The following is a 144,179-nucleotide window of genomic DNA, read 5'->3' on the forward strand; positions in this document are numbered from 1 at the left end:
AGAAGGGTGTATTTCTCCAGCTTTTGAGGTGAGGCACCCTTGTTGGATAATGATGATGTGCGATCACAGTTGGCTTTATATTCTGTGAATGGTGGAGTTCAAACAACCTCCTGCCTCGGTGGCAAAATGGCTTTGATCAGGTGATCTTGGATGGGATGGTGTCCTAGCTGCTAGGCTCTGGAGTGGGGCTTGCAGCTACGCAAGACGTGGGGCAGCGTCCCATTGACATAGCTGCACTTTCTGCATTTTCTATTCTGATTCTCGTGACAAATGGGCTCCATTCAGTGAGATGCAGTTGAGCCAAATCTGGAGGATTCTACTATTCTCTCCTTTATCATATTCTCATTATTTTCCAGGATTTTAGGACCTCCAGTGAAGTCAGTGGAAACCTTCCTGTTGAATGCTAGGTGGCAAGATACAGTCTGTTTCTACAAAACTGCAATTCCTGTGATCTCTTTAGTTGCTTTGTAAAGATAGAGACATTGTAGAGATTTTTCCTGTCTTCAGGGCAAGAGGCCCTATATACGCACCAGGCAGGCTCATATGAGGTGAAAAAAAATACCTTTTCAATGGGCTTTACATGTCTGTAGAACCCTGTTCAAGCCCTATGGACTGAGGTGCATTTCACTACATTATACAATTCTTGTCCTTCATTTTCCATTAGAATTGATTTCTGCTTTTTTCATATATTGTTTGCTTAACATCCCCTTAGGTGAACACCATCTGGCATGGATGATTGCCTGAAAATGGGTTACTTTCTAATATGCTTCTTGGAAGTGTTAATGATTCTTATGAAAACTGCCATTAGAATGTGTACTCTTTTATCATCTTCTACAGTAAAGATATATGCAAAACAAATAATTATTCATTTTACTGGAAATTATGAATGCGTCAACAGAAGAATACACTGATTAGGCAGTCATAAAGCTACTGACTCCTAATGCCACTTCTTCTAGTTTAAATATATTAAATATCTACTATAAATAATAGACAATCAATTGAAAATTGTAAACAGCAATTTCAGTTTTAAAGGTATTACGTAAGAATGGCCATACTGGGTCAGACCAAAAGTCTGTCTAGCTGGTATGCTATCTTCTAACAGTGGTCAATACCAGATGCCCCAAAAGGAATGAACAGACCAGGCAATCATCAGTTGATCTAGCCCCATTGTTCAGTCTCAGCTTTAGAGACAGACGCTAGGGACACCGTTCCATACCCCAGGAAGCTTATGAAGAGTGAAGGACAAGGATGTAACACATGAGCACAGCAGTCAGAATGATGGCTAATAAACAGATTTGGTTTTGTACATATTTTAAAATGTTATAAAATATAGTATATATAATCTGTCACCGACTTCTTTCACCTAAGGAAAATCAGCTGGCTATTGACTTTTAGGCATCATAGTAAAAGTGGGTCTCCAGGAGAGATTTGAGAGAGGAATAGGTAGTGATTTTTGCAGGTCAGCTCAGGAAAGTCATTTTGTGTGTATGGGTCATGAAGTGTCTGCATCTTACTATCATGCCATATAGTTGTTCATCATGCAATTTTTGGAGTAATTGCATTTAAAAAAACCACACAAAGGACACACGTATGATCCAGAACATACTTTCTACCCCAGTATATAGTATAAATCACTAGGATCTGTTTGTGCACCCACTGAAATGAAATGTTGGTGTGTGTAAAAATTAATAGGTCTGAAATGGCCTTTGAATTAGTGTTCAGGGGTCAGCCACAGCATTACCCTTAAACATGCTTTTTCCATTTGTTTTTTGTAGTTTGGGAAGTTAGATTAAAGGTCCAGTCGAAACCAGTATTATCCTTTTGATATATAAACATGCTTTCTCTCTCTCTCTCTGTTCTGTAGCCTAGGAAACCAGATAAGAATGGAATAGTAATAGAGATGTAGCCATGTTAGTTTGGTCTTGCTGAAACAAAAGACAGGACTATGCAGCACTTTGAAGACTAACAAGATGGTTTATTAGGTGATGAGCTTTCGTGGGAAGTGGGTCTGGCCCACGAAAGCTCATTACCTAATAAACCATCTTGTTAGTCTTTAAAGTGCTGCATAGTCCTGTCTTTTGTTTCCGATAAGTATGGTGTTGCTCTATTTTGTTATGTCTCTTGCTTATCCTCATTGGCTCTGCATAACATATCTTCAGGGTCAAATTCCTTGTAATCTCTGTAACCTGTTAGTTTGTAGAGTATTGATTCAATAAAAGAGTATTGATTCAATTAGAAATTATACAAATGATAATTAGGGGCGGGTAGAAGGAGGTAGCGACTAGAATAGTGAAAGCAAGAGTGAGTTTGAAGGTGATAGATAAGATCTAGAAAAGTAAAGCGATTAGCTTAGGAACAAAGCTGAGCGTCTTGAAAACAGGTGTATTTAGCTGCATGTTGCATGGATGTGAGACATGGGTGATAACAAAAGATTCGAAGAGAGTGATATTGGCATTCGAGAGAGTTGTTACAGAAAGAGCCTGAGAATAGGATGGATGCAGAAGATCACCAATGAGGAGTTATATAGGAAGATACAGTCGAAAGAGAACCTACTGCAGAAGGTTATACAATAGAAGTTACAGCTATTTGGGTATATCTGCAGAATGAATGATAAGCAAAAAGTTAAGACCCTGATATTTGGCATAATGGATGGCCCGAACAAGAGAGGCAGACCCCACAGAGAATGGGTAGATGATATAGTAGATTGGTGCGGAGCTAGTAGCGAGGGAGGCTTTGAGCCCATGGTCGATTATGATCATGATGATGATGATAATTGTATTTATTATTTGCTTATTAATATTCATTTTATGGGAGTTAACATTATTAAATAAGGCTTTAGGAAAAGTAGTGATAGACATGTGAATTAACATACTAAAATAGATAAAAGTGTAAAATTGGCACCAGGTGGTGGATACTCAGACATTGTGTTAAATGTCTGACATAAACGTGCATAGGCAATAAAGCAGTTCCTTTTACCCCATCTGCTCCTGGGTTGCCTGTTTCTTTTCTAAAAAACTATAGTTTTACCATTGATTGCAGCAGATACAGGTAATTTTAGCTCATATAAAAACAGTAATGAAAACATTTGCTCTGAATTTGTGATATGGGCAGAAGCTGAAAAATAAAAATTGAGGAAAAAATGTAAATGACCTGAGCATTGTACATTGAATCAACTTTGATTATCATCACTGGAATATTTCTTTACAGAGGAATATATTGAGTTATCAAAGATCTTATAGTTAATGCTTAGTTAATGGAGGGAAGGAATATGTTTCTATGGTAACTTAGAAGAGATTCATCAGTTACATATCATTTTCCATAAAAGCAGACTGGAACAACTGATAATAAAGGTAATCACAAGCAAATGCACTCAGAATGGCTTACACCTTACCAAAGTAAACATTAGAGTATGTGATGGAGTGACAGCTGATATTTACTAACGCCTTTTGTGTGACTTAGTGAACTGGAGTTGTTGAATCTAGCATGTTGTACTACATCAGTGTACTTATTTCAACAAACATTTAGATATGTTTTATTTCACCTTTAAGATTAATGCCATGTACTGCAAAATAATCAGTGCATTTACCCAGTACAGTAGCACTGATGACTGTTCTTCAGCAAATATACCACATCTCTGGTACGTGACTGACTAGGCTACATTAACACTGGCTTTAGTCATGTTCTCCTGCTTGGACATTTGGATCTTGATGGCAGATGTTAACTAGCAGGGAGATTGGAAGAAAAATGTTTCCCTTTAATAATTATAAATAAATGCATAAATAAAAATAATCTACAACATCAAACTTGGAAAATGTTGCAGGGACAGTTCTCAAATCAGATACTTTTTTTACTCAATATTTTGAACATTTCAAATATTAATTAATTAAAGCCTCAGAGCACTAGGTGAGCTGTCTGGTAAGTCATACAGTCCACTTGGAACAAAATCCTAACTTCCAGAGCACAGATCTTTTTACTAGGCCATACTCTCTCCTCTTAAAATAACTGTCAGAGAAAACAAGCATATCTTATACATTCACTATCCCTTGGCCGTAGAACTGGTTCATTTCAATAGCATAGATCAAAACAGTAATAATTTTACTACAAATACTATTAGTAGTAATAATTGTGATTCTCAATCTGCATGCTATGAGCCCACATCACAACAGTGAGAAAATTTTGTCAGCCCCCTCCCATATAGCCATAATTGAAGGAAAGAATCACAACCACCCTTTGACCTGTTTATGAGCCCATGCAGTGGGGGTGTTTGTGTGTTGTTCTTGGTTTTGCAACTGTTGGATTGTGCACTCATATTACAGCTCTTTTATTTTCAATGCAGTCTGTCTGGTTATATCTTAAACTGGCATACAACTGTGCCAGGTCAAGGCCAATTTCAGGCGCCTGTAGAAATTGAACTGTATCTGACTGCAAAGCAAGGTAGCTCTGAAACATATTAAAGCCACCATCTGTGAAATGGACTCAGAAGCCTCCAGACTGGTAAGAGACAGCAAAGAACAACTATACTAACTACTAATGGGGATAATCAATGCCTCTTTCAGACAAACACACCTACCAAACTCCTTGAAAAAAGTAAGAGTTCACCCATGCCTTAAGGAAGCCAACACTTGCCCAGAAAGACATCAAATAGTTACCAACAAAATCCCAACCATATGTGCCATAAATCAACATCCTGGTTGTCTCACAATCAGATTGATTTAGACCCTGGCACAACACCAGTGACTGTGATAATGGCAGTCCTGTAGTTTAATAGAGTTGGGCTGCAGGCAGACACTGCTACAGAAGGTCCCACTTTCTTCTTTCTTTCAGTGTAAATCACTTATTTAAATCTCGTCCTTCTCCAAATTTTCACATTTCTGAGAAGAGCTGAATATATGTCAATGGGAAAGAGAACATAGCCCAGTGTTTTTGAAGTTTGAAGTTGCTTACTTTCTAATGAAATTCAGATCAAGAATTGCTACATAATGAAAGACTGAAGAAGGCTGCATAGACAGACACTGTAAAAGAAGCAATATTGAGCACAAAATTATGACAGTAGTACCAAATTCACAATAGCTTAGAGACAGGTTGTGGATGGTTCTCCCAGTGCAAACTACTCACTCATGGTCATCAACATCCTCTGAAAGAAAGTTGTTACACTAAAGCATAAACCTTATCTTCTTTTTCATTGCTTAATTTAATTAAGCTGGTTTTTAACCCAGCTGATGAAAAAGGCAACTACAATGAATTTAATGTAGCTAAAAAATATGAGAGGTTGCACTAGATTTGGGGGATATAGCAGGGTGCATTTGTCACAAACGTTTGGAACAAGGTAAAGTAATTCATATACTTAACAGATGTTAACCATTGTAAAAATACAAAACTACTCTCAGTAAATTTAACTTGGACATCATGTTCATAACATAATTGACTTGGCAAATGAAAAGTAGAGATTCGGAGAAATAAAACACATAATAGCTAGGACACACACAATGTGGATCTCATAAACTACTTTAAATATTTGTACTGTACTAAAAGTCAGCTTGATTAAGAATTAACAATATATTCACTTCTTGTGGAACTCTGTAATGAATTTTGTCTAAAGCAAGCTAAAAAGCCACTAAAATAGATAGCAAGTTGCCCAGAAGTTTTACATGATTTTCTCACTTTTAAAAATATCAGATACATAAGAGTCTATTGATAGGCATTATATTTATTATTTTCAATGCTATCGTGTTTCCCCAAAATAACATTTGGCAATATGTATTATTACAATTAACAGTTATCCTTTCCATAAATAACCACTATACCTGCTTTCTTTTTTCCTCAACTGAAAAGGGTTTGCAAATTGATTTCCTTTTGTAAGTGTTCTTGGGCAAAATATATTGCATGTGAATTAATTTGCAGAAAGAACAGTTTAATTTACAGTTCAAATACTGAAGGAGGCTTGAGCAACTTTAGAATTTGTTGTCTTGTTTAAAGCTGTGCAGATGAAGTTACCAGCTTCCATCACCTTATAGAGATTCACTCCCTAAAACACAGGGAAAGAAAAGAGCTCAGTTTAATATATAGTTTTAATATATATGTTCTGATATTGCTTATGTCACTGGTAAACTGGTCCCCAGATTTATAATTTGTAGAAGAAACCAACTTCATTCTTCATTGCAAGCCAATACTTTATTTTGAAGATAAAGGGTAAGATCTTTAGTTGGAGTAAATAAACTGAGGTCAGTAGAGCTATACCAATTTACACTAAGGGTACTTCTACACAGTGGCGCTATTTTGGGATAACATCCGTTATCCTGAAATATAGTTGTGCGCTACACAAGAATGTAGTTGCGCTACACAAGAAGCTCATTATTTCAAAATACATTCAAAATAACGGGCTTGTTATTCTGGCTTCCTGTAAGCCTCATTGCATCAGGATTAAGGAAGATGCCAGAATAGTGATTTATTTTGAAATTTAGTGCTGTGTAGATAGTGCCAAATTTTGAAATAAGCTATTTTGAAATAAGCCACACAAATTGCGTAGCTAATTTCGAGCTATGAAAAACTGTGTAGACTTACCCTAGAGGTGAGGATCTGCTTCATAATGCTTACTATGAGAGTTATACTTAATTTTGACTGTATTTTGAAAGGTTCTACCAGACTTGCAAGAGATTCCCTGTACTAAAAATAGAAACAGCGAGAGATCTCGTAATACATCTCAAAAGGAAATAGCTGTATAATTCATATAAACATGTCTCTATCTCTCACAGAAATCTCTGAAGTTTCAAATTTGTAAGAAAGTACCCAATGATAGATTTGGAAAATTACATGAAGTTACAGAAAGTGGGACTCCATAACATACATAATCGCTATCAACTCTTCCTTGGAGATTCTCTCTTATATAGAAAATTACAGTTTATATGTACAATTTATATGTATGGAGAATCACAACAGACTAATCTCTCCTTGCTAAAACATATTCTTTCTTTTATAAGCAACTTATTTTACATGGGGAAAAAATAACCCAACCCAAGAAACAAAAATACTGCAAACCAAATAAAAAAAGAAACCCCATAAAACACTGGTGATTTTTGAAAGCAATCAAATTAGGATAGAATCAAATTATTGATCTAGAAGTATAAGATTTCCTGTCTCATTTCCAGTCCTTGAACCATAATGTTTTAGCCTATTTGCTATTTTATCATGGAAATATCCATTTAATCAGAAAAGATAGTTTTAACTTTAATAACATTTCAATAAGCCTTGCACCATCTGCCTTGTTAAACTTCATAGAAATAAGAAACATACCATCATAGACATACTTGGTAGGCAGATTACTGTGGATGACCAAGAACATACTGAAAATTCACAACAATGTAATGAACATTTCACAGTACAATAGGTGTTGACAAGAAACACATGCTTAAATAAGTTAAATAAAACAACATGGACATTTGCCTATAGTCTCTAGTGCCTGTACTATTTTCTCTTTTCTGTTTTACATGTATACCATAAGACTATTATGAACAATAATACTTGATCAGAAATGGTTTATAGATAGAGTGCAAAACTTTGACTTTGCTCTCATGAATCACATAAGGGGTGTGGGTGTTTGAGAGTGAGAGAGGAGAGAAATGGCAGTGTTAGATGAGTGTATGATCACCGAGCTAGTACAATATAGTTAAGAGCAAGTACAGAGTATATGTATGCTTGCTGCTGACACCAGCATATGTGCAAGAGGATTGTGGGACTGGACATATCCCTAAACTAGATGACTGTATAACTGGAGGGTCATGAAGTACCAGCCAGTCTGCTGCTTTTCCATGATCTTTCTATGTGATTTTGGGCAGTGACATAGGGCCAGATCTTTCAAGAAGCAAAACATCTCTGCCCAGAAGCCAATCTCCTACAACTCCTATTGTCTTCAATTAATTCACTTTTATTAGGATCAAAACTACAATCTCTCACAGCTTCAGCTTCATCATCTATAAAATGGCAATAATGATATTACCATCTCAGAAATTTTTTGAGGCTTACTGTTTGGTAAGCACGTGGAACGCATCACAAGAGCAGATATTATTATGGACATATATGAACCATACAAAAACTGTTTATTTGCCTAAGAAAGTGTATGTCTTCTTGGAAATCATTAATTGTGTGTGACATTGAAAGACACATTTATCACTGTACTACCAAGCTGACTTGTACTTAGTAAGGGAAGTCGGAGGAAGAGTGTTCTATTTCAAAATAAGTTCAGTGGAGATGTGCCCAAATTCAAAATAAGCTATTTCGACTTAAGCTATGCAATTGATACAGCTCAAATTGCATACCTTATTCTGAATTTAGCCCTGCTGAGTAGACGTACCCCTAAGGTACATCTACACAGCACTATTTCAGAATAACTGATGTTATTTCAAAATAAAAAAGTGTTCATCTACACTCAAGCAGGTATTTCGAAATAATACTGAAATAACCTCCAGCCAGAGGACTTCTTACACCAACTCCTGTAACCCTCATTTTAAGAAGATTAAGGGAAGTCAGAGGAAGAGTGCTCTATTTTGAAATAAGTGCTGTGTAAATGTGCCCAAATTTGAAATAAGCTATTTCGACTTACACTACACAGTTAGCATAGCTCAAGTTGATAGCTTATTTCAAGTTTAGCCCCACTGTATAGATAGAGCAAAAATCAGCATATTAAACTTTTTCTGGAAACTAACTGAGAAGCACTGGAGTTCCTGAAGAAAATTTGTAATGAGTTATTTACATTATTTACATAATAAACAGGAAAGTGCATTCTTCCCTGACTTTAATTTCTGAATAGTCCCAAGATACAGCCCTGTGCAAGGCACACTATGTAGTTTAATATGGAGATGATAAAGGCATGGGTAAGTGTATGAAGCTGGCACTTCACAGAAAATTTTCCTTGAGTTGAGACTGAAATAAAACACCTAGCCTCGAACCAAAGACTAATGTAGTTAGGATAGTCTGTCTACCATACTAGGCCTGAAACCAAAGTGACTGCTTTTATGCTATCATTTTCCCCTGGTTTCAATGTCATTGTGTATCCTTTTGCTTCAGTTAGAAATTCAGCATCTTACTTATGACCTACTGATCTCTAACTAGGGAGCAAGTTAATCTCAGCATCATGCAATTCACCTTTGTGAAAAAATACTGTGATGGTTTTATAGTGGTTTGAAGGGATATTGAATGGTTCTATGAACAGTGTAATTGTTTGACTGGTCAGTCCCCAAAACTGTGTAAAACACAACTGTATTTTTCACATATGAAGCCAAATGAATGAAACTACTCACTAGTCCCATAGTCACTGTGGTCCTGATCCACATCTTAGTTAATATCAGAATTTCCATATTGGGTCAGACCAAAGGCCCATCTAACCCATCTATCCTGCCTTCTGACAGTGGCCAATACCAGGTGCCACAGCAGGAATGAACAAAACAAGGAATCATCAAGCAATCCCTCCCCTGTCACCCACTCCCAGCCTCTGACAAAAAGAGGCTAGGGGCACCATTCCTGCCCATGCTGGCTAGTAGCCGTTGATGGACCCATCCTCCATCAATGAACTCTGTGAAATGACTCTCATTTATGTCAGTGAGCTGGCTCACCCTTTTGAGGGGTTAAGCTTTTACATTCGGCAGCTTCCTTCTCTCACCCGCCTAGTGTATATACCATTCAAGTGATTTTCACTATAAATCTTAGTGCATTGTAATCAAACAAAATGTCCACAAATGCTATAACAAACAACTCCCTGACAGCAACACTATTATTTTAATCAAACATATTGTGACTGGCAGGTTTAAGAAATGTGTATGCAAACATGAATGTGCAAGAGTTTACCGTATTGATCCCTAAACCATTAAGCATGTATAGAACATCCTCTGTGGCTACGTTTCCAGTAGCACCTTTCGCATATGGACAGCCACCTAATCCAGCAACAGCGGAGTCCACAACACCAACGCCCATCTGGAAAACAGTAACATACAAAAGCAACATTATCACAAAGTGCTATCCATCAATTCCAATGTTAACCAGAACACAGTCATTACTATTGGTAACACATGACAACCATACATTTTCAACCAATGGGATTTATTATTTAATTTACATTCCAATAGAGGAACCAGGCCCAATGTCCTTAATAGGGCAAGGCTCTGTACGGGATATTATTCAGGAGGTTCTGATTAGAGGCCAGCTTTGTGCAGTGGTTTTCAAACTTTTTGCAGTGGTGACCCCTTTCACAGTAAGCCTCTGAGTATGAAACTCCCCTCACACATTAAAAATGAGGGGGGTTAATTTAATTTAATAGGGGTTCAGGACTGTCAGCTCCATGGAACTGACAGTGTGTGACCCCCTGCCCTTATAACCAACTTGTACCCCCCGGAGGGGAGAATTCAAAACTCCCAGTTGAAGAACCTCCTGCTTAGTGCATGTATGAGGCACATAAGAAAGTTATGGGGGGGTTGGAGCGATTCAAGGGTTTTTTTAACCTTTAAAAACAACCATGTTACCTGCATCTGAGCTAGGGTGGTTTTGTGAATGTCAGTGGCCCCTAACAGTTGGACTCAGGTTCTGGTAGGCAGATTAAGGTTGCCTGTGGCACTGAACCAGAGCAAGCAGGGAGACTCCCTTCTCCACTCCTTTTTCCTGCCATCCCAGCCTGTTCTACCTCTTTCTCCTGTGGCCCTGTCCACAGCCCCATCCTTTTCTACCCCTTCCTGGGACCTGTTTCCCCCAGATTCTCCCTCATTCCATTCCCACACTGTGACCCCAATACCAAAGATGTTCTGCCCACCACTGCCATGGCCCAAGCCACAGGAGGGAGAGAGAGCTCTCCCAGCCCTAAGGCTGCGGCTGGTAGTGAGAATTTCTCCAGACTCGGGACTGCAGCAGGAGGTCTAGATGCTGGAGCTTCTCCTACTACTCCCCATGCTTCTGCAGAGGAACTGGTTCAGAGTGCTGTATTGTCTTCTGCCCTGCCTATATAGTGCATCTGCTGGAGAATAGTGTCAGAGTGTGGAGGTTTTCCTCTGCTCCATCCTCACAGCTGCCCATCCAGTGGCTGGGCTCCAGGCTTCCATCACCTGATGGTGGATTTTTTCCACCCGTGACCTCTCCCATATTGGCTGGGGACCCTGGGTATAGGTCTTGTTGACCCAGTGACTAATCAGCCACTGCTGTAGAAGCAATGATGTGACTAAGTCCTTTGTGAATCTAGTCTCCCATGCCAGTTATAAGGATAGTATAGGGAAAATTTAGATAGCAATTAGAAGAGACAAGATTGACTCCCTATATTTGTCTTTCTTATGACACAGTTGTCCCTAAGCTCAGGAGAAACTTCAAATGCTCTTCCACAAGCATAGCACTTGAAGCTGCCATTGAGCATGTGGCTGTCACATCTGCCAGCCACCATTCATTTAGTGCCATTGGGATTCACACCGGAGCACTGCCTCTTGGAGTTAGGTTGCCCTAAAAGCCTTTCTCACAAAAAAAAAGTCAAGGCAGAAAGAGACACACCACAGTCCCCTTCCGCACAAATAACAACAACTGACTCGCAGACTCACCCAGCATATCTGAGTTAAACCTCCATGTCTCACCTTTCAGGTGAGTTCTCTAATCACTGGGCTATGTCATATGCTTGAATTGCTGCTCTGTCTTACCTGGTGAAATTGTTCCAGTATTTATAAATAATAAACAGCCACTGGGACATGGAGTGGAACTGGGAATCCCACCACTTACATAAGTGCTCTAGACGCTGAACTACAAAGACAAGGTGAGTGAGTTAATATCTCTTATTGGACCAACTTATTTTGGTGAAAGAGACTAGTGTTCAAAACACACAGAGCTCTTCAGATCAGTACTCCAGAGTCCTTCTCACAATTTATGTGGCTCAATGTCTGCATTGAGGAACACACCTGGACTTTGGTGTGAGCTAGGTGCAGGGCTTCAGGAATGCATGCTCATCAGCAGATGTTTAAAGAGACTTTATTAGTAGCAAAGGAGATATGTACAGATTTTTGGCACCTATAAGTTTATAAAGCAGATTCCTAAAGTGATCATATAAAGGTAGGCTAGCTCTAAATCTTCATTCAAAAGAAAGCAGATGAATTCCTGCTTCACATTAAAACAAAACAAAACACCTCAATGCAGCTTTAATGATGAACTCATGAGCGCTACCTCCATAAGAAAGACAAAGAATAGCTGCTAACAGGTGTATTCCACATGTCAGGGAAGCAGCTGTTATGCAATGCATTTTCCAGACCATGGACCCAATAACTTTGGCTCACAGTTAAATGTGCAAAGACATATGCAAAAGCTTAGCTTGAAGTGCTGAAGAAATCCCATTGTCTTAGTGTGCATAATTCTTTGCCTAGCATACCTGGGACTGCTGGTTCCTCCAACCATTCACATAGCCATGACTACACTCTACACTAGTGTGCCAGCTTTTCTCATTGAGTTTGGAATTACGTGCCCAGACTGACATGCTGACATCCTCAAACACTTATTCCTTCCCAATAGGCCAGTGATTCAAGCACTTGCCCAGGATGTGGCAGAGTGGGATTCAAATAATCTGTCATATGACATAGCAATTTGAAGTTAGGTCTCCAATTTCCCATTAGAGTGCTCTATCCATTGGGATGGAGTGACTTCTGGACAGTCTCTCCTGTTAAAGATGGTGCACTTATTAAAAAATAATAAACCATTCATTGGAGCATTGGCTTGATCCAGCCTCTGTCTCAGCCCTCCCATGCTTTATGAAAATTGGTTTATGAATATGCATAACTCAAAGACACTTTAGGAAAAATGCATCATGTGATATCCCATTTTTAAAGTTACGAACTGCTGAATGTGTATGTTCTGTTTCTGTGCATGTATTATTTTTGTAGGTGAAGTTAGAAATTTGAAGTGTGAATCCAGTTAGAAATTTGCAGTTTGTAGTGAGAGCCTTTACAGACACATTCATTCTCACCTCTATGGCTGGCTTAGTGTGCTGAAGTTCATGAATCCCATTCTTAGGCCCCTAATGCTCTCAATGCAGTGTGCAGAGAACATGGGCCTCTAACGCCAGGCTGTAAGTCCACCAGATGACAAAGCACTGAAAATCATTGCTATACTGAGTCTAAGTCCTCTTTGTGGCTCTCTAACCCTTAGGCATTGTCCCGTGGAATTCTCAGCTCTATGTTAGGCACCAAAGCTTCTCATACAAAGCCTAGTGCTAGGCACTTCTGGGACAAAAGCCAAAAAACTTGGGAGGAGGGCTGCCTATGCAAATTAGGAAAGAAATGCCAAGGAAGGGTTAGGGCTTAGACCAAAGGCATTTAATTCCCATCAAACCGGGGCCTTAGTCAGGAGGGAGATGTCTGTCTCCATGTGGAATGCTCATCCAGGAGCCCTCTCCTGGACGAGACACCTAAGACAGCCCTTTCTCACATGAAACCACAGTAGCCCAGTGGTTATGGTACTCACTAGGGAATGTGATAGCAGCAGCTTCTGTGAAATGCATTAGTTGTGTTGTGGCATCAGTACTTAGATGGCTTTATGCGTATCCACTGAGAGAAACTTAGGCACCTACAGAGTTAGGTGGCAACTAAGTTAGGTGGTTTTTGAGAATGTCGATGTTACCTAAATGTTGGACATAGTTACCTAAAGTGGAAGTTAGGGGATTAATATTCTCAGGGCCCTTATCACTCCTGAAGGGAAGAGATGCAGGTATCCAGCCAGACCTGCAACTTAAGGTAAAAAGTAATTGGCATGAATGGGATATTGTATGTAGTTCCTGATCTAAAAAGTGGGAGAACTGCAAAATTCCAGTACAAGACAGATTAGGATCTAGGGTCTAACACAGGGGTGGGAAATCTTTTTTGGGGCAGGGGCTGCTTACCTACCAAAAAAATCAGTCGGAGCCACACACGGGTGAGAAGCAAAATTAATAAATAATAATAATCCTAAACAAATAAAATAATAATAATAATACAAAACAAACCCTCACTAATATGGCCCCCTGACTGAGAAGGAGAAAGACACTTCCCTGACTGAGAAGGAGAAAGACACATTCCCCTTGCAAACCAGAGCTAGGTGGGAGGGAGGCAGACTAATAGATTTTGTGTGCTCCAGCCCTGTGATAGAGTAGTGAGGGGGGGAGGACTGGAGAACCAGCAATACTGGGCAGGGGAGCCCTGAGCCTCGGGGGCTGCATCCAGTCCCCGGGCCTGAGGTTCCCCACCCTTGATCTGAAGGGGTGCAGTCAGAGTGAGCTGAAAGGCGACAGCAGTGCAATCAGACCCATAATTGTGGCAAGGGTTAATATGTCTTCACGTGTTTCAGACAGTGAGAGTCTAAAACTATGAAAAGTATGCTGTGAATCATCAACATACTCATTATCAACATACTCATATTTCAGTCTTTTACATATTTTGTTTGTGTAACCCATTGATCAGAGCAGGTATCATGCATCATGATGGTGTCCTATCCAAAGAGTATGATTGTTCTCTGCCAGAAAGGCTGTCTCTTTAGCACAGAAGATAAAGTCTCATGGACTTAGCAAAGTTGCCATTGACTTCAGTTGTCCCATTTGAACAGGCCACATTAAGCGTCTGCATTCAGTCCAGCCAGTTATGCTTTGAATGGCTTGGTCATTTTGGATCCTAGAGTTGTTTTTATTCCCCATGTGATTATCATCACCTGTCTCAGATTTCAAGTTTACTGTGTCAGTAGCAAGAGCACACAAACGCAAATACATCCAGCAGTGGACATGGCAAAAACCTGCCTTCCATGTGTGTTTCTGAGCTATTTCCCTAAGAAAATGTGCACTTGACTCTGCTAGCTCCATGCTATCCTCTGTGATGTTGCATCCAAGGGCTCAGAGATGCGATGTATGTGTGCATCCCATGCTGAGTCCACTGATCTTTCTTTTGGAGCCACAAAATACTTCAAATTCATGTCTAATTTGCTGTCATCTATCTCTTTTTGGTGTCTTTCAACACTACCTTTTACATTAATTACCACCTTCTTACTTCCTCCCCTTACTTGCTTTTTTCCTATTAAATCCCTCTCTTTTGGGTGTGAGTTGTAAACTAGTCTATGTTTAAAAAGCTTGGCAACATAACTATGTCAATATGATGTTTTTCCAATATACTATACCAGCAAGAGTCCCAGTGTGGTTACAGTTATACTAGGGTAAGGAAATGTATACATTTATAGCTTATTTTGCCTCACAAACTGAAATAAACTATACCAGTATAATAACTTTATGCATCATACTATGCAACCATAGTTAAAAGTGCAAATTTTTCAAATGCAGACACAGATTTAAACATTTGGTGTGAAAAATTATGGCAGCTTAGATTAATGGCTAAATTTGATGCAAGTCTTTAAATCGGTTCATTAAATATATAGTAAGGATATGGTTTCTGGTCTTCAATATATTATGTATAAAGATCCTTTATAAATAAGGTTGGAAGAATTAGATTTTTATTTTTTTAAATTATTTTGATGGATAATCTCAATATTTATTTTTAGGCTTTTTTCCAATTTAAATTTTCATAGTTGTGGGAAATTATGGGGAGGTCAGATGATAATTATCTGGTAATTTCAGGAAACGCTGAGATTTAAAAAGTTAAGGCTTTTTACTTGTTAAAATGGAAACCATCAACATGACATGTCCAAATATACCAAATAACTATCTTTAATTCAAACGCTAAGAAGTTCTCAGGCAGAATTCTTCCTATTTTGCCTATCTGTAAATTTCAGTAATGATGGATGGAAATGTTTTTTTCATTGGTTTGTTTGCATAGGGTGAAATTGAAGTTTACCAACATTTACAAATAAAAGTAATCTTTCCAAGCCTATCTATAAACATCTCTAACAAGATGTCTGTAAAATTAACAACAGTAGAATCAGCAGCTGCAACCATCTGCTCTTGCATATGTTTTTTCTTTTTAAAGGCAGGCAAACTAGATGGATTTTCTGGCTCCCACACAGGATCACTGCAGCTCATGACCTGAGTAATTAAATACTCACAGCTGGCCTATGCTGGCTGACTTGGGCTTGAGCTACAGAGCTGTAAACTGTGGTGTAGACGTTCCTGCTTGGACTTGAGCTGGAGCTCTTGACCATGTCAGATCCAAGCCTGAATGCCTATTCTATAATTTTATAGACCCATAGCTCAAGCCCTGCAAGCCTAAGTCAGCTGACACGGGTCAGCCACCAGTGTTGCTGTGTAGACATACCCTGTGTAGCCCATCCACAAGATCTTGAGACACACAGGCGTCATTTTTACTGTTAAAAATCAAAGGCTCTTTTTGGGTTAGAACTGCCTGGCCGGCCCACCAATGGGGGGAAGGTAGGTCAGAAACAGCTCTCCCGGGGCCTGGTGATTCAAAGGGGCCTGGGGCTTTGGTCACTGCTGCCGCAGTGCCCGGAACCCTAAAGCATTTAAATTGTCACCAGAGTGCCATGCAGAACACTCCAGGCAGCTCTTAGGGAAGCCTGAGAAGGTGGGGGAACCATGTGGTGCGCACCAGGCAGGGCTGGGGGAGGGGATATGCCATACTCAGGGCAACTCTGAGGGCTGGCTGCTCTCATACCCATCCTTTCTAGGAGTGTGGCGTTGCCCCTCCCCCACCTTGCCCAGGAGCCCAGTTTGGCTTTGGACTCCCCTGAGCATTATTGCAAGTACAGATAGTCTGAAATTATATCCAGTCAGTAACTTTATAGGGAGCTTCCCCCCACTGAAAAATGGCTTTCCTTTTGACTTCTCTTGCCAGGCATATTGGGCTCCAAAAGTAGGGCTAAAATTGGATGTCAAGTGTAAAACAGATTGTGCCTCTTTCTTCAGCACATGAAACATATTTACCCTGCTAATAGAAGAGATAATGAGTTATGGCGCTCAGCAATCTGTTTTTGAAATATATTCACTGCCAATAGGAGACCTTTAAAAGGTGCGCCTGCTATATGTCACTTGGTGACAGGCATTAGATTGTGCTTGGGAATCATGAGAGTTTGAATTGAGGCAACCTCGTGGCAATGTTTGTAAGAATCACTCACTGAGCTGCTTATATCCCTACATGCATGTGTGTAACCAACAGGTTGCCCTGTAGTGAAATAGTACATGATCCAGTCTTTTTGATGAGTGTTGATGCGTGAACAGGTTTAAAGGTTTTTGAATGGTTGACTGTAGGTTCCGAACACTTTACAAATATTAATGTCGCTGTAAGGTAGTCTCACATTTAGAGATGGAGTATCCTTAACTCCAGCTGTTGAAAAATCATGAATCTGAGCCTTAGTAAATAAAGAGATTTAAAACCATGAGATTTTGAAAATGTTTCACGCTTATCACTGCAACTACAAGAACTGGTAAGATTGTTTTTAAATGAAAGCTGAGATTCATAATCACTTGGGTCCACAAGCAAGCCTTTAAGAAAAATATCAAATATTGCAAAATTATCAATAATATAATGGTATGTGTTAGCACACTGTTTGAGGGAGAGTGAGATGCCCTAAAAGTGCATATGAACTCAGTGGCAGAGCCAGTAACTGAATTCCTAGATATTAGTCTAATGTACCCATTTTCTACTTGGGAAATGCATATCCCATCCATCACAGCAAGTGTCTGGACTAAACAAAAAGAAAAGGAAATGCAACTGTACTGCCAGCATTTTCACCAAATAAGAATTAATACGTGGACACCAAGATGGGTTTTGTCCTTGTTTGAATTCCAACATAATGTGAAGCTCCTCCGGCAAATATTGTCATTTGCTGGTTTTTAACTTTTGCTTCTTTTTCTCTATGCTATGACGTAATGCTTAGATTTGACCAAGAAAATAATGCTTTGAAATGTAAAATCCAATATGCCACTGACCACATGGTGTCACTGGTACATTAAAATGTACAACGTTCTTGTTTATGAGAAATTAATACATTCAGCAACAAAATTATGTTGCTCCTGAAAGAAACGTAATATTTAACCAAGTACAGTGCAGCAAAATATTGGTAAATATAGCACTTTCTTTTTCATAACTTTCACACATCTTTTCATATAGCCTCTGACCATTATTATTGGTGAAGTTGTCAGAGAGACATTATTGAGGTTGCCTAACACTTTATATCGCAAGACCTTATTTTAAGCTGCCTTTTACTTTTTCAAACTTTAAAAAATACTGAATCTGAAAGTCTTTACACCAAGTCTCTGCCTCATGCTGAACTGTTTGGGAAAGTTTCAGTAGAAATAGGTTCCACCCTTTCCAAGAATGAGGTAAGGAAAAATATGAGGTTTTGCTACTATAAAGTATTTCTTAAAGGTCTATGATTTGGAGAAGGAACTTGAAACTTGGGCAGGTCCTAACATCAGAGAGACGGCTCTCATTTTATGAAAATCCAGAGATTGGGCCAAGTTATAAGCTTTTGAAAATTACCATTTGATGATTACAGATTGATTACCATCTGGCAGCTATGCATAGATTCCATCTGCATTGAGCACACTCCAGTCCAGGACAGTAAGGACTTGGCAAATATTTCCTTACAACTGCTGTAGAGCAAATAGTTGTGAAACCTATTGGTAAACTGTATGTCACATCCCCTCATGTCAGGGATGGAACTTGGTCCTGCTGTGAGGGCAGGGGACTGGACTTGATAATCTCTCAAGGTCTCTTCAAATTCTATGAGATAGGTATATCTCCATATTTTCTTTTTTCTTCTTCTCCCTTAAGACCCTGCCTCATTTACCTGCTATCTTCCTAAAGGTGAGAGGAGAGAGGAGAGAGCACTTCTGGCTGCTCCCCTTGTAGGAAATGAGAACACGGGGAAGTTTGTAAGAGGAGCTGGAGATACCATGGCTGAGGCGGAGCTAGTTGAGTGTAAAAGACGCACATCTCAGGGGGCTTCTCTTCCCTAAAGAACAACTAAGGGCAGCCAAGGGTCCCTCCGACCTGTCCCCGCCCTTATATCAAAGAAAACGAGCTCTGAAGAGAAGTTGGAGGACTGGGATTAGAGTGAGGAGGATCATTTAAACTCATGAGAATCCTTTTGGTGAGGGTAGCTGTGATACAGAATAACTTTGCTGAGTCAGCAAGAAGAAGACAAACAGCAACTGAGTTTCATAGTTATCAGACTGCTGGTGAAAACAGAATTATCTGACTGAAGGCTCATGAAGATAAACTAAGCAGGTGTCAGAAGCTTAGGTATCAGATATAATAGACCGAGAGTGTTGGTCAGAAAGGATGGATTAAGGGATATGTGCAAAGAATGCATAGAGTGTGTGCGGGCGGGGAGAGGGTAGAGCCACAGGGATGAGTTGAGTGAGAAGTAAGTTGCAGAGGTTGGAATTGTGAGTCTAGGAAGTTCATAGGGAACTTCAGTGGATGTGGGCTCAGTGGTGTTAATAGGAATGAGCGGTGGCCGGAGTATGACCTGTTGAAAAAGGGTGAACTGGAGGCCTAATTATTGCTAAATTAGAGTTTGAGGGCAAATATTTGATTCGGAGCATATGGGGGAGGTAGATAGAGAAGAAAATCTATGGGAACTTTGGATAGTGGCTACAGCAGTGGTCCCCAACCTATAGAGGCTCCCGGGTGCCTGGGGGCGGGGCCACTCATGTGCCGGGTGCCTGGGGCAGGGCCACTCATGCGCTGGGTGCCCGGGGGCGGGGCCGCGCGTCCTGGGGCATGCCAGGGGCGGGGATGCCCTTGCACCCGGCACTGGCATGTGCCCCAGGGCCAGGGCCGCCCGAGCACCTTGTGCCATGGGGCTGGGGCCGGCACCAGCACCGCGCGCCGCGCCTGGGGCTGGCGCCTCCAGTGCGCCATGCGCCGGGGGCAGGGCCGGCCAGGTTGTCAGCGGGCGCACACAAATGCCCCGGTGGGCGCCATGGCGCCCGCGGGCACCGCGTTGGGGACCACTGGGCTACAGAGAAGAGATTAGGTAGAGGCACAGAGTATAGTGTGAGCCAGAGGGAGTATTGGGGAATGCTGGTGGACACAGGCTAGGCTGATTGGTTTTGTGAGAGGATGACAGAGGATGAGTGGGGACAAATAATTTATTTAATAACAAAAATACATTTTTTCTGGTAAAAAGGGGTGATAACAGTTAATTAATCAGGGATAGTGAATTGACTGGGCTGTGAGGAAGAAGAGGAGAGAATCACATGAATTGGTTACGGACAGGGAAATAACTAGACAGCCTTTGCTGTGGGGTGGGTGATAGATATCTCTCTATAAGGACACTTTTTTTAGATACACCAGATGCCTACATATTATATTCACATACATAAACAAAGTATTTCTTCACACATTGCATGATCAACCTGTGGAACTCATTCTCAGGAGATACTATATTGTGAAAGCCAAAAGTATAACTGGGTTTTAAAAAAAGAATTAGATACGTTCATGGAGGATAGTCCACCAATAGCTACTAGCCACAATGGTCAGAGCTACAGCCTCATGCTCTGGGTATCCCTAGCCCAAAGCTAGAAGTGGATGACAAAGAATGGATCACTCAATCATTGTCCTGTTCTATTCATTCCCTCTGAAATATCTGGCATAGGACACTGCTGGAAGACAAGATACAGGGCTAGGGGGTCCATTGGTCTGACCCAGTATGGCTTTTTTTATGTTCTTATATTACATGGTGCCAAAAGACCATGTACACCACATTCCTCAGAATCATACAACAACCCCAAACATTAACTCTAAACTTATCATAATACATATGTGTTACACATCAATGCATCACTAACTGTGTGATGTGTTAGTTTCTCAGGACGATGTTTGAGGTTGAAGCTAAGCTAAGGTTGTGAGTTGCAGTGTGACTGTGAGGAATATGGTTTGGAGGAGTTATGGCGTGTAAAAGAAAGGATGTATTAACGAGACATTTTCTTGCTTTTAAGGATTTATGTGGGTGGATGGTTCCTTAAGCATCTTTACTTTTTTTTTAATTGATGGGAATTTTCATGTTTTTAAAAGGCATATATTGATACATATGGCACCTAGACCATGCCTTGAAATATTATTATTTACACTTGCAGATAGGATAGAAATGTTAAGATAAAAGGAATGCCAAGTGATTATTTTTAAACTTTTTTCTGTGAATTACCTTGGGAAAGTGAAAAATATCTATTTAGTAGAATAGATTCTTGAAAGTTTAAATATGTAGCAAGGATTGTGTAAGAAAGGACCAAAAAGCACACCAGTATTCTTTCATTTGATACTACTATTATTATACTATTGTACCATCATGGTATCCAAAAGAATGAGGTAAAACTATATTGCAGCCAAAGACCTCACAAATCAGCACCTGCCACACTTAAAACTTGTGCCAGTACCAACATACACACCACAAAAACACTTCCTAATTTTCACTTCCCATTGTTTCTCAAACTGCAGCCACTTGTCACACAGCCAGTGAGGAGAGGAAGACCACTGCCATAGACACATTCACTCTTGAATGAGCTGTGCTGGCCTGTAGCAGTAGTTTCATTCAGATAGGTGTAGCCCTCAGAATCCATTCAAGACAGGCACAACTTGGGTGGCTTGCAAACCATCTGGGTGTGGCCTGAGAGCTCATGATTGCTCAGCTGGCGTCCACTGATTGAGGGAACTGGAGGTATAACTTCAGGAACAATTCCTCAGTAGCCTAATGATTCAAGCTGGCTCCAATACCTCTTCTTCCATGTTGTTTCCCCATTGGAGATCTCACGCCAAATGTCCTGTTGGACTGATACAATACCAATCACTCCTCACAGAAGATAATTTTCTTCCTTCAACATTTCAGCTCCACCCAGTGCACCACAGTCAATCGTCTCTCTAGCATAGTGCAAGGAACTTCTGAGATAGCAATGAGGTTTGGAGGTCTTCCCCTCTTTCTCTTGGATGAACAGACACTCACCTGGAGCGAACTATGTCTCCCAGACCTGTGTATTGTACTGTGTCTCCCAGACTTGAGCATTGTAATACTGTTTCTGGCACTCCCACTTCTCCTGGACATGCTGACAAAGCAATGGATCAGGTACCATGAATTAAGTCCTGAAGATGGTGGAGGTACTCAAGTGCAGTCTTATCCTCCCTAGATGGTGTTCCTAGCAGTCTGTTGGCATTCTTAAACTGTCTGCCTAACATGAAGGAAGCAGAGGTACATCAATGGTCTGATATAGCAAAAGAAGATAACTATCTCAGCCTTGCTGCTGGTTTTCTAACATTAAAGTTAGAAAAGAAATGAGGCAACACGTTACTGAATATTACAGAAAATAAACAATACTAGATTAGTGACTCAACCATAGAGCTAGATAATGTTGGACTGAGGAAGTCATTTAGTTTTCTGCCACTGTATTGTCTGTGTATCTATGAAGTAATGGGATGACAAGTCATAAGAACTACATTCAAGCATTTTCTCTGCTAATTCAAAACGTGTTTTTTTATTATAGCAAAAGGCTCTAATTCTTTTAGGCTCCCCCCGCCAACTCATCTCTTTTGCCCCTGCACTTCTCTAGAGTCTAGCAGTTCTTATTCCTGCAAATATCTGCTTCTGCTAGATAGATTCAGCTAAATTTAAAGCACCATCAGCCTGGATTAGCTTATTCACAGAATCTATTAGTTCACCAGTGCTACCTTAAAAACCATGAATTATCAGAATCTGCACTGATACTGTACTACTTACTCTCTTAATGTTATTATTCAGTGAGAACTTTTCTAAGTAAAAAATGCAGCTGAATCTCATGAGCATGACAATATGAACTGATCATTTAGATAGTACCCAACCTGGAAGCCCGTGCTGGACAGCTATCATTTCTCTTGCTCTCATTAACAGATCCAGATAACACTAATGAAATACCAGGATACACTTGTGAACAGAAATCATGAGCATTAATAGTCCAATTGTCTTCTACATAGGAGACAATTTACATAAGGTTATTAGTTCCTGGGATTTCTTTGCAACTAAAACCAATAGAGGGTCCACTTAGTATTCCAAAGGATACTATGATATTTCCACTAGGAAACATGTTATAACAAAATAACACACTACTAAGAACTTGGGAACTACTTTAAACTCAGTGTAATTCATGAATTCATTACTTTTATTTATTTTCCTACTTTTTTCAAGTGAATATAAATATGCTGCTGGACACAGCTAGATTCTGAAATAGAGTTTCATACTTTTCCATTTTGCATATCATACACTTTTTTATGAGCAGAAATACTGCTTGCTTTAAATGTCATGCCAGAGGCCAAACATCATATATTCTATCTGTGACATATAAAATATTAGAAGATTTAACCATCATTGCTTGAGTCCTTAATTCAAACAAGTTTTGTTTTTCTTCATATAAAACATTGTTTGGGGTTAGGGGTGTAGATGAGGGGTTAAACGTAGGCAGGCTGTCCTGGAGAGAGAGGACAACCCCAGCTCTCTCTCTCACCACAACAGTTTGGGGCCAGGTAAGAAGTGTCTGTCCATGACGACTGCAGCTGCAGAGAGCACAGCCAGGGGAGGGGTGTATATCCCTGGACTGGGGGACTGATAGATATAAAAAACAACACACAAACAGACAAACTCTCTGAAATATGCAGTATATCGCTGTCCCTTTCTCCACCCCTGCCCCCTGATGGCCCAATGTGGTTATAGCTGTCCTAATCCCCATCTCTGGCCTTTTGCTGCCCGCTGTGGTCATTCCAGAATATAACTCCCTCATACCAGACCCTTCCCTTACTGTTTTATGAGAAACAATCAAATTCTAGGCACATTTAATAGGAGCTCTTGAAAAACGGACTCACAGATGGACAGACAAACAGATGCACATTTCTAAATATATAGATCGACGTATCCCAATTATTCATCACAATTACATATTTACAGATATAAATTATTTGTAGTGTCATCTAAAAAAACCCTATGTAATGAATTGCATATGTTGACTAAACGCTATCGCTTTATAGGGGTGTTTGTACAATTGTTATTTTTAAGCATATGTTTAATTACCTTTTCAAAATCCTTTGCATGAAACTGTGCATTATAGTAGCCTGTTTTATCCCTCAGGGTGTATAAAGAGATACAACTAGTGCTCACTGATGTGTATTGATAAAAAATATTCACTATAAAGAGGAGTAAATTGCCAAAAAGAGTACTCTAAAAAAAAAAGAACTATTGGCATTTACTACATCATGCCGATTATACAGGTGCATATTTCTCATCCGCCATATTTGGGAAACGAGGACTCCACTCTCTGCTAAGGTGCAATTAATTTACTTACAACTAGATCCGGAAACTTAATACTTATCAGTACACAGTATAAAAGACCAATGTCCTTTTTTCACAAGCACAAAAGATTGGAATAGTTTCCACATGTCCATTTTACTGTCAAGAGAATATTAAAGAATTTTTCCAACTTCTACAGCTCAGACAGATGTCAATGGATCCCACAGTGAAGCAAAATTGGCAGAATAGCCTTCTTGTGACCCCAGAATGGTTTTTATCAAGGATTAGTTTAAAAGTATAAAGGGTCATTTCTTGTTGGGATCTGAAATGTTTTCCCCTCCACAATTATACAAAAGTGCTGACTGTTGAACTACTGATATGCAGTAGTATTTCTTATGACTCCTCTCACACTGTGCTGTAATTGCTGTTTGTGTTGGCACAAGAAAAATACCAGGTCTTGTTTTCACTGTATTCTTCTGGACTCTGGTTTCAGTAACATCCACGTATGATATTGTACTGGGCATATGTTTTGTTGTGTAAACATTAACTGCTAATTTACCCTGTCAATCTCCACAGTATGGCCTACAATTACCAAACACTGTGGAACTTCAGATGGACAATTTGTAAAATATTTTGAAGAGTTAAATTGATTTTTCTCCACGGATACTTGGTGTTCTGAAAATCATGGTACAAACCCAAATGTATTTATGACAGAAGATGTTGTTTTATACAGAAACTGTAGACTAGATTTCTATTTTGTTAATATTGTAGTGGTATGGCTGCATAGCAATATTGTAACAGACACTATACTATGTTCATATGGATAGCATGTTATCAGATATTTGTTTTACATATCCATGAAGGAATATTGGATTCTATTCTGTAATGTGTACTGTCTTTTGAAATAAAATCAACAGATTAATCTATCAGACCATAAATGCTATATATTGTACTGTACATATTTATTAATATTGGTCCCAATTCTGCCAGCACTTGTACTTAACCCTATTACAAGTAACATTTACATTTTCTATAACTAAAAGGGATTTAAAATCGTAGTTCTCATTTTTGTTATATAACACATTTGACTGAACTTTGTGGTAAATAAGATAAACTATTTCCCACTTACAGTCAACTTCTCACCTTTGTGTGACTTTTTTGAACAAAACAAGGGAGAGAAAAACTTTAAAAAATGAAGTCTGTGTGTGTGCGCGCGCGCGTGTGTGAATTCAAACCAAGATATCTCACAAACTGCTAAGTGCTCTAACTACTGTGTTAAAATATATAAGTTGGGCACCTCTTCCACCATTTGGTATGGAGTGAGTGTGATCTTAAGAACCTCAACATGCTGTTCTCAGAATATGTAGCCAAAAAGTGTCTTGTGTGGTGAGATACTAGGTCATTTATATTATTGTATATTGTATATATGGTTAATGTAAAGAATTATGTATGTGCACTGGAAATCTATATATTTTTGAGAGTTTGTGCATCTGTCTCTGTGTCCGTCTGTGAGTCCGTTTGTTCAAGAACTCCTCCTAAATGGTAAGAGCTAGGTCCACCAAATTTTATATGCAACTCCCTCTTCTCCTAACTTAGAGCAAGTTCAGGATTTGGTTGTGCCTGGATAATGGTATGTGCATAGAAAGTAACTGTTACGCATCAAACAGAAAGAAAAATGTGTGATTGGAGGGACAGTAAAACTTACAAATGACCACGTCATGCAGTCCCTGTCTCCTTGGCCTGCCTCCAGGCCACCAGGCCATGGAGCCTGGGCCACCCCTGGCAGCCCCCAGGGAGCAGCCACCAACTGCACTGTGCAAACCCCACCACTCTGGGCCAGCCTTGGGGAGAAGCTGGCAGGCGGCCTGCAGGGCCTGGCCCTACACCAGGGAAAAGCCGGTGGACTGTGGCAATGCTAGATAAGTCTTCTAGTATGTTCATAAAATATGTTTAGACCAAAGAATCAGAGTACGATGAAAAAGCAAGTTTGTCATAGACAAAGAATGTTACACCTGTTTGCGTGTGCCTCCAATGTAAATTGAGCAAGAGGAGGCCAGAGACAATGGAAATTAATTTACATCTAAGATTAACAAAATGATTAAGCCAACAGAAAAAGCAAATCAACTAAAGGGAAAGGAAGACATCATGGTATCTATACACTAGTCAGGAAGAGGAACTTTGGGTTTAATTTTCAAAGAATAAATTTCAAAAGTTTACTGGAACATAAAAAGAAAGAGGGAGAAGCCCATAATTATATATCACTTATGGACAAGAGGCAGACCCCTCTGATTCTGTGAAAATTGGATTCTCTGGGATAGAGATTTGGATGTTAGGGTATGTCTACACTACAAAGTTAGTTCGAACTAACGGACGTTAGTTCGAACTAACTTTCATAGGCGCTACACTAGCGCTCCGCTAGTTCGAATTTAATTCGAACTAGCGGAGCGCTTAGTTCGAACTAGGAAAACCTCATTTTACGAGGATTAAGCCTAGTTCGAACTAGCTAGTTCGAATTAAGGGGTGTGTAGCCCCTTAATTCGAACTAGTGGGAGGCTAGCCCTCCCCAGGTTTCCCTGGTGGCCACTCTGGCCAACACCAGGGAAACTCATCTGCCCCCCTCCTGGCCCCGGACTCCTTAAAGGGGCATGGGCTGGCTACGGTGCCGGTGCCAGGTGCAAGCCTGCCAGCACCCAGCCAGCAGACCCTGGACCTGGCACAGATCGAGCCACCCACCCGATGCCCCCCAGCCCTCCCCCTCTTCCCGGGACCAGGCTGGCGGCTCCCGGGAGCTTGCCCGGGACCGCAAGAGGCGGGCACCCGCCTGGGCTAGTGCAGACATCGTGGACCTTGTCCACGATCTCCGCACTAGGCACAGGAAAGTGGCCGGCTAGGGCAGGAGAGCTGCCAGCCTGGCCACCCAGGAGCAGGTGTCCAAGAGAATCAAGGGGGTCCACTGAGACCCTCGACCCTGAGCCCTGAGCTTACAATGGCCGTACTGGGTCAGACCAAAGGTCCATCTAGCCCAGTAGCCTGTCTGCCGACAGCAGCCAACCCTAGGGATCCTGGAGGGCATGGACCGAAGACAGTGACCAAGCCATTTGTCTCGTGCCATCCCTCTCCAGCCTTCCACAAACCTTGGGCAGGGACACCACTCCTACCCCCTGGCTAATAGCACTCCATGGACCCAACCTCCATCACTTTATCTCACTTCCCTTTAAACTCTGTTCTAGTTCTAGCCTTCACAGCCTCCTGCAGCAAGGTGTTCCACAGGTTGACTCTTTGCTTTGTGAAGAACAACTTTCTGTTACTAGTTTGAAGCCCGCTACCCATTCCTTTCCTTTGGTGTCCTCTAGTCCTTCTTTACGGGAACTAATGAAGAACTTTTCTGTATGCACCCTCTCCACTCAACTCCTGCTTTTAGAGACCTCTATCCTGTCCCCCCTCCGTCTCCTCTTTTCTAAGCTGAAAAGTCCCAGTCTCTTTAGCCTCTCTTCATATGGGACCTGTTCCCAACCCCTGATCATTTTAGTTGCCCTCCCCTCTCCCAGCCTCTCTCTTCCCCTCTCCCACCTCCTTTTCCCAGTCTCCCCCAGTTTTGTTCAATAAAGGCAGATTCCATTTTGGAAGACACATTATCTTTATTTTGTACATCAAGAAGAGGGGCTACGGAGGGGTAAGTGGAAGGAGGTGAGGGAGGAATGGGGTACGAGCCCCCGATGGGGAGGACTGGGCTGGCTCTGCGGGCTTCTGGGGGTGGAAGCTCTCCTGCTGCCCCCCAATTACCCCGTCTCCCCAGATGGCAGCCTGCGGCAAGTGCAGCCGGACTGATGGCCGAGTGCTGTGATGTGCCCAGTGTGGGTACTCCGGGCAATCCAAGCCAGGGCTGCTTTGCAAGCGGGGAACCCCTGAGAACCGTCTGTCCGGGGTGGGGGTCGGGATCCTTTAAGCACAGCCCTCGGCTAGCCTGAGACAGCATCTCCACGCTCTAAGTCCTCCTCTGATGCCCTGCCGGCACTGCTTCCGGCCATCCTTAACCCCGCTTCAGGGTCCACTTAATGTGGACATGCTAGTTCGAATTAGCAAAACGCTAATTCGAACTAGTTTTTTTAGTCTGGATCCGTTAGTTCGAATTAGCTTAGTTTGAATTAACTAATTCGAACTAAGTTAGTTCGAATTAACGTTGTAGTGTAGACATACCCTAAGAGAGAAACCTGCTTTGGCAAACCTTGTAGCTGCTAAAATTGAGTTTTAGTCACTGGAAAGCATATTTTATTGTCTTTTTTTTTTGAAATCACACCTGTCCCTTTTTCTCGTACTTAATGTCACTTAAATCTGAGTTCTTCATTAATAAACTTGATCTTTATTTAACTATAAACCATCTCAGTGCTGTTATTCTGAAGTATTGAGAGAATCCTCACCTAACCTAATAGGCTGGTGTGTGTATTCTATCTCCTGTGGCAGCGAACTTAATTTCTGTGAGTGTCCAGTGGAAGGGGACTGGTCACTGCAGAGACATGTCTCTGGGAAACTCTAGAAATGAGGTTCACTAATTGTTACCTGCAATGGAAGCTTAAGACGGGCAGATTCTTGAGGAGTTTGACGGGGAGTTAAACAGACTGATGTGGCAGGAAGCTGACAATTTAATCCTTAACCAAGCTTTCTCTTGCTCAGCCAAGTTCTCCCTATGGTTCTGGGTGTCCAGAGGAGAAGGACATAGGGAGGCAGGCACCAAACTCATTCTCATAAGATGACTTATGCATTTAAGGTGACTGACTCCAGAAGAATTCATAGTTGTGGATGGTTGGTAGAGATAGGCACCCTCCTGCAGCCAGGATTTAGGCATCTATCTCCATGAGAAGGGCAGGGCATGGGACATGCCCTCACCTTAGCATCACCCACATACTAGGTCAGGCAGCTCCCCACTGGCTTGTTTAGGCATCACCCCACCTAGCATGAGTGATCTCACAACCCATAGTCTAAGGCATCTAGTCATGCACAGTATGAGCAAGTTAGGCCTTCTAATTCAGACTTTGTGGATAACAGTGATGTTACTATGACTTTCTAGGCACCTAAAAGTTAGGCATTTCAAAACTTAGTGTCAGATCACTTAGGCTGTGTCCAGACTCAGGGTTTTTTTTAAAAAAAGTAGTCTTTTTTCGAAAAAACTTCACCTGTGTCTAGACTGCAGCCGCGTTCTTTCGAAATTAAATCGAAAGAACGTGGCTTTTCTTTCGACGGCGGTAAACCTCATTTCATGAGGAAGAACGCCTTTTTTCGAAAGTGCTCTTTCGAAAAAAAGCGTTCTTGAATGCCAACAGGGTTTTTTAGAAAGAGAGCATCCAGACTCACTCGCTGCTTTTTTTGAAAAAGCGGCTTGCTTTTTCGAAAGTACTGCTTGCAGTCTAGACGCTCTTTTTCGAAAGAGGCTTTTTCGAAAGATACTTTCGAAAAAGCATCTTTCGAAACAGGCTTGCAGTCTAGACATAGCCTTAGTTCCTTTAGAGATCCACATCCCTCTATTTATCCATGTTGGACAAGACTATCAACTGCCTAAGGAAGAGGAGTATAAGCCCCATCCTCTCTCTGAATTGTCTTCTGGCTCCATGCATAGAGAGGAAAGATGGTTTTATAAGATTACTGCTCTTCCAGTGAGCAATGATGTGGGGAGTGGACAAAGCCTTGGCTCCACCCTATCAATATGGCTGTCTGCAAAGCTGTCTGAAGGGGAAGAAAGGTGTACCTTCTGATCAGCTGCAGTAACTTCCCCACTGAGGAAAAGGGGATTTATGACTGAGTCATGCTTATGTTCTACGGCTGTACCTGGGGTTATACAGTTATGCTAACTCTTACAAAAGCCTAAAAGTTAGGTTGTAATCATGCCTTTATTCACTGAATGAAACAAAAGCCTGTTTCTAATCCAGGTTAAACACATGCATACACAGATGAACCAAAATAACTATAACAATAACATAATTAAATACAATCACCACTTCTAACTATGAAGTGTTGTCATAGTTCTGATTTTGTTCTAAGTTTAGTGATATACAACATTTAAAAGACTCCAGAAGGGAGAAAAAGGGTCACTACACCTAAACAGAAATGTAATACTGCACGGGTGTAAAGTAATTTACCAAGAAACAGATTTTTCAGTCTGATCCCAAGAGACTGGAATTCAATCCCAGAGTAGAAGAAAATGTTCCACTTCAGGCAATAAAAAGCAATCCTATTCTTACCAGAACTGAAAAAAAATCTTTTCTTTTTTAAATTTATGATCACAGGTAATATTCCAAATATCCAATGATTTTCTTCCCCCTAGCCATGGACAAGACAACCATCCAGTGTGCAACATGGAGAAAGCAAGCCCCGTAGAAAAGAAGGTAAAAAATAGAACAAATGAATTTAAAACATTAACTAAAATATTAGAAGACACACACATAAGTAACTAAGTTTGTTATTCACCATTTTGATTAAAATACCTTTTTGATAAATCTAGGGTATATTATGCAGACACGTTTTTGAAGACATTTGGAAATACAAGCCTAATATTTTCATCAATTTTGTGACATATTTTAATTAGAAAGTCTTACTCTAATATTTCTTCTTTAAGGAAGAAGTAAAATCACTAGTATTGGTCAGGCTGGTAGCACCACCTGTTATTAAGGTCACCTGGCATTTCCTCATTTTCAGTTGCTTATAATTTGGCTGACCTCTAAACAAATGTGACATGTTGGATGTCTGTCTTAGGCTGAACTACTTTGGAACTGGGAATGGCTGGCAGAGTAACACTAACCAAACATTTCACAGATGGTCACTAAGTATGATTATCATTTTTGGATGATCAACTTGATATCCTGGGGTTTGATTGCAGAAGTGTTGCTAAGAACAGCTGCAATTGAAGTGAATAGGAGTTGTGTTTTGAATATATGAAGTACTGATTAACACTAAGTACACTGAAAACCCAGTTCCCAGGTGTTGCAAATTGGGTATCCAGAATTAGTGGGTATTTTAGACTTCAATTTTCTTGTGGCTAAATTCTCCATTGATAAAATTCTCCATCTCTGAGGGGTCTGGTGAAAATACATTCATAAATATTTGTGTAGCACACAAATATTATAATGAAAAGCCCAAGAGGAAATTATTTATTTTGCCTTCAGAAAAGGATCTGAATGGTAAATAAGGCATAGGACCATACCTTAAGGAGAAAACAAAATATTGAACTTCTGCTTGTTAAGTGAGCAACATCTATCCTGTGCACTAGATGAGGATGGGGTCCCAGTGGAAAAAGTAGTAGTTGATCATATAATTAACAACTGAATCATAAGGCACATGCTCAAAGGGGCAAACTTAAGGTTGCATAAGCAACCTTAATTCTAGCATTTCCTAACTTTCAAATATTTGACTTTTCAACCTGAATAACATTCTTTTAACTCCGTGTGTGTGTGTGTGTGTGAGTGAAAGAGAGAGAAATATATACACGTTATGTAGAAACAATAAATTTTTGTTCAATTGTTTCAGGAGGTGAGTGAAGCCTAAAATAAAACAAAAGCATGTATCTCAGTAACACAGAATATCCCCTACCACCTGCTTCCTGATCAATCTAGCCAAGGTGCCTGTGATTAAAAAGGGTTGTAAAATAGTATAATTACTAGTCAACCACAGATAAATGTGTCCCTAAATCTACAATTAGCCATGCCATTAATCTCAGTGAAGAAGCACGTTGAGTACCCTACCAACTCTGCAGGATCAGTTGAGCCTCAATGGTAAAGTGTTATGCAGAGAAGTTGATCCTACCATATCCTGTTCTTTAACTATTCTGCATATGCTAACCTTGAGCACCTTCTGTAAGTATTAAACAGTTAATTTTTAAATATTTTTGAAGTGATTAAGTTACCATTCTGAAAACTCTTAACTAACTTCATTCTGTAAGCATCCGAACAACTTTCTGAAAAGGCTTCCTACATTTTCAGCATTTGGAAGTAATTAATTTCTAGTCCAAAAATGAATATCTGTCCCTAACACAAGGAGCTGGATTATAGCCCAGTCCACTTCAGAACTGGATTACCCTGACTCTTAGTTATTTAAATAGTCAAGTTAAATGAGATACTGTTGAAATGATAAAAGGAAGTCTCTAAAAAGGCCATTGCTGTGGGGACATGAGATTACAACTACCAAATGGTGGCCAGGAAGACAATGTTAACAGAGAAAATTCACCCAAGTCCCATGCAAATTAGAGTGATAGGACTGAATGTGTGGGAAAGACAGCTGCTTGGTATGATTTCCCTGGGGAGTTGCTGGCATCCTCTCCACTCTACTTATATGGAGCCTGTTGCCCTCAAGAAAGACAAAAAAAACCCTGTAGGTAAAACATTCATAAATTACTCTGAGGTCCATATGAATCCAAACAGATAACCTACAAAGTGTTAGATGGAAATGGTGTGAACATCACAAGAATTATAGTGCATGCTAGAGAGCGGGAAAAGGGATAATAAATTAAAGAATCAGGAATCTTGAGTGTAGAGAGACCAGAGCTGACAGGTTTGTCCTCTGAGTCCTTGGTTCCTGCTCCTTTCACTAGCTACCTATTCAGATCCGTATCTTAAAAAAAAAAAGATATAGCAGAAGAGAGTCTGTGTGGGAGCTAAATATCATTTGATGAACATTGTCTCAGTCTGTATGTTTCTTTCCACAGGAAGAGATGAAAGGAAGGAAGCTTATTAATGGAAGTAGTAGAAGACTGTTTACATTCCATATTAGCTGCAAAGCCAACTAGATCAAAATAACCTGAGTTTCATAGATCTAATAACTGGAAAAATACCAGAAAGTTACAAATGAAGTTGGAGTAGAAGCCGATGACCAGTGAACATATTATCATATCATCTGACCAGACAACTACACAAAAATGTAAGACTTGCTACCTGATGGCATTAATGCATGGGAAATTCCCAGTAGGGAAAGAGTAGATATTTAATATAGAACAAGGGAGGCTAGAGTAAAAAAAGTAATTTGAGGAGAAAATTTAACGAGGTTTGGAATAAATTAAGAGAGAAAGAGGTGCAAAACACCCAGGCCAAATTCACCCTTTGTGTAAATCTGTTGACTTCAGTGAAATTACAACAGGGAGGTATTTGACCTCTACCCTTTAAATCCCCTAAACACTACAGATTTGACCTCTCAGTTGCCACTGTAATTCCCCTGAGTGCATTCTCTGTGTGTGTGTGTGTCTCATATATTAGAACAAGAAATTCTAGAATGAGGAAAACTATTGAGACAAAGAGTTGAGGTTTGAACTTAAGCCAAGGAGAGCTGCAGTTCTGCCTAGAGCTCAAAGTAAAGTCTTGTAAGAGGAATTTGAAGATCAGGATAATCCATAATGGCTGCAGAATCCCTCTGTCTGAATAATATACTGAAACAGATCAAGTGAGCAGGTCTGTGGGCTCAGTAACTGCTAGGGCTCCAAACTTCAGAAACATAATCATCTAACTGTGGGTGGCGTTGGAAGAAAGAGAACTTGTTATTACTTTTTAAGTACTAACAAGATGTTGGGCACTGAACCAGAAGCATATTAATTAGATTGTATGTTCTTTGGGTCAGGGGTTGCATCTTTCTATGTATATGTACAATAGGGCTTTAGTCTCAGTTAAGGTCTCTGGAGCTTACTTTAATACAAATAAATAAATATAGTCCCTGCCCTGAAGAACTCACAATTTAACCTCTCTGAATCTACTTAACTAGTTTTAGGAATAAGTTTCTACTTATAGCAATAGGAAAGGCTGCCTTAAGAGGGTGCAGGGCCCAAGACAAATAAGCCTATATCTGTCAGGATGCAGGGGAGAGGGGTGCAGTGAATCTCCCCCAGGTGGGCTGTTAAGGGGAAATAGGGCAGAGGGCATACTGGTGAGGAGTCAAGGGGCTCCAGCTACGCCCAGAGGCATGGGCCAAGTGGGCTTACCTGGAGCAAGGTGCACCCACTGGTGATCGGGGTGCCTGTCTACTGGGTACCAGTGTTGCTTCATGCCCCATGTGGGACCTCAACACTTTCCAGCCTCCCTATTTAAATAATGATGGGGCTGGAGTGGGCACATTGGCCAGGGGAGTTGCGGGTGCACAGATTTCAGGGAGAAGGAGGAAGCCACACAATCCATGCACATGTGCCACAGGGGAGCCCAGCTGTTTGAGTTGCAGCCAGAAACCCCAGACCCAGGTCTTCTGAGCCCTCTCTCCCACTCCAAGTGGTATGAACCACTAGGGAGAGGTGAGGCCAGACACAGGACACTGCCTCCTGCTGGTGGGCTGCCTCTGGCTGCTCTGCTCAAAACAAACAGATGTAGTCCTCACTCCCTATGATACTGTGATGTTGAAGCACATGGACTCCAGAGCACAGGACTCTAATTCATCCTACCCAAGGGACAGCTCTGGCAATAAGCAATGCATGTAGATATTAGGTTATTATGCTCAGAAGCATAGGGCCAAAGGCTGTGTTCCTTCAACCACTTGAGAAAAGCACCAATTGTCTACGAATATATACCTAAAGTGGTTTCTTGCTATAATCACAAATTGTATTTAATAAAAAAAGTTCTTTCCCTTTTTTATAGAGTTTTGTGGCAACATATTCTTCCGTTTTTTAAAAAATAGTTTCTACAAAAAAAAAAAAAAAAGACGAGACAAAGAGGGGTGAAAAAGTTGCAAACATCTCTAATATTGTGAATATAAACACCTGTGTTTTCCATATTTCCCAGTCTTTTCCATAATTGAGTCTGCTTTGTTCATTGCTTTAGCGTGGGGGGTTTTCACTTATAAAAAGTAGCTGCTTGGTTAGGTATTACTAGGTCTCCTGGTGCCAGTGGTTTTCTGGTTTCCTACACTCCACCTCTTCTTTTTGGTTTTCTTCTCTGGAGCCTTGTGATCTGGGGCATTTTCTTTATTTTGCAGTTCACCTGCCATCTCTTGTACCATGTTAGTTTTTGTTTTTTTCTCTTTCCATTTTCTTTGGATATAGCTTTTACTCATATTTGCTAAGTTAGCTGCTGGTGCTAAGCAATCTTAAGGATGATTTCCCTATCTCATGTTACTTATTTCTATCAGCTCAAATCTCTAAATCAAATCAAATAAACTCTTAACTTATTACACAATTGCTGCAGGGAAAAAAAAGATTATTTCCCTCATGTTCTCTGAGAAATGCTGCAATCTTGCTAATTACCACTTCAGTCTGCTAGCTGAAAATGTAAACATAGTCCATATTCATTAGTTATATCTTTTTTATGCTGCTCCTTAAGGGCAATTTCAAAATTAGTTGGGCCTTACAAGGCACCTGTGCTAGTTCATTTCATGGAGAAGAGAGCGAAAAAGCAGAAAAGTGGGGAGCAAGATACAGTTTTTAAGTGACAAGCATGTTGGATTGAACTGTCTTTTACAAATCTTACATTGGTATATGTTCCTATTGTTAAGGTTTTGCTACAAACTAGGTTTTATTTGGCATACTGTTGAATATTAGCCATCTATGTACTTACATGTCCAACTCTCTCATTTCTCATTATGATTATTCACAGTTTAATAGCTGAAAAATTGGAAAACTTGCCCTCCATGCCAGCATCAATGGTCCTGGAAGTCATTTGTTTAAGTAATAAAACCTGGGATCTACAGGCTGAGCCCTCCACTACCCTGCTGGTATGTTCTTTTCAGCTTGAAAAAAATTCCATTTTACAGCTCCCATTTGTTTCCTGCCATTTAGCCAAGTTTCCACTTATTACATGTTTCCACGCCTTAACATTGACTTCCAGTAAAGAACACTGTAAATTGTTTTCTGAAAAATCAATGCATATGATGGTCATTACATATCCTTTGTCTTCTTTGGCAGTAACCATCTGAAAGAATTCCAGTGAAATAATGAAGCATGACCATCCCTTCCTGAATTTCACATTGGCTATTTTTAATCAAGCTGTGCTTTTCCTTTTTAAACAGCAATTTATTGAACAAAGTGGAATTGTGATAATATCTCTTAAAATCTGTCCATCCTCTATACTTATTTTCCCAAAACAGGTACGCTACTGTATTTCTTCAAGCACCTAAAATGTGCTACAAATTTATAAGACAAGACACTCTTCCCCCAAAAAATGTACAATCATTGTTCATCATAACACTGGTAAAGGTCAGAAACAAACGAGAATGCTGAGGGGAAAGGAGGCAACAGTGACACTAATTAAGTCACCTGGGATGTTTACACAACTTAATAGTTCTTTTTCTTTTATTGCCCTTCCTCCTCTCATTCTTCCTCTTTTCACCATAAAATTATATTAAAAAAACAGACCTACTAAAAGGTCAGAAATTTTTTTCCCTATAGTTTCCATACTATGTATTGAAAATAGAATTTGAATCTGCACTGCACTAATAATAATAATTAGTACATATACAGTATTCTCCATCCATAACTTTTTCATTGCATTTTACAAGGGAAGATGAATATCAACTCTATTTTACACATGGGGAAACTGACAAGTCATTTGCTAATGGCCACACAAGTCAGTGGCAGAGCCAGGAAGAGAAGCCAGCTCTTATGACTGACTACGGCTATGTCTACACTGCAGGCTTCTTATGCAAGAAGCTTTTTGCAGACTAAATCTTCCACAAAATCTTCTTGCGCAAGAACATGTCTATACTGCAAAAGCGCATCGGAAAAGCGATGTGCTTTTGCACAAGAGAGCATCCAGACTGCATGGATGCTTTCTCGCAAGAAAGTTCTGATTGCCATTCACGGAATGGCCGCCACCAGGGCACCTGTGCTTCTTTCACAGGTTGTTTTTGTGCAAAAAAACCCTGTTTCCCATCCACACACACCTTTTTGCGCAAGAGCTCTTGCGCAAAAAGGCTTATTCCTCATGGAAAGAGGAATTATTAATACACAAAACGCCCTCTCTTCTTCTTATTTACTGTACATATTCTTGTTCAAAAGAGTGCTTGTAGTGTGGACGCTCCATGAGATTTTGTGCAAAAACACTTGTGTTTGCGCAAAAACTCTTCAATCGAGACGTAACCTGTTTGTGCCTCATGCGCTGGTCATACTGCTTCCCTTCTGGTTTAAGAACCTATGTGTAACATAATTTAACTGAACCTATTCCAATTCATTTTATAAAGACCTCTCTGCAAAGTTCCAAACTGCCTAATCCCAGGATTAAGTTTATCATTCAAACAGGAATGTATGCAGTCACCTACTCAGAAAACCTTCTTTCCTCCCTACAGCATATCAAGAAACATTGCCTTTGGCCCTCTCTCAAAAATCTATTTTTAAATGCACAGGCTATACTTTCATTTTGAAATCCTTTGTATCTATCTGGGTTCTTATCCTGCATTCATCACCACAGTATGTAAGCGAATTTACTGAAGCATGCACATGTAGGTTCCTTTAACTTTCTCTCCCTTCCCTTCCCCATTGTGCAGAAACTTTGTTTCTTCTATACATGATTTCTGAGGGACAGATAGACCAAAGAAGAGGGTTTTGCAGTTAGTCAGGAAATCAATTCCATGATCGTCAGACCTGGTCTACACTAGGGAGTTATTATTTCGAAATAAGAGGTATTATTTTGAAATAAGTGGAGTATCCACACTACCAAGACCATTATTTTGAAATAACAGGTTGATTATTTCAAAATAATAACTCCTGCTTTCCGTGAGGAATAACGCTTATTTATTTCAAAATAGTGAGTGTGGACGCTCCACTGCTGCTATTTCAAATTATCTACTCCCCAAAGTCATTCAAAGTAATTGTGTTGTCCCTGTAATTGTGTTGTCCCTATTTCAAAAGAGTTATTTCAGGAGTTATTATTTCAGATTTAGTTATTCTGAAATAATTCCTAGTGTAGATATGCCCTCAATTACCAAGGAAGCTCTGAGTTGTGGGCACACAAGTCTTATTCTTGAGGCTGAAAGCGACATTGCTCATTTGGAACTGCAAACTCCCTCTCGCCAGGAGAGAAGGAAGAGGAAGATCCTGTCTTGTGGGGCAGGGAGGATAGCAGTGAAAGAGAAGAAATGTCTCTGCTTTTCCTCACTGTCTTTAGCTAAGCTGTGTGGGGATGGTGAAGGTCAGGTAGGAAGGGAGAGACTATTCTGATTTTTGCTCCTCCATTTCCTATATAATGGGAAGACCTCAGGGCCTGCAGCAGCCATTCTGCTGCAGTTGCCACCCCAGCTTTGTTGCCTTTGTTGTCTAGTTTGATCTGTGTTTCTAAGACAGCTAGGGGTCTAACTCACAAATTCCCTCTTATTGAGATCAGAAAGGGTTTGCCTTCTGAGGAAGACTTACAAAGTTTTTTTCAGCTTCTTTCCAACATCCAGGAGGCCTAGTTTAATAAGTAGTAAAGACAGATTATGAAAAAAGAACTAGATACATTCAGGAAGGATAGGTCCATGAATGCCAGGATGGACAGGAATGGTTTCCTGAGACTCTGTTTGCCAGCAGCTGGAAATGGGTGAGAGGGGATGAATCACTTGGACTACGTCTACACTGCGAGATCTTCCGGCAAAAAATATGCAAATGCGAGAGTCATTTGCATGAGTGACTATCTCATTTGCATATTTTCTCCTCCTTTTGGGGGCATAAGGCTCTTGTGGAAAAGGGGGGTTTTGCGCAAAAAGCAAATATCCACACTGCTTGTTTTTGCACAAAAAAAACCAGTTCAAAAACGGATCAGCAGAAAATATGCAAATGAGATCATGACTTAGTGTAGACGTAGCCTTGGTGATTGTCTGTTCTGTTCATTCCTCTAGGGCATCTGGCATTGGCCACTGTCAGAACTCAAGATAATGGGCAATATGGGCCTTTAGTCTGACCCAGCAGGGCTGTTCTTAACCTGCAAATTTAAGTCTGTTTGTAATTTCATTGTAACTTGTGCCTTATATGCAGTGCAAATGAGAAGCTTGCAGGGGTCATCTCCTGGAGGTAAACAAGAAAGCGGGGAGATGACTGCTGGAATCTATCAGCATGGAAGGAGAGAATTTAAGACTTTGCATATCTACCCTCATCTCACCTCCTAGCAGTGGGAGAGTGAGAAGATTAAAGGAGGGCTGAAACCCAGGGCATAGGCTGAAGAGGGCCAAACCTGAATATTGGTAATTTGGCATGGAAGTCATTCACCACTGTTTTGGAACAAAAGCCCCTTGGTATTTTGGGATGGTAGCTCTCCATTAAAAATAAGCATTAATAGAGTTGGAGCCTTCCACATTTGAATCTGTCTAGTGTCAGTTTCATTTTCTTGTATATCCTGATCAAACAGATGTTGTGGGTTGTTGTGATCACACAAGATAATGCAGTCTCTCAAGTAAATTGGGAGAATCCCATGGATTATTTTGGTAATGGAAACTAGGACAAAAACATTGACTGTTACTCTGTGTTTTGTATTTGTAGTTTTTTAGAATGATTTTTCTATTAAAGCTGTGTGGCAAGCTTGCAATAAACTCACCCAGTTTGAAAGTTTGCATTTTGGGTCATGAAACCTTTCAAGGCACCATAGGCAAAGTTTACAGAAACCATGGAAAAACTGTGGTTTGCATGATTTCAACACAAACCAGGAAAAAATGCTGCTGGCTTTAACTTAGGTTGTGTGTTTGAAACAGAAACTCTGAGGGGAAAAATCTAGGTTGTTTGAAATTAATGAAAACAAAACCAAGGAAAGTATTCACATGAACCTAGGGCAATTGCACATTTTATAAAGCTCTACATTTTAAAATATACATAGCACTGTTTTTAAGAGAATAAATTTATGAAGTCACATATACAATTCACAAACCATCAATTTGCAAAATACAAAAACAGGTAAAAAGAAAATATATTTGTGATCCCTCTCTCTCAATATATATATATATATATATATATATATATATATATATATATATATATATATATATATATATATATATATATTCCAGTACTGAATGCTAGCCTTGAATAAGTGTATTTTCTAGTCTGTATTTATTATAAGAAATTATCCTCCCTTTGTTCCATATTCCATCAAAATTGAATGATTTTAGATCTTTTTATTTTTGTTGTTGTTCTGACTGCTTCTTTCTCTCACCTTCAGCAGAGGCACACATTTATCAATTTTTGTTACTTGAAAAATAGTCACTATAGTTTTATTTTTAACCATAGTAAAACTGGTGTCAAGAAGATTAACTCATGAGACCATGTATTTATTCACCCAAATGTGAATTTACCAGACCAGATCCCTATTTAGTTCCAGTTATTAATGCATAAATCAAGCCGCTAGCATTTTCCTATTTCCAATATGCTGAAAGTTTTTACTTGTTTACGCTTAAGTTTACTAAAGCATTTACACTACAGTGCTAAATCTATAAAATACACTCCCTGTCCTTCTTCAAGTTCTAGTCAAGCCAATTTCAAGGTAATTGAAATTGCCAGCAACTAATATTCAACTTTATTAGACCTCTCCTACATAGAAGTTCCCTGATATTTTTATTTTTCCTTAGAAGAGGATAGCAATTTCCTATGTTCTGTTGTTTCTTTCAGTTACATTCTCTCTTTGGCACATTATCCAGTCTACATATGTAATTTTATTAAAAAGTATTGTGTTTGTGTAACAAGTAGCCACACCTCACACAGTCCTGTTTGTCACTTCTATACACTCTGTATTCTGATATCTTAGTTTCCTTCTTCAGCCAAGCTTCAGCAAGTCAGTCAACAGTCTAGTTAAAATCTTTTATTTATTCTTTTGAAATATCGTGTCAGATATTCTTTACATTTGTACAAGAAAAAAATCTATCTAGTCAATGGTTTTCATCTTTATTAGTTCCCTCAACAACTTAAAAATACTTACATGGCTAATCTCTGTCATCACTATTGATTCTTTTGTTAAACAATACACATAAAATCCACTACTTCAATAACAAGATTAATTCCTCTATAATTTTTTATGCAGCTTCATCCTGTCAGTTCTAGAGTGTTTTGGATCAATCCAAACCAAAAGAAAATGTCCTGTAGTAGTATAAACTTGAATGACACAATGGCTATGTCTAGACTACAGGTTTTTGTAGACAGAGATACTATCGACCAAGATTCTGTCAACAAAGAGCGTCTAGACTACATCCAGTTCGGTCGACAAAGCAAAGCCGCTTTGTCGACATGATAGTGTAGATGCAATAACACCTTCTATCAACAGAACTCTGTCAACAAAAGGCATTCTTCCTCGTAGAATGAGGTTTACCGCCATCAACAAAACTGCCAATTTCTCTCGACATTATGTTGGCAATAGTGTAGACGCAGGTATAGTTTTGTCGACAAAAGTAGACTTTTGTCGACAAAACCCTGTAGTCTAGACACACCCAATATGACCTGTACAAAAACCAGCTTATGGAATGACCAACACAACTTCTTGTCCTCTTCTTGAGGTATCCCAGGAGAGTTTACATCCAAGCACTGAAGATATGCTGCTTTCCTACTGTCACTTATTAGTTTTCAGGAAATACAACAGTTCTAATACTGGGATTTTAGTCTGCAGTGGCTCAGGAGGAGTGGAGTTCGCTGCTCATTTTTTTATAATTAAATTTCAATTGACCAGCTATTTGCATAATATTACATCCACACCATTCTTCACAAAGATACCAATATTTTCCACAGGCTCACATCCTGATCTTCACTCCCCTATGAGCACATTTGGCCTGAAAAGCCACAGAACTGATGCAAGTGAGGAGAGAAGGCACAGGGAATTACAAACCACAGAGAACCTGGACAGTGGGCCACATCACAGAGCTGAGCTACCATGGTTGCTTGCTTGGGAGAAGAATGTCTTGAGTATGTACCTCCAAAGGCTCATCATCATCGTCATCGCTGAACAGTGGCAGAGCCAATTCCATTGGGGTAGATGACAAACCAAAATGGGACATATTTGAGGTGCCGTTGGTGCCAAACAGTGGCATCCCCATCACCGAGAAGACCATGAGCGCTGGTATGAATGTTCGTACTATTGATGTAGCAGGCAATAATGCCAGTTCTAGAGGCAGCAACATAGGCTGAACTGCCGGTGCCGGGTGCTTAGCATGGACTGATGCTATCATTTGTTTCATGTGCGCTGAAGACGCCAGATGTTTTGTGGTGCCAACGTGTCATTGGCAGTGACATGGTAACACTTGGTGCCATTGCTTAACGTGGTCTAGTCAGTGTCATGGTCGGAGACAGCAGTATCTTGGCTGGTGCCAACATCAATGGTTTTTGCTTCACCTCTGTTTGTGCCTTGGAGGAGGATGAAGCCTTCTGCTTAGAATTTCAGCCCTTGTCAATGCTGGATTTGCCAACTGTTTTCTTTTCCAGTGCCTTCAGTGTAGCCAGTGCCAGGGCAGCTTTCTTATGCAAACAGTGTTTCCTCAAGGGTGAGTCAGCCCCTGAACAGGAGTGGGATCTCTTCTTGGGCACCCGAGCCCTGTCAGAGTCCTTGGGGCTTGACCTTGCAGGAGCCGCTCTCTTGAAGGCCGCACCAAGAGATGGTTGCCTGGGTGGTGTAATGTGCTCTGGGTCAAAAGTGGGTTGGATTGTTTTCTCAAGGAGCATCATTTCTAGCTGTAGCTCCCTGGCTTTCTTGGTCCTTGACATGAGTTTCTTGCAGTGGGGACACGAGGAGGTAGGGTGCTCCTCACTCAAGCAGCAGCTAGTCTGAGACAGGAATAGACAGCCTGCATGTTATACACCTTTTAAAGCCAGGTCAACCAGACATGTTCCAGGAAAAAAAAAAGGTTACTGGAATGCGGGAACCTTAAAATCCTAGAACTAGAACTAACTACTTAAGTTGTCCTATGAATTTTTTTAACAACTACACTACTAACTATGAACTGTTACACTAACACTAACACTCGAGGGTGACTGCTGGGTTCCAACAGAAGCTGACAATGGTAGAGAAGGAACTGAAGGGACAGCTGACTGTGCATTCAGAGTATCCATTTCAAAAGATGCACACCAGCGGCTCTGCATGAGCAGCCAACCATGGGCACTGCTACCTAAAATCTCTGATTAGAAGAGCAGTGGCACTCAAGACACCTAAGATGGAGCACCCACAGGGACACTCCTCGAAGAAGAATGATTAGTTCCTGTCTTGCTTAGATAATGAGATCTGGCAAAAGTACAGTCATCTATATATGTATAACTACAAGAAAATAACTTAATGTATTTTATTCAATGACAAGAATAGGAATTAAACTGCAGCCACTCATATAATATTCCAGTGCACTATTCCTTGTCTATCAGGAAAATATATGTACCATATATTGTCTTTCAGAAGAAATTATTTGTGTTTTTAATCACTACAGTTATCCAAATACTAATTAGGTCCAAAGTTAGTTAGTAATGAAGATCAGAGAAGCTTAGATTACTTCAAGATCAGCAAGACAATCTGTTCATTATTATTAGTTTTTTATTATTTGTCTCATGGTAGAACCTAGATATCCCAGTTAGAGATCAGGACCAAAGTGCTCGACACTGTACACACATCATAAAAAAGCAACCCCTACTGCAAAGAAATTACTAACTTACCATATAACAAAAGGCAACCAAAAGAGAAAACAAAGAGGAGTAAAGAGGACCAGGTAACAGTGAAACAAATTTTGTACATTGTTGCCATTTTAATTTTTCAACTGCCTTGACATTGTTCTGCAGGCATCCACAGAGTAATGAATTTTAACATGGAGTTTGAATAAAAATACTCTGAATTTTTATGAAGAACTCCCATGTTTACTGTGAAATGATCCATTTATTTAAACCAGTAGATATAGCTATGTTTTCAACTGGAAAAGCAGGTGTTGATGAGCTTTGAATATCATTAAGACAAGCCAAGCTTAATTAAAAGACAGCTAAAATAAAAGATACGCATAACAAAAAACATTTTAGAGGCACATATCACATAAACAAGTTGGCTAAAAATGTCCGCCGCTTTTTTCCGGCTTTTTTGAAGTAGGAATAAGAGCCTCCGGAAAAGTGCGTTTTTTCCGGAGGATCGGGGCCAGTCTAGACGCTCTTTTCCGGCTTTTTTAAAAGCCGGAAAAAAGCGGCGGACATTTTTATTTAAATGCCGCGGGGGATATTTAAATCCCCCGCAGATTTCCCTACGACGACTGGTGAAATTTACATGCCCCTTCCGGAAAAGGGGCCAGTGTAGACGTAGCCGCTAAGTTTCTGAAGCTATAAAATATTATCTTTTGGATTGAAATCTAGAAAATATTGCCCCAAAATGTATTACAAAAATTAGAGTAGAATGAAAAAAGGAGATTAGTACAGAAAGTTTCTTAAAGTCAATACATCTATTATCCAAAATTATTAGTATAGAAGGGGAACAATTAAAAAAAACCCACCGAAGTCTTTTTCCCTATCTAAAATCGCACTTGAAGGAACCTAAACATGTTAGAAATGTGTTTGATTTAATTCATTTTACTATTTCCATTTATATAAATAGGTAATTGCAAGAGAACAAGGAGCCATGATAATAGAGGAAGAATAATCCAAAATATTTACTACCTCTGTTGAACAGATAACCAACAAACCTTAAGCTTATGCCATCTAAGCAGTTCAAAATAAGTTCTCATGGCTGGTGTGAAAATTCAATATCACTTTGATAACCTAAGGACATACAACATGCTTCCAACAAAGTGGTACCTGAGGATTCATTAATATTTAAATTATATTCTTGCTTTCTAGTAAAGCCAAATATCATGACTGTGCTTTGGTGTAGTTTTTTTTTCCTGTTTGTTTTTTTGTGTGGCATCTAAGACATTAGGGCTACGTCTACACTGGCCCCTTCTTCGGAATAGCCATGCTAATTTAGAACTTTGGATTAGGAAAATGCGCTGGGGATTTAAATATCCCCCGCGGGATTTAAATAAACATGGCCATCGCTTTTTTTCCGGCTTGGGAAAAAGCTGGAAAAGAGCATCCAGACTGGCGCAATCCTCCGGAATAAAGCCCTATTCCGGAGGATCTCTTATTCCTCCTTTCAAGTAGGAATAAGAGATCCTCCGGAATAGGGCATTATTCTGGAGGATCGCGCCAGTCTGGACGCTCTTTTCCGGCTTTTCCCCAAGCCGGAAAAAAAGCAGCGGCCATGTTTATTTAAATCCCGCGGGGGATATTTAAATCCCCCGCGCATTTCCCTATTCCAAAGTTCCAAAGCATGGCTATTCCGAAGAAGGTGCCAGTGTAGACACAGCCTAGAAGTACATCTACACAACAGCGTTTTTTCAGCATAACATCTGTTATTCTTTCCCAGAGCTGAAGAAGAGCTCACCGTGGCTTGAAAGCTTATCTCCCTTACTAACAGAAGTTGGTCAAATAAAAGGTATTATCTCACCAAGTTGTCTCTCTAATGTTTTATGAAATGATACAATCAGAGTTCTGAAGTACCTTTCACAAGTGCAAAAATACTGACAACTATAGAAAATACAGAAAGCAATTGGCACTTCATAGAAGTTTAGCATTGACTTAATGTACAGTCATTACTTACAATATCTGTAAAGATAGTCTGAATTACCTGCATGGCTGTGAGGATATTGGCTAAAGCCTGGCCATACGTGTCATGACAATGAACTGCAAGAGCACTCACTGGAATTTCCTTCATAACAGCTTCCAGCATTCTCTTCATGCTGCCAGGGGTCCCCACCCCAATAGTGTCCCCCAGAGAGATTTCATAGCAGCCCAGGCTATAGAGCTGTTTAGACACCTGATTAGAAAACAGAAAAGAATTCTAAAATAATGAACTATAAGCAAAGCTAAAAATAATGTTCTGCCTCCTGTATGTAATAATGTTCCAAATCAAATTAATCGAGTCACAACCTTCTCTCTTATTCTCCTATTACACGCAAAAGAATCAAGTTTTTGTTTGTTTGTTTATAGATTAACCTTTCTGAAACCCGTATCTGTTGTTGGCCTCTTCCCTGGGGATTTCCCAACTGCTCTATCTTCCCTGTGTATTTTTTTTTAGTAAAGACGTGCCTTAAGGCTTGCATGTTTCACAGGACCCAGTACAATGAGTGCGCAGTTAAGCCAATAAACAGTGGACTAGAGATCTGATTTTTCTTTTCTAGGAAATCACAGGTACAATGAAAGCCAAAGGAAGTTTAGTCCCTAACTTGCTCATTTTTTTCTTAAAGAAACTGGACATCAATTAAAAAATAGTGAAAAAAATCAAAATTGTGACATCGTTAAGTCACAATCTTACAAACCCTCATTCTCATAAATAGTTCTTACTTATGTAAGCAGCACCATAAACTTCATTACAACTACTCTTGTAAAGAACTTTGTGCAAATAAGGGATTGCAGGATTGAGTCCATACTTTTTATAGAGATATTTCCAATTACCATAATAGGTTCTTTGATTTTTTTTTCAGAAATGCTCTATAACTGAACAGGTTTATTCCTTAGCATTCCCACCTGTGCATCAAACATACACAAAAAGACACCCTGGAGCGACAGAATCCCAGTCCATAAATCAAATGTTACAGAACTAAAAATACACTCCTTTCCAAGGTAGTTTCATTTGTACAGCTTTGGACTGTTAAAGTAATTCCAGAATATCATCAGTGGGATTGCAATACATATGTTTGAAGAGACTGACCAAGTGCTGTACCACCAGTCCCGGAAGAAGTGGAGAAATGCTATTATTCACTTAATTCAAAGAGCAGATTTTAAAGGACTCAAGTGGATTCAACTGTTCTCATCAAAGCTGGTAAGGAGGATATGAACAAAATGCCGATGGCAAATGTTAATAAAATCCCTCTTGCTTTCAGATCCAAGAGTCCCTAGTTCAAATCATAATACATTTATCACACATTTTAAATAAAATTAAATTAAAAATAAAACAGGCCATTCATTAGATTGTAAGCATCTTTCAGTATGGAAGTCCCATGTCTCACTGCACATCCATACATCAAACACACTATAGGTGCCTGAATAGATCTACAAGAAAGGTACTGTTATGCTGTAAGAATTTCTTCTCATAAACTTCAATTTGTGATTTTTAAAATTTTTAAGATGAGTTTATAATAGTAGATTGCATTTTTTTTCTCTAGGCATTCCTTTTAATTATCTGCTTTTAACTAAAATAAAATAAATCCATGAGAAGACTTTCCCTCTTATCCCATGACAGTTTATTTTGCTTAACAGCATTTGGTGAGGGAAGACACTTCAGTGAAGACACTTCCATAGCTAAGTCAACACAAGGCAGTTTGCATCAACCTAACTGCAGTGTAAATCAGGCCTTAATTTCCTGTCCATTTAGCCCTTTGTCTCTTTCCCTGTAGAGGAAGGTGGTCTCTTTCAACCATGTTCATCAATCTCCTCTTCCCCACAGAGAAGTGGATGCACGTTTCCCCCAATAGCTTTGTAGTAGGAAAGTATCTTGTGAGTTGGTCCAGGTCCATTCTCTTAGCTTGTGCAGCTGCTGCAGATGCCAACACTTCTGTATGTCCAGAGGACCACAATTCAATGGCATGTTTTATGGCTGAAGGCAAATTGTTGCTGGCACAGAGTAAATGTAACAGCAGCTACAAATTACACGGGATCATGATGGAAATAATCTCATGCAACATGGCCTGTTCTCATATGTGTTTGAGTTGATTTTCCAAAGTATTTCCTTGCTCTTCTGCTTGAAGGAAATAACATTTTAAACCTAATTTTTGATTTTGTCACTAGTTATTACCAAAACACATTTCTTTACAACTGAACGGATAGTGCTGAGGAAAATTATTTATCCAGATTTAGAGTTTGTATGGCTGTTTTGTTCATTTTACATGGATCTTGATTCATAATGAACCTTTCTAGGATTAAACAGAGAAAATAGCTCAGGCAAGTTTAAAACATGGAAGACAGGTGCATTCTTACTTCTGCCACTTTAGCTGGTATGATGTTTCCTGCATATGGGCATCCCAATGCACAAGATACGTACCTACGTTCAAGAGAATAGATATAGATAAGTATATACTATGAACACATATACATTATACATATCCACATATTACATGCAATAAAATATTAATGCAAATGTAAGATTGCACAATTAGGTCAGGAAATGAAAAATAAAGTTTGCAACTACGGAGTTATTCTTTTTCTTTTAACTGTTAAACATGTAGTTTAATACACTTTCTATGCTCAATGCTTATCAAATATAAAGGATAGACAATGTGGTAAAGTTAGTGCTGTTTTTGGAAACTTAAATTTTGAAAGTCAGATGTTTCTGTTTATACCTATCTGTATGAAAAAATGTAATAATTTTTAAACAGTGAAAAAAAGGTGTATGTGAGCACGTGCACATACAGATAGTCTTTCAGCTGCATCAAGCATGGAAAATTTCAAACTCAAAGGATTTTTTTTCTCTATAAGAATATGAAACCATAAATTAATGAAAACAGAGGCACTCTGGTCCTGATTCAATGGAGGTTGTAAGCACATGCTTAAACGTAGCTTTGTGCTTTAGTGGATCATCACCAGAGTGCTGAATCCCCTGTAGGATAAAATCACTGAATTAAGGCTAGATGCCAGCAGTTTGCAAGGTAGAGTTGTTGGTGCACTATCAAGGAAACAGCAGAGGGAAAGTAACCAATGCCATGCAGGCAGAGAGGCAAAGAGAAGGAAAGGCAGAAATGTGAGGAGATCCATATGGACCCATGCAGCTACAATTTTCTTTCCCTATAGTGACCCAGATTCTGCAAGATTAAGGGGAACTCCCATGAGATTAGAACCCCATCTGTCTTCATTACAAAAAATTAAAAAGAGAAAAAGTTCATCTTGTTGAGTTTCTCCAAGCCTTTTCCCCCCTCTTCATAGTTTCATTACAGGTGGGTATCATTTGACCATATCACAGTAATATACAACCCTTCCTGCAAATTTATTGTATAATATTTTGGAGGAAAATGTTGAATCATCTGAATGAGTCAGCAGGGGGAAGGGAGATAGTTCAACTTCACCTAGCAACCAGAACCAAATGGCAAATGATCCACAAATGATATAGGCACTATGTGGTCCCTGCAACCAAAGCATACTGGGAACAGGAGCTGAGTTTTGTCACTACACAGATCTTGCAAGTTCTACTTCTATTCTTACCTATATGCCTTTAGATTCCATCCAGGAGACATCACACCATCCACTGTCTACAGCCATAACATACAACCAGATTTGTACCAAACCCACAGACAAAGACAAACACCTAAAAAATCGTTATCAGGCATTTATAAAGTTTAAACTCCCATGTGGTGAAGTGAGAAAACTGATTGACAGTGCTAAACAAGTACCCAGAAGTCACCTACTTCAAGACAGGCCTAGCAAGGAAAATAATAGAATGCCACTGGTCATCACCTACAGCCCCAGCTTACACCCCTCCAATGCACCATTAAAAATCTACAGCCTATCCTGGAAAATGACCCCTAACTCTCACAGGCCTTGAAATACAGGCCAATCCTTACCCACAGACAACCCCCAACCCAAAGCACATCTTTTCCAGCAGCCACGTATCACACCTCAGATACAATCCTCCAGGAACCTACCCCTGCAACAAACCCCATTGCCAACTCTGTCCACACACCTATACTCATGAACCACCACAGGACCAAAACACATATGCCATCGAGTGTCAGTAATCCTCCTCTACCATCTATATTGGCCAAACTGGATAGTCTGTGACAAATGATAAATGGATAAACAGCAGACATCAGAAATGATAACAAAATATTCTCCTACATGTTTACGTGTAACCCAGTGGTCTCCAACCTTTTTACACCCAAGATCACTTTTTAAACATCAGGACAAGCCAAGATCTACTCCATCCCTTCCCCAAGATCCCACCCCTTTGTTGAGGCCCTGCCCTCTCTGTTCCCCTTCTCTCCATCACTTGCTATCCCTGGCCCTTATACACTCTATGGGTATGTCTAGATTACAGGGTATTTTTGAAAAAAGTGGTCTTTTTTCGAAAAAACTTCCCCTGCATCTAGACTGCTGCCACATTCTTTCCAAAGTAAATCAAAAGAACACGGCAGTTTTTTCGACTGCAGAAAGCCTCATTTTATGAGGAAGAACACCTCAGTGAGGGAGGGCCTCCAAAGCCTCGCAATCGACTGGTTGAGCCTCCAGGATCGACCAGTCAAACACGATCGATGGATTGGTGACCATGGTTTTAACCTATCTGATCATTCAATCATGGATTTAAGAGTAGCCATTCTTCTACAAAGGAATTTCACCTCTCAGTTACAGAGATAGACTGCAGAACTGAAATTCATCTACACATTTGACACTGTCACCCTGGGTTTGAATGAAGACATAAACTGGTTAATGCACTACAAAACCAATATTCCCTGCCTTTAACATTTGCATTTTCACATAAAAAGTTATGAATGGGACACATCCAGTCCACTCAATTAGCTTCATTAGCATGGGTCCTACAACTGACACGTACTTCTTTTGCTGTTATATATATATATATCTTGGATTCTATTATTTCCACTCCAACTCATCTGACAAAATGGACCTTAACTGCAAAAGCTCACAATACTATATATATTTTTATTAGGCTTTAAGGTGCCACAGAACTACTCATTGTTTTTAAAGTTACAAACTAACATAACTACCACTCTGAGACACTATTCAAAAGTACTTTAAACATATAATAATATCAACAAACAACAAAACAACAACAATAATAATAACAACACACACAACTGGAATATTGGTATAGAAGGGAACAGCTTGCTCATGAAGGATAGGCAAAGAAAAAAGGGAACCCACGTGGGTTGGGTTCTTGATTGGACTTAATATATTTAATACATATATTAAAAATGTATACACTTGGACTAAGAGGGAGAGGGACATAGGACACAAACTTGAGAGTGTCTGGCTTAGGTTAAAAGGGATAAAAAAATAAGGGTGACGTCACGCTAGGGATCTACTACTTCTATCTAGACATCTGTTGGGAAACTAATTCAGCAGGGCACAGATTATCCAACAAGTTATTGGACTGCACTGGAGGCAATTTTTTATTTCAGAAGGTTGAGAAAGATACTAGAAGGGAAGCTGGAACAGATTTGATTTTAACAAATAGAGAGAAACTGGTTGACAATTTGAAAGTGGAAGGCAGCTTGGGAGAAAGTGACCATGAAATCATAGAGCTCATGATACTAAGGAATAGTAAAAGGGAGAACAGCAAAATAGAGACAATGAATTTCAGGAGGCAGATTTTAGTAACCCAGAGAGCTGGTAGGTAAGGTCCAATGGGAAGCAAGACTAGGAGGAAAAACAACTGAAGAGAGCTGGCAGTTTTTTAAAGGGACATTATTAAGGGACCAAAAGCAAACTATTCCACTGCGTAGGATAGATAAAAAGTATGGCAGGAGACCATCTTGGCTCAACCGGGAGATCTTACATGATCTAAAAATAAAAAAGGAGTCATGTAAAAAGTGGAAACTAGATCAAATTACAAAGGACAAATATAATCAAACAATACAGGTATGCAGGGGAAAGACTAGAAAGGCAAAGGCACAAAAAGAGCTAAATCTAGCTAGAGGCATAAAGGCTAACAAGATGATGTGCTATGAGTACAGAATGGGAAGCGACTGTCTAGGAAGGAGTACGGTAGAAAGGGATTTAGGGGTTATAGTGGACAACAAGCTAAATATGAGTCAACAGTGTGACACTGTTGCAAAAAAAGTAAACATGATTCTAGGATGCTGTGATGGGGCGAACAAGCCCCACACTAAAGGGCAGAGAGTAGCCCAGGCCCAGCTGGCTGACAGGGCCCCGCCTTTGCGGCCCTGCTGGGCATGCTCCCAGCTGGGCCAGTATATAAAGCAGGCAGTGGCCCAGCAGAGGGGAGAGCAGCCAGAGGTCAGAAAGAGCCAGTCTGCAAACACAGCATTCTGGCGGCCACAACCCTGCAGAGTAACAGGTGCCCCTACCCTGCCAACTCCAGCCCCGGTAAGGACCGCCGCACAGGCAGACAGGCTACGAGAAGGGGGTGCTAGGGTGGTAGGAAGTGGCCCAGGGCAGAGGTTTCCTAAACCAGCTTGGTGAGTAGCGGCTGGATTCCCCACCAAGCCGGCAGGACCTAGAGTCCCTGCCCACAGGGCCCTGGCCCGGGACCCGGTGGAGAGAGAGGGCCTGGGTCCCCCTACCACCCCTCGCAGCGCCTGGGGAGTCACTCAGGCCTGAAGAGGCTTTTCCCCAGAACTAGGCCGGACTACCGTATATGCCCTGATAGAAGGGCCGAGACTTTTGGGAGTTTGTGCTACCGTATATGCCCTGATAGAAGGGCCGAGACTTTTGGGAGTTTGTGCTACCGTATATGCCCTGATAGAAGGGCCGAGACATTTGAGAGTTTGGGCTACCGTATATGCCCTGATAGGAGGGCCGAGACTGGTACGTCGGTACTTTGGGTACTGGGTAGGCCGGGCAGGAGGGGGCCAAAACCCCTGGTAGGGGCGTACCCCCTGACAGATGCATTAACAGGTGTGTTGTAAGCAAAACACGAGAAGTCATTCTTCCACTCTACTCTGCACTGATTAGACCTCAGATGTAGTACTGTGTCCAGTTCCGGGCACCACATTTCAAGAAAGATGTGGAGAAATTGGAGAAGATCCAGAGAAGAGCAAGAAGAATGATTAAAGGTCTAGAGAACATGACCTATGAAGGAAGACTGAAAGAAGTGGATTTGTTTAGTTTACAAAAGAGAAGACTGAGAGGGGACATGATAGCAGTTTTCAGATATCTAAAAGGGTGTCACAAGGAAGAGGGAGACAAATTGTTCTTTTTGGCCTCTGAGGATAGAATAAGAAGCAATGGGCTCAAACTGCAGCAAAGACGGTTTAGGTTGGACATTAGGAAAAACTTCCTAGCTGTCAGGGTGGTTAAACACTGGAATAAGTTGCCTAGGGAAGTTGTGTAATCTCCATCTTTGGAGGTATTTAAGAACAGGTTAGATGGTCTACTCTAGACAGCATTAGGTCCTGCCATGAGGGCAGTGGACTGGACTCAACTTCTCAAGGTCCCTTCCAGTCCTAGTATTCTATGATTCTATGAGTATATTAGGAGCAAGAGGAAGACCAAGGACAGGGTAGGGCTATTGCTCAGTGAAGAGGGAGAAACAATAACAGGAAACTTGGAAATGGCAGAGTTGCTTAATGACTTCTTTGTTTCAGTTTTCGTCAAGAAGATGGATAGCGATGGGATGCCTAACATAGTGAATGGTAGTGGAAATGGGGTAGGTTTAGAAGTTAAAATAAACGAACAAGTTAAAAATTACTTAGAAAAGTTAGATGCCTGTAAGTCACCAGGCCCTGATGAAATGCATCCTAAAATACTCAAGGAACGGATGGAGAAAGTATCTGAGCCTTTAGCTATCATCTTTGAAAAATCATGGAAGATGGCAGAGATTCCAGAAGACTGGAAAAGAGCAAATTTAGTGCCCATCTATAAAAAGGGAAATAAGAACAACGCAAGAAACTGCAGACTAGTCCGTTTAACTTCTGTGCCAGTGCAGATAATGGAGCAAGTAATTAAGGAATTCATCTGCAAACATCTGGAAGAAAATAAGGTGATTGGTAACAGCCAGCATCGATTTGTAAAGAACAGATCATGTCAAATAGCTTTCTTTGATAGGATATCAAGTCTTGTGGATAAGGGAGAAGTGGTGGACGTAGTATACCTAGACTTCAGTAAGGGGTTTGACATGGTCTTGCATGATCTTCTTACCAATAAACTAAGGAAGTACAACCTAGATTGGGCTACTATAAGGTGAGTGCATAACTGGCTGGATAACCACTCTCAGAGAGCCGTTATTAATGGTTCACAATCATGCTGGAAGGGCATAACAAGTGGGGTTCTGCAGGGGTCTGTTTTGGGGCTGGTTCTGTTCAATATCTTCAATGATTTAAATGATGGCATAGAACGTACGATTATTAAGTTTGCAGATGATACCAAGCTGGGAGGGGTTGCAAGTGCTTTTAAAGACAGGGTCAAAATTCAAATGATCTGGACAAACTAGAGAAATGGTCTGAGGCAAACAGGATGAAGTTTAATAAGGACAAATGCAAAGTTCTGCACTTAGGAAGGAACTATCAGTTTCACAGATACAGAATGGGAAGTGATTGTTTAGGAAGGAGTACTGCTGAAAGGGATTTAGGGGTCATAGTGGACAATAAATTAAACATGAGTCAACAGTATGACAGTGTTGCAAAAAAAGCAAACATGATTCTGGGATGTATTAATACGAGCATTGTGAGCAAGACACGAGATATATTTTCAATGCCATTATATGTTCTTTGACATGAGATGACCACATCTGTACACAATATTCAAGATGTGTGCGTACCATGGTTTTATATACAGGCAATAAGATATTTGCTGTCTTATTCTCTATTCCTTTTTTATAATAATTCCTAATATTCTATTTGCTTTTTTGACTGCTGCTGCATACAGAGTGGATGTTTTCAGAGAACTATCCACAATAACTCCAAGATCTCTCTCTTGAGTAGTTGTAGCTAAATTTGTGCCCATCATATTCTATGTATAGTTCAGATTATTTTTCAAATGTCCAAGGATATGCTTTAAAGTCAGAGCATTGTTTTATTATGTTGTGTATTGCTTTGTGTTTTCAAGCTTTATGGCCCCTGATTCTGAAGACACTCACACAAAAGAGTAACTGTACACATGAGTTTTCCAAATGCCCTCAAAGAGACTGCACATACACAGAAGCATTTTCAGGATGGGAACATAAATGTATAATATGGCTGTTCAATAGTGATGGTAGACATTTAGTTTTTAAGTGAGAGAAAAAGACATTTTAAGTGAGAGAAAAAGACATTCTGACATTTTAACAGTTATATTTGCTCCATATTAGTCTCTGATGCAGGGAGACGGTCTTAAATACCTTAAACACGCATTGGAGCATTTATAATTTATGTGTGTCTTTTGAAGTTTTTAATATATTAAGGTGAAAGGAATCCAGCCTAACCAGAATTTACTTAACATTTTCTTCTTATGCTACATTTAGATTTACTAATAAAACAGAAGTGAATATGTGCAACTATTATGTACCATGGTTTTCCATTAACCCCATCTGTTTTGCTTCCTTTTAATCACTGGGAAAATATGGTGAGATTTTCAGTGTTACCCGAATTACACATTAAAGAGTGAAATTTGTAAAGGCAGAATTTTTAGTGCCATTTCACATGCAAAATATGCATAGAAGTCATTAGCTAACCACAGATTTGGCACAGTGTCCTCATAGAATGTGTCCCAGATGTTACTTTAAAGTTTTGTGCACATACAAAAAAACTCTTTGTCACAATAAATGATACAACTTTTGTACCATATGCAAGTATTCTATTTTTCATAAACATTTGAAGTATTTCAGTAAACATTTAGAAGATTGTATATGGTGTTACTGACATTTAGTGTGACAGCTGACAGCATAAATTTTCTGGATGATGATGGAGTAAATGTTGGTGCAGCTGCAGCAACTGTAAGACATGCTGAAGCTTAAACTGTTTGAATATATTTTTCATCAGATTCACAAATTGCCAATGATTTATATTCACTACATAAATTCTAGATGGCCAGTAAAAATAGAAAATAAAATTTGAATCCTTTAAAATTATTTTGGAAGCATTTTGCAACTGCAAATAAGAAATTAGGGCAAGGTATTACATTACCCAATGCGTACAAGTAAACATGTTAAGTAATAGTTCTTAAGAGGAGAAAATCTCAGTATTGAAAAATATATAAATACAATTTATGTATATTAATACGCAAATCTGTTTTTACTAACTAGATATTTCAAGTAAAATATTTAGGCTACAAAATTAAAAGCCAAATCCCTAGACTCTTAGGAGTTCCTTAAATAAAGACTGCAGGTTTTGGCCTGAGGTCAGAATGTTGATTTTCAGTGTGCAGCAGTCACAAAAAACTAAATCATTTCATCATAAACTTAATTCTGATTTATCTGTATTTGGCCTGAGGTCAAGATGTTGTTTTTCTATGTGCTGCAGTCACAAAAACAAAATATTTCAGCATAATCTTAATTCGGATTCATCTGTATTAACAACAAGTTTAGCAACGAAAGCTATTTCATTGTATTCTATTTATTTCACTACATAATAAATTACAAAATGCCTGTCTAATGCATTATTTATTATTATATTAATCATTAAAATTACAAGTCAAAACAAAGCCGGACCAGTAGTACTGCTTGCCACAAAGATAAATCAGCCAAACAACCGGTGGCAATTGAAAATACCTAACACTCTCAGATATGTACACTCAAATTTCCCTCTATATTCATAGCCTGCAAAAAGCATGCGTGAAAAGATAGGCTTTGCAATCTACCCAGAAAGTCAACATATTTATAGTCTTTTGGACGAAAGGGGAAGTGCATTCAAACTGTAAATATCTTTCCTTCTGCCCATGAAATACTAAGTGCTTGGGATTTCTGAGTTTTCAAATTGCCAGTTAACTGCTCCCACTTCTGTGGCTCCTTAACTTGACATGCAACTCCCACAAGAAGGCTCTGTAGACGCAATGATATGAAGAACAATTTGTCCGCTGGCCCTGCCTGAAGAGCAATGAATTTAGATGATAAATGATATTTGAAGCTCTCAGCTCCTCTGTCATCAAAGTGCTTGTCTGTTCCCTCAGAACACTAAATTCCAGCTGAAAATTATAAAATCTTCACCCTTCCCTTATCCTAAAATTCCTTAATGGGTTTCTATGGGTCTGAGATTTGCTCTCTGCATGGAATCTTAGCTCAGTACTGACAAAGTTAACAGATGCACAGGCTGACTTGTTGGGAGAGTGTACTTATTACACTTATCATTAAAGAGACCTTTTAAAAAAAAATCACAGTTACATATTGTTTAAAACCTCTGCCCAATCCAGTATATATAAGATATGTAACTTTTTTTTTTAAGTCAGGTCAGTTTTAGCCATTGCAAGTCATGTGTCTTTCTGCTATTGTAAGCCAGGTAACTCTCAGTTGTTCTAAATGAAGTCAGTTTCAGCCACTGCGAGTCACATAACTGGTACTGTAAGCCATAACTTTCATGTAATGTTTCAAGTTCTGTAACTTCTTGCAAGCTTTGTAACTTCCAGCTATTGCTTGAACAAGCTTTAAGTTCCGTAATATTCTATCCTGTGACAAGGGAGTGCGTGGGTGTGTGCAAGTTGTGAGTGTGCGAATAGGGTAATGGCTGCACCTTTGTGGAGAGGAGCCGTGAGGCTACAGAAATGAGCCAGGGGCTAGGTGAGGCCTGATGTAACCTTCATTTTCACATGAGAAAGGCAAGAAACAGAGGTGCAGATTAGAAAGAATTAACATGCATGAGGAAAATGAGGTCTAAGCAGGCCTCTCAGTGACAGACACAGAGAAATAACTCAGTGTATGACAGGAGCCACCCAGCACAATAAGTATGCAGACCACAGGCCGTATGATCAGCTCGCCAGCCCGGATTGGTGACTGCAGGCAGACTTGCAGTCTGCTTGGCTTCTTCTGCTCTATCTGTGCAACTCATCGCGTGCATAAGTGTACGTGTGGGTGTCAGTGAAAGAGTTCCATTCTCTTTTCATTTCATCAAATGGCAGCACTGAATTAATCAGTATAAGGGTAATGCCATGTTGTTCTCCAGTGAAATTAGGTAACACATATGTGAACAGATTGAGTGAGGCTTTGATGATTGATCCTTCTTTCACAGTATTCCAGGGACAAAGCTGTCTTTGCGTTTGCATAGAAAGTTTTGGACAAAATATTATCTGAGTTTCTCTTAAATCAGAGCATTCATCACCTGGCTATCCTTTCAAATCCTCATCTTAACCTGGAAAATCTAGGTTCCATATATTTCACTTAAGTGGATTCTACATTCTGTTTTAATAGGACAATGCCTTTTAGGAAGCCCCTAACTTAATGGTTTTGTAACACTGGGAACCAGTGTGAAGTAAATGCCATTTTTGCTCTAAACCTGTTGAAATGGATTAGCTTATGCATGTAAATATGTCATGATTTCACTCTGCTATGCCAAAGGTAGTACTAATAGCTTGCTTCCATAGTGATCCCATTATAAATACATGCAGTGATTCTGCTAGGGGTGTTGCAAGATCTGATGGTGTACATTGGGAGGAAGTTCTTTTAGTTCTTGTTTAGTTAGACATTTTCAAACCACCTTCCTAAAGTTTGTACTGCTAGCTGGATTCCCATAACTGATCACCCGCAGAGTCCTCCAATAACTGGTTCTTCTAGAACCCTGGTGGTTGACTCTAATCTCCACATGCCGGAGAGCAGGGAGTGAGAGACTTCACACTACTCCTGTCCCCAGGCCAATCAGGGCCTGGGGGCAGGGGGAAGTGTGTGAAGTCTCCTCCCCCCCTGCCCCTGTCCTGCAAGGAGTTTGCGGCGCTTAGAAGTGCTGTGTGCTCCTTGCAGAACAGGGGCAGGGTGGGAGGAGACTTTGCTCTGATTGGCCTGGGGGCAGGAGGAGTGTGCGAAGTCGTCTCCCACGGTGAAAGGGGTTCAACACTTAGAGTCAACTGCCAGCTGCTGCTCAGCTGGCAGGTGACTCTAAGCATGGTGCTCCTTTGCAGGGCAGGGCAGGGAGCGAGAGACTTTCCATGCTTCCCCTCGCCCCAGGCCTTGATTGACCTGAAGGAGGGGAAGAGAGCGCTAAGTTTTCTCCCACCGCCAGGAGTATGGCAGCTTAGAGGGAACTGCCAGCTGTTCAGAACAGTGCTCAAACAGTCCCAATGATCCTTAAAAGGTTCCCAAAGTTGTACAGCACCAGGAAAGTACATCTCACAAGCATGACTATGCAGACACACTCAAAATCATACATTAACTATCTTTAATTGATTTCTTTAGCCAGTTTTTAATTCATAACAATACTTCCCACTTCATAGCTTTTTATGAGGTATTGTAACCAAGTGGTTAACAATTGAGTGGAAGAGCATAGAGATAAACTGACTACTGAATGAGCTCCACTTGAGGAGAACCAGGTAATTTCCTATAAGGAGCTAAAGATGGCTATCGTTAGGCTGTCAGATTGTGAGGAAGCTCCTGCAGGGAAGAATCTGAGACCTGGTGAATTTCTTCCAACTAGGAAGTACCCAGAAGCTATGTCTATACTACGCAGAAGATTCGAAAGAGGATATGCAAATTCCCACAGAATTTGCATATCTTCTTCCGATCCCACTTTGGAAAGCAGAGCTTTCGAATGTAAAAGTAGTCGGGATGCAGCTTTTTCAGCAACCCCCCCCCCCTTTTTTTCAAAAAGCCGAGTAAACCTCATTTTTTGAGGAACAGCGTCTTTTCGAAAAAAGAGGGGTTGCCAAAAAAGCCACGTCCGACTACTTTCACTTTCAAAAGCTCCGTGGAATTTACATATCCTCTTTTGAATCTTCCGTGTAGTATAGACGAGCCCTGAGTAGACTAGGGGAGTCTGAGTTGTATCCATCTGAAAGGAAAAACTTGTGTTTAGTTTTGAACTTTAAGTTAGTAAATGAGACCCTAAGAAAGGCTGCTGTGACTGGACTGGGAGAACCCTGACTGGAGCTTATTTGGGGAACCAAGAACGGAAACAGAGGTGAAGGGCTGAGGGCAGGGCTGCCCTGAGACCACTAGAGAACATCATGTGGTCGCCAATCATGTAAGTTACTTATTCCAAGTATTTTAGAATAAGGTGGTTCTGCATTATCCACTATTTTGCTGATATGTGAAAGTATTTTAGCAGATGAGAAATCACGCTAGTTTGTCTCTGTCAAACCATGTCTCTCCCGAGGTTTTATAATTCTACTTCATTGTTTCAACCAGCTTTCTTGATATTGAAGTAAGCTCAGTGCTCCTAAATAACATTTCCTATTCTACTGTTGTTTGAGTGATGCCTAATTTTAATAAAAAATTGCTTATCATTGTGAGCAGCTTAGCCATTTTATTCTTAAAACTCTTAGATGTATACCATTTATTCCTAGTAACTGACTGCTTTTTAATACATCTTCTCTTTTGATACCTCAATCTCTGACTGTACCTGATCTCTAGTATGCACAACGACGGGTCTGGAGCGCATATTCCCCAAAATGGGCCCTTTGTGATGAAGACAGATGGAAAAACAAAACAAAGCTGACTCTTTTCCTACATCTGAATTATTCACTTTTCTCGGAGCATTACAGTAGACTAAGTAGGCATCAAAGGGAAACAGTAGCTGGAGTTACAGTTATATCTGAGTTTCATGATTGACTTTTAATGTGCTTTCTTTATACCATAATGGATATTAAAGAAGTCTCACAAGTGCTGTATCACATGCATAGAGTTTCCACTGACGTATGTATACTTAACTGAAACATATAATCACTATTTTAGATGCACAAAGTGAAAACATTTTTATGTGTAGCAAGATTATGTTTTCCTTTGGTTCTGTTCTCTTTATTTTCTCCATCTCGTTTGGTGATTTATACCTTCACTTAATTTTCTCTCATGTCTCCCTTCTACCCTGCCTACTCTTATGTAGGTTGGACCTCCCTGGTCCTGGGACCTGACTGGTCCCATATGAGGGATTTTGCAGGACCAGGGGGAGGTCATTTTTCACCCCCTGCTGCCACACACCCCACCCTGCACCCCAGACTTCCCAGCTCTTCCAGGCAACCCAGTTGAGCCTCATGCTGGGCTTCCCGGTTCCTGGCTCCCGGCCCCTCCAGCAGCCCAGCTGAGTTGCATGCTGGGCTTCCTGGCTCCTACCTGCACCCAGCAGCATGGCAGCTTTCCGCTCCCCCTTCCCAGATAGGCTATATTGTCAGGCTCCTCCCCCGCTTGTCCGCAGCTCAGCTGGGCCATGCACCTAGCTCCCTGCCCCCCTTCCTCCCTATAGCGCGCCAAAACTCTCTTGTCCCAGATTATAGAAGTGCAACCTGTACTTCAGTTCCTTCTCCTCCATTATTCCATACTTAACTTCTTTAGTATTCCAGTTTTTCTAGCCTACTCATCTATGTCTGCTTTTCAATCTTAATTCCTTCTTCCTTCTCTCTATCCTCACACCTCCTTCTGTTCCTCACTTTTCCTGCTGGGTGGGTAAAAATGTAATTCAGTAGATAATAAATACACTATTGGAACAGCTTAGCACTATTATACGTCAGTAAAAATACCACCAACACAATTGCTGATGGCACATCAAGGAGTCCAGATATACCATATGTGGAAAATGCAGTAGGTTGCAACATTACTAAACATGTGCAAGCTAATGAGGAGCAGATAGAAACCCACTACAAACTTTGAGTTCACTCTGCACCCCACCACAGTGAGGATATCACTATTTGAGCTTCAATGCCACTGTCTTCAAAGTTTATCCCATAGATCAACTATGTATTCCTTTCCCTGATACTCTTTTTGTATTCAGGCTTATTCTGACACGATCAGTTTTCCAGGCATCCAAGTCCCATGAGAGATATTTGGAAGCAACCCTCCCACTTCTCCCAAGAGTGTGACTAACCGCTTTTAAGATAGTCGGAGTCAGAAGAAAAGAGCCATATAGAAAGAATAGCAACTTAACATGGCAAAATAAATTAATAGAATTCTAAGCAATTAATATCTAAAGAAGACAATAGAAAAGTTACAAAAATAATACAAGATAACAAATAAGTGTTTAGAATAAAAATAGGTTTGGAAGGGTTAGATTTGTTGATAAATTTATACTTCTACCACACACACACCAAAAACCTGTATTTCCATTGATAACAGATATTTACAAGCAGAAAAAGTAAGGAAAATGTTTCTTGAGAACTTGAGTTTAAGGCTATTTACTTCATATAATATGCATGTAATGTTGACAAATATTTGTATTAATGGTTATAAACCAGTGTTTCTCAAGCTTTTTCATACCACAGACTGGCAACACCATTCACAAACTTTTGGCCGACCAGTAAGATTTTATTTGCATATTCATTATTATAATTAATTTAAGAGGTCACATGTTATTTTACATCACATCTGTATGCATACAATACATGTGGTTGTAAGGGATCAGAGTTTAGCAGATATCTACAACACTAAAATAAAAGAATCTTTTCCTTTCTTATCTTAATCCATTAACACCTGATGTAACTTTCTGAAATATCTTACTCTTCCTCTCTAATTGCTATCCTATGATCCTTATCTGCTAATTTTAACTATCCAATCTTTAGGTGCTTATAGATTACCAGTTCTGCCTATTTGGTTTTCCCTTTGATATTTTCATACCCTCTGCTCCTTGTTTCCCTTCCATTTTTTTCCCTTCCCCCACCCCTCTCCTTCCTCCCCTATTTATTTATTTTGGGTCTGCACATCCTAAACTCAAAACTCCAGTCATCTGAAGAAGTGGGCTGTGCCCACAAAAGCTCACGATACCATCTACATGTTTTTTTTAGTCTATAAAGTGCTACCAGACCATTTCTTGTTTTTTAAGTTTATCCTGTACAGACTAACTCGACTACCCCCTGAAGCTATCTACTCACTGTTTCTCTTTTTCTTCCTCCCCTCCCCTTTTTCCTCTCCTCCTCCCCTTCCCTTATTTATTCTTGGATCTGGACTTATTATATTCTGGTCAGCTGAAGAAGTGGGTTTTGCCCATGAAAGCTCATACCACCATCTACATGTTTTGTTAGTTTTTAAGGTGCTACCATACAACTTGTTGTTTTTTAAGTTTTTTCTGGTACAGACTAACTCGGCTACCCCTCTGAGGCTGTGTAAATGTTTTTGAAATGTAATCATGCAACTGTAATGAGCTAGGCCTTTTGTTCCAGTATCGAAAAGAAACCTAAAAGCTTTTAAACCACCTGAAATTTTTGGCACTGCCCCATACAGCCTGCCCCAGCCCAAGAGAGAGTCCTATATCTGCAGCCCAGGTAGAGTTGCTGTGCTGAGACAGACAGGGTTTGACTCTTGCTGCCTGCACCCCAGAAGGAAACAAGTTAAGACACCCAAACTCCCCTCTGTCCCCATCTCATTGCACAGACACCAGAACAGCCCCCTGTTTCCCCAACCTACCCCATGCAGTCTGCTGCCTCTCTCCCAGACCAGAAAGCAGCTTTAATCAGATTGCTGTAATCAAGCCGCTCCTCTCCTGTACTTACTGTATGCTCCAAACTCCCCTCCTCTTGGGCCCCTTCCCATCCCAGCCATGTACTTACTCCCTTCCTCCCTCTTTATGGCTCCTTCCCTACAAGCAAGCTTGTTGTCTGGAGCAGGGAGCTGTTGCTGCTGAGGGAATGACCCTCCCCAGTCAGGAAGCTCTCTGCATGGTAGCCCTAAACCTCTACAGAGGGGGGTAAGGGTGAGTGTGCTCAATTAACAGCTGTGTAGCCCCACTGCTGTGCAGCTTACAGGGAACTTAGATTCTTGCCGAGCCAATCATCAAGGTATTGGCATGGTCTGGAAGTGTGCCCCAGCCTGGCAGATAGCAGTTCGCAACCCAGCACCGGTCCATGGACCAGTGGTTGGGAACCATCACTGTTATAAACCTTTAACTTTTTGAATCTCAATATCTACCAGTTATTAAATAATATGACCCCTAGTTGCCACCTTTAACGCTAGATTTTATTCAGTCCATTTGCAACCATACAGATTTGATATCATTTGTCCTCTTAACTCAGTTCACCAGGGCATACTCCTCTCCCTTTGTTATTAAAAGGGACAAGGCCCACACCCGACACAGATGGTGACCTGTTTCCTGCTCTGTGCCTATATTCCACCATATCTATACATTAACTGAATGCAATATTTATAGCAAGACTTTACATTCCAAATAGAGAAAAACACGCTATTGGAAGAATTTGATAAATTAAACAGTAATAAGTCATCAGGACCAGATGGTATTTACTGAGGAGTTCTGAAGCAATTCAAATGTAAAATTGCAGCACTCCTCACTGTGGTTTGTAACCTATCATTTCAATCAACTTCTAAACTAAATAGCTGAAAGATAGCGCATGTGATGCTACTTTTTAAAAAGGGCTCTCAAGGTGATCCCAACAATTATAGGCTGGTAAGCCTGACTTCAGTACTTGGCAAACTGTTTGAGACTATAGTGAAGAATAATATTGTCAGACACATAAATGAACATAATTTCTTGGGGAAGAATCAACATAGTTTTTGTAAAGGGAAATCATGACTCACTGATCTACTAAAATTCTTTAAGGGGGGCAGCAAGCATGAGGAAAAAGGGGAATCCACTGGATATAGTGTACTTAGATTTCCAGAAAGCCTTTGATAAGATACCTCACTAAAGGTTCTTAACCAAATTAAGCTGTCATAAGAGGGAAGGTCCTCTCATGGACTGGTAACTGGTTAAAAGATAGGAAACAAAGAGTAGATATAAATATCAATTTCTCCATCTATAAAATTCCTCACTGAGAAGACATGGAAGCCTCTCACTATTAGCATGGTATTTTCTATTTGAGATTTAAAATCTTTCTATAAATAGAGCCCTGCATGGCTACAAATCTTGTATCTGCATCTGTATCTGCAAAAATGAGCTGTAAATATCCACATCCACAGTCGTGGATGCTGATACCCACAGAATCCACAAATCTCCAGGATTCTAGACAGAAAATTTGTATCCACATCCTCTTCAAAAATGAACTGCGGATATCTGCATCTACATTCACAGATGCAGATATCTATGGATATTTCTTATATATCTTTGGATTTGCAGGGTTCTAGCTATAAACATTTCATTCAGTGACTCTATAGATATGGTGGAATAGCACAGGACAGGAAACAGGTCACTATTGGATGGGAGGATTATGATTACTTTCTCTGGTCAGCAGACTTGCTTTGTTTTGGGGTCGATTGAGAGAATCCTGACAGATGAGATGTAATGGGGAAGCAAGCATGGTTAAGAGGCCTGTAGCTTTATATTCAAAATTTCCCTGGAAAGGAGTTATTCTGGAGAAATGAGTATACTTGAGAGGTCAAGAGCATGATGGATTGGAAGCTCTGCAAGTTTCAACCCCTGTGTACAGAGTAACTTTTCTCCCTCTCATGAGTTTTTCTGCTGGAGGAAATGTATCATGTAACGTCTATATGTTGATTCACTTCCACCAAGTATTAAAATGTAAAAGCTCACCTATTTTGTTTTGAGGACTCAGAAAAACAATATGTGAGTTATTATGACTGGTCACTGTATGTAATAGCACATACCAAATGTTATTCTCTGACTTGTGGCAACAGCATTGATAAAAAAGGATATATACTAATACATATGATTATTTTTTGCGTTTCTGAATAAAGCAACATTTTTGAATAGTTGCTAAAATGTAAAAAGCTACAATGTAAAAATGTTTGAACTTTTAGAAAATATTGTCACACAATGAATACTATTAAAGTTACTTAAAATGCATATAATTTGATAGTGTCAAACAACAATTTCTGTTTGTTAATCAATAGCAACACAACTATTAAGTTACATTGCAAACTGCAATACATAAATTAAGTTTACACGTGAAGCTTTATAATTACCCTCGCACTGGAATATTCATATTTCTTGCTGATTTAGTAACTTCTTCAAATTTTCCCATGCTTTCCTCTATGGAACAATTAATATTCATTTTGCTGAAAGATTCAGATGCTGCACCAAATACTGATACCTCTGTTGCCCCAGCTGCAATCTGAAAAAATGTAATTCAATACAACAACTGTAAAGATTTCTTAATGTAGGCAGGGTAAGTATTGTATTTTGTAATGAAGGCAGAAATTCTAGATCCTTAGTTTTAAACAAATTTAACAATGTATTATTCAACAAAGTATATACAAACTGCAACTTTAACTCTAGATCAGTGTTTCTTAAACCTTTTAAGACTGAGGAACACCAAACAATATTTTTTTTTGATAGGGAACGCCAAGATTTTTTTTGAGCAAAAAAAAATAAAATAAACCCACCAGACCTGGGAGACCTGAGGGATCGAAATACACCACAACCCTCCCGCCCCCAGGAAGACTGCCCTAATAACAGTCTACAAACGTAGTCCACAAAAAAGTAAGGATAATAGTAAACAAATGCTAAATAAGGTCATGTGTCTGGCCAGGAGGAAGGGAGGGTAGAGGAGGGGTCTTGTGACAGGGTGTCTGGCCAAGAGGGAGGCTGCAGGAGGAGATTTGGGGCAGGGTGTCTGGCCAGGAGGGAGGGTGCAAGAGGGGATTTGGGGCAGGGTGTCAGAGCAAGCTGGGAATGCGGGGTCTTGGCAGAAGGTCGGGAATGAGGGGGGTTTGGGTGCGGGGTCTGGGCATGAGGGGGACACTTACCTGGCTTGGCACCCTGCTGCAGCAGGGAAAGCCTTCCGGAAGCATGCTCTTATTCCTTGGGGGGGGGAAGGGGGATGTTGGAGAGCTCACTTCCTCCCCTCCCCCCGCCCATGCAGCGGGGATCCCAGCGCAGCTGCAGCACCAGGCCAGGCTTCCTGCTGGCGGGAGGGGGGGAAGGGAGGAGAGGAGTAGAAACCCCGACAGTCCCTGCCAGATTAAACTCTGCCACTTCCCCAGCAGGCTGGGGAGGGGTGCATGGGGGGTAGCAGAGCCCGAGTGCACCACAGGCAGGGAGCGGACAGCAGCGCCTGAGTGCACCCCAGGTGGAAGGTGGGGGCAGCAGAGCCTGAGCTGGGTTCCCCGCAGGCATCAGTTTTAAAACACCGAGGTCTGGGAGCGGCTCCTCAGCTCCAGTCACCCCTTCCCCCTCCCAGCAGCAGCGGCCACTATAAAAGCGGCTGCCTGCAAATGTGGAGGAGGAGAAGGCTGCGCAGCACTGTAGGCCCCATGAGACAGGGGCCATCCTGCGGGCTGGGGGGGGGGAGCCATAGCGGGAGCTGTTTACGGGCTCTGCAGGGGGTGGGAGAGCAGAATTTTTTCTGTTCTCTCTACGGCACACTTCTGACTGCCTCTCAGCACACTCTTTAAGAAATGCTGCTCTAGATTTTACTTAGTCTATTTTCAACCTTACAGATTTCATATAATTTGTCCTCTTAATTAACGCAATTCACCAGGGCGTACTACCCTCCCTTTGTTATTAAATGGGAAAAGACCAGTTACTGCTTTAACAATTAACACATGATTTTAAAATGATAAGCTTTAGTATTAAAATTGTAAGAAATGATGCAAAATATGATAATGAAAGAGACTATTGATTAGAGTGATTCAGCCATATTACTTGCCAGTAATGCTGTTGACACATCATTGATAGAGCAAATAAAAAACAATCAAAAGTGTCAATTGTTTCCACACTTTCTGTTCTCCATGGCTACGTCTAGACTGGCATGATTTTCCGCAAATGCTTTTAATGGAAAAGTTTTCCGTTAAAAGCATTTGCGGAAAAGAGCGTCTAAATTGGCATGGACGCTTTTCCGCAAAAGCACTTTTTGCGGAAAAGCATTCATGCCAATCTAGACGCGCTTTTTCGCAAAAAAGCCCCGATTGCCATTTTCACGATCGGGGCTTTTTTGCGCAAAACAAATCTGAGCTGTCTACACTGGCCCTTTTGCGCAAAAGCTTTCCGCAAAAGAACTTTTGCCCAAACGGGAGCAGCATAGTATTTCTGCAAGAAGTACTGATTTCAGACAGTAGGAAGTCAGTGTTCTTGCAGAAATTCAAGCAGCCAGTGTTGACAGCTGGCAAGTTTTTTCTGCAAAAGTAGCTGCTTTTGCGGAAAAGCTTGCCAGTCTAGACACAGCCCATATGTATAATGGGACATATCCACATATATCCATGATATTTGGGGAAGGGGTGAGGGAATCCCTCAATAATTCAGGGTTTGTCTGCACCCAGTTCTTATGGCAATTTAATCTAACCTGCTTCAAAAACTATTAGTCAAATTGGTACAACTCCCTAGTATAGACAGAAGTAGGAGGTGCTCATATCAGTATAGGTTATTTCCCTAAATGGAGAATCTCTACCTACACAGATAGCTTAAAGCAGTACAAACCTGGTTTAGACTTAAGTCTACACTGCAGGGCTTAACTCAAAATAAGCTAGACAAATTGAGCTACCTCAAATGCGTATCTTATTTCGAAATAGCTTATTTTGAAATAGGGAGCATCTACACAGAACTTAGGGTATGTCTACACTACAGCATTATTTAGAAATATCTTATTTTGAAATAGTTATTTAGAAATATCTTATTTTGAAATAATGTGTCTATACACAAAATGCATTTCGAAATGGCTTGTTGCTATTTTGAAATAGCATGTCCACACTGAGTGGATGCTGAATCGCATTTAAGGCCAGCCAGAATCAGGTCCAGCAGGGCATCAGGTCAGGAGTTACTTTGTGTGGCTGCTGCCTGAGGCTATCTGAGGTCTGTGCTTAAAGGGACCCCCCTGGACAGCCAGTTCTCAGGTTTCCCTGTTTGCTTGCCTACCTCAGTGAGGGACAGCAAAGCATTTTGTTTCTGCATGCTCTGGTTGCCCTCACTCAGGACACCACAGCAGTCTGCAACATGGAGCCAAATCTGCTATCCGGGAGGCCCTGCGGGAGAGGGAGAACTTCCACTCTGAGGAGCACTAAGAGCCTCCCTGGTCTGCCCCACTGGGGGCTTGTGCCTCATTCCTCCCTCACGTCCTTCCACTTACCCCTCCCTTACCCCCCATCCTGATGTCAAATAAAATACATGTATTTTTATGAACACAAACTCTCTTTATTTAACAAAACTGGGGGGGGGGGAGGGAATGAAACTCTGGTGAGACTCAGGAAAGGAGGCAGGAGAGGGGAGAAGAGAGAATGGTAGAGGGGAGGGGGAAACCTGGGAGGAGGGAGCTGGAAGGGGGAAGCAAGGGGAAGAAGGTGGAGGGGAAGCTCAGGACTCAGGGTTGGAGGTCTCGCCGGACCAACTTGATTTTCAGGCAAACCTGCTCCTGGGTTCGCATGTGGCCTTTGGTGGCCAGGCTGGAAGCTACCCTGCAGTGACTGCTGGCTCTAGGCTGGCAGGCGTGGAGATGTCACAGGCACTACGGCCGAAGTCAACCACTTTAAGGGCTCTGAGGAGGGGAGAGGGAGAGGAGTGTCCTTGATTGAAGCTGGAGTGGCCACCAGGGCACCCTGGGAAGGCTGGAGGCCCCCTATTTTGATATAAGTGTCTACACAGCACTTATTTCAAAATAGCTATTTTGAATTTGGCATTATTCCTCATGGAATGAGGTTTACCAGATTTGAAATAAGCGCTCCGCTATTTCAAATTAATTTCGAAATAGCAGTTTGGCTGTGTAGATGCTAGTAAAGTTATTTCAAAATAATGGCTGTAATTTCGAAATAACTTTGCTGTGTAGACATACCCTGATTTCGAAATAGAGAACTCTTCCTCCAACTTCCCTTATTCCTCATACAATGAAGGTTACAGAAGACGGAGTAAGCAGTCCTCCAGCTTGACAGTGTTTTGACACTATTTCGAAATAGCTTCCTGCTGTGTAGATGCGGACTAAGTTATTTTGGAATAGCGCTAGTTATTTCGAAATAGTGTTGCAGTGTAGACATACCCTAAGCCTTAGGAGAAAGGCAAGCCAGTCCCTAACACTGTTCTTCTAAAAAATCTAAGCTGTAGGTTAGGTCCCAATTCAGCTGTGCATAAGCAGTCCCAACTTATATTACAGGAGGATGGAGAGGGTCAGACATTTTTCCGTGTTCTTGATGGCATTATTTTCTTTCCCTCTCGTTCTAAATAGTTTGGGGTATGTCTATGCTGCAATTAGACACCCTGTGAAGAATCCATGCTGACTTGGGCAAAGGGGTTATTTAATTGATGTATAGATGTTTGGGATAGGAGGCTGCAGCTCAAGGCTGAATGACTACAATTAAAGAGATAGAGATGTAGCCGTGTTAGTCTGGTGTAGCTGAAACAAAATACAGGACTATGTAGCACTTTAAAGACTAACATTACTGTAATGTGATTTGTCCTTTTCATGTGTGTTCATTTTTTTTAAATTGTATCCTTTGGTATATATGGTTGTGACTATTTTCTTCCATTATTTGATCTGAGGAAGTGGGTCTGGCCCACGAAAGCTCATCATCTAATAAAGCATCTTGTTAGTCTTTAAAGTGCTACAATTAAAGAGCACCTTAGACCAAGCCATAGAAGCATAAATCAGCTGTCATAGACTAGACTGAGATTTTTTAATTGTAATATTGATGTTCCCTTGGTCTCTATTAGGCAGTTCAAACATGATAGGTGTTTGGAGAGTAAACGGCTGAGAGCAGTAGGGGAAAAAAGGAAATATACATTTGAGAGACATAAGAACAATATTCCATGAGAAAAGATATTGTTTCTTTTGGGAAGACCTGTTACCAATTGGAACAGAACTAGGGCACATGCAGTAGGATCTAGTAGTCACTTGCAGTATGACCTAGCTGATTTGGCACAATACAGTAGCCTACAAGTCAGAATCAGAATAATCACTGGATCCCAATCAACAGAGGAGTCAGAGTTAGGCCAACATCAGAGACGAGCCACAGGTCAGGGTCAGGTTACTAGGTCACAGGCAGGGTCACAGAGATGGCTACTACGCTGAAATTAGGAATCAAGATTCAGGTTCAGAATCAGCCTTGGTTCAGAGAACAAAAATCAGCAAGTCAGGTCAGGAGTCACAGCAAACCTGCATCTTCAACATGAGCCATATACCGGGATTAAATAGTGAGCATGGGCTGATCAGAAGGCCAAAGTTTACTATCACTCACCATTTGGGTGGTATGTCTTGCTGTGTCTAATCTTCACAGTACTCCTTGGAGAGGTCTCACCAATGGCCATGTAGGAATGTCAACTCCTCAGCCCTGGGTTCTGCTCCTGTAAAGCCTTACACCTGGTCACCTAAGCCCTGTGTTTTCTTTTCCTATCCACCATCCCATCCCATGGCTCTCAGCATGCTTATCTGCAGCCACATTCAAAGAGGAAGCCAGCAGGTTCTGCCGATGCTGAACTATAAATTCAACAGGCCAATGTGCTGCAGGATTGGGACATAGACTCCCAGAGTCGGTAAAAAAAATGAAATTGCAATCCCACAGGAATTTCTAAATTTCTGAAAATTCATTTAGTCCCTAATCTGAAAAAAAAGTTTAAGATCTTGACATTTTTCACAAAATGAAATATTCTAAATGATTGTTGACCTTTATGATACATTTCTTCTTAATAAAGTCGAAACTGTTCACCTTGACTTTACATTTTGATCTTATAAAAAGATCATTTCTTTTGAAAATTCCGACAAAAATCAATGTATTTCCACAAAACCTTTCAATTTTGATGAATCTTCATTTTCTGGTGGAAAAATATTTTGCATGAAAATTATCAGCCAACTGAGGTGTCAACAAGCTAAAGAATAAAAGGTAATATTTGTTTTTTCTTCAGCCATGCACTATATTTATGACACCTTATAAAGGACTGTGTGGTTCATAGTGACCACTAAAATGAAATGTATGGAATTTAATGTTACTATAAAATTGGTGAGTTTGCTAAATTTTTTATTTCTGAAAAAAATACAGCCTAATTCTAATAGGATGGGTAAATTATATTAAATAGATAGTCTTTAGTACTGTGTATAAAGTGTTTGAATCATGAAGACCTTAACTGAAGACACACTCTAACAATACACTTACAGCAGAATGAAAACCTTGAAGATTAGGTGTGAGTACAGGGTATCGTACGCCAGGATGCCGCTCGATCCTTCTCATTACTTCTGTGTGATCTGCCATCTTAAATACATAAATATTTTGCATGTATTTTTCAGTTATGCTAATTAACAAATATCTAATGACTCTTTTTAAAAAGGTAAATATGAATTTAAGGATGGATGTAATTCTGCTTAGTTATTAGGTCACATAATAGCAGAAATAATACACTACAACAGAGCATTGACTGGATTACACTGCTCTTTGTCTTATTTATGCATATACTTAATGAAAAAAGTATGATTTATACCTGGAGGCTTGAAAAGCATGCACAATATATCTGATTAAAAATAACAAGATTCTATGGAATATAAAAGTTTCTGTGTTCGTTCCTATTTTGATAAGACAGAAAATACATTCATTCAAATAAGGAAGCAAAGCTTTAAGAGAGACATTGATGATGGGGTGCCATGTAATTTAGAGTTTATTATATTTATGAAAAATGCTACTTAATTATATAGAATTAGCACAAATACTACAAGAGAGAATATAATTTCAAACTAATATATAAATGTTAACCTCTCACCTTTCTCCTGCTGAATGCCTTAGTAAAACTATCTGTCTGTGGGTTTAAATTTTTCCTGCATTTTCCACATGCATTAATCTTCCCCATACTAGATCAATGTAAATTATTCTGCTTTCATAAACAGAGGATTACAATGTCAGGTATAGACAAGGTGCAGCAGCAGATGAAATTTAAAGAACAAAGATCTTATTGTCATACAAAAGGAAGGAATTCCCTGAGTAGAATAAAGCTGTACAATTGACTTTACTGCACTTTTTCTTTCTGTTGCCCCATATAAAAGGTGTTTCTGGGCAAGCCAAAAGCAAATGGAAGCACAACAGAACTGTTCAGTGTGACTTGGAACAGCATATATATTGTTCTAAATTATACAGAGGCCTGGATTTAGCCCCTGGTCAACCTCAGAATCAGGGGAGAGGAAAGGTCATCTTGGACAGACCTAACGCTTAGTAGGTTTACAATCAAATACTTGCAATGATTCATTTGTAGTTTCTAATTTGTAGAAAAAAGGCTCAAAACAAGAAACTATTCTGTTGACTGATGACTAATATCCATGTTTGTGATGAAAATAATAAATGATATTAGTAAGAATCTACATAAAACATTTTGGTATACATTGGGCCAAATTCTGGTCTCAGATGCTAAAGTATAATTCCAGCTGACAAAAGTCTAATGAGAGAATCTAAAGACAGAATTTACTCCCTTAATGAACCATTGTTTTACCTACATTCATTACATTACCCTTTCTATCCTCCATGCCAGTATTCATAGCAAGCCCGCCCAAATGCTATGAGAGAAAGATGACTTTTAGTAATCTAAGTTCAATAATGGCACACAGCAGTTGCTGAATACTTAGTCTAGCTCTGCTACTGACCCAGTGTATTGCAATTAGAATTAGTCAGAAAAATTATGCCAGAAGGCTTTTTTCATTAGTATTTGCTCATTTGTCAAAAGGTAAACATTTTGTAAATACGGTTCTAATTTTGACAAAGTTCTAACAGAAGGCAGGCAGAGTTATGACAGAAATATGCTGTTTTCCCTGACAGATTGCCTGCCCTGGTCCTTGGCAGCCCATCTGAATGACTGCTGGGGACCTGGACTTCCATGATCCATGGTTTCAGGATAGCCAACCATTCATACTGCTTTGAATAAAGGGAATAAAGGGCTTTCAAAATCTAGGTACTGAGGCAGACTACTAAGTAGACCAACCTAGAGCCAGGGCTCCATTCCGTTTCATGGAGAATTCAAAAATTTTGTTTTTCTCTTTCAAATAAAAATGAGAACAAATTTTAAAATACCTGTATTGAAATCCTCCATGAAATAGAATACCTTACTCCACCCTGCTCTACTGGCAAGTCACTTAATCGTAGCAAGCCAAGTTCTACAGTGGGAACCAGAGTGGTTAGAAGTGTGAGGAAAAAATAAAATTAGCCTGCATTTTTCAATTTGAATCTCAACAATCTGGAGCACGTCTTCACCATTTTGATCTTTTTTCCATTTGGAAAACATTTCCCCCCTAATGTTAGGAATGGAAAACTTAATATGTCTGTTTTTAATTTCTTGCTTTTACAGCATCCATTAGAAAGGGTAACAAATAGTGGCAGTAGTATTTGGTAGACAATTACTACAGCATAAACATTATTTTTGTGAATGACAGTGGTTATTATAGCTCATTTAAAGTGTGACAAAAATTGAGCCTAAAATAATTTACAGTATTCCTTTATTTCTCTAACAATAATCTTTAAAAAAATCTTAGTTTTTTTACTCCAAACTGCAATCAAGATCTGGAATGATCAGATATGACATTGTGGGACATTGTACCCCAATATTATCACTACAGTATGTTGACAGAGGGCAATGCATCATTAGAACTGTAGCCTAAACACTCTACATTCACAATTGGAAAAACTTAAAAAACAATGAATAGTCTTGCAGCACCTTAAAGACTAACAAAACATGTAGATGGTATCATGAGCTTTCATAGGCACAAAGAAGTGGGTTGTGCCCATGAAAGCTCATGATACCATCTATATATTTTGTTAGTCTTTAAGATGGTACTAGACTATTCGTTCTTGTTTAAGTTTTTCCAGTTACAGACTAACTCAGCTATCCCTCTGAAGCTTTTATTCACATTTGGGTTCTTTCTTCAACTCCCATTTGGTCACACTCTCACTAGTCTTTGCCATTCCAACTCTCATTCAATTAAGACCACCAGTGTTTCCATTTGAGCTCAGAACCTAGAAAGAGTTGTTTTGAAGGAACCAGGTTGTCCAAGACCAATGGCATTTCCTGTCATTTTATTACTTTTTAACCTTCTACAGTAAAATTTTGTGGTCAGGATTATTCAGAGGTAAAGCTCTTTCTGGCCTTCAGCCTCTTGGGTTGTATCTTATGTCCATGTGGCGAGTGTCTTTGATGAGGCATTTTTTTTGTCTTTCCATTTTACTAAAGACAACCTGATTCACTGATGAGAGTGAGGTCCTTGTGGGACAGCACAACAGTATGGGAGTCAGAATCAAAGTCCCTGAGATGATCTTACAAGATTAAGTTCAGTAACAATTTCAGGAGCATAGCTTGAGTGTGACTATACTGGGGTGCAGTACTCTGCAGTAGACTAACTGAGCAAGACTGGGTTGCTTACAGTTTTTTGGAGTCAGCAACCCATTTTGAGTTGGGTAGTTTCTAGAGTACTCAATTCCTGGACTTCTCTTTCTTTTTCAGATTCTTGATGTATTCTTAGAACATCAGCATTTGATCTAATGTGTCCCCAAGGTACACTAGCTGTTCATGATGCTCAAGGATTGTGCCATCTCACATTTTATGGTGGGAGGGGGGAGTTACTGGGCCTTACAGTGTTTCAGATGAAAGCCTCACACCAAATTGTAACATCACGAAAAGTCCTGTTCTCATTCAAGGGTACATGTTGCATATAGATGATCATAAGGGGAACCAAGAACAACCCCTATGAAAAAATGGGGTTCCCCAAAAATCATGGGTTACTGAAGTATGAATAAAGAAAAGGGGGTTGAAAGCTTCATGCATATGAATAAGGTGTTAGGTGTAGTTAGACCAAAAAGATAAAAGAGGTTCTCAAGTATGGAAAATGAGGAAGGACCCAAGAGACCATCCTAACAAATTACTCCACAGGAAACCTCAGCTGGAACCCTTCCTCTATTGATGATCATCTACTGAGACAGCCACTATGCTAGGGATGTAAAATCCAAGTTAATCAGTTAACGTTTAACTGGTTAACTGACTAATGGGATTTCATGGTTCCAGCCCCTCAACACGCGGAACACCTGCTCCCAGCCCCAAGCAGTAGCTGGGGCTGCTGCTGGCTCTTCTGATTCCTAGCCCTCTTGTTGGGACTGCTGCCAGCTTCCAAATTCCACCCCAGCACAGGGGCTGACTGTGCCCCTCAATGAGGCTGCAGCTGGCTGCCGGCTCCCAGTCCCAGCTTCAGCCCTAGCTACTTACCTGGTAACGGTGAATTGGATAACCGTTAACTGGTTACCCATTCACATTCCTACACCATACCCTAAAATATCTTAGAGGATGTGAGTATGACTACAGTCTTAAACATCGCATAGGTTTTTGTAGGATTTATATACACATGGATATTTGTAACTTTACTTCTTGCTTTGGTTAAACTTGTGGTGTACATAAAACCTAGTACTGTAATTGTGATTATCTGTGGTCACTATCCCTGGACTTCACATATTCCTAGTGTCTCCAAATTTGAGATAAGTACCAGAGATAATATGCACTCTATTGAACTTGAAACTGTAGAAGCCGGAGTTAAATCCATGGTAATTTAATACAAAATTACTGAACTAAATTTAAATAAATCCAATCTGCATGGAAACTTTCATGGATAAGATATTTCACAACTTCACTAAGTTCTAAGGCAAAATCAAGGCTAATGGCACCCTACAGAGCAAGTGACATGAATTAGGGATGTAATAGTATAGACAATTAACCAATAAACAAAAGCTTATCAGTTAATGCTATAGACTACACTCACTTCTCTCCCCCTCCACCCATCAATTTTTTAGCAGCCCAACTCAGTCCTGGCTTGCACTGCCCTGGGAGCTCAGACCTACTCCCCTAGACAGGGGTTGCTGCATGGCTGTAAAAGAGACAGCAGCATGGGGCGACAGGCAGCCTGTCCATGGTTTTTAAACTGGCTCCCCTCACAGACCGGCTCTCACCTGGCAACCCACACTGCTGCCTCTGATACAGAGACAGCAGCATGGGGTGGCAGGGAGTCCCTCAGGAGTGGGACTGGAGCGCACCGGCTACTGGCCCCACCCCCGGGAACTATAGAATAGTCGGGTAACTGATAAGAATTCATGAGGTTAATCAACTATTCAATTAACCGATATTTAGCATCCCTAACATGAATGCACAGATCCAACTTTAAGCCACTAATGATTAATGAAGCACAAACATTAGTCCCTACAACATCTTCTCAAAACTCAGTTGTTGTACCTCATTAACTTCACCAAATTTTGTTTTGGTGATGAAAATAATATATAAGCCAACAGACACATGTTTCTGGTTTCCTGTTGGGAAAATATTAACTCAAAAATTTGGGGCAAACACATGCAGCAACAGCGTCTTCAAATTTAGCCCTAAATATATATCTTTGCAACAACAGAATCCTCAAATTCGATCTCAAATATATAACTTTGCAGAAGTAGATATAAGGTTCCAAGTGTTTAATAGACATATCATTAAAATGTACCCATGCCCATAATTTATCCCATGGTAGGAACTGAACATTGGTGCTAGGCCATATATTTTTATAATAGCTTCTCCAAGAACTCAATCAATAAAAGAATCTAACATATCCAATAATCACCTAAAAACACACTTGATCATATCTTGTTGCTTTAAGAACAAGCTTTCATCCTTAATTAAATAAAAACATCTTCATTTTTCAGAACTTTTGAAGTCAAATGATTAATGATAAATGATGGAACTAATTCCACACTTCAAAAATCATATGATTTAAAATATTTTTAAACAAAATGAAATGACACTGTGTGTAAAAATATACACAATTCCAAATATTCCAAATACATTTTCCTATGTTAAATTTGTCCCCTTGCTTTTTCCCCTGTAAGCAGAATCTTATTTTACCAAAAGCTTCATATTATTGCATTTAAATTGTTAATAAAAATTTTACAATATGCTTTTTAATGGCAAGTATTTAACATTTCTGGCCATTTACATTATACGTATGAGATCCTGTTTTATATGGCACCTTGCTACTGTGGAACTTTTTCTTTTGACTTTTTTTCAGTCAAATTCTATGCCAAAGAAAACAGTAGAAGGGAAACCATAAAAGAGCTTTAAAATACTAAAAAAAGAAATAAGTGAATGAGTGATCTAAACATAACCGGGAGTTCTATTCCCATGACCTATGAGAAGAAAAAAAGAAAGGGGAGGGGAAAAAAAGACATAATCAAGACTGTACTCCATCTCCAAGCAATACAACCTTATCACTTAAACCAAAACTATTTTAAACATCACATAAGCTATTAAAAGAAAATATTCAGACTTGAGTTTGAGATAAGAAGGAATTGTCCTCTTTTCTGAATCTGACAAGTCTGAACTAAATTTGCTTTTCTAAAGGCCTCATGGGAAAAGGAAAGAATTAAACACAGACTAGAAAAAGAAATAGACCTATGTTTGCCTTAGGCTGCAGGCTAACATTAAAACCTTACATTATTGTCTGATATTGCAACCACCACTGTGTGATGTAACAGTGCATGGTGAATTACCATATGAGTTTTCAATGTGAATAATTAAGAAAGTGTACTCCAAACTTGGGCTAGATGTGTAACTGGCTGGCTACCCAGAAGAACCCATCGCAGTGGCCTGATCAAGGCCTGATTATTCCAATATCCTCTGGGCTCTCCTGCTGTTCTGACATGGAGGAGATAATTTGTGACACCCCTGCAGAGGGTACAACAGTATTTCTCAACCTTATTTTATAAAGTACCCCTTTTAAAAAAATTTGTAAGTACCCCCAGTATCTACAGTTTTCAGACATACAACATTTGTTTCTACCCTTGCAACACATTTGTTTAAACAACTTAATCATGGCTGGGCAGGCAATGAAATTTTTGAGCATAAAAAGTACAAAAATAATAAAGCACTCCAAAACTTAAAACAAAAATTCAGTTTTCTCCAAATTTCAGTTGTGTTGAAATACCCACCAGACTTCTCTCGAGTACCCCTGAAGGTAGCAGTACCTGGTATGCAGCCCCGGCACTTCCTGGCATGCTCACAGCTGTGATGTGGATAGCCCGTACATGGCCTTACAAGGCAGAAAGGAATACTTACTCCTTTCAACTCCCCTACAGTGCTTTCTTAATGGCCATGCAAAAATTGAATGGGAAATATTCTGCACACATTTTAACAGAGAATATGCAGGAAAAAAAAGTCAAAATTTACAATCCTCTCTTTTTCACTTGGATAGTTTTCAAGTATGCATAATTCTAGTGCAATGTAAAATATCTCTGGTTGCAATGCTCTGTGTACTGTCCTTCATTACATTCTATTTGCATGGATGATAACTGTTGATCTAACTGCAATATTATTTCTGTTCTGTTTAAATTTGTAGAATGAAATAAAGGTTAATTAAAATAATAATATTGAATATTTTAGACTTAGAAAATTTTAAAGAATGCTTGATATGCCTATACATGTTTTTAATTTACATAAGCACAAACAATTACAAACAAGGCCTGCTTTCTATGAACAATCAAACAATCACAGATACACAAATAGAAGTGTATTTCTATATGGAATGACTGGAACTGCATGTGTTAAATAGGTGAGTGTATTCACAAATCTCTAGATACAATTGTACATGTAATTACTTGACATGTGAATTAGGGATGTTAAAAAGTGGGTAATAGAGGTAATGGTATAATCGCTGAAAATGTCAGTGGTTACACGATTACATGCATCTCCATTGTGGGGCGGCAGCCAACTTCCCAGGAACCATACACACCAGCTCCTGGCACATACTGGCTCTTGGCTTCCATCTCACTCCCAGGGATCTGGCTGCTGCTCCATGCTGTGGGCTCAAATACAGAGCCAGCAGAGTGGGGTAGCAGCCGGCTCCCTTGGAGTGGGGCAGAAGTATGCATGTAACCATTCATGGTAACTGATAATCCCAGGCTTATCAGTTAACTGTGTAAATGGTTATCCTATTCCATCCCTAATATGAATGCAATCAGAATAATTAAACCCAGAAATTATAAATTCAAATGTGCCTGTATTTTGTGTGTGTAAATAAGTTTCTGTAAATAAATTTAAGAAATATAAATCATCATTGATTTTCTTCAGCTTTACCTGCAAACAGCAAACAATTACAATGAGAGGATGCTTAGCACCTTTTAGAAGGTACTCAGTACCTAAGATCTACAATATCAAAACTTTGGCAAAATCCAGCATCCATTGAAGTCAAATGGAATTTTGGAATTGAAACGTTAATAAGGCCCAGATTTTAAGTGTTGCTGGTACATAGCAAAAGTAGCATATGACATACATATTATAATTGTGGTTGAATAACCTACATAAGGCCCAATACAGATACCAAACATCTATAATGATACCAATGGATCTGTAGCTCTGGAGCCTAACTGTTCCATCTGAGAAAAACAATTGTCTGTTTTAAAAGATCTCAGCATGATTCATTGGAATTTGCCCTGCACGCCAGTCAGGAAGGGCCAGATTTTTTAAAGGTAACTACATCTTTAGCTATCTAAATAGCTTTCAAACATTGATCTGAAATTCCCTATGGATCAGGTGGAATGTAAAGCTTTAGAACTATAGAAGGGATCTCACGGCGGCCCAAAACACAGTAGATGAGTTTGTTGTACCTTCTTATATGTAATTATGAGCTAGGGTGTGAGAAAACTCAACTGCTTTGGCTCTTCTGATAATTAATATCATTTCTGAATCATATGGCACTTAAACTGAAATAAACTGCACATTTTACCTACCTGAGGTACCCACTTTGAAGAAACAAAGCTGGTTGCTTCTATTACAGTCAAGCCTGCTTTGGAAAGTCGACTGATTAACTCAATTTTGATATCTGTTGGAACTTTGACCTAAGGATATGAAAGCATTACATCAGAAAAAATCTGTCATATAATAAGTACCTTTTGCAAATAAAATGTCCACAGTACAAAATAAGCATCCATGCTTTATTTAAAGTAGTTAAGCATGACCAGACACTCTTCCCCTTGTGTGCAGTCAGTGGGCAGCAAACACGTAATGGACCAGAAAGCAGAGTATGTGCACCCACTACATTTTCCACTCCTTCCCAGGAGTCTCACAAAGCCATTCATGAGAAAGCTATACGCAGATGCCTTCACAAAAGACGGCAGGGATGGGGATGACGTGTCTCCACTGATGAGAAGGGACCCAGGAAGGGACTATATACAGACTTGTCTTCTTTGAGGAAGAAAGCAAAAAAACCTATGGTAATTAATGTTCCCATTGTCATATTAATACTCTAGCCATGGTGAGGTACATGAATCTGCTGTCTGTGGAATGATCTTTTCTGGGCTATGGTTGGGAATCATAGTGTTTGGGTCCAATTTTACATGGACCAGATTTATTCTCACTACATTAAGCCACCATCCAGTTCTCATCCCAGTCTTCAGATGGATGATAGAAACAAAAAATCTTGCACGGTTTATGGCAAGTTATTTTTCTTTTCTAACAGGCTGTTCCTCGGGCAGGATGTTAAAGTCTTATTTACTGATGTAGCATTTAAGGGCACTGATCAGAGATTAGCCCCACAGAGGTCTAGGCATTTTCCAGAACAAGAGTTTTTAATCTAGGTTCTGACAGACGTAATAAATGATAGGAAATTATGTAATAATAAAACTATAAATATAAAAAGTATATATCGGCACAACAAGGCATAATAGTCATAGCTTACTATTTTAAATATCTAATTTAATAGCCAATTATATTGGTGAAAAATGTTAAAATTATGACATGTAAGTTGTACATCATGATAAATATCCACATGAAACAATGCAAAAGTGTAAACAAAGAGTTCTGTAGCACCTTAAAGACTAATACATTTATTTGGACATAAGCTTCCATGGGCTGGAAGCCACTTTGTCAGATGCTTGAAAGGAAAACTTCAGTTTGGCAGGTATGCAAAGGGGAGTGCTATATTTCTATGCAGAGGACCAGTGACAGCGAGTAAAGCCCTGCATGGATACAAAAATATGGAAATGCATCCAATCCGCATCTGCCAGTCTCAACTCATCTGATCCACAATCTGCACAACAAATCTGGAGGGAAAAGAGGAGAGGAGAGGAGAGGAGAGGAGAGGAGAGGAGAGGAGAGGAGAGGAGAGGAGAGGGAGCACAGATGAACAAAAAGGGGGACAGGGTAGTGTATGGAAGAGGCAGGCAGCACACTGGAGCTCAACAGGTCAGTTCTCACTAGACTGGAGTGGGGGAGGGCAGGCAGGGCTGGCACTCAACCCCTGTTACAGGGACATTTAGGACACTGCTTCTCACATCCTTTCCCTGCCAAAGTGCAGGGACTTGCCTGGCAGCCCTGTGTCGGTATCCACTCCACTATCTGTGGATATGAGGTGGATATCTGTGGACAGGCAGTCAGTTCAATCAAGTTCAACCAGTTCAATCAAGGTGGATGTGTCCTATTCCCAACAATTGATGAGAAACTGTAAATACCAAAAGGGGGGAAATTACTTTTTGTAGGGAGTTAGCCACCCTCAGTCTCTACCCTGCTGTAAGAGTGCCAATGCCTGAGATGATGGGTCATCCAGGATTCCAAGGTTTATGGATCTTGGGTACCAGATAGGAAAAAAAACCCAGTAGGAGAGCACTTCAATCTCCTTGGGTACTGAATAACAGACTTGAAAGTTGCCATACTTGAGCTAAAAAACTTCAGACACAGACTTCAGCATGAAACTGCAAAGCTGGAACTCGTATGCAAACTTGATATTATCAGAATGCATCTGAATAGAGTCTGTGATTGGCTAGCTCACTACAAAAAGTCATTTTTTACCTTCTCATCAACTGTTGGGAACAGACACATCTACCTTGACTGAACTGACCTCGTTAGCACTGGTCCTCTGCATAGTAATGTAACACTCCCATATATCCCTACTAACCTGAAGTTTCCACTTCATGCATCTGATGAAGTGGATTCCAGCTGACGAAAGCTTATGCCCAAATACATTCATTAGCCTTTAAGGTGCCACAGGACTTGTTTTTGTTGAAACAGACGAGCACAGCTACCCCCTTGAAACCTGTCACAGTGCAAAAGTGGATAGTGAAATAAATTACCTCTTCATTTTGTAATCCATCTCTTGGCCCAACTTCTACAATTTTAACATAGTCAGGAAGTCCAGCTATTTGGAATTCCTGAAATACAAGATGATGTATTCACTAATAAAGAAAAATACACATTTGACAGTTTTATTATTCTCATAAACCTGGGTATGAAGTCCATTTGTCAGCTGCAAAAGAAACATGCCTGCAGGACACCTTTAAAAAATCTGTAGGACCAAGTGTTTGGAAGGTAGAAGATGCAAAAGAGTAGAGCTCATTTGCATATGTTTCCCATGCTCTATCAAGGTCATTTATTGTCATTAATTTTTTGTAGTAGTAGTATAATTAAACATAATTTATTAATTTAAATGAACATTGTGTTTTATGGAACAAGACATATTTCCAGTGTCAAAAAACATATGAACTAATGGCCCAGTCCTGCAATCATTTATGTATGTGAACCCAATTGAACAGTTACTTGTTTTTGTAAATGTTTACAAGATTGAGCCATACATCAGACACACAAATCAAGGGAGGTGAAGAGTTTATTTCACAGTCTTTCCTCAAGTCTTTTGTGGAGGTCACAGTTTCCGTGACTTTCCAGAACTTCTGTGACTTCCGCAGTGGTCAGTATAGCTGATTTCAGGACCTCCTGTGCAACTGCAGTGTCTGGGTCAATGCACAGGCTGCTGCTAGGGTTGTTCAGGAGCAGCACCAACAGTGGTGCCGGAGGCGCTCAGAGCAATCCCGCAGAGCAACAGTGTATGCAGGAGTGCCATCCCTTCCCCCCAGGCAGCATCTAAGATTTAGTATGGGGTATTTTTGGAAAAAGTCATGGACAACTCAGAGGCCATGAGTTTTTGTTTATTTCCTGAGATCTGCCCATAACTTTTACTAATAATATCCATGACTAAGTCTTGGCTTTAATGATGAGACAGAAGTATGACATGCTGGAATAAGTAGCTTTTCAAAAGGATTTAAAAGAGAATAGGGAATGTACATGCCAGATAAGAAGAAAAAGTTTACAAGTGTACAAGTGGATTAAAAACAGGTGGAAAGTTGAGGTGGGAAGAGGAGAGGAAGGCAGCAATACGGTCAAAAGTCAAAGAAGAGTGCAAGGAGTAGAAGGGGAAGCAAGGAGAATGGAGAGCAAAAGCAGGTGTCGGGAAATGAAATTTCCCTTTTTTGTTATTTGGTTGGTCTGTTATTGAATAAACCAGGCAGGTGGGAAGCTATTGTAGTTAAGACCCTATGTAATTAAATATTCACAGGGACACTTTGAAATGGTTTTAGAGTCGTGAAGGAAGTTGTATGTCTAAAAACAACTCACATGGTTAAACGTGGGCATATTACTAAAGACCCATTTTGCGGCAGGGACAGAGTGAAAGCACGTGGTACTGTCAAGAGCTATGGAAGACACTGTGCTCTCTGCATTGCACTCAATACAGTCCAATTCAGTGTCTTCGTTTCAACAATTAAAGCCCACTATGGATTAATTCTTGCTACCTGAGAGAATGCTGCTCCATCCATGACCTCCCATGACTACTAAGTTCTGCTAAACTAGAACAATGGAACTGTGCACAAACAGGAGTCTTATGAATATAGAAGACATAGCTTTCACAGAAACCAGCTCTAGACTTGAGAAATCGCTCTTGCAAAGAATGGAAAACAGCCCCTAACTTCACAGCATTCAAACTAGAAGTAAAACCCATCTTTCAACCTAGTCTTATTAGCATTATAACTGCAGTGTCAACATAGTGGCTGGAGAACGTCTGTTTTCCAGTGCAGTATTGAAAAGGGGCCAAGTAGCATAGTAATATACTTTTATAGAATCATCATATTGTCTCTCACTGACTTTAGTGAATTCTGTGTGCATGTGTGGCCTACAGATTGAATTAAATTCACTGTGGTAATGTACACAATCATACAAAAGTACAATAAAGAAATCAGTGCATTTAGTGTACATTTATCTGAGCACTGTAAAAAAACAGAAAACATCTGTATAGCATCATGAGATCAAGTAGAACATCTGGTAAGCTAAACTTTGTTGGCCTGTGCTGAGCCCACACTCACTGAGAATATAAACCTATTTAAATTTGAAGGTAAAACTTTCACATCTGCTGCATATTGTTTTTCTTTAAAAAAATCTTTTCACAAATACAGCAAGTCTTCAGCACTAAGTGCATATATCTCGGTATTTTCATGATTACCAGGTAATTGTTGTTATATGACAAATGCCACAGTTGTGCTATGAAAAAAATGTGACTATGGTTGAAAATAAGAGCTAAAATGAATTAAATTAACTGAACTTTACATTTAGTGCATACAAATGTTAATAAAACTTGGTTGCCATATTTTTCTTATTATATGGAGTAAATCCATATCCTACTATGGCAAAACTTCTACAGAACTCAGACCAGTAGCCCCAGACCACTTTCTTCTAGACATTGGGTCAACCATTCGAGAGGATAAAGGAAGAGTGGAAATGACAAAAGTTCTGTGGTAGCCATATGAAGCACAGAAAGCAGCCAGAGTTGTTGTTGTTGTTTTGCAAATTTTAGAGAGAGAAAAGAACTTACTACCCACCCTGAGACACAGTATGCCAAATTTCTGCTGAGTAACATTTTTTCTCCAAGTTATAAATAGCTTGAGAATAGAGGTTTTAACTAAGCCTTAATCATAGCATTATAATCCTCTTCAAATAACCTTAATAATAAACAAATCAAATAATAAACCTCAAAATTAAATAAATAGCTCTAGAACTGGCACAGAATTCCCCAACATATGAGCTTTGGTTTTTATGGACTTCAGCAGCAAGCTTATCTTTCTGTTGATTACAGTCACCCTGCTGTATCAGTCAGTATCCTTGGCCTTCTGCTGTCTGTGTGGCACAGAAAATCATAGAAACCTGTTGCTGATTTAGATCTTTAGAACTGTATTTAGCCAACTAAATTGGTAAGAAGGAACACATTCCAGCTACACATTAGCAATACATTCCAGTTTCATATGTTTTATATTTCCAGACAGTGGTCTTGTGCAATCACAGGGTTCAGCTTTGCCATTTAGGCTCAGAGCTGCATTGGAGCGTGACTTGAAGGCACTCAACTCCAGAAACAGCATTAGAAACATCTTGCAGCTTCCCACTGAAATGCTTCCTGCCTATTAAACAGACTACACAAGAAAGGTTAGAAGCTCCTTTACTCTATTCCCTCCCACTGTACCACATGAGGATCAGGCAGAATTCAGCTGTCAATTATTTAGTTGTGGCAATTTGGGAGGAGGAACTATATTTTCACAAGTCCCCCAATTCTATGAGCTTCCAGAGTCCTTTATCCATCCCTCACTTCTCTCTAAAACCTCAGTGCAGTCTCAAGAGAATGAAACTTCAAGATTCTCAGTACTTTATAAGTTAATTCAAGTGCTAACATACTATTAGGCTTCTGCTGGAAACTCCCAGCTGAGCTGCCTAAAAATAGGGGACTACCTAGCAACATTGTAGTTCTTCAACACCAGACTGGTAAATTTGATGTTGGGGATATAAATGTATCAATTTCCATTTATAAGACAATTCTATATTGATTTATATTTACCTACATTCTAAATGTGCTATACATCATTACTAAATATCAGGACAACCTAAAATAGCCTTCTAACAATGAGTAGCAAAAGTAAAGGAATATGGCACCCTCTGAATTCATTTTTAATTGAAAGAGGTTGCTTTCTCCACCCCAACAATGTGGCAGTTTAAAATGAAAGACAAACCAGATCAAACATGATATCATTAAATGGGTAATTTGTTCAAATAATCACAGTCGTAACCATGGAAGTAATTTTTGGCAAAATGGAAATTCTAATGTTGGTTGAACATTCTAAAAGAGGCTGGTTGGTTGATTTCATTATATTCATACTAGAAGTTTTACCTGGTGTTGCTAAAGTCCTTAGCTCAATTAATTTTTTTAAGATAAAATGAAAATGTGCATGCTTCCTTTGAATCATTTCTCTGGAGTGGACTGGGGAAGAGGGATTCAGTATGCAGGTTGTCCAAGCCTTCTATCACTGCAGCAGCTTGGAGCCAGGTGAGAAGTGTCTCTCCATGGCCACTGTAATTTCAGCAGGCACAAACGGGGGAGAGGTGCCTGTCCCCCAGCTGAGGCAGGTCCAGGTTTGTCTGCCCACTGAGCTCTCCAGGCAGAATAAGGAATGCAGCAAACTGAACTTTCCCCTCACTTATTGACAAAAGGGAAAAGACAGCAATGTTTCCATATGAATTTGGGGTGGGGAAAAGAGATTCTCCACCCTCCCTAAACAGTACCTGGGGAGTGGGAGGCTCGGGGCTAGGATAGTCCTGGATAGGAGTGGGACACACCCAGCCAGCCCCCTTTTACCTTCCTGGTAATTCTATTTCCTGTATAGCTCTATGAAAAGCAATTCTAATCCATGTACATCTCATGTTCCTGGCACAACCAAACCCTTACCTTGCTTTGAGTTATAATAAAAGAAAGCTGCATACCAAATTTGATGGTCCTAGCTCTTACTGTTCTTGAACAGACACGCACAAACTTTTTCAAATATATGGTAGATATATTTAATACAGCTTTAACAAAGTCAACACAAGAAAGTTAAAAACACAAATGATTATGTAAAAAAATGAAGAAGATTGATAATTTAGATTTAAAAGCTAAAATTTACCAATGGAAAACCACACAGGAGAGAATTCCATTACAGAGCTGTCGAATTGGCAAAATTCTGACATGCTGAGGGAATCAATGGCAGAGACTTGTAAAGTGACTGCAAACCAGGGGTTTAATGCAATGGGGTGCTTATGAGACTAACTCCTAATTATAAAATTATGATGAACATTTAAAAACTTTAATAATCTGAATCAAAACTATATACTTCTGGCTGTATGTTTAGCCTAAATTTTTTATAAAGCTGCTGTAAATAACTGAAAGAGTGGGTGGATTGGGGGTATGAACCTGCTCCCCAGTCCCCTGCTCCTTCCCAAGATCTCAACCCAAAACACAGCACCCCATCCTGCATCCGTTTCTTGCACCCCAGTTCCCTGCCCCAACTCACAACCCCCTCCTGCCCTACATCACAACAAAACCCCCTGCACGCCCTCCTGTACCCCAGTTTCCTGCACCCTAATCTCCTGCTCTAGGTCACAACTCCCTCCTGCCCAAGGTTACAACCAAAATTCCCTGTGCATCTGCATGGCTGTGCAGCTGTTTTCTGAGCCTGGCTCAGAGGTTCAGAACTCCCACACAGGCAGGGAGTTGTACTGACCAGCAGAGGGAGAGGCATCTTGCTAAACAGCAGCTAAATAGAGCTGTTGCATGCTTGAAATGGAGGAACTCCCAAAGCAGGTAAGCAGGCAAGATAAGAAGGTAGTAAGTGGCAGGAGGAGGCAGGAGAAGGAAGGGAGAGAGTGAGGGAAGGAGAGAGGAATTGGCTGAGGGGGGAATCAGAGAGGAGGGGATTTTGGAGAGTCCCATCTGTAGGGGGAGGGGGAGGGGGAGGGGGCAGAGGCAGAAACAGAAACCCAGCACTCTCCTCAAGCTTCCTGGGCTGGGAAGGGGGAGGTAAGGGACTGACTGCATGGGGTAGGTGGGGGAAAGAAGGGGTGGTTTGGTGCTGGCATCTGTGCAGTGAGGTGGAGGCAGGGGGCAGTTTGTTTGGGGTGTCCTGACTCACTTGATGTAGTCCACTCTGTCTGGCTGGATTGGAGGAAGGGGGGGAAGCAGGCTCCATGGGATGTGTACGCGCGCTGGAAGGACATTTGCATGATTACATTTCAAACAAAGTTTACATAGATGTTAATGACTTAAGGTAAGAAAGAAAAAGATTCTTTTAACAGATTTTTTGGGGAGTTTTACAGATATCTAAAACTCTGATCAAAATGATTTTTTAAAATCCTGTTACTAATTAACATATGGTATATTGTGTTGCTTTAAGGCCAGAACCTTACTATATGGTAGAGTTCTGGCTCTTATGAGTCAGAAGTAGCAAGTACTAGGCGTGATGCTAGTTTTGTAGGATGAAACCTTATTTGCAAGCTCTTTGAAATTTGCATGTGTCCACAAACCCCGAAGTCATGTGTTCTTTATTCTGGGGCTTCTACTCTGAGTTGGTGACACACACGAGGTGAAAGTTTCAAGCCAGGAAAACATTTATCTGTTTTTACAGCATAGATCCTAAACAATCTCCAGAGAAACTGTATAAGCCTTAGTGAATGCCTTTTACTCTCCTTTCAGTGTCAATAAATATGGTACTAGTCATGCTTTCCTTACAAATACTAAATCTAGTTGACTCATAGATTTGTATAGCATCTTAAAGCTGAGCTATGTGTGGATAATATGCATTTTGGTATGTTTGCTAGCTTGAGTTGTTAGAGAAGATGTACTCTAAGGGTAGTGTTAATTTTCTTTTTTTAATTTGATTTCATATTAAATATTATAAACATTGGTATTTGTTAACTATCCCTTGATTTAATATATTTTCTTCCTCACATATGGACTTTTTATATATATAAGTAATTTTTGATGGGGGGCACTCCAAAATATTGGAAAATGGTCAAGGCCGCACCCCTTCATGATATTAATGGAGGAGATGTGGGGTCTGGGATAGGGATGTAAGCAACTAGTCAACTAGCTGACTACCCAATAAGCATACCCAATAAGTCACCAGACTCTTAAAACATTTAAAAGGCAGAGGCATAGCAGGGGGCAGGAATTGGATGAGAACCAGGAATTAGCTCATGCCTGGTCCCTCCCGCCCCGCTGTGTGTCTGTTTTTTAAATGTTTTAAGAGCCTGGTGGCTTATCAGGTATGCTTACTGGGTGATCAACTAGTCCACTAGTTACTTATATCCCTATCCCAGACCCCACACCTCCTCCATTAATATCATGGAGGAGTGCAGCCCTTGACAACTTCCCAATATCTTGGAATGGACCCCCATCAAAAATTATTGCCCATTCCTAACTTAGAGCAATGCGCTTGATTGTAATGCCTGTTCCTTGTCCTTTTTCTGGGACAACAAACATGATTCTGATCTCCTTTTCAGAGCAGCACAAACTCAAAAAGGAACTCAGATAATATGGCTTTTTGGCTACCCATAGCCTATCAATTTTGCTGCCTGAAGCCTGGATTTTCAGCAGATGTTTCTTACACTGAAAACTCAGTTTGTTCTGCAGGGGATCTCATAAAACAAAAATTATGAGGCATTTCATATTGATAAGTTGTGGCATGGTTACTTTTGATAAGTTGTGGCATGTGGGCTTCATTTGCAACTCCGGTTGCCTACATTACCACCCTAGTTCAAACTAGGGTGGTAGTATAGACATACCCAGACATACAAATTCAACTTAAGAACAAACCTACAGTCCCTATCTTGTACGTAACCTGGGGACTGCCTGTAATGTGATGTAGCTGTGAAAAAGGTTAATATTCTGGGGTGTATTAGCAATAGTGGTCTATGTAACATAGGAAGTAACTGTCCTGCTCTACTCGATATTGTGAGACCTCAGCTCTGGGCACTACGCTTTAGAAAAGATGAACACAAATTGGACAGAGTATAAAACAGAACAACAAAAATGATGACAGATTTAGAAAATATGACCTATGAGAAAAGGTTAAAAACAGGGCATGTTTAATCTTGAGAAAAGAAGACAGAGAGGAGACTTGATAACAGTTTTCAAGCACGTTAAAGGTTGTTTTAAAGAAGATGGTGATCAGCTATTTTTCATGCCAATGCCAGATAAAGCGAGGTGAAATGAGCTTAATCTGAAGCAAGGGAGATTTTGGTTACATATTAAAAAAACATGTCTTATAAAGGGGTAGTTCAGCTCTGGAAGGATGTGGAATTTCTATCTCTGAAGGTTTTTAAAAACAGGTTGGACAAACACCTGACAGGATTAGTCTAGGTCCATTTGCTCCTGCCACAGTTCAGCAAGTTGAAATTTATGAATTCGCAAAGTGCTTTCCAGACCTTCATTTCTGTGATTCTATGTGTTAGCATATTCAGTGAAAATGTTATGCTGCCTTTTTGTTAATAATTAGGATTAGATTAAAAAAATGTTAAGTTGGCAATTTTAATGATTTTCAGCGGTCAACACTGCAAATTTATAACCAAAGGACAACACGCTAATGATTGTTTTGTGAAAAGTGTATTCAATTACTTGATCAGCTCTATTAACAATTTTCCATTTTACTTTATAATGGCAGGTAAATATATTCAAAATTATATTTGAGATTATTGTTCTATTGGGTAAGTTATTATACTATTAAATAAAATAACACACAATTTTTAAACATTACAAACTAGGTAAATGTGGGAAAATCTGGGGGTAAATGATCCCAGAGGGACATAGCAAGGAGATTAAGACTGGAGGCAAGGGAGGGATGAATGGAAACTGAGACTGTGATTTTCATGGGAGAGTAGAACTAGTTTGAAGAGAGATTGAACTAAGAACCAGGAGGGGCAAAGAAATGTATGAATGGTTGCACAAGGAGATTGGAAAACATGTGTGAGGAGACTAAACGCAATTTATCTGGCTAGAAAACATATATGATAGATAAAGTTTGTAGCATAATATATTTGCTCCAGGGAACTGAATTAAAATTTCACAGGCAACCGTAAACTTGTGCAGCAAAGCCAAGTATTCACTAGTTAGTGATTTTTGGCTGGGTTCACCATGATGTACACCTCAGTGGGAGGGAATCCTAAATTGGCATTATGCCACCTTTCCATTCTCTGCAGACATGGTAGCCAACAGCCAGCCTGCCCCATTCTACTGACAAAATGCTCTGAAATTCCCCTTATGTCAGGAGATGGGAGAGGAACCAAGAGACAACTTCCCATTGTCTGGAGATTCTGCTATGCATGAGCAGTTCACCAGACGGCAATTTAACTTTTCAGTTAGTTTGTACCTTTCAAGCAAAAAGAGACAGAGCAAGACCAAGAAACTGTCTTTCCTGTCTTTCATTGTCACAGTGTATGCACATCCCGACCTTTAGGGAGCAGGTTCCCAGGGGTAAGGATGCCGCCTAGTTGGCTGTCAGGTTACTGGCAACCTCTACCAGTCTGTAAAGATGGCCCTTAGTCCTGGTCAGTACAGACTAAGGGTACGTCTAGACTACATTCCTCTTTCGAAAGAGGAATGTAAATGAAGGAAATAGAAAATGCAAATGAAGTGCAGATACACAAATCTCATGTTTCATTTGCATAATCGCGTATGATCGCTTTTTTGAAAAAGGTTATTTCAGGAAAAAAAAAGCAGTGTAGACATGGTTCTTTTGGAAAGAAAAAAACCTTTTCCGAAAGAACCCTGTAAACCTCATTTTTTCAGGAAAATGTGTTCTTTTGAAAAAGGGGTGTTTTTTTTAAAGAACCGCGTCTAGACTGTTTTTTTTTCAAAATAACCTTTTCCGAAAAAGCGATTGAACGCGATTATGCAAATGAAGCACGAGATTTGTAAATTTGCGCTTCATTTGAATTTTCTATTTCCTTCATTACATTCCTCTTTCGAAAAAGAAATGTAATCTAAACAAACCCTAAGAGTAAAGTCATTGGCAAATTGGAGGATTGGGCTAAAGTCAATGGCAACAGTCCTCCGTTCTGGACAGCACGGTCTAATGGCTAGAGTCAATGGAGGATAGCCTTGAGTTCAGGGCAGGGCAGCGCAGCCTAATGGCCAGAGTCAATATGGAATGGCCCCCTTATTTCAGGGTAGAGTAAACAATTGGAGGCAACAGCCCCAGTAAAGAGACCAAGGCCACCCTATTCCTCTGAGCCCCAAACCCAGAGAGCTGGTAGTGGCAGAGTGTTCTACCACTTGCTCAGCAGGGAATCTGACCACAACACGCCAATCTCACCCATATGGGAGATACCACACCAGCACCCTCCCTGGGTCACTTCCTATCAGCATTGGTATGGGTCTATTCCATGTGGTCTCTGGGTCCTCCGGTTCCCCTGCAGCTGCCTGTCCCTGGGGCTCCTCCAGTGCTAAGCTCACAGTGGTCTCTGACTGATGCAGCCCTGGAGCTCCTGCGGCAGTCCTTCTCCTCCGGTGGCCAGCCCAGAGTGAGCTGAGCTATTCCCTTCTATATTGCTCCAGTATCTGGAACATGCCCAGTCTGAGTGGAAGGGCAGGACTTCCCCTGCCCACAGGTTTTTAGCCTCTCCTACACACCCCGTCACACTCATAAAAGTACATTCTTCACTCAATCTGATTTTCTTTATGTGACTCCATCATGCAGTTTTCAATCCAAACTATATTTTAAGGTTTTTATAAATTCTGCTGTGATCAGCTATGATTGTATCTTTTCCCTAATCCTTGTGTTTTACATAATATACATTTATCACTTACCCCCCTTGCCCTGATATCTCACATACTAACACATATAGTTAATCTCATTTTAAATACCTGCATTAATATTAAACCCTAAAGCCAATTACATTTCCTTTCCAGATGCTGCTGTTGATTATTTCCCTATGGGTTCCTCCTAACATTCCATGAATGTCCTCTGGCACTTCAGACCACATCTCTTGCATTCAAAAGTTTTTAAGCTTCCTTCCCCTAAGAAACTTGTAAAATACCTATATTTCCATACAAAACAGTTAACATCTGTGGCCAAGAATATCCAAACAAAGAAGAAATTTCTACCCAGCATAGTTTCATGTTGATACATCTATGAGTCATTTTTGTGTGCAATTAATCAATTTCTTTCTCACCAGAATTAGTAAGAACTGGTTCCTTTCATGTGAAAATTAAATATGGAAAATAACTTCAGATGCAGCATAACAAATAGAGTAGTTGTCATTAATTCACACTCTCCCACTAGGGATGTAAGCGACAAGTTGAGTAGTCAACTACCCAATAAGCCTAGACTTATCGGGTAGTCAAGTCACTACTCAACTAGTCACTTCTCTCTCTCTCTCTCTCTCTCTTGATGCCTTGGGCTACTAACATTTGAGAACCACTGATTTAGACCAACCCTGACAGGCATTTGTCTAATCTACTGTTAACTCCTTTAGAAATAACAAACAGTCCTGTGGCACCTTAGAGCTGATGTAAGGAACCTTTTTTGGGTCGGGGCCACGGATCCACAGAATAATTGGCGGGAGTCCACATACAAGTGAGAAAAGGGTATTTCACACTTCAGCCATTGCTGTGTTTTCTGTTACTTTCTTTTCTTCCTCATTTTGGCTATGTCTACACTACAGAGCTTTTCTGGGATAACTGGGGAAATTATGCCGCATCCAGGGAACATGTCTGTCTGCTCTTCCGAAATTTTTTTTTGGAAGAGCAGATGTGCTTTTTCGGTATCCCTTTAAAGCTTGTTTTACGAGGAAGAAGGGATGTTCCAAAAAAGGGTTTTTTTCCTCACATTTGGCCCAGTGTAGGCAGGACAAATGTTGGAAAAGCCTCTTCCAAAAAAAAGTGGAAAAAGCGGTTTGCAATTTGCGTAGCTTTTTCCGAAAAATAACTGCAGTGCTGACATAGCTTGTGTAATGAAGGCTACTCTGTCCTTACTTCTAATGTATTTCTAAAATGTTTTCTTGTTACCCTTGTTACCCTAATCTCCTTTTGTGCCTTTCTCTTTCTCATTTTGTCCGTACAGTCTTGGCTTTTTTGTTTTATTTTGTTCAACATTTATCCTAGTTTTATCATTTTTCACTTTTATATGACTCTTTTTCGAGTTTCAGGTCATAGACTATCTCCTGGTAAAGTCAGTGTGTTCTCTTACCACACTTACTATCTTTTCTGTGCATTGGGATAATCTGTTTGTATGCCCTTAACAACGTCTCTTCAAAAAATACCAACTTTCCTGAACTCTTTTTTTTCCTTATATTTGTTTCACATGGGACCTCACCTACCAATTCTATGTGTTTGCTGAAGTCTGCCTTCTTGAAGTCTATTTTTTTCTGTTGTTTTCCCTCTTACCATTCCTTAGAATCATGAATGTTATCATTTTATGATCACTTTTACCCATGCGGCCTTACAACTTCAAATTCACAAGTTCCTGTTCATCAGAAACAAACCAATAACGGTTGTTTCAATTTTGTTTTTTTTAAATAATGGAATTTTGTAAACATTTACAAAAAGATTGGCAATAGTTTCATCTTCATAGTGTGTGAATTTTTCCCATGCTTTTGTTTATATATGTGGGGTGAGGAACCTAAGGTTCAGGGGCTGGATTTGGCCCCTGGCTTGCCTGGATCCACCCCTAAGACTTGGGACTCCATCCCCCAAGTGAAGCATTGCAGAGCCTGTGATGCTACTTCAGCCCCCAGCAGAACTGGAGCACACAAAATCTGCTAACCTGTTCCCCTCCCCCGCCCCCCAGAAAAAAGGCTCTAGTGTACAAGGGGAATGTGGGGAGTAGCTTTCTCCTTCTCAGTCTGGGGCCATGTCAGTTTCTCCTTCCCAGTTGGGAGGGCACAGAAGGGTTTGTTAAAGGGTTTTTTTTTTGTGTGTGGATCAGTGGCCCCTGACCCAAAAAAAGGTACACTATCCCTGATAAATGGCAACCCCTTGGGATCTTGCATGGGAAAAGTGACTCCACATTGATTATATCATTATGTATGCGTGCACTGGTTTGTCTCTGGATACTGGTGGTGTCATAATTGTGGTTTCACTGGCCATATCTCTTCCTCTGCCCGCTCTGGTTGGTCCTCTGCTCATTACAGTTATTGGAACTATTATGGTTCCCATTTCACAATGCACATAGTGACTTTCTCTGAAAGGATGGTTCATCTGGAGAGCATCTGAGCACTGTGGAATCATAGCAGTTCTAGTGCTTCTAGGGTGGCTGTGCAACCATAGAAGGGAGATGGATATTGACCAGGATTTGTCTAAAAAAATTTTTTAATCAACTACAATTACAGAAGGAGTAAATGCAAAAGGAGTAAGTTTACAACAGCAACATAAACTGGCAAGTTTTTCTGCAAAAGCAGCTGCTTTTGTGGAAAAACTTGCCAGCTTTCTACACTGGCCGCTTGAATTTCCGCAAGAACACTGACAATCTCATATAAGATTGTCAGTGTTCTTGCGGAAATGCTATGCTGCTCCCGTTCAGGCAAAAGCCCTCTTGCACAAATGCTTTTGCGCAGGAGGGCCAGTGTAGACAATGCGGTATTGTTTTGCACAAAAAAGGCCCGATCGCGAAAATGGTGATCGGGGCTTTCTTGCGCAAAATCGCGTCTAGATTGGCATGGACGCTTTTCCGCAAAAAGTGCTTTTTTGCGGAAAAGCGTCCATGTCAATCTAGACACTCTTTTCCACAAATGCTTTTAACGGAAAAACTTTTCTGTTAAAAGCATTTGCGGAAAATCATGCCAGTCTAGACGTAGCCAACTTGTTCTGGGCTTAACACGGTTAGCATTTCAATGGCCCGATTAGGTTGTGCAGGCCACATTTTACCCTAATGTGCAAGGACTGGAAAAACAACAAAATGCACGTCTACACTATAAGCCTTTATTTTGAAATAATGTCAAACTGGAGGACTCCTTGCTGTGACTCACGGTAACCCTCGTTTTATGAGGAGTAAGGGAAGTCGAAGGAAGAGTGTTCTTTCTTTGACTTCCTGCTGTGTAGACAGCACCACAAGTCGAGTTAAGCTATTTCAACTTCAGCTAAACAACTGACGTAGCTGAAGTTACGTAGTTTATTCCGACTTTAGCCCTGCTGCCTAGATGTGCCCCCTCTGTCCCTTTCCTCAGTCTCTAGCTCCGTTTATCTGTTCACTTATTATATCTGCCTGTGGCTGAGAGAAATGGTCTTCTTTGTGGTAAAAAGACCCTTCCAAAAGAGCTGCTTCACTGTCCCCTCTCTCAGGCAGTAGCAGCAGGAGCTTCCTGCTGTGCAGATGGAGATTGCAGACAGTCGCACCTCTGTCTGTATGGCATCCCCCCTACATCTCTACTCACACACCACTGTACAAGCCAGGCAATGAAGAAGAGCAGCTCATGCAGCACTCCAACACCACTCAGGACAAATTTATGCTATAAAATTAAGTTGAGATAAAATTATGTTGAATTATAGCCACCACAGTAACTAAGCTGCTTTTATATGTCCACACTATGCAGCTTGTGTCAGTGGTGCACAGTATCTCCAAAAGCCTGTGCACTAATTTAACTGTCAGTGTGAGGTATTGTGGGATGGTTTCTGAAAGGCAGGAACAGTTGGTATAAGCAACACAACATCTACACTAATACTGCATCAATCTAACTATGGGCATATCCTCATTACCTGCTTGATTAACTGCTGAGAGCTTTTCCACTGACTCCAGGACTCCACCAAAAGTAGAAGAGTAAGGGGAGTCAATGGGAAAACATCAGCCATTGGCTTACACAGTGAAGATATCATGGTAAGCAAACCTAAGTACATCAATTTCAGCTGTTATTTATATAGCTGAAGTTGCATAACCTAGGTCGTATAGACATGGCTTACATCCACTTAAGCACTATGACTTGTGTGAAGTAATCAGTGTAAGAGGCAAGTTACATCAGTGGGAGCTACTTTTTAGTGTAGACATTTACAGAATTAGCTTCAGCTGCTTACACTCAAATCTGAATAGTTATAGAAATTAACACTGAAAGGGTAAAATTGGAAGTGTCTGCCATGGTAGGTGTCTATAGTTTTATGGGAATTCTTCTATTTTGAAGGCAGACTATAAAAGGGGCAAAGGGATTTTTTTTAGGAAATTCTCATGCATTATGTCTTTCCTTCTTGTATAGTGTCACCACCACCCTCATAGGGCCATGCATATGTTTAGTAGTGATGTTAATAAAAGGACAGTAGTATAAAATTCCATAACCATAATAGACAAAATATCTTATATGTGTTTCCCTGATAGGCAATCTGGGACATTTATAAGGGCCTTCGATGTCTCACCCATTGTAGATTACTGAAAACTTTCCTACTGGTTGAAATGCTGCAAGGTGACTTTTGCAGTAGGTAGGATAGGTAGGCGATAGGACGGGCAGCAGGAATGACCAGAAGGTGAGGGAAATGCAGGAAAGAGGAGTAATAGTAGCGAGCTGTGGGTGGGGAAAGTAGGGAAGTGTGCAGAAGATGGGGAGAAGGGAAGGACATAGAGGAAGTTCACAGGGGAGTGGAGATGGAAGGAGGCAGCAGTGGAGAGAGATGTGTCAGGAGTCAACAGACTAGTGTCAGGAGAGGTAAGTGAGCAAGACAGGATGGTGGCATAGATGGCAGCAGGCAGATGGCTAAGTGTTGAGGGGGCTGCAGGCTGGAGTGTAGGGGTGGGAGGAGGCAGCGGCGGCGGCGGGGAGGAGGGGAGTTCAGAGGGTAGAAGGCAGGGTGTTGAGGGATGAAGGAGGCAGCGGGTCCATGGGGCAGAAGGCAGAGGTGGGGATGGGAGGAGGGGGCAACACTGCAGGCAGGGCGCGCTGATGCAGCGAGCAGGGAAGGATGTGGGCTGCTGCTGGGGAAGGCGCCCTGGCAGCCCAGGGATGCTGCCACTCCACCTGCCCCGGGCCCTTCACTCCCAGCCCTGCCTGGCTGGCTGCGGTACCTGGTCGGGGTGCAGAGCGGGCGGCGGCGCGGCCGGCTCCCCAATCCAGAGCTGCTCCTTGAGGAGATGCTGGTAGCTGAGGCAGTGCTTCAGCGCGGACGGCACCGTGCCCATGGCGCGGCCCCGGGGCGCTCCCTCTGCGCCCGCCGCCCAGCCGCAAGGTCACCGCATCCTCCCACGCCGCCGCTGCCGACCGAGCCCAGCCGGCTCCTCCAGCCAGTGGCTGGAGCCCGGGCCCGGAGAACGCGCGTGATTGGCGGAGAGCTGGGGAATGCTGCATCCCCGCCTCGCCCGCTCCAGACGCTGCTGCGGCGTCAGCTTGCGCGGCGCCCCGGGGAGCGGAGACTCAGGCTCCCGCCTGCCGCGCTCCCGGCAGCACGGCGCATGGGGTGCTGCTGCCCCGGCGCCCCTGCAGCGGGAGGAGCACGGGCACCTGGAATCCGCCCTCCTGAAGCCTTCCGACCCCTCCAGTCCTGGCCTCAGGGGGACCCAGCGGTTCCGTGCGCACGGGAACTAACCTAGTCCGCAGTGTCCCCAGCCCGCCTGTGGCCGTAGGTCAGCACATTGCATAGGAGTCTGTTGCGGCCTTTAGGTGGTTTTGAATGGGCTCAGTGCTAGGACTTTGGTACAGACCCATCTCAGTTCCCTGTCAGAGGTGGAAGCAACGGATGGGAACAGGCATGTGATGTGAGGTATTAGGCCAGATCCTTTAGAACTATAATAATAGGGATAGGGAGAACCTGATTCTTCTGCATTCTTTGCGCACCCCACATTTCCAGTGAAGTCACTTGGAACTTGGGCTGTGCAAAAGAGTGCAGGAGTCAGGAGTATATGTGTAGAAACACAGAAACCAGGTGATCTATAATTAATGTTTAATTCAATTAATTACAAAATCTTAAAGATTACCTTAAGGGTGTTTAGTGTTTTGATTGAGTACAACAGCTTTTGTGAACTGGGAGGGGCAAGAACATCCTACAGAAGGAGAAAACGGATAGTAAGAAGAATGACACTGAATATTCAACACAGTGGTTGGATTGCAGTTGTTAAGTGGGGTTGTTTTCTTTCCCTGTAAAATCAAATTATGTTTTTCTTGGTTTGGGATTATAGAACTACACAAAAGGCTCTGAATAAGACGTAATGCCACGTGGTCCTTCATGTGGCAATGAATCATTTGCAAGCATTTTTTAAAGCCTTTTGCATTTATTCTTTTCATTTGTTTGGACAACAGTAATACAAAAATCTATGGAAGCAATATTTTTTTCAAATGTTAACATCTTTCTCAAAAACAGCAAGTTATATTTTATCATCTTCACCACCAGGCCTGCTCAGCCAACTTTCCAAAGGCACTTTAAATGGAATACAATATGCATTTGAGATTGTCTCTAGATAATTCCCTTTCCATGGTATTACTGGACACTTGTTAACGTCACTGACCTCCTCAGAGGTCCTCTTCTGCAAAAGACTATCCACATTTACAGCCAGTCAGAGGTGGAAAGTAACTAAGTAGTATAACTTCATTATACTATTGAAGTACATTTTTTTTGTATTTGTACTTCACTCAATTTATTTTAGTGATACTTTGACTTTTAGTCAAGTCCTTTTTTTAGAAAATATTGTACTTTTTACTCCACTACCATTTCTGGAGGCACTTAGTTACTCACAACTTTCAGAATCCCACTGACTGTTGTGCAAGTCAGCATTCTGATTTGCTAAAGCACAGCTGCATGTGCAAGCATCCAATCATCATGCAATGATTATTTAAAAAAAAAATCAACAAGCACAATGACCCTGCCAATGAAGAAGCTTGCCTTCCCCCCAGAAACTGCTCGTGGGAGAGTTTCCCCACTGCTCCCATTGGCCAGATTTCAGCCAATGGGAGCAGCAGGGAGTGCGGAACTAGGTAAGTGCCCCCTCGCCCTCATGGCTGGCTCCTGCACCCCCATCCCTCACCCAGCTCTCCTAGCCCCAATCTGCTCCTGCACCCTCCCGCTTCCCTCTCCCCCACCACCCCGGCCCGCTCCTGCACTTCCCTCCCAGCCAGACCTCCACTCCCAGCCTGCTCCAGCACCCTACCTCCCATCCCTATCCCATTCCCTGGCAACCCTTTCTCACACACTGAACCTCTCATTTTGGCCTCACCTCAGAGTCTAGGGGTGCTCACAAAATCTGCTAACCATGGGGCCCCAAAAGAGTTAATCTGGACTATGGGAATCCCTTCCTCCTCTCTCCTCCCTTCCTCCTCTCTCCTCCCTTCCCTGCTGTGAGGCTGGAGCACCAGGGAAATGAAGTATCTCATTTGGGAGCCACATCAGTGAGGGTTTTTGGGGTGGGGATTGCCTCTGACTTGTGTGGCTCCTGACTGATTTTTCTGTAGATCAATGCCCCCAAACCAAATTATGATAATGTGGGTGGTTAACCATAGATTTCCATAGGACAGCTACTTTTTATTTCTGGATACTTGAATACAATTAAGATGTGATACTTTTGTACTTGTACTCAAGTTTTCCAGAAGGATACTTTGACTTTTACATAATTACATTTTTTTCAGAATAGCAGTATTTTTACTCAAGTTACTTTTTTGGGCACTTTTTTCACCACTGCAGCCAGTCAAGGCTGATACACATAACAGTTTAAAGCATTGTATCCATTTGCTGCAATCAGGCTCAATCCTGCATTTCTCGAGTACCCAAAACTTTCCAGGTGTGTATATTTTCATGCATTCTGAGTGCCCTTGTAAGAGATAAAATAGAACATGATAGTATACTTTGGAAGCTATTAGTTTCTTAGTGATAGAAACTTCTGATAGTGAAATTGTTTAGAAATACAGTTTTAAAGAGGTCTTTAAAAGGTTTGCAAGTACAGGCAGTCCCCGGGTTACATACAAGATAGGGACTGTAGGTTTGTTCTTAAGTTGAATCTGTATGTAAGTCGGAACTGGCATCCAGATTCAGCCGCTGCTGAAACTGATCAGTTTCAACAGTGGCTGAATCTGGACGCCAGTTCTGACTTACATACAGATTCAACTTAAGAACCCCAGGCATCCCCAAGTCAGCTGCTGCTGAAACTGATCAGCGGCTGATTCCAGGAAGCCCAGGGCAGGGGCTTCCTGTAGTCAGCCACTGGTCAGTTTCAGCAGCGGCTGACTTGGGGACGCCTGGGGCAGAGCAGCTGGGGTGCTGCTGGGTTGGTCAAGTAGCACCGCCGCTCCTCGGCGCTACTGGACCAACCCAGCAGCACCCAAGCTGCTCTGTCCCAGGCGTCCTGATTCAGCCGCTGCTGAATCTGACCAGCAGTGGCTGAATCAGGGCGCCTGGGGCAGAACAGCTGGGGTGCTGCCCGGTTGGTCCAGTAGCGCCCACAGCGGCGCTACGGGACCAACTGGCAGCGCCCCAGCTGCCATTCCACAGGTGTCCGGAGCAAAGCCATGGAGCACCGGGGCAGCGGGACAGCCCAGATGCGCCGTGGCTGTCCTGCTGCCCTCGGGCTCCGTGGCTTTGCTCTGCTTTGTTCCCCGTCCCCCTGGTCTGCAGACCAGAGGGACGGGGAGCAAAGCCGCGGAACACGCGGGCAGCAGACAGCCCAGACGCGTCTGGGCTGTCCGCTGCCCGTGGGCTCCGCGGCTTTGCTCTGCTTTGCCCCCCCCCCCGCAGACCAGGAGGATGGGGGGGGGGGGGCAAAGCAGAGCCAAACCGCGGAGCGTGCGATCAGCTGACAGCCCGGACGCGTCTGGGCTGTGAGCTGGCCGGGCGCTCCGCGGCTTGGCTCTGCCTTGCCTCCCCCCCCTCCCCCTGGTCTGCAGACCAGGGGGACGGAGGGAGGACGGGGGCGGCAAAGCAGAGCCAAGCTGCGGAGCGCCCGGCCAGCTCACAGCCCAGACGCGTCCGGGCTGTCAGCTGATCGCACGCTCCGCGGTTTGGCTCTGCTTTGCCCCCCCCCATCCTCCTGGTCTGCAGGGGGGGGGGCAAAGCAGAGCAAAGCCGCGGAGCACACGGGCAGCGGACAGCCCAGACGCGTCTGGGCTGTCTGCTGCCCGCGTGTTCCGCGGCTTTGCTCCCCGTCCCTCTGGTCTGCAGACCAGACGCGTCCGGGCTGTCAGCTGATCGCGCGCTCCGCGACTTGGCTCTGCTTGGCTCTGCTTTGCCCGCCCCCCCCCTGCAGACCAGGGGGAGGGGGGGGGGCAAAGCAGAGCCAAGCCGCGGAGCGCCCGGCCAGCTCACAGCCCAGACGCGGGCTGTCAGCTGATCGCGCGCTCCGCAGCTTGGCTCTGCCTTGCCCCCCCCCGTCCCCCTGGTCTGCAGACCAGGGGGACGGGGGGGGGGGACGGGGGGCAAAGCAGAGCCAAGCAGAGCCAAGCCGCGGAGCGCGCGATCAGCTGACAGCCCAGACGCGTCTGGGCTGTGAGCTGGCCGGGCGCTCCGCGGCTTGGCTCTGCTTTGCCCCCCCCGTCCCCCCCTCCGTCCCCCTGGTCTGCAGACCAGGGGGAGGGGGGGGAGGCAAGGCAGAGCCAAGCCGCGGAGCGCCCGGCCAGCTCACAGCCCAGACGCGTCCGGGCTGTCAGCTGATCACGCGCTCCGCGGCTTGGCTCTGCTTTGCCCCCCCCCCCCCGTCCCCCTGGTCTGCAGACCAGGGGGACGGGGGGGGGGGCAAAGCAGAGCCAAGCCTCGGAGCGCGTGGGCAGTGGACAGCCCTGTCCGCTGCCCACGTGTTCCGCCGCTTTGCTTCCTCTCCCTGGTCTGCTGGAGACCAGGGAGAGGAACGCCCCCGTTCGTAACTGCGGATCCGACGTAAGTCGGATCCGCGTAACTCGGGGACTGCCTGTAATCATCTCTGTAATTCTAAATGCACTTACCTACAATAAGTGTCATAAGTATTTTTTCACTGATTATTATTTTAGGCAGATAGTATATTTTCTCTCCTCTTTCCCTTAAATTTTCTTGAAAAAAATTATAGTCAGTCTTCTTATATTTCCACAATGTCAGAGAATTCAATGTTTATCCTTGGTATCCAGTCTAAATTATTGCATGTAGTTTAAGGCCAATGAAGTCAGAGGTAAAACATATTGGCTACGTCTACACTGGCATGATTTTCCAGAAATGCTTTTAACAGAAAAGTTTTCCATTAAAAGCATTTTCGGAAAAGCGTGTCTAGATTGGCAGGACGCTTTTCCGCAAAAGCACTTTTTGCGGAAAAGCGTCCGTGACCAATCTAAATGCACTTTTCTGCAAAAAAGCTCCGATCGCCATTTTCGTGATCGAGGCTTTTTTGCGGAAAACAAATCTCTGCTGTCTACACTGGCCCTTTTGCGCAAAAGTTTTTCGGAAAAAGACTTTTGCCCAAACGGGAGCAGCATAGTATTTCCGCAAAAGCACTGACAATCTTATATGAGATGGTCAGTGCTCTTGCGGAAATTCAAGCGGCCAGTGTAGACAGCTGGCAAGTTTTTCCGCAAAAGCAGATGATTTTGCGGAAAAACTGGCCAGTCTAGACACAGCCATTGGCTATGTCTACACTGCTGGGTTGTTGTGCCAGAAGTATGCAAATGAGGCTAAGTGTGGAATATCGCCATGCCTCATTTGCATACCTAATGAGCCGCCATTTTGCAGAAAAGGCTCTTGCGCTAGAAGGAGCTGTCTACACTACCCCTTCTTGCGCAAGAAAAACCCTCTTGCACAATGCCATTATTCCTAATCAGCATAGCAGAATTGTGCAAAAGGGTTTTTCTTGCACAAGAAGGGGCAGTGTAGACAGCTCCTTCTGGGGCAAGAGCTTCTTCCGCAAAAATGGTAGCTCATTAGATATGCAAATGAGGCTCCGCAAAATTCCACGCTTAGCCTCATTTGCATACTTCTGGCGCAACAACCCACCAGTGTAGACATAGCCAATATTGAGTTTATTGGGAGCAGAACTGAGTGCTTACTTCTTGGTTCCCCTGTTACAAAACAGGTAATTTTCTAGTTTCAATGTGTATATGCGAGGAGGAAGATATTTTACTGACAAGTAATTATGCTTTCCATTCTTGCTTTAACCTTTCACCATTCATGTGAGAGCATCATAGCACTTATAAATAGTATATATACCTACATCTCTTAATTGACTAGTCTCTATGCACATTTTCTTTCTTCCTGTCAGTGATGTCATCCTTGTTTCTCCATTTGTTCATCTTTCCCACAAATGTCTCTTCACTTATTTTCATAAATGGATTTATCCAAACTGCTACTTCCTCCTCATTTAAATTTCCTTTCTCCCCCAAAACAGTACTTCTGCTACTTCTGTGTCTGTCAAGAATATTCACTCTTATTTTGGTTCCTCAATAAATATGAAATTAACTGAGTGAAAAAATGTACACATGCCAAACTTCAACTTCTTTGCTACTGCATGACTTTAACCCAGGGCTGGGTAAGAGGCAAGCCTGGGGCCAGATCCCCCTTCCTAACACTTTGATCCATACTGCATCTGGCCGCTTTCTATTTATATCCTGCTGCCTGTGCTACTCAATTTCCACGCAGTTGCTCAGGCAGCAGGATCCAATTTAAATGGCTCATGACTCTCAGTCACAGTGCTACTCTAACAAGGGTAGAGCCACAGGCCTTTTAAATAGCCACAGCAACCCCAGGCAGCTCCCACACAGTATGGTAATGATGGGGCGGGAGCTGGTAGCCCTTTGCTGGTAGCCCTTTGTTTTAATTCAAAGCCTCTGGCCCCAGACAACTCTGAGGGGAGGCTAGTCATCAGTCCCGCCACTTCCATTCCAGGCCCTGCCCCTTTCAGGGGTGGAACTATCCCATGACCATTTAGCAAAATTCATTGAGTGCTCCCCCCCCATACAAAAATTATTGTCCACCCCTGCTTTAATTCGTGTCCTGCTCCATCAGGCTGAGTCTACTGTGAATGGATAAATGCTGGCATTTATCATAATTATGTTTCAGAGTAACAATGAAGTTTAAAAAAGAAGCATCCTTATCATATATCCAAGTTTTGTAGGGACAGAGACTATAAATATGGCAATACTATATAGTATTGGAATCCCACAAATGCAGAGAATGAAAAATCTCCCCTTTTCGAGGAGTAATGGTAGTTCGAACTAGGAAGCCTAGTTCCAACTACCTAGTTCGTGCCGCGTGTAGCCGTGCGGCACGGGGTTCGAACGAGCAGGGATTTAAAAATGGCGGCGCCCCGCTTATGCAAATGAAGCCCAGGAAATTCAAATCCCGGGCTTCATTTGCAATTGCGGTATGCCTACATTACCCCGCTAGTTCAAATTAGCGGGGTAGTTTAGACATACCCAGGGTTAGGTGTGTCTGCCCCAATCTTTTCATTGATTTTTGTAAGTATTTGTTCTGATGGACTTTGGTTCAATCAGCATCTGGGGCTAGGGAGTCTTTCATGATTCAGACAGGCTGGATACTGCAGCCTGATTCTCTAGGAACCCAGAGCTGATAGATAACAATTCTGCACATTTATGAATCTGTGGAAATAAAATAGTATGAAGTAAGTCATGGCCATTATGCCAAAGGCTTGAATAGGGGCCATGATGAAGCTGCTGCACCATTCACAGGGTAACAACTAGTGCTTCTAGTACCGTTCTTTGCATACAGGGGTCAAAACACATTGTTCTATCTCAGGAAGGCAAACCCACTCTTTGGGCTAGTGCGAATAAGGTCATGACCTTGCACTTTCACTGTTCTTCTCTGCCCATTTTTTCAGAGCTCTTTTCCCCACTGATGAGAGGTCTAGGGACCTGGAGGCTCTTGCAAAGTCATGCAAAGGAGCATGGAGGCTTTTTGCACATCCCTCCATGGCTGCACATGGGTCTTCTCATGATTGGGTCCTTTATCACCCTTGCACTATTCCTTATTTTTATTGCGTGTTTTTGCTTGATAATTACATTTTACAATAATCTTAGTTTATCAGAACACATGGAAGACCTCAGATATTTTAATGATACATCAGAATAGATAGCAAGTAATTCACGACTATTTTTTGGCTTTCAAACTGTTTGTTAAACTGTACATCATGGTATTTCTTCTCTGAGTCTATCATGTAACTGGCACTCTCTATTCTGGTCAAAGGTTTTAAAATGTTTATTAAAAGGAATGTCTTTAAAAAATCATATAGCAAATAATGCTGCAACTCCACAAAATGGGAAAAAGCATGTCTGTCATGTCTGTTTATATAATGTACAACAAGATTTCATAAATTACTCTAAGAAGTCATTTTTCTGTAGTGCTAAGTAGAGCCCTATGCAAGACTGTTTTTAATACTGCTCTCATCCCACCCTGCAATGCACATTCCCACTATTATGGAAGCACGTCCTCTGGGATCCACAGGATCCCCATCCCAATGTAGGGTTCTGCACAAGGCCCTATGGCTTACTCTCCTATTGCAAAACATAGTTGTCAGGAAGATCCATATAAGTGGAATGAACAAACTGTTAGCTTTTAATTCAGTGGTGCAGGACATTGTCCAAAAAAGGAATGGTAAAAATATGTTGATAGTTTACAAGCACCTTTGCATTAAAAATAATTAAAATTGAAGAGTGATTTGATGACAGAACAACAAGGAGAGAATCAGAAGCAAGGGAACTATTCATACCGCTGAAAGTAGTAAGTGCCAAACTGGCAAGCAGCCAAAGTGCCTACTAGGCAGGGATCAAAGACACATATGGTGAGCCTCAAACAACAAATAAGCTATAGAATTTTGGCAAGCATTACAGGAGTAATGTACTCCAGGCTTAACAAAGAAGACAATGACTAAACAGAAAACAACTGTGCTACCAATAGTGGATAATACACAAGGGGAAACAAAGCTTTCATCATCTGTTTTATTGGCAAAAAAAAATGGATGTCTTCTCACATATGGTAAGTCTGGATGTTCTGAAAGTATGTCAAGTGTAACAACACGTTTTAAAAGAGTCTAAAAAGTTGTGACAGCAAATCAGAGTTCCATTAACAGCAGCATCAATCACCATTTGGAGAGTTAGTAATAGATCTACCTTGCCAAAATAAGACTCCATCCCAGGTGAGAGACTCCTGACATTCAAAGCAGACAAAAATCAGCAGAAAAATCCAAATTACATTTCCCCAGATCCTGGATTCTATACTTTCAGTCAGATAGCTATTTCTGCAACTAGATCACAGTGTAAAATGTAAGAAATATGAAATGTCATTTAAATAATAATTTAATCTGCAGCTCTAGTGCATTTTATTTTGCAAAAATAATGCAAACGTTTCCATATTTTTCTAGTACAAGCTGTTGGTACACTTACCAAATATGACTATTTTTCTAGGCTTTACCTACACTTACTTTAAAGCACAGCTATGGTGGTGCTTCAGACTGAAAGTGGCCATGGCATGAGCCCTTAGAGAGCTCTCCCACAGCTCTGTGAAAACCACCTCTGCAAGGGAAGTAGCTAACAGCACGAGGAGCATGGCTCCCTGTGCTGTAGTCTGGATCACACTGGCACTTTACAGTGCTGTAACTTGCTATGTTGGAGGGTGTTTTTTCACACTCCTGAGCCAGAAAGATAAAGCACTGTAAAGTGCCAGTGTAGACTTGGCCGTATTTCACAATCTCAAAAGTTAGTCCATCTCTATACATTACAAATAAAATAATCATATAGAAAAGCAGTTTTACATTTGTAAGGGTAATATCCTTACAATCCTCTGGATGGTCTTATGGGTACCAAAGCTGTGGAACTACATATGAGTAACAAAGAAGACAGAGAAGTTGTGGTGGGAAGCATTTGCTTAGGCATTTTTTTCTATTTGGGACATTTATATAACTTACATTAATGTTAATGAACCAAATTCATCCCTTGTCTGATTTTACCTTAGAATGTGTACTCTTTAGGTCACTGATCATGTCTACTTCTATCTAGCACACATTGTGAATAGGGTTGCCAGGTGTCTGGTATTCTACCGGACAGTCCAGTATTTGCGCTCTTTGTCCAGTAAAAAAAAAATCAGAGAATACCGGACATTTGCAATGTCCGGTATTCTCTGATTTTTCCGGCTGTGCACTGGACAGAAACCTGGCGTGGGCGGGGGGAACAGCTGGAAGGCAGGGCCACGATTGGTGCTAGGAGCCTGTGATTGCGCAGAAGCTTGGCAGGGGCGGGGGGAGTGGCTGGGACTCACAGGCTCCCAGCGCCAATCATGGCCCTGTATCCCAGGAGGGCTTATCCTGCGTTCCTTTTTTTTTTCTTGACCAAAAAATACCGCGTCTGGTATTTTTTAGGAGACTATCTGGCAACCCTAACTGTGAATGATGTCTTAGTCATAGGTGCTACTATAATTCTCATGATGATTCTCCATTTTGAGGCAAATATGCTATCCACCCCTCTCACAGACTTTACATTGGTCTTTGTTTTACTAAGGGTATGTCTACACTACAAAGTTAATTCGAACTAGCAGATGTTAGTTCGAATTAACTTTAATAGGTGCTACACATACAAACTGCTAGTTCGAACTTAATTCGAACTAGTGGAGCACTTAATTCGAACTAGGTATACCTCATTCTATGAGGACTAACGCCTAGTTCGCATTAAGTAATTCGAATTAACAGCTGTGTAGCCACTTAATTCGAACTAGTGGAAGGCTAGCCCTCCCCAGCTTTCCCTGGTGGCCACTCTTGGCACCACCAGGGAAACTCTTCTCCCCCCCTCCCGGCCCCGGAGCCCTTAACGGAGCCCTTAGGCTACGGTGCCCGTGCCAGGTGCAAGCCTGCCAGCACCCAGCCAGCAGACCCTGCACCTGGCACGGCACGAGCCAGCCACCTGCTGCCACCCAGCCCTCCGCCTCTTCCCGGGACCAGGCTGGCGGCTCCCAGGAGCCTGCCCAGGGCCACAAGATGCGGGCGCCCACCTGGTCTAGAGCGGACATCGTGGACCTCATCCATGACCTCTGCATTAGGCACAGGAAAGTGGCTGTGTAGGGCAGGATAGCTGCCAGCCTGGCCACCCAGAAGCAGGTTTGCATGAAAATCAAGGTGGTCCAGTGAAACCCCCCGACCCTGAGCCCTGAGCTTAGAACATAAAAACATAAGAACAGCCGTACTAGGTCAGACCAAAGGTCCATCTAGCCTAGTAGCCTGTCTGTCGACAGCGTCCAACACCAGCTACCCCGGAGGGGATGGATCGAAGACAATGACCAAGCCATTTGTCCCATGCCATCCATCTCCAGCCTTTCACAAACAGAGGCCAGGGACACCATTTCTACCCCCTGGCTAATAGCAGTCCATGGACCCAACCTACATGAATTTATCTAACTTCTCTTTAAACTCTGTTCTAGTTCTAGCCTTCACAGCCTCCTGCAGCAAGGAGTTCCACAGGTTGACTCTTTGCTTTGGTAAGAAGAACTTTCTGTTATTAGTTTGAAGCCTGCTACCCATTCATTTCATTTGGTGGCCTCTAGTCCTTCTATTATGGGAACTAATGAAGAACTTTTCTTTATTCACCCTCTCTACACCACTCATGCTTTTATAGACTCTATCATATCCCCCCTCACTCTCCTCTTTTCTAAGCTGAAAACTCCCAGGCTCTTTAGCTTCTCTTCATATGGGACCTGTTCCAAACCCCTGATCATTTTAGTTGCCCTCCCCTATCCCACTCTCTCTCTTCCCCTCTCCCACCTCCTTTTCCCAGTCTCCCTGAGTTTTGTTCAATAAAGAGAGTTTCTATTTTTGAACACACGTGTCCTTTATTTTGTACATTAGGAAGACGGGCTAGGGAGGGATAAGTGGAAGGAGGTGAGGGAGGAATGGGGTACAAGCCCCCGATGGGGAGGACTGGGGTGGCTCTGCCGGCTCCTTGGGGTGGAAGCTCTCCTGCAGCCCCCCGATTGACCCCTTCCCACCCCCCGGATAGCAGCCTGCGGCAAGTGCAGCCGGGCTGATGGCCGAGTGCTGTGATGTACCGAGTGTGCGCATTCAGGGCACTCCAAGCCAGGACTGCTTTGCTGTCCCTCATCAAGTTAGACAAGCGAGCGGGGAACCCCTGAGAACTGTCTTTCCGGGGTGGGGGTCGGGTCCCTTTAAGCACGGCCCTCGGCTAGCCTGAGACAGCAGCTCCACACTCTAAGTCCTAATCTGATGCCCTGCCAGCACTGCTTCCGGCCATCCTTAACCTTGGTGTAGGGTCCACTCAATGTGGACATGCTAGTTCAAATTAGCAAAATGCAGACCAGGGGGACGGGGGGGGGGGGCAAAGCAGAGCCAAGCAGAGCCAAGCCGCGGAGCGCGCGATCAGCTGACAGCCCAGATGCTCTGGGCTGTCAGCTGGCCGGGCGCTCCACGGCTTGGCTTTGCTTTGCCCCCCCCCTTCCCCTGGTCTGCAGACTAGGGGGACGGGGGGGGGGCAAAGCAGAGCCAAGCCTCGGAGCACGTGGGCAGCGGACAGCCCTGTCCGCTGCCCACGTGTTCCGCCACTTTGCTTCCTCTCCCTGGTCTGCTGGAGACCAGGGAGAGGAACCCCGTTCGTAACTGCGGATCCGACATAAGTCGGATCCGCGTATCTCGGGGACTGCCTGTACTATGAGACAAAATGACTTCTGAACAGCTCCAGAATAGAGGGAGCATTAAAGCAATCTTTGTTCCCCCATTCTCATTCCACTCTGAAAACAGATGTGGTTGGACTAACAGAATTCAGCTCATTATGTCAGCTGCCTTTGTCCAAGAAAAAAAGAGCACTACTTTCACTCTTCCCCTGGTTTCTGTTTGTCTTGAATAGACAAGGAAGTTCTCAAACCACTGCAGTTGGTAAGCCTGTTGTCAGTGTCAGAGGAAGGGCTAAGTCTGAATCAGCCAGATGGGTTCTCAGAAGTGGGGCAAGGCTATCAATGGCACAATGTGCAGACAGTTACACTAGCTCCCAGTGTCAGTTTCTAGTGTTGTTAGTAAAAGATAGATTAGATAGGAACAGTCTGACAAGAAACATGTTTGTTTAAAAGGTTAAAAAAAGTTATCAGGTTTTTCTGTTATGGTGAAAGACACCAATGCTGTGAGTGACTGATTTTTAAACACTCAGGATGATATTTTCACTGCCCTCAACAAGTTGCTAAAAAGATTGAGTAGAATGGATATGGGTAGCGCAGTGATCCTGCATATGATGGGCTGATGCCTCACTCACCTGTCAAGATCAAATGGTCCTAATGCAGCTGCTTTGGGTTAGCTAGATTCCTGTGTCCAGAGGCGGAGGAAAAACAAGGAACATTGTATTTAATTTGTGAGATTCCAGAAGACTCCAAGGGATAGAGGCCCAAGACAGCTGCTTGTTGGTGATAGTGTAGTGATGATTTAGCTGAGGAGTTTGCAGGCAGAAGTTGATTATGAACAGTTGGTAATCACATTTTTTCATTGTCCACATTTTGTAAATACACAAGTTACACTAACAAAATACCCAGAGACTGAATCACCAATTTCTCCTCAATTAGAAATGGATTTGGGGGCCTGAAATTTACAACCACTTCAAGGGGAAACACTAGAAATGTTTCTAACAATTGTGCTGTTTAAAACAACACATAAAAACATTTTTTCTTTCTAACAAAACTGTATCAATTTAAATATTTTCTGCCAATGTTGAAGTGAAAATTAATTATTAGCCCTATGGTCATCAAATTCTTTTAAAAAAAAATAAAATTGCAACTTGTGTGCACACCAACTATTTCAGGGCCATCTTAATGAAGATTGTGGTTTAACTTACTTTTTTTGGATGCATGGTAAACATGACAGGACACCCGATTGACACCCTCCAGCCCCAAGCAGAAGCACGTCACCATCGCACTCTGGAAGCTCACCATGCTGAATAGCTACTGCTCAGTTGGGAACCAGTTCATCATGGGGAATTTGGGGCCATGCTCCTGCAGGTAGCCAAGGCCATCAACTACATGCTGCTACAGAGGGTCATCACTCTAGGGAACGTGGATAGCAATGTGCATGGTTTCGGTTCCATGAGCTTCCCCAACTGCAGTGGGGGACATAAATGGCACACACATCCTCATCCTGGCCCTCAACCACCGTACCTTGGACTTTATCAACAGGAAGGGGTACTTCTCCATGGTGCTGCAGGCCTTCATGGATCACAAGGGATGCTTCACCAACATCAGTGCCAAATGGTTGGGAAAGGCGCACAACTCCCACATCTTCCAGTACTCCTGCTTGTTCCAAAAGATGCACACTGATGCTTTTTTTCCATGACTGTACCATTGGGGATGTGGACATGCCCCTCTGCATCCTGGATGACACAGCCTATCTCTAGCTCCCCTGACTCATGAAGCCCTACATGGGCAGCCTAGACCTCATCAAGGTGCAGTTCAACATCAGGCTGAGTAGGTGCCGCATGATCATTGAATGTTTGTTCGACTGTTTATAGGGGAGGTTCAGGAATCTCCTCACCCTCCTGCAACTCAGCAATTGCAGCATCCCCTTCATAGTGGTGGCCTGCTGTGTGCTCTACAACCTTTGCAAAAGAAAGGGGAGCTTTTTCTGCCCAGGGGGCAAAGGGTGGCACTGAGACTGAACATCTGGCCAGGGAATTTGAGAAGCTGGATACCACTGCCATCAGGAGAGGATGCCAAGGGGCTGTGCTCATCAAAGAGGCCTTGAGGGAAAGTTTCATGCAAGGCCAGTTGTGAGACTCTCCCCTATACCTCTCCACAAGGGGCCCCTGCATTCCCACTGTGTGCCTTCGATCCCCCACCCCTGCTTTCCTCCCTCCCCTACTCTCCTATACAGCAAGCAATAAAGCCATGTTTGTTGAAAAAATAGGACTTTTTATTGGGGAGTACATAAACAGGGACTGGAGAAAGAACTAGGAATGGGAGGGGGTTCAGGGATGGGGCTGAGTGTGGCGCCTGTCTCCGGGTGGTCGGGAGGCTTCAGATGCCCTAGAGACTCCACTGCCACATGTTCTGGGGCCCCTGCAGCCCCAGGGGATGCTAAGAGGGGAAGCCATGGGATACGGGGGCGGGTATGGCTGGTGGCCCACTGCATGCACAATGCCATGCACTCCATCACCAAGGTGAGGGAGGAGAACATGGCATCATGCTGGCATGCCAGCTGGCCCCAGGTGGCCTTCCTCTTCTTCCACTCAGCCCAGCACTCCTCCTGGTCAGTGGTCCACTCCTAGCACTTGTCCTCAAGTCTTTGCATGGGAGACTGCAGGCAGGCCATCTGCTTCTGCATGAGGTCCTGATGGGTGTTTTTCTGTCTGCAAATCCCACAGAGTCAGGAAGGTGGCATGGAAAATGGAGGATGCACCAAGCTTACAGCTGTCCCAGCCGTGAAGAAAAGTTAAAAGGGCAGTCATCCCAGGAGACACTGTGTATGAAGCCTAGCCCTAATCCCTGTGCCATCACCAAAGGTCTCAGTTCAGGCAATGGTGATGTGCTTTGAACAAGACCGTATGTTGCCTAGACAGTGGGTACTTTCCAGCAGGGGCACAGATGTTCCAGGGGAGCATCACAACACTCACAGCCCAGGGATAAGCAGGCATGGGAAGGTGCCAGCTAAGCCAGGAGCCTACAGGTGAGAGAGGGGGACGGGGCAGCTCAGCTTCCTTCTGTGTCCCACACATCGGGTCCAGCACTGCTGGTGTCCTGCAGAGAGAAAACTTCTATCCCTGCCTGCTTGATGTTGAAGGGTTGGGACAGGTGTGCGAGAGCAACAGACACCACTCACCAGAGAGTGCTACTGCGTTCCCCTCTGCTTCCCCAGCAGGTTCCCCAGCAGGTTCTAATGCACAAGATCAGTCTCCTCCACATTGTCACACTTAACTGGGAGTGAATGCTGACTGTGGGCATGAGCTTCTGCCATGTGTGCCACTGCTGTGTAGTTCCATTACCCCAGCCTCCTTAGTGGTGGCTTGTCATGGAAGGTGTCCCACCTCGGAGGCCGGAGTAAATCAGGTCTCTCCGGGAACCTTGTGAGAAGGATCAAGGAGTTCCTGTGTGAGTGTCATAGAGCTGAGTGCTCTGTACTGGCGCTGCATGTGCACACACATGAACAGACTATTGTGTGACCCCAGGCTGAGTAGACTGAGAGAGGAGCATGTAGCCCCTTGCAGCCCATTGCCTGCTCCCCATGTGTTAGGGAAAGTTATAGAATTCACCAGACGTGCCTTCCCCAGGTTCCTCCAAAACCAAGGAGATATCCTGGGAGGGGTGGACCAGCTCCAGAGTGAGGGTCAGCTCCTGGCTGGTGAGCATAGTCACCTGCTGGCCACCTCCTCCTCCTCATTATCATCATCCTCTGTTGTTCTGCCCTCCTGCAGACTGATGCCAGGTGTGTCCTAGCCAGACTTGATGGTGGGGGGGAGTGACTGGCCCCCCTCCCAGAATGGCATCAGCTGGTCATAGTACCAACAGGTATGTGATGCCACTTTGGAGTGTCCACTCTCCTCCCTGGCCTTATGGTAGGCCTGAACTTAATCTTCACCTGGCATTGTTCCAGGGTCTGGTTGTGCACTATGTCAGCCAAGCTGTTGGCAATTCGGCCATAGATTTTGTTTTTCCTTTTCCAGGTGCAGAGATCCTGGAGGTTAGTCTCTTCCCCCCATACCTCAATGAGGTCCAGGATCTCTGCACCAGTCCAGGATGGAGCTCTCCTGCATCTCTGGGCAGTGGCAGTTGTGGGAGCAGCAGGAGTGCTGGTAGCTGTGGGAGGGTCCGAAGGAGCATTGGGGTCAGTTATGTCTGCCTTGGATGGTGGTGTCTTGCACAGGGCTTTCAAAACTGGCCACATTTGAGAAGCCCTTCTTCTGCTCCCAGGACTTTTAAGCTCTGCAAGAGGAGAGGAGCAAAGGAGATGCCAGATGTGGCCAGAGCAGTCAGAGCTGCAGCTGTGAGAGGCCTCCAGAGGTCAATTATTTTGAAATTGCAGCACTAGAGAATCCACACTACTGTTATTTCAAAATCAGCATTATTCCTCGAAGACAAAAGAAACACAGATTTCAAAATAAGTGGCCAGTTATTTCAAAATAATGGGCTTGGTGCTGTGAATTCTCTGCTTATAAACTCTACCTAAGGGGGGTTATTTTAAAATAAGACCCTAGTGTAGACCAGGGCTAAGGAAAAGAGGATGAAGAGAAACTCAGCGGACAGCAGGAGGGTCACGGCATCAATACAATTGCTTTTACAGATTATATGTTCATTGCCAAAGCTTACAAACTTTACGGATTTTGTGATTTAAAAAAATCTTTGATTCAGAAATAACACATTACACTGAAGGACTTGATCCCACAGGCCACTAATTTTTTTCAGTTTAATAGGACTGAGGCTCTGGGTAAGACTCAGGCTCTGGGTATGAAAAGAACAAAGGAGGGAAAGATTAGACACAGACTCTATGACAGGAGTAGAGTTAAGGTTGTTTGTCAGCAGCTAGGCGTTCCCATTGAGAAAATTGGTAGCCACTAGTTCAATTGAGCACATTTCCAAAACTGTATATAAATGTGAGTATTTTTATATTTTTTGATTGTTTGGTTTTATTTTCTGTTTAATCTTAGTTCTGATTTTCCTATCTTTCTAATGCCTTATTAAATACAGCAGTATTTTAATATTATTGGATTTTTTTACATCCTTAAGTTACTGTTATATTCTCTACCTTTTACCGCCACTTTAATTGTTTTGCTTGACAATGGTAACAACATTAGTGAACAAGAAGATGCTTTTTCTTTAGTGCTGGTCTCATCAGTTAATAGAGGAATCTTATGTCCCTGGGAGCTAAACTTTGTATTAAAAATAACTCACTTGCCAAGGTAGCTTCTCTGTGTTTAAAAGAACTGCTGGAAATTCTTCCATTTAGTGCATAGCATTTTGCCAGAACAATGGGTAATTAAAAATGCATGCTCAAAAATAACTGAATACAATTGTTAACTTAACAACATGGCAAAAACATTTAAACAAAATTCATCAAATTGGAATAATGTGTGATGTGAAATAAAAGCAAATGTCAAATGTACCATTATGTAAAGTGATATGAGAACAACAAGTACATGTGTATATCATTTATTTCTTCCATTTCTGTTTGGACTTAAGTTCAGAGGCAGGTTGCAGTTTTCAACTGTATGCTATGAACTATGATCTTCTTTGTTAGCGTGTGTAAGTTAGGGCAAAAGATTGTGGTTTTTGGCTTCAGTAGAAAATAATGTACAATGTCAATGCAGACAACAATTCTTCCGTAAAGTATCATTTAGGAAATATTGTAACCATCTTCTAGGTTTTTTGAAGCTGCCCATGATGGCCCATGGAAGCTTCCCATGGTGCTTCACAGGGAGCATGTGAGACATCTCTATGAGGTAAAAGGAAGAAATTGTGTAATGGTGAATTTTATTTATTAAACATTTTATTTATTACATTTTCTTAATAGGCTACTGAGACAAAACTTTAAAACTCTATGTGAATTTGTTATATAAAATATGGTAGTTAATTAATGTCAAGACGTACCAATGAGAACACAGATTCTCAGAGACTCAAATATGGAATCCTCATTCCCAATCATTGTGTAGCATAGGTTCAGTTGCCCAGCAACTGTCCAGTGTAACTGAGCTCAAAACTTGCAGAGAGGGTATGCAATTGCATAAATCACTCTCTATGGCTGTGTCTAGACCGCATTCCTTTTCCGTAAAAGGGATGCAAATTAGACACATCACAATTGCAAATGAAGCGGGGATTTGCATAAACATGGCTGCCGCTTTTTTCCGGATCGGAGCTTTGCCGGAAAAAAGCGCCAGTCTAGACGCGGTTCTTTCGGAAAATAAAGCCTTTTCCAAAAGATCCCTTATTCCTCTTAAAATATTGTCATCAGTAGCAGCAAAATACAAAACTTTATTTTAAGAGGAATAAGGGATCTTTCGGAAAAGGCTTTATTTTCCGAAAGATCCGCGTCTAGACTGGCGCTTTTTTCCGGCAAAACTCCGAGCCGGAAAAAAGCGGCAGCCATATTTATGCAAATGAAGCGGGGGGGATTTAAATCCCCGCTTCATTTGCAATTGCGATGTGTCTAATTTGCATCCCTTTTACGGAAAAGGAATTCGGTCTAGACACAGCCCACCTGTATAGAACAGTGACATATTAAAGATGGCTAGAGACAGGTAGGCTGTGTCTACATTGGCACCCTTTTCCGTAAAAGGGATGCTAATGAGACACTTCAGAATTGCAAATGCCGCGGGGGATTTAAATATCCCCCGCGGCATTTGCATGAACATGGCTGCCGCTTTTTTCCGGCTCGGGATTTTGCCGGAGAAAAGCGCCAGTCTAGATGGGATCTTGCGGAAAATAAACCCTTTTCCAGGTTGAAAGTAGGAATAAGGGATCTTCCGGAAAAGGGTTTATTTTCCGTTAGATCCCGTCTAGATTGGCGCTTTTCTCCGGCAAAACCCCGAGCCGGAAAAAAGCAGCAGCCATGTTCATGCAAATGCCGCGAGGGATATTTAAATCCCCCGTGGCATTTGCAATTCCGAAGTGTCTCATTAGCATCCCTTTTACAGAAAAGGGTGCCAATGTAGACACAGCCGTAGTGTTAAGAAAAAACACACTAACTATCTGTGATGAGAAGCAAAATGATGAAGTTTTTCTTGCAAATACCAGAGCACTTGCTGAAATTGCTGGTGAAATGACTAGTCACTTAACAATGCAGACTTCAGTTTGGAAAGCACAGTGTTGGCACCAGAGACAAAACAAGATCTATGTCAAAGAGATATAAATATGACACAAGGTACACTGAAATGAGATGTACTTAGACTGGAGACAGCTAATGCCAAGCAAGAAAGTTTTGTATTTTGCTGCTACTGATGACAATATTAAGGCTCCAGAAGCATCACACTGAAGGTATGTCTAACTGAAGTTATTCCGAAATAACAAAGAGTGTGTCTACACTGCAAACCATTTTGAAATAATGGTGAGCTGGAGGACTTCTATGTGACTCCTGTAACTTTCATTTTACGAGGAGTAAGGGAAGTCGGAGGAAGAGTGTTCTTCCTTCAACTTCCTTGTGGGTAGATAGTGCCAACAGCCCATTAAGCTATTTCAACTTAAGCTACGCAGTTGATGTAGCTGAAGTTGCATAGCTTCATTTGACTTTAGCCCTGCTGTGTAGACATACCCTTAATGAGTTAGGGTACCTCTACACTTGCTCCCTATCTCGATATAGGGATGAAAATGTAGTGTACAGAAATTGCTAATGAAGCACAGGATTTAAATATCCCATGCTTAATTAGCATAATCACATCCGGGCACCATTTTGAAATCGCGTTATTGAGAAATAAAATGACCTGTGTAGCAGCATTATTTCGAGAGAAAACCAACTGAGGACATTGTATGAGGACATTGTATGAGGAGTAACAGTTATTTCGAGAGAATGGTTTTCTCTTGAAATAATGCTGCTACTCAGGGCTTTGTATTTCACAATAATGCAATTTCAAAATGGCACCCGGACGCAAAGTGTAGACATACTCTTACAGAGTTGTGAAGTCAGGAAAACCTTCCACCATAGCAAAAGAACTAATTCTCCCTGCAGCTACAGACAAGGTAAGCACTATGCTTGAAGAGAAGGTGCAAAAATTAATTCAGTTGTTCCCATTGTCAAACAACATAATGTCATCTCAAACTGATGACATGACTAATGATGTCCTCATTCAATTAGTGAACCATGTCACCTGGCCAGTACTTTGCTCTGCAGGTATATGATTCCACATATATGTCAGGCTGAGCTCCCCTTCTGGTGTACATGTGGTACATTTATGAAGCTGCAATATAGTAACATATATTATTTTGCCAGCTTCTACCTTTCAGTACAATATCTGAGGAGCCGTCCTGGTTCCTTAGTGGCATCATAAATGAATATATTATCTGGTCACAATGTACTGACATCTGCAAAACTCCATATGGAGCAAAACTCCATAGGCAAAATGGAGTAGTGACATGTTTCAGAGCAGTCACTCGCAGTGTGATGTGGGGACAATGCAGAATGCATAGGAAATACTTGCTGCCAAAAGCATGCCTACCATCTTGAAGGAGGTGCTGGACAGTGTGTGAAGATGGTAAACTTTATAAAAGCTTGACCCTTGAATTTCAGAATCTTTTCCACTCTGTGTAATGAGATGGGAAGTGAGCACATCAATCTATTGCTCCATGTAGAGGATCGATGGCTGTCACAGGCAAGATTTTGGTATATTTCTTTGAGCTTCACTACAAGGTATTCTATAAAGACCACTCATTCCCACTCTTTCCCTGTCTACATGACATTGCCTGGCTCTCCTGGCCAGGCTACTTTTCAGCTATATTCTCTAACCTGAATGAACATAAGATGAAGAACATGAGAATGGCCATACTGGATCAGATCAAAGGTTCATCTAGCCTAGAATCCTGTCTTCAGAAGGTGGCCAATGCTGGATGCCCCAAAAGGAGTGAAAAAGAACAAGTAATCATCAAGTGATCCCTCTCCTGTTACCCATTTCCAGCCTCTATCAAAGAGAAGCTAGGGACACCATTCCTACCCATCCTGGCTATGAATTTATCTAGTTCTTTTTTGAACCCCATTAAAGTCTTGATTTTCACAACATTCTCTGGCAGGGAGTTCCACAGGTTGACTGTGCACTGCATGAAGAAATACTTCCTTTCGTTCATTTTAAACCTGCTAACTTATTAATTTTATTTACAGGTCACTACTTCTTATTTTATGGGTACAAGCAAATAACCTGTCCTTATTCATTTCCTTATTCTCCTTTTCATGATTTTATAGATATCTATCATATCCTCCCTTAGTTTTCTCTTTTCTAAGATTAAATTTCCCAGACTTTTTAATCTCTATTCATCTGGTACTCATTCCAAACCCTAATAATTTTTGTTGCCTTTTTCTGAATCTTTTCAAATGCCAAGATATCTTTTTTGAAATGAGGCGACTACATCTGTGCACAGTATTCAAGATGTGGGCGTACTGTGGATGTATAGAGACAATAAGATATTTTCACTCTCATTCTGTATCCCTTTTTAAATGATTCCTTACATTCTGTTTGCTTTTTTAACTGCTACTACACATTGAGTAAATGTTTCCAGAAAACTATCCACAATGACTGCAAGATCTCACTCTTGAGTGACAATAGCTAAATTAGTCCATAATTTTGTACATATAATTGGGAATATTTTTTCCAATGTGCATTACTTTGTATTTATCAACATTAAATTAATTTGCCATTTTGTTGCCCAATCACCTAGTTCTATGAGATCCTTTTGAAGTGCATCACAGCCTGCTTTGCTCTTAACTATCTTGAGAAGTTTGGTATCATCTTCCAGTTTTGCCACTTCACTGTTTAGTCCTTTCTCCAAATCATTTATAAATATGTTGAATAGGACCTTTGGGCGACACCACTAGTTACCTCTCTCTATTCTAAATATTGACAATTTATTCCTACCCTTTGTTTCCTATCTTTTAACCAGTTATCAGTCCACAAGAGGACCTCCCCTCTTATGTCATGGCAACTTACTTTACTTAAGAGCATTTGGTGAAGGACCTTGTCAAAGGCTTTCTGGAAATCTAAATCCACTGTCCCGCCACTTGTCCACATGTTTGTTGACCCCCTCAAAGAACTCTAGTGGATTAGTAAAGTATGATTTCCCTTTGCAGAAACCATGCTGACTTTTCCCCAATAAGGTTTTGATGCCATTTCTATAATTTACTGATAGAAAGTGGATTTTCATCACTCTGTGGAAATAAGTCAAAGTCTACAGATGACAGAATGAAGAGCAATGGTCTCAAGTGGCAGTAGGGGAGGTCTAGATTGTATATTAGTAAAAACTATTCCATGAGCAGAGTGGTGAAGCTTTGGAATGTATTACCTAGGGAGGTGGTAGAATTTCCATCCTTACAGATTTAAAGTCTGGCTTGACAAATCGCTGGCTGGGATAATTTAGTTGGGGTTAGTCCTGCTTCGAGCAGGGAGTTGTACTATATGCCTTCCTGAGGTCCCTCCCAATCCTAATCTTCTATGATTCTATGGTGTAGAAAACAACTTATAAACTATCGGCTGTATCGCCAAACATTATGCGCCTGTGCTTGAACAAACAACCTCATTCATTACATTAATTGTGAATAGTGCTATTAAACCATTGTTTAATTTGGTCAAAAGTAAGTGTATATTAAAGCTAAACCCATAAATGATGTACATAATTATTATAGTCCTATATATGATGAGTGTTTGTGTATTATAATTTGTAAATGTTGTACTATGCTTGGGCTTTAAAAAGGGCTAAAATGTAAAATCTGTACTCTAGTAGGGATACATGGGCAGCTGGTAGATCTGGAAGCGGGTGCGCAATAAGAAAAGTTTAGAAACCTCTAATGTATAGGGATTCCCTTTATAGCACAATAGTAGCAGCAGCACACTTAAAGAAAACACTGTTTTAAAAGTATGACTCTGTGTGCAGCTGTTTTCTATTTGACCATAACACACTATATTTTCATCACTAGACTGTAATCACATAGGAATCAATGTGTAATAGTTGATTACATATCTGTGATGATAGCCACCCATGAATGGAGCAAACTGTATTTAAAATAGAAACTTGACTGCAGCCTTCACTTGGAAAAATGAAAGTTAAATGAGCATCAGTAAAAAAAAACACCAATGTCATATTCCAAAAGAGGAAATTTGTTATTACTATATCCATGATAATCACAATGAATTCACAACATCAACCACTTCCTTCACATTGCGCCCCCGCAAATTAAAACAGAATTCTTATCCCAAGCCAGCTTTCTATACCATGAAAAGGAGTTTTTATTTTATAAGAAATATGCTGGGGTAAGGCATAGGCAGCATAGGCCCATGTCTGGGGCCCAAGTACATAGAATTGTGAAGACACCAGAAGACTGACTTTCATTTTCTTAAAAAAATAATTTTCTTCTCCTTATAGTTATAAGGACAAGCTTTGAAAGCATAACTGGAGTATAACTAATGTAGTAGAGAGTTGCAGAGAAACAATAGATATGAGAGGGATGAATGGCACTATGCATTTCAATTTGTGGCTAACCACAAGATACAATTTTCTGGGGATCCAGGATCTTAGCCCCAAATAGGTAACTATGGGTATGTCTACACTACAGCGCTAATTCGAACTAACTTAGTTAATTCGAACTAAGCTAATTCGAACTAACGCATTGAGACTAAAAAACTAGTTCAAATTAGCGTTTTGCTGATTCGAACTAGCATGTCCACATTAAGTGGACCCTGAACCGGGGTTAAGGATGGCCGGAAGCAGTGCCGGCAGGGCATCAGAGGAGAACTTAGAGTGTGGAGCTGCTGCCTCAGGCTAGCCGAGGGCTGTGCTTAAAGGGTCCCGACCCCCACCCCGGACAGACAGTTCTCAGGGGTTCCCCGCTTGCAAAGCAGTCATGGCTTGGAGTACCCTGTGTGCCCACACCGGGCACATCACAGCACTCGGCCATCAGCCCGGCTGCAATTGCCGCAGGCTGCCATCTGGGGAGAGCGGGCAATTGGGGGGCTGCAGGAGAGCTTCCACCCCCAGAAGCCCGCAGAGCCAGCCCAGTCCTCCCCATCAGGGGCTCGTACCCCATTCCTCCCTCACCTCCTTCCACTTACCCTTCCCTAGCCCCCCTTCCTAATGTACAAAATAAAGAAAACATGTGGTCAAAAATAGAATCTCTCTTTATTGAACAAAACTCGGGGAGATTGAGAAAAGGAGGTGGGAGAGGGGAGGGCAACTAAAATGATCAGAGGTTTGGAACAGGTCCCATATGAAGAGAAGCTAAAGAGACTGGGACTTTTCAGTTTAGAAAAGAGGATACTGAGGGGGGATAGGATAGAGGTCTATAAAAGCATGAGTGGGGTGGAGAGGGTGCATCAAGAAAAGTTCTTCATTAGTTCCCATAATAGAAGGACTAGAGGACACCAAAGGAAAGGAATGGGCAGCAGGCTTCAAACTAGTAACAGAAAGTTGTTCTTCACAAAGCAAAGAGTCAACCTGTGGAACTCCTTGCTGCAGGAGGCTGTGAAGGCTAGAACTACAACAGAGTTTAAAGAGAAGTGAGATAAAGTGATGGAGGTTGGGTCCATGGAGTGGTATTAGCCAGGGGGTAGGAGTTGTGTCCCTGCCCAAAGTTTGTGGAAGGCTGGAGAGGGATGGCACGAGACAAATGGCTTGGTCACTGTCGTCGGTCCATCCCCTGCAGGGTCCCTAGGATTGGCCACTGTCGGCAGACAGGCTACAGGGCTAGATGGACCTTTGGTCTGACCCAGTACGGCCATTGTAAGCTCAGGGCTCAGGGTCGGGGGTCTCAGTGGACTACCATGATTTTCATGCACACCTGCTCCTGGGTGGCCAGGCTGGCAGCTCTCCTGCCCTAGACGGCCACTTTCCTGTGCCTAGTGCGGAGGTCGTGGATGAGGTCCACGATATCCGCACTAGACCAGGCGGGTGCCCGCTGGGTGGCATCGGGTGGCTAGCTCGAGCTGTGCCAGGTGCAGGGTCTGCTAGCTGGGTGCTGGCAGGCTTGCACCTGGCACGGGCACCGTAGCCAGCCTGTGCCCCTTTAAGGGGTCCAGGGCCTGGAGGGGGGCATACGAGTTTCCCTGGTGTTGGCCAGAGTGGCCACCAGGGAAAGCTGGGGAGGGCTAGCCTCCCACTAGTTCGAATTAAGGGGCTACACATACGCGTCTGGGCTGTCAGCTGCAGACCAGGGGGACGGGGGGGCAAAGCAGAGCAAAGCCGCGGAGCACGCGGGCCGCGGACAGCCCAGACGCGTCTGGGCTGTCCGCTGCCCGCGTGTTCCGCCACTTTGCTCCCCGTCCCCCTGGTCTGCAGACCAGGGGGACGGGGAGCAAAGCAGAGCAAAGCCACGGAGCCCGAGGGCAACAGGACAGCCACGGCGCGTCTGGGCTGTCCCGCTGCCCCCGTGCTCCATGGCTTTGCTCCGGACACCTGTGGTACAGCAGCTGGGGCGCTGCCAGTTGGTCCCGTAGCGCCGCTCTGGGCGCTACTGGACCAACCGGGCAGCACCCCAGCTGTTCTGCCCCAGGCGTCCTGATTCAGCCACTGCTGATCAGATGCAGCAGCGGCTGAATCAGGATGTCTGGGGCAGAGCAGCTTGGGTGCTGCTGGGTTGGTCCAGTAGCGCCGAGGAGCGGCGGCGCTACTGGACCAACCCAGCAGCACCCCAGCTGCTCTGCCCCAGGCGTCCCCAAGTCAGCCGCTGCTGAAACTGACCAGTGGCTGACTACAGGAAGCCCCTACCCCGGGCTTCCTGGAATCAGCCGCTGATCAGTTTCAGCAGCAGCTGACTTGCGGATGCCTGGGGTTCTTAAGTTGAATCTGTATGTAAGTCAGAACTGGCCTCCAGATTCAGCCGCTGTTGAAACTGATCAGTTTCAGCAGTGGCTGAATCTGGACGCCAGTTCCGACTTACATAGGGTATGTCTACACTACCCCGCTAGTTCGAACTAGCGGGGTAATGTATGCATACCGCACTTGCTAATGAAGCCCGGGATTTGAATTTCCCGGGCTTCATTAGCATAAGCGGGGAGCCGCCATTTTTAAATCCCCGCTGCTTTGAACCCCGTGCAGCGCTGCTACACGGGGCTCGAACTAGGTAGTTCGGACTAGGGTGCCTATTCCGAACTACCGGTACACCTCGTTTCACGAGGAGTAACGGTAGTTCGGAATAGGCACCTAGTCCGAACTACCTAGTTCGAGCCCCGTGTAGCAGTGCTGCACGGGGTTCGAAGCAGCGGGGATTTAAAAATGGCGGCTCCCCGCTTATGCTAATGAAGCCTGGGAAATTCAAATCCCGGGCTTCATTAGCAAGTGCGGTATGCATACATTACCCCGGTAGTTTGAACTAGCGGGGTAGTGTAGACATACCCATACAGATTCAACTTAAGAACAAACCTACAGTCCCTATCTTGTACGTAACCCGGGGACTGCCTGTACTCCATAGACTTGCAACCCAAGGTGAGATCCCTTATGGAGAGATGTATTCAATAGCTAACCCAGAACTAGCATCTTGCATCCAGGAAAGCCTGGCCAAAAGCTTAATTTGGTACTCCAGCACCCCAACAAGTGCTCCAATCTTTTTCATTAAGAACAAGGATGGAACTCTACACCTCTGTGCAGACTATTGTGCTCTAAATTAGGTGAGAGCCAAAACCAGTACCCCTATCCCTAATCTCAGGTCTGCCAGAACTTTCACCAAACTGGACTTCCAGGGGACTTACAACCTAATGCACATTAGGGCAGGAGACGAATGGCAGACCATTTTTCAAACCAACTATGCACACTGTGAATATTTAATAATGTCCATTGGTCTGACCAATGCTTCTACAACACAATGCAGATGACATAGTTAGACATACCCTGGACCAGAATATAGTCATCTCACTCAATTGCATACTTGTGACTTCTGTCTTACTCTGAACTCCTGCCTCATTATTACAGGTATTATTTTTGACCACCAATCTCTAACCCTGACCTTAATCAAACCCTTATTTTTTCTTATAGATTCTGGCTCTAGTGATTACCCTGATCCCTGCCCACTGACTACCAGCTTTGGCTAATGGACACCGGCCCAGCTGTGCCTAGTAGGTCATACTTCCTATACCCCAGGCTCTCACAGCTAAATTCTAACATTGCTAAGATTCAATCAAAACAGCAAAGGGAAATGTGCTTGAGGACTTGTTTTTTCTGGAAGATGTGAAGCAATCTGCTAAATTAAGGAGCACATTCATTGTACATTGTGTTACTTTTGTTTTGAGAAACATTCACTGGCCCTCTTATTTATTTTCTGTGCTCTGCCCAGGCACATTTGGCCAGGAAAGACAAAAATGTTAACATGTAATTTTTTTTAAGTTCTGGTAATTATTGTATTAGTGCTCAGTATATCATATCTGTAATACATTATTATAAATTGGCAGGTGATGTACTTCACAAGAATAAACTAAAAAAAGAGTTGAGTAAGAAAATGTTATTTGCCTTTTAAACTTTATGAGCAGTATTAAAAATTTTCACTTTTTATTGACTTGAAGTATAGAAAATGAACAGAAAAGGGATTGCTTGTTTTGGATAAACTAGATTTTAATTAAAATAAGTGGCATATTTTTGTACGTAATGAAGAAGCAATTTCACTGAAAATGGAAATCGTTGTAAAGAACAGTGTGTTTTTTAAAGTATCTTTGTGAAAAAAAAATCTTGTTAAAATAAGTAGTGTAGTTAGTCTGAGAGAAAAGGGGACGATATAATTGAAAACACATTTCCTGAGGAATGATATCTGAAAACAGTGATTCAGCTTTTAAAAACAAACTGCAAATTATATTCCCATACAGTTAACAAAGCAAGTGATTCCTCTGATTCCTAACACATGTCATCATAACAAATCAGAAAAGTATGACTAGCTTTCTCAACTTACCAGGGTTAAAATTTAGTATTTCACCAAACAAGGAGGCATTCAGTCAAACTGAAAGGACAAAAAAAAAATTAAAACTGATAAAAAAACATTTTTATGTAATATGAAGAAGCTCTTACCACAGGACATAATGGAAACCAAGAGCTCAGTATGATTCTGAAATGAGGACTAGCCATTTATATGAATAAGAACAGTCAATAAGAACACAGTTACCTTATAAGGGATAAGAAAACAAACAAACAAACAAACAAAGGGATATGAATCCTTATGCTTCAGGGCATGAGCCAGTCAGCAACTGTTAGGATTAGAAAAAAAATCCCTATGGGCAGGTTATTTCCCTATTCTGTACTATCAGGTTCCTTACCCAAAACATCTGGTACTGAACATTGTCAGAGACAGGATACTGAATTATATGGACCATGGATCTAATGCAGTATGGAAATTCCTGAGTTTTCTCTAAGAACAACCTCATATAGGAAATTAGATCTGTGGGTAAAAAGTTTCCTAGCAAGAAGTCTACATCTAAACAATGGGGTAAATGCCTACAGGATACAACATTATAGGTAATTTACATAATACATACCTAAGAGTTAAGCCCTGGTCTATACTAGGGAGTTTTTTCAAAATAACTCCTCTTATTTGAAAATAACACGCAGAGTGTTCACACTATCGAGCCCATTATTTCAAAATAATGGGTTGGTTATTTTGAAATAATAACTCCTGCTTTCCACATGGAATAACACTCATTTTGAAATAGTTATTTTAAAAAATAGCAGCAATGTGGATGCTCCACTGCTGTTATTTTGAAATAATTACTCCCCAGAGTAATTTAAACTAATTACTCCCCAATGCTTCCTGGGGCTCTAAATTGAGGTAGCATGCCCACATTAACAGAACCTGCCTTGGACTAATTTTGAGGCTTCCTCGTAGTGTGGGGACACTATTTTGAAATTATTATTTATTACAAAATAAGTTATTTTAAAATAATTTCCTAGTGTAGACGTGACCTAACAGATTTACTTTCTGCTGTACAAGTCAGAGAGGAAGAAATGGTCCATGTTTTTAGGTCCTATATTAGGACATAAAAATGTTGCCATAAGATTTTCACTTGAGAACATTATCCAAAGCATAGGTTCTGAAAGATGACTTTGTCCCATTCTTTTTAGATAGTGCCATACTTAAAATCTGGCATCTACTGCATTGCAAAAAGATATTGGTATATGTTATAGGCCAAAGAATGGTAAGCCCATTACTATCCTGAATGAAAGTTCCTCAGCGTGGAATTCATGCTGCAGAATATCACCTAGCAGTAACATGAGAGAATGAGGCATGATGACAGAAGGTAATAGAATTGATGGATTTGTGTCTGTGCTGAAATCAAAGCATTCTGTCAAAACAGCTGCCCAGCAGTAACTACACTTAAAGCAGGAGTATCGGAAGAAATAAAATAATGACTTCAGATTTCAATCTCTTGCCAGAACTCTTCCTCCTATACCTCAGCATTTGGTGTAACTGTCATGCAGCAGCAGGAGTGGAAAGGGAGAAATTACTCAAAGAACCAAAGTGTGTTTGACTCGTCATGATAAATGGCATGGCCCCAGCTTGGATGCCTTAACACTATGTTATTATTCTTTTAACTGTAAATTATTAACCATATTGTTTATAATTAATTGTTAGGGTGGAAATATATCCTCCTCCCTTCAGTACACATGGTTAGCCTATCAGCCTTACATTATTGCCAACCATTCTAGATGCCATTAAAATGTAATCCGATTTCAATTTCTGCTCTGGAACACACCATCAATATATTAAGAACATGAATGATTCACACACTGAACCCGTTTAAAGCCCCCCACCCTTTTGTACAGAGGATGAAGAAACCCTTTCCACAGTCATTCCTACAGGAACATGGAAAAATTACGGCAGAAAGGCCTTTTCCAAAGAGGAATATATTCAATGAAGTTGAAAAGTGTTAACTGTAGAAAAAGGGACCTATTTTGTCTTGTCTTACCCAGATTATCTGTTTTTAACAAAGAGACCAGTCTTGAGTCCATTGGAATATGATCCTGTAGCTTTCCACATGTCCTTGTTAATCAAAGTGCCTTCTACATACTTTTATAGCCCGATTCATGAAGTGAAACTACTTAATTTCTAACAAGCTGAACATCTTATGGCTAGTTTTCATATTCATATTTCTGAAATTTAAGCAATAAGATGTTGCCTGTGGGGATGTATTAAACCAATACAGGATTAATCCGCAGTAGAAGAGGGGCCATGCATCTATATCAGGTCCCCAAACACTTTTTCCTCATAACTCTTGCAGACAAAATAGTATCATTTTTAAATGAGAGAAATAATAGAGAAGAAAGCTTTAAGGGCAATGTGATGAACTGCTTAACAAATTTAATAGAAAGAAACAAGCCTGCAAGACAAAGTGAATTAAAGGGAGTGTCTCCAGTGTCATTAATCATATTTGACTGATACGTTGTGAAAGGAGCGACTACAAGGACCTGTCCTGCAGAGAGATAAACTTTTCAAACCTTGGTCCATGGGATCCAGAAGGTTGAAATAAATGCGAGATAAGCTTTCTTCTACATAAAAAAAATTAAAGACATACTAATATTTTGCAACAGATGCTACCTTCATTGCCTACATTAATCTAAATTAGATTAAAGAATCTCTCTTGTCACACATAATAAGTATTTTTAACTTTCGAAAAACATTATATTTTCCCAGCAAGTTATACTGAGTACGTGTATGATAGAGTACTCAGAGACTGAGGCAGTTTGTTGGCTAGCACACTTACCTCTCTATCAGGGTGACAGAGAAACCAGTTCCTGACCCTAAGTAAGGAATCTTCAACTCTATCCCAGTATCTTTGCCCTTAAAGGGGTGCTGTAGGGGGACCTGGGCTGTCCATCTCTATCAGGCCCCAGGATAGGGCTCTGTGGGAAGCAACTCTGGCAAGGTCCTCCCTGAAGTTGAGATTAAGTCCACATCCCTTCATTTTGGGACATGGCCCTTAAAGTCCAAACTGTAATCCCTTAACAAAAGAGTAAAAAGGAGCAGGGTACTGCCATCCTGCTAATTCTCCAAGTGAGACGTGGTTGGAGAAGGCATTGCTTTCCTTTTGGCTTCTCATTCTTCTCTCATGAATCCTTTCCCGGAGCTTCTGAGCTCCTTTTAACACCCCCGCCTCCAAATCAGAGCATGCTCACCAGGTCCAGAATGGTGGAACTACCTGGATCAATATTGCCTTTTAAGCCTTTTGGATCCACTGAGGGGTTTGTAGACCCCATCACAATATGCACATGTATATGTGCAATGTATCTTGTGTACAACATGTATTTTTCATGTGAAAAATATCAGACAATTTAACACATTATGTAATTTGCCATATGATTGATTCTATAATGTGCAACTAATTTTAATGTTATCCATTTTGTTTTGGTAGAAGCATCCTTGTGTATAAATCCTTCCTTGAGACAGCTGAGCAGAATTGCCTGGGAACTTTGACACAGTGCCATGCATTCAGCAATTATTGCTCAAGCGAGATGGTGGATGGGATGAACAGTTGTGGTGCAGATCAGGGATGGAATGCATTGGGAAAACAGTGCAGGGATGATTGCTTAGCACTTTTCTGCAATATAATTAGTTTACTCAAGGCACTGCCAAATATGCCAAATTGGGTGTTAGTATTCTAATGTAGAGCACAAAAGAGTGGGCTGAGAACGGCCAACCCATTTAACATACGATCTTCATAAAAATTGAACCCCGGACTGAAGAAATGAAAATCTTGACGAGAGTATATTTAATGTCAGTTAAATAACAGCCTGTGACCATTCCGCTTATGGACCCGGTTTTGAGAGGGCTTAGCAGTGTTCTCTCAGGCTTCAACACCTTCATATGAGGAGCTTTGTCAGACAAACAGGGGCATTTAATGCTGCCATCAGACCTGACTGCAACAAAATAACTGCTTAGTTGGAAAAAGGTTGTGTTGACACTAAGAACACATCTTCACAGCACCTTTACCTGGAAATAAGCGACGCAATTTGTGTAATAACATTTTGAAATAAGGTACTATTCCAAAACATTCCTTATCCCTCATGCAGTAAGGTTTACAGGGACATCAGAATAGCAAGTCCATTATATTTTGATATAACAGGCTTGCTCTTAAGATGTGGAATAGCTATTTCAGGGTATCTCCAGTATCCGGAAATAGCTCTGTGTAGGCATAGCCCAAATGTCCTAAAAAGCAGCTTTAAATGTAGCCGCGGGCACGGAGTCTGAACTACCGGGGATTTAAAAATGGCGGCGCCCGGCAAGATGCAAATGAAGCCCGGGATATTTAAATCCCGGGCTTCATTTGCAACTTCGATTGACTACATTAACCACCCTAGTTCAAACTAGGGTGGTAGCGTAGACATGCCCTAATGCTGTGGCACTGGGACAATTGTGAGTGGGGGGGTGCTCAGTTGTGCGCACACTCACACCCCACCATACTCCATCTGAGCTCTTCACTGCCCTAGGCTGGGGCCACATCTGGGGGCAGCTGCAAAGCCCTGGTGGGTGTGTAATTCAGGCTCTAGGGGCTTCAGCAGAGCTGCCAGGACTCCAAGCCTCTGATGGGTGAGATCCCAGGGATGACAGTAGAGCCTGTGGAACAGGCAGCCAGAACCCACAGAGGCAGTGGAGCTAGCAGCCAGGACCCCAGGTGGCAACAGGGACTATAGGCATGAGCTGGTGGCTGGGACCACAGTGTGATGTGCAAAATCTGAGGGGTGCTGCAGCACCCCCACATGCTGCTATCAAACCTCCATTTGAAATTTTTTAGGAGTCAGCAAATGAAAAAAAATAGAAAACCACTGTTGTAATGTGAATTTTTAAAATTATTAAAATAAGTGAGCCGGTTCCTAGAAAGACAAAATTCCTACTTAATCCAAAGGGAGTTTTAGCTGCATAGGAGCTACATAATCTTGGCAATTATGTGTAAACTATATTTTAAATCTGACAAAGTTGTTTCTTATTCACTTTTGTTAAAATGTATATTAGCTAGTGGGCTTCCCATAAAGATGTTTTCCAAAAGAGAAAATAATTTTGTAAACATGGAGGGTATTCCTGATCAACTGAAACAGCAGAAAAAAATTGTCTAACTCCCAGTTGATTTTTCAATTTGTGGATAAATTAGTCCAAGTGAAGAAAATATTCTGTGCCTGTAAGTTATTATTCATACTTAATCTGAATATAGTTGGTTCCCATTACATGCCAGTAATGTCCCTGCACAACATTGTAAACCATGGAAGACTCAATACATTTTAATTCAATACATTTTAATAGATGTCAGATCACAACAATAGTGTCTCTGGTAGACAATGCAAATTAGAAAGAGTTCTGACGAAGGGATGACTGCTGTGTGTCTGTTGTAACTGTCATTAAATCAATGAGTGTAGTCTTGTGGTTCACATAAGAACTGTGCATCAGGATTCTTGGGTTCTAAATTCAACCCCATTTTTTAACATAATATGTAACGCTGATCTGCATGTTATGAACTGTAGAATAAGCAAAAGGAACCCACATATTCCTCCTTCCTGCACCTTATTATCACTAATCATTTTCTCCATTCTGGTGTGCATTTCTATAAAACATCTTTTTTTGTTTCAAAATTAAGCATGAATCTACAGTCTTTTTGGTATGCTCAAAATTAATGGAACCAATATGACCTAACTATGCAAATAATTTGTGTGTGAATTTGGCCTTTAGACTGTGGTAACTGTAGTACCCTAACTGAAATAGTAAACCATGCCAGAAATGGGATCCTATTTCAGTACTCAAACCCACAAGATAGTCAGTCAGTTAAACATCTGTACTAGAAACCACAGTTTGATGCAGTCAAGAAAACTAGAAATCTGTTATCTTGCAGCATGGTGAGTTCAGTAGTTCCAGTCAGAGGGGGTGCTTCTTTTCATAGCAGTGATGTAAACCAGCTTTTCCCTCTCTTGCCCCATGCCCTCCAGCTGAAGGAAAAATGTTCAACATAGAGGCTTGCAAAGATTCAGCCTTTTGATTCTAAGGATCAGGCTTAACTGTTTTATTAACCCCAGTTATTTTTACCACTCTTTATCTTCAGTTTGATTCTCCCCTTGCAGTGGTGGAAATCAATTTATTGGGCTCAGACTGGTGAAAGGGAGAAGAGAACCAGGCCCCACAATGAGAACTGAACTACTGTACGTAAGCCATAATTTTAAAAGTCCACATTTTAATTATGGCACATGCAGCAGCAGCCAATTCAGCAATCTGCACTATTTAAACATTCCCAAATGATTGCAAATATCTGCCAAAAGTGCTTGGAACACCTCTTAAACGGACATGGGAGCAGTGTGCTACAAAGGATAGGGAATTCAATTGCCCTTTAAAACAGTTATTCTGCTTTAAATACTAATTTAAGTGAAAGCCAAAAACTGTCAAAGAAACTGGAACACCACAGCTTGGACTTCCTCATACTGTGTGATAGATAAACCACTGTGTTGTAAAAAGTCATGACCAGAGCTCCTATTAACCTTTGCCCAGCCTTCTGAACTCTGAAGAGCAAGTGTTCCATGGCTGTAGATAGCTATAATCATGCATCAAGCAGAGATATTCCAGATTCAGGATACCTGCTGATGCTATTATGCACAAAGAGCAGAAAAATATCTTAAAAGTGATGTTATTTTACCTGATAATGAACCGCAACAAATAGATCAGCAATTACATTTCTTTCTTAAGAGCCACATTAGGACACATCCTATGAGTCACAGTCATAGTATTACCATGGACATTTTGGATCCTAGCTTTGAGACTTGGGCCAGTCTCTTTTGTTACATGTCTGAATGTGTTTATTGAAAATATCTGGAAATCATATTATGAACTTCTCATGAACTTCTGAAGTGCAGCTTTTTAAATTAACATTTAAAGGGAGATTATATCAGATGTCTGGAAACACTTTAAGCCAGTATAATTGCAGTCATTTGCATATGCAATCTAATGGGTTTACAGTGTTTCAGCCCTCAGTGTTGTTGAGCTCTGAGAAAGTAAACAATTAGAAATTACTGACTTGTTTCATTCCTAAGAATCTGTCTTGGTGAAGTTATTTACTCTGTACAACAATACTGGAAATAAGTTACATGGATGAACAAGCATAGGCTAGACATATGGCAATCTGTCAACAAATCAGGAAGAAACTAAAAAAGACAAACATGGGACAATTCCCATTTTAATTATGTTCAACATAAAAATGACAGAACAGTCCTTTTCAAGCATTGGTAACTTTATTCAGTGTCTTGATTTCGTAAAAATAAATAAATAAATACAAATGCAGGAGGCCTGAAGGTGGAAAGTGATCCTGAGCTTGGCAGGGAAAAGACTCTTTGCTGAAGCTGGAAAGCACTTCTGTTTTTTCAGAGCTCATATTGGAAGGAAAAGTAATAGCTTGCTCCTTCCGAAACCCTTCCCCCCCCCCAATTTCCTTCCTTCTCTGGCCTCTTTTCCAGTTGTTTTTCAACAAACAGCATACATTCACAGAGTCCAGGTCCAGAAGGGACCATTGTGATTATCTGTATTATACAAGCCATAGAAATTCCCCAAAATAAAACCATATCTTTGGGAAAACAGCCAACCTTATATTAAAGATTCAGTGATGGAGAATCCACCATGACCCTTGGTAAATTCTTCCAGTTGCTCCAACGCTTAATTAATTACTCTCACACTTAAAATTTTATGTCTAATTTCCTGTATGGATTTGTATAGTTTCAATTTCCAGTTGTGAATCATGTTATACTCTTCTCTGCTGGATTGAATAGCCAGCTATTACATATTTGTTTCCTTATAGACTATTATCAAGTCACCCCTTAACCTTCTCTTGGTTAAGCTAAGTATACTGAGGTCTAGGAGGCCTAGGTTCTAATCCTTTAATTATTCTTATGACTCTTCTCTGAACCCCCTCCAACTTTTCAACAACCTCCTTGAATTGTGGAAACCAAAACTGGTTACAGTATTCCAGCAGCTAGTGCACCACTGCCAAAAATTGAGGTAACATAACTCTATACTCAAACTCTTTTCAAACTCCTATTAATGAATTCAGGCATTGCATTAGCCCTTTTGGCCACAACAACACATTATAATATTCTATTACGATCTCCCCATATATTTCTCAGAGTCCTTCCTTCCAAGGATAGCATCCCCCATCCTGCAAATATAGACTATATTCTTTGTTCTAGATGTAAACATTTACATTTAGCCATATTAAAATGGATATTGTTTGCCTGGTTTCCAATCACTCTAAATCACATGTCTTCATCATGTGCCACTCCCCCAATTTTTTGTCACCTGCAAACATTATCAGTAATTATTTTATGTTTTCTTCCAGGTCATGGATAAAAACACTGTGTACTGTAGGGTCAATAACTGTGAGACTCCAAGAGAAACACACATAGTCAATAATAATTCCCTGCTTAAAATTATATTTTAAGACCTATTAGTTAGCCAGGTTTAATCCACTTAATGTGCTCATTGTTAACTTTACATGTTCCTAGCCTTTTAATCAAAATATTGTTAGTCAAATACTTTACAGACGTCAAAGCATATTACAACACCACTATTATCTTTATCAACCAAATCTGTCATCTCATCAAACAAAAATATCAAACAGTGAGAAGTATGTGTATGACCTACCCACATACCCTACTATTGAAGTGCTATATTTCTTATCGGCTTGGCTTTGCAGTATCAGAAACTCAGGCATTGTTAAGATTTGAGCTGAAACTATCTACACCATAGGCCTATGTCTTGTTTCATTATGTAGGTTTTGTAGTTTAAAAAATGGTATTGTCTTATTCTCCTCTCCCACTGTGCTATTTCTATGAAATAATGTATGATGGTCTACATTTTCACAAGGAAGGACTTCCATCTATTCCAATGACTTTAGATGAGGACCAATATGATTAAGGGTTCCAGACTTGGCCTATTATTTTACCTCTTTTTTGTTAGCATAAAAATGGGTGAACTCAAGCATTTTTGAGTGGTAGCTGGCTTTTGGCAGTGTGATGAAATAGAGAACCTCCTCCCATGAAAATCCACTTTGCAGAGTTTTCTCATATCAGAATACTGTTGAGGTTGGGTTTGCTTCTCTATAAACTAAGCAGGGGTATTTATCTAGATTTATCTAGCCCGATATTCTGTTGTCCAACAGTGACCAATGCCAGATGCCCCGGAGGCAGTGAACAGAAAAGGTAATCATCACGTGATCCCTCTCCTGTCATCCATTTTCAGCCTCTGACAAACAGAAGCTAGGGACACCATTCCTACCCATCCTGGCTAAAAGTTATTGATGGCTCTAACCTCCATGAATTTATCTAGCTCTTTTTTTAATACTATTACTAAAGTCCTGGTCTTTACAACATCCTCTGGCAAGGACGTTCTCAGATTGGCTGTGCACTACATGAAGAAATACTTCCTTTTGTTTGTTTTAAACCTGATTCCTATTAATTTCATTTGGTGACCCCTAGTTGTTTTGTTATGGGAACAAGTAAATAACTTTTCCTTATTCACTTTCTCCATACCTGTCATTATTTTATAAACCTCTATCATATCCCCCCTTAGTCTCCTCTTTTCTAAAATGAAATGTCCCAGTCTTTTTAATCTGCCTCTAGTACCCGTTCCAAATACCTAATAATTTTTGTTTCCCTTTTCTGAACCTTTTCCAATGCCAAGATATTATTTTTAGATGAGGCAAACACATCTGCACAGTATTCAGGATGTGGGTGTATCATGGTTTTATATAGAGGCAATAAGATATTCTCGGTCTTCTTCTCTATCCCTTTTTAAATGATTCCTAACATTGTTTGTTTTTTTGACTGCCACTGCACATTGAGTGGATGTTTTCAGAGAACTTATTCACAGTGACTTCAAGATCTCTCTTGAGTGGTTATAGCTAAATTAGTTGCCATCATTTTGTATGGTACCTTGGGCAAAGATCATGTGTGATTTGTCAATGGTCTGGATCATGCAGCAGTTCTGGAAAGTCCCTTAGAGGTGGCTTCACAGCATGGATGATGCTGTTTAAGAAAGTTAATATAGATGGGATGAAGGAGAGAAATGCTCTCTTATTCCAGCCCCAACCCTGTACCCTTTTACATCTGTGGACAACCTTCTCTAAGGATAGAGAGAGAAGGGGCATGTCAGTGTCACAGGGTAATCAACATTTTTATGGAAATATGGATATGAATGTGCATAAATGAGAAATTCTTATGCACAATATTTTGTGTAAGTTATCATTTGAAAAGCTATAATCTGCTGAATGTGTATATTCTATGTGTGTGCATGTATTATTTCTGCATTTGAAGTTAGAAATATGCAATGTAAACCAGTTTTACTAATCTAGCCATGCTAAGTGAGGGCTATTAAGGTATTTCAGAAACTTGATGGCTGATGAATAAAGACAATGATCTGTAATTGGGTTTGTTTTTCCTATGGACTTGTCAGCAGGCAGAACTGAGTGTTCCCATAAGGACATGTGTTTAAGTCACCTGATGCTGGGTCCGATCTTGATCCTTGCACTTTTCCATGGAAGGTGAGAAAAAGTTTAAACTGAACGCAAAGGAATTCTGCCTAGGGCAAAATTGATATAAAGATGGGCAGCCATTATCAATATTCCAGGGTTTGAATTAGAAGGTCTAGTGAAGACCCACTAATTTGAACTGAGTGGGTGCTCCCGTTGCCACCACTAGTCCTGCAACTCACAAGTAGTAAGGGAAGTTGACAGAAGCATGTGCTCACATCAACTTCCTGCTGTGTGGACAGTGCCAAAACATGATTTAAGATACTTTGACTCCAGATACATAATTAACAAAGCTGAAATTATGTATGTTAAGTTGACTTTCCCTTCTAGTGTTGATCAGGCCTTAGTGTATTAGACTTAGCTGGTGTATTTTGTTTTATTTTGCTTAATAACTTACTTTGTTAGATATTTACTTGGCACTGAGGACTTACTACTTCATATACTTGAATATAATGGCAGTTAACATATAGTTATAGTGTGAGGATTCATCCACTTAGGATTCTATCCGAATATAAATTGTATTTAACATTAAACTTTAATTTGTTGCCAAACTCATAACCTTCAGTTTTCCCAAGAAGCTTCTCCTTGAGCTGTGGTTGACATGGTACTTCTCTGGCTGCACCAGGCCGTAGGTGGACCCAGGCAGTTCTGCAGGCCAGCAAGCAGGGAGAAGAGAGTTATGATATTCTCTCCTCCTTTTCCTTTCCTTCTCCTTTTCAGGTGATTTACACTCAATAATAGAGAGGGAACAGTCTCCAGTGCTCCCGAGCACAGGCACTGAAATAGTTCCTGGCCATTATAAGGAGCTTAGGGTTGACAGTTTCTTGCATGAGTCACCATGCCCCTGCAAAAGCCCCATATACACTATGACCCCAAATATCTTAATAGTAAAATGGTCCATTGAGAGTTTTCAAAAGATTGCTGGATATGACCAATATATGATTTGGCTACTAAAAAATAATATAGGGTTATTACCAGTTTGTAATTCATTCGTATATATTTCAGGGCTTTGCCTCTTATGAAATAATACTAGAGATGGATCCAAAGTCTGGATCCATAAGTGAATGCCCCTACATACAGCTGTCATAGAATTTCTGACAAAACTTATGTGTAAAAAAATGCTCATTTAATGAAATGAGTTTTTTTGTGGAAAAGTTTTGACAAATTGCCTGACTAAATTTTTTGGGAGAAAAAAATATAGGAAATTGTTGGAATATTCAATTCTAATATGTTCCGCAGGAAAATAATTGTTTCTCATTCTAAACCACTTCTTGTATCAACATTTCAGCTAATCAGTGTAAACATTTTTGTAATTAAAAATGGTCAACATCAAATGAAAGATATCAAAATTACCAACTAGAATGTGTTGATTGACAACAGCCACGTTTTCCTGGATTTTTGGTTTGTGAAATTTTCCTGATTTTTGCTATTTGGTATTTTGCTGTTTCAAGATAGGAACAAAAATGTTTAACAAGTTGGGAAGACCATTTCCTGCCTTGTGCGTAGCTCTGAAGTGGGCATTTTTAAATAATACCTCATTCATCTCTTCATTCCACCTACCATTCCCATTCAAATGATACTATTTTGAGAGTCACATAGAGAAGAAAAATAAATAGGGTAAATATTTTAAAGATATAGTTGCTTTCAGGTCACTGAGCAATGGAAAGGTGATTATAGGTAGATAGAATTCAGGGAAAGATTAGATATTTGGGGCACCTGGTTATGTGAGTTGTCACAGGTGAGAAAGGACAATCAGATGGCAAAAATAATACTATAATGCATACAAACATACTTTTACTACCAATATATATCCTTTATATTATCCAGCATTAACAATGAAGTGTTATATGGCATTGGGCTGCAATACCAAATTTCGTCACCAGGCAAATATGGGGCTGGGGATCCATTCTTCTTAATGACTGCACATTGTCTCCTCTTAGTGAAGCAGTAAACATTCATTTGTAGAGGAAATCTTTGACCAAGGTTTTCTGTGTCAACAGACATTTTAGAAAATCTTTAGTCTGTTGCAACATCCTTCTCAAATCCAATGTATTTGAAATGGCCAACTCCTACATTACAGTGACAAGCCAATGGCCCTCTCAAGGGACGTGAGCTAGGATGGAGACTGCAGTTTTACACACCAAAGGCTTGACACCGTACCACTGAAGTCAAATGGGAGCTTTTGCTGACATTTGCCATGCAGAGACATGGTCCCTCGCACTTCCCAGTAGTCATGATTCTCTGTTCTCAGCCAATGGGAACTGCGGGAACCGGTGTCTAATTGTATTTTTATTCTGCAGATACCATTTTTCTTGCTTCACACTCTCATTAGAAATGCCAATCATTTTGGAAGGATTATATTAATCAGAACAGCATGGACCAGAAATGCCAAGATCATTCTGATAACATCCATACTTTGAATTCATTAGTACACAAATTTTGGCTAACTACTCTGATGGTACATAATTTAAAAGAAGAAAAATCTGCTGAAACATTCTGTGGTTTCATGGACACCATTTTCAGTCTGAACTGTATTACACACTAAAACAAACAGTGAGCATCATCTTTCAGAAGGAATGAAAGGTCTGTTAATGCTCTTAGGCAAGAATGGATTCATTTTTATCTTTATCTTGTATAAAAGTTTTTCCTCCTCTTAGAAGGGGTGTAAATGAAGTAAAAACATCATGTTTTACCAATGGAAATAAAGCAAGTGGCCATTCCTTCTTTTCCACTGATGTTAACAAAGGAGATAGCCTGCATGACTGGAAGGTATCTATGATATTAAACAGTTCATGGGACTGTGAAGTGCTGAGAGTGATCATGCAGAGCAACAGGCCACAGGAATGCAAATCATCCACAAAGCCAAAAGTGGAGCTAGCAGGTGGCCTCTCCTATTCATCTGATGTCAACACACTCTTCAGATCAAGCCCTTTTAACATCTGGGTAGGCCCTCTATTGCTTTTAATTAAATATAATGCAGTCATTCAATGTTCTTGCATAGAAGTAAACCACACAGTAAAAAGCATATCTTCTGCACTCTGAGGGTCACTATAGTTATATAAATAAATATTGCCATTTAACACAGATTGTAAGCTAGTATAAATTTCAAATGTTCTCCGTATACTATTCAATGTTCTACAATGAGAGCTTCTTTAACATTTCAGTGACTGACCATTTTTCCATGGAGATGTTCTTGTTCTTTAATATAATTTAGAAAAAAAAGCCTAAAAAGCCTAATAATTAACTTTTTAAAAAAAACCTTTGAAACATTTCCACTGTAAAAGATTTTGAACAGAAACATTTGTTCTCGAAATTAGTTTACAGACAGAATGTAACTGTGGTACATAAGCCATGGAAACTGTCATAATATATAATTACATTATTTCTGACATCCCAATCAGTAGCAAAAACCATCTGTAGCTGTAATACCACTACAGTAAAATTATAATTAAATCTGTTCAGTACTGAGTAAAAAGACATTTCAAAAGTATAATTCAACTGCCTTCTCTTTGGCTGCATCAAAGATCTTTTTCTAGTATAATAAACCTTTAAAAGAGACAGAGACAGTGAAAGAGAAAGAGATCCTTAAAAAAAACTGTCCATAATTTAGGCTCCAATTCATGAAACAAATAAGCACATGTTCCGTCCATTCCTTCTCAAGACAGAATTTAAATACATACTGAACTTTAAACTCATGAGACTTAAGCACATACTTTAAGTTTAAGCACATCAAGTGCTGTCCCGAAGAGGGATTGAAAATAGGTGACAGTGTTGAAAATAATATACGCTTGTAAAGAATTGGCTTAGAGAGGCTAGTAATAGGATATGGAGCATTTCAACTCAAGGTCACTAACTCAAAAGTTGGTAATGGACTGAAAGTTCTTCACTTGAGTGATGGCCATTCAGTAGCCCATGTAAAGTAAGATAGATGACCCTTTTCCTGGTGGATAAGTAATCATCACAAAAACTGTCATACAATTTACTTGTTTCCCCCCAATCAGAGCAGATCTCTGCATAGAACTAGCCTCTACTTCTAGAGTAGTCCTTTCAAGTCAGGGTTGAGGCACATTAATGGAGCAGTATTGAGTCAGCAGCAAGTTTTCACAGCACAGGAATTAATTATATCCTGTAGCATTTCTTCTCTCTACTAGGACCATTGCCATCGTCCAGCAATTATGCCTCATAAATGCACAACCTTTTTATGATATTTATCTGGTGTAACATATTGGCTATTTAAATCTAAAGGCAGCCATACCATAACTAATTACTGTTGGCTATTGAAATATAGGAATAAATTGATTATACAAATCCCTGCATTCTGATTTGCTGACAACCATTACTAGTCTATGAGGTTACAGGGATTCACACGGTGCAGGAAAAAATGTATACATTGAATATTCAGATCAGAGACTTAGCATCAGTGTTTCAGAGAAATGCATAAACGGGGAAAGTCTGTACCATTTTGTTTCAAGAAGTGTACAGAATCTCAGCACTCTGCCAGCCTCAGAATATTTTATTTCAGACTAATAATTATTTAAAATAGTCTCTTGTGCCTTTATAAGACATGTTTATATATTAATCATAGGCATTATCAGTATTATATTCTCTGAGTTTTTCGGTCACTTAGGTGCTTGTAAAAATATTACCATAATCATTATGCAAAATCCTTTAGGGAACAGTAATATCTTTGAATGTAAAATATTCAAGCACTTTTCAGACATTAATAATGAACTTTAATGCCTAACTAAAATGCCTCAAGTGTCAACCTTTGGTTTTAAAATGTTGTAAAGTAAGCTTAAACAACTGATATCTTTAAAGCCATGTTCTCAGTGCAGGTATTTCATTTCCACTTTGAAATAATGTTCATCTCCTTTCTTGGAAAGATCAGGCTTACTTAAGCACTTGAGTCAATGGTATAGCATTTCAAACAGATCCTATTTTATTATAGTATCTAGACCTTTCTTTCATTCATGCCATTGTGTAATTGTGTTTCAAGGTGCTATCTCTGTTTAAATACTTCATGGTCTATACTATGTCTGTCAAATCTATTTTTGAAAATATGATACTCTTTAGGGGAATTTGGAAGCGCCTGTACAGATTTCAGCTAGGTTAATTTCTCTAATGCAATTGCTACTCCAGTGTATTTTATACCAAAGTAAGTACTCTTTCAGAATTCAATTAGACCTACAGGAATATATTTTGTATCTGATTAGCTATAAGTGTCACAGCTATACAATCCTTCCATGGGATCCTTCTAATTCTGCTTACCGTGTTAATGTTTTTAAGCAGGAGATTTAGTGACAACTTTATGTAGGGGATATTCATCCTCTCCTGCACTGCTCCATGTCTGACATAACAGGTGATGTCACCTTCTGCACAGGGCTGAGTTTAAGAAGAATGCAATCATTGCACCCTTTTACACATGCTTCCTTTTTATAGCTTCTCCCTGATAATTGCCAGACTTGTAACACTTTTAACTTGTAGCTCGTAAGACTTTTAACGTGTAATTAACGTTGATTTTTTCTGAAATGCAAAGTTTTGTTTTTACCTCTGGCTATTTGAATAGATATTGTTGATATTATATGTCACAGCTTTTAATATTAAATGAATATTTTTTATTTTGCTTTATCATGTTAGGTGTTGCTGACTGAAGCCTGATTTGTTCTGTGGATTATTTGAAGATATTGTACTCAAACAGAAGCATCTTCTACTGAAATTCAAATGAGATAAAGTGAAACTTTGGATTTTAAAAAAATGTTAGTCATATAAGCTGAGCAGGAAGTATCCTATTGAATCACACAATTTTTCCAATGCTGCCTAAAAGGAAAATGCTTTTTTGAATTGGAAGTATGTCAAATAGTTTTAAAGATCAACATTACCATATTAGATGTGTAGGGCCTGTGTGTACATTGGATGGCAAACACAGAACCCACAAGACTGAATTTGTAATGAAATACAATTATTTTCATAATTTACAATAAGGTTTCTTTGAGGTGATCGGTTGATGCATCATTTACCTACAGACTTTTCTGTTCCTTTACCAAGACAACTCCAAACATCTCTCCTTCCATGCCTCCTATCCTTCCATCTTCTTGTTATAGCACAACTTTAACTATAAAAATCTTTACAATGTGTTATGTGACAATTCCCATAAGGAGTCCCCCATGCCTGATTTAGCAACCTTTCTAATCCTATCTGGAAAAATAATTCAGCAAAGGTCTCCACATTCAGTAAAAATACATAGATGAATGTTTAGGCATCTATAGACAGTTTAAAAGTGCAAATCTCCAGTGGGTTACCTGGGAGGGGAGGGTTCTCTCCTGTCCAACATAGAAATACAGATTTTCTGAACAACGAAGAGATGCCTATGGATTCCAGTGCTAAGCAGAAGTAGCTAATGCTTGTATAAGTCAAGCTGAGCCAAATAAATGACATTTCCAAAGAATTTAGATAATTCAGAGAAACTTGTTTGCCAAAAGGTCACAGTTAATGGATACATCCAACAACAATATTCCATTTGACCTTCCCTTTTTCATGGTTCAAACAGAAAGAGAGTTGGTATACAGATCATAAGAAACACATACATACACGTATGACTTATTATCCAAAATTGTGTGTCTCAGATTTCAATGCAACCAATCATTCTATAAATATGCATAAACATTCTACTCTGTTAGGGTATGTCTACACTACCCCGCTAGTTCGAACTAGCGGGGGTAATGTAGTCATCCGCAGTTGCAAATGAAGCCCGGGATTTGAATTTCCCGGGCTTCATTTGCATGAAGCCGGCCGGCGCCATTTTTAAAAGCCGGCTAGTTCGGACCCCGTGCCGCGTGGCTACACGCGGCTCGGACTAGCTAGTTCGGATTAGGCTTCTAATCCGAACTAGCTGTACACCTCAAGGTGTTCCACGAGGCGTACAGCTAGTTCGGATTAGAAGC

At 41.1% G+C, this 144,179-nt stretch overlaps 1 protein-coding gene across 5 annotated transcripts; it reads right to left on the bottom strand.

Moving 5' to 3' along the window:
- Positions 1 to 2,092: 2,092 nt before the first annotated feature.
- Positions 2,093 to 98,618, bottom strand: HMGCLL1 (3-hydroxy-3-methylglutaryl-CoA lyase like 1). Of its 5 annotated transcripts, XM_075923634.1 has the most exons (9): positions 98,247 to 98,563; positions 82,722 to 82,799; positions 80,385 to 80,492; positions 71,766 to 71,861; positions 65,661 to 65,809; positions 48,041 to 48,104; positions 45,693 to 45,881; positions 9,838 to 9,963; positions 2,093 to 6,025 (listed from the first exon to the last, which is right to left on the bottom strand). In XM_075923634.1, the coding sequence occupies exons 1-9, from the start codon at positions 98,358 to 98,360 to the stop codon at positions 5,924 to 5,926; spliced, it is 1,026 nt and encodes a 341-aa protein (XP_075779749.1). In that variant the 5' UTR covers positions 98,361 to 98,563; the 3' UTR covers positions 2,093 to 5,923. The 5 variants fall into 5 exon arrangements, with proteins under 5 accessions (XP_075779749.1, XP_075779750.1, XP_075779751.1 ...); XM_075923635.1 differs by lacking the exon at positions 71,766 to 71,861 and having other exon boundaries at positions 98,247 to 98,569; XM_075923636.1 differs by lacking the exons at positions 2,093 to 6,025; positions 9,838 to 9,963 and adding an exon at positions 21,316 to 22,099 and having other exon boundaries at positions 98,247 to 98,578.
- Between the last annotated feature and the right edge of the window lie 45,561 nt (positions 98,619 to 144,179).

This window comes from Pelodiscus sinensis, chromosome 3 (assembly GCF_049634645.1).
Source record: "Pelodiscus sinensis isolate JC-2024 chromosome 3, ASM4963464v1, whole genome shotgun sequence".
In the NCBI taxonomy this organism is placed as follows: Eukaryota; Metazoa; Chordata; order Testudines; family Trionychidae; genus Pelodiscus; species Pelodiscus sinensis.

Bases quoted from the DNA above. Each gene is read 5' to 3' on its own strand.
- HMGCLL1 (XM_075923632.1), bottom strand. From the start codon at position 98,360: ATGGGCACGGTGCCGTCCGCGCTGAAGCACTGCCTCAGCTACCAGCAT. The intron at 65,810-71,765 runs GTAAGTGTATTG...ACATTTTTTCAG, and splicing joins TTCAAGGTTTTCATTCTGCT to ATTGCAGCTGGGGCAACAGA. The intron at 45,882-48,040 runs GTAAGAATGCAC...TTTTCTAATCAG, and splicing joins TACCAGCTAAAGTGGCAGAA to GTGTCTAAACAGCTCTATAG.